The sequence below is a fragment of the Sorex araneus genome, chromosome 3 (genome assembly GCF_027595985.1).
Source record: "Sorex araneus isolate mSorAra2 chromosome 3, mSorAra2.pri, whole genome shotgun sequence".
Taxonomy (NCBI): Eukaryota; Metazoa; Chordata; class Mammalia; order Eulipotyphla; family Soricidae; genus Sorex; species Sorex araneus.
This window is the reverse complement of record NC_073304.1, coordinates 11086348-11228522: the sequence shown is the minus strand read 5'-3', so window position 1 is coordinate 11228522 and position 142175 is coordinate 11086348. Positions and strand designations below refer to the sequence as shown.

Below are 142175 nucleotides of genomic sequence, written 5' to 3'. Positions count from 1 at the left end.
CTGGAGTTCAGAGGAGGCAAGGGGGCACACATGTACACACAGGCTCATTCTCCTGGGTGAAAGACCACCTCCCGCCCTTCACCAGAGTCCTCTCCTCTTCCTGCCGGTGCCTGGGCTTATAGCTCTGTCCTGTGTCACCTCGGTGCCCACACTGCAGGATGCCAGCTTTCTTGCCACGTCTTCTGTTCAGTCATCCTGAACTATCTCACTAGAGAGCTTTCTTCTCACTGGCAGCCTGCTGGCCGAGAAGAGAGTGAGAGCAGAAGGCTTCGCATTCAGCCCAGGCTCCAGTGGCCCAGAGCTGCCCCCGAATGATAGAGGGTCCCCTAGACATGACCCGTTGTGGATGGGCTCACATCTCTTCAAGATTAGAAAGGTGGAGATGTCTTACTTAGGGCAGGGGCTTCCAAAATGAGACGAATTTCTCATCTCTCTATACTACCTGAATCATAACTGTTGAATGTTTCTTTTGAGGGGAGTATACGCAGGGATGCTCATGGGTTACTCCTGGCTCGGTACTCAGGAATCACTGTTGGTGATGCTTAGGGGACCATATGGATACCCTAGGTTGACCACGCGCAAGTCAAGTAAGTGTCTTAGCCACTGTGCTATCACTCCAGCCCGTTTTTGAATGCTTCTATTGACACAAGGTATTTATGTTGAATTTTTTGGCCCAGGAAAGGGGTGTTTGGGTGATACCCAGTGGTGCTCAGAACTTACACTTGCCTCTGTGCTCAGGAAACCATATGTGGTGCTGGGGATCACATCAGGGTCCGCTGCATGCAAAGCACATGCCTTAACCCTATATTATCTCTCCGGTCCTGGGTCATGTTTTAATACTAACCCAAAGGATCTGCAGCCAGGTGTGTGTGAGCACTGCAGTCCCCCAGGTAACAATATGTGAGAGCACAGCAAGCCCCAGGGAGCACTACACCCAGAGTGCAAGAGCACAACTCGAGAACATGGATCCGAGAGCATGTGCCCAAGCACCACCCACTGGAGAGCACTGCAGCGTGTGTGTGAGCCCAGGGAGTCCCAGCCTCAAAGGCAAGCCCCACTGCCAGGTGTGTGAGCCCCGGCCCAGAGGACTCCCCAGCACCGCCAGGAGTGATCCCCAAGCACCGCCAGGAGTGATCCCCGAGCACCACCAGGAGTGATCCCTGAGCACCGCCAGGAGTGATCCCCAAGCACCGCCAGGTGTGGCCCTTGAAACAAAAATACATATTTACCTATACGTGCATGCCTACCTACTTGCCTACATACTTACATTAAATAGAGTGCTAAGTGTGTCATTCTAGTTCCTAGCGTCACCGGGGCTGTATCTTCTCTTGGGGAACCAAACTGGAGTTCTTTCTGTACTCCACCACCCACCCACCCCCAACTTGCAACTTGCAGCTTTCTCCAGCCCCACAGAGAAATTAATTTGAGAAATCATTTCTGCCCCTCCCCCCCCGCTCCAGAGGGCTGGGGTGCAAGCTGTGCTTGATTCCCAGAACACATGGTGCCCCCAACGGGTGGCACATACATGCAGTGCGGGCTCGGGGGTTAACTCCTGGAGCAGGAAAGTTCATCCTCGGAGAAACCGTGGTTAAATCCTGTATATTGGATTTAGGATACCGACTTCAAAGTTTGCGTTGCGAGGATTGTTCTGCAGTTATGTAAAACGTGAACTTAGGGGAAAGGTGGGCACTGGCGCATGGGAACTCTCTGTCCTATTTTTACAGTTCTACTCTATGTCAAAAATTGCCTCCAAGTAAAAAATTCAAAAGGAAACATCTAGACGTTCTCGCGGTTGCCCAGCTTGTCGCACCGGGGCGGGCTGCTACTTGGGCACATTTTTCTGGTTCAAGTCTTTTCTCACTTCTTGGGGAGGGGTTGGCCTGGGGTGCAAAGTAGTGGTTGTGGGAGTCAGATTCCCAGGCCACCAGGACCAGAGGAACCTGCCCTGCGTACTCGAAGGTGATGCAAAGTCTCAGACACAAGCCTGACTTTAGTCAGAAGTTCTGAGGGCGGGGCCCCACCGCCGGGCCTGCACAGATACCCCAGAGCCTTTTCCCATAAAGAATGCTGAGCATGAGCCGCGTGGGACAGGAGAGACCCCTGAGGCCCTACCTGCCTCTCCACCTACCTGCCTCTGCCACTAGTCTAGCTCAGTGACCCCAGAAAGGAAGCGCTTGTCTCTGTCTAATGATCCCCGGTTGCCTAGACGCCCACATAACTGCTCTGAAAAGTGCTTCCAGCCAGATCCTAGAGGAAGGGGGTGAGTTTACCTCCTGGACTTACACAGAAGGGGGTGGGTCATTATTATTATTTTTTAATTGAATCACTGTCTCTTGCCCACATGCCTGGCTGTGTTCCCCAGGGCCCCTCGGAGGGGATGGGCTCCAGCTTCCCTCCCCACCCCGAGCAGGGCTCCTGGCGGCCGAAGACCACCAGGACCTAGCCACAGCCATGCTCAAGGCCCCTCTCCACACGTTCAGACAGGCCTCATACATGAAGGTACCGGCAGAGGAACCCAGGTGTGTGATATCTTGTAGCCTACTTCTCCCTCTGGGAGAAACTGGCAATCTTCTGAGAGTTTCCTGCCCACATGGGACAGCCTTGCAAGCTTTCCATGGTGTATTCATATGCAAAATCCAGTAACTAGCTGGATCTCATTCCCCTGACCCTGAAAGAGCCCCCAGTGCGACATCATTGGGAGGGCCAGTCTATCAACCATGGAGCAATATTCCTGGCCCTGCCTCTACTGTCCTTTGGTGTCAGTCTCATACTATGTTGTTTTATATTCCGCAAAAGAGGGCAGTCATTCTAGTCATTCTATGTCTGTCCCTCTCTTTCTGACTCTTTTCACTTAGCATGATACTCTCCGTGACCATCCACTTGTAAGAAATTTTCATGACTTCATCTTTCCTAACAGCATAATATTCCATTGTGTAGATGTTTCTTCAACCAGTCATCTGTTCTCGGGCATTTGGGTTATTTCCAGATTCGGGCTGTTATGAACAGTGCTGCAATGAACATACAGGTGAAGGTGTCATTTCTACTGTGTGTTTTTTTTGCACCTTCAGGATATATTCCCAGGAGTGGTATTGTGGGGTCATATCAAAGCTCAACTTCTAGTTTTTTTTTTTTTTTTGCTTTTTGGGTCACACCCAGCAATGCACAGGGGTTACTCCTGGCTCTGCACTCAGGAATCACTCCTGGTGGTGCTCAGGGGACCATATGGGATGCTGGGAATCGAACCCGGGTCAGCCGTGTGCAAGGCAAACGCCCTACCCGCTGTGCTATCATTCCAGCCCCTCAACTTCTAGTTTTTTAAGGAATGTCCATATTGTTTTCCAAAAAGGCTGGACCAGTTGGCATTCCCAGCAACAGTTCATTATTTTTTTTGTTCCTTTTTTTTTTTTTTTTTTTTGCTTTTTGGGTCACACCTGGCGATGCACAGGGGTTACTCCTGGCTCTGCACTCAGGAATTACTCCTGGCGGTGCTCAGGGGACCATATGGGATGCTGGGAATCGAACCTGGGTCAGCCGCGTGCAAGGCAAACACCCTCTCCGCTGTGCTCCAGCCCCAGTTCATTATTTTTTAAGGTAGTTGTGAAAAAAGCTAAAAGCCATAACCTTGTGATTGTCCCTGGGTAGGATTTCTGCAGATTCCCAGGGCATCCACTGTTTGCACTGAGTCCAGTCTCTGCAGCAACTGGCCCTGGAATCAGAGTTATTACCAGATCACCTGCCAGAGAGACACAGGCACATCTGCCATCTTCCTGAGAATCATCAGCATTTGTACGGCAGAGACAGCTCCGTTGGCCAATCATATGCCCCACACACAGGAGGCCCAGATTTGAGTCTCAGCACCACCACTTGGGCCTCTCCAGGGGTCCTCCAAGCAGGGAGCCAGGAGTAGTCCCCACGCACCACCATCTGGTGAGGCCCCAAACAAAAGCACACAGCACTGATTCACGGCACCTGCCTCCGTGGGTCCTGATTCAAGAGTCTGGGGAGACAGTTCTAAGCAGCAGTAGGGCTGGGATTCCTATCTCTGTGCTCAGCAGCGACCCCTGGAGATGTTCAAGAGACCATCTGTGGAGCAGGGACCATATGTCCTGGCTGCCACAGCCACGTGCTAGGCAATTGCCCCCATCTAAAGCCCATGATGAATCATTTTGTTTGTTTGTTTGTTTGTTTTAAATCTCAGGGCTTACTTATGGCTCTGTGCTTTGAAACCACTCCTGGCAGGGCTTGAAGGACCATATGAATCACCAGAAATCAAACCCAGATCAGCTGCATGCAAGGCAAGGGCCCTGCCCATTGTACTATCTCTCTGGCCCCTGTGAGTAGTTTTTTTTAATAGTTTCCATAATTATAATGAGATTTTCATAAGGTACTAAATGTATGCTGTGCCACTTTATATTGTTTGTATTTGTGTGTTATTTTGTTTTTCCCAAGCTAAGCTCTATAGATTTGTTTTGGAAGTTCTAGCCTAGCTTAGGAAAGAGTTATTTTGCGTCTACTCAGACAGGAGACTCGGTTGAACAGCTTCCCTGGCCTTACACATCGAGTCACACAAGGCCTTCTTGTTGGGTCCATATGCAATAATACAATACCCCACTTCTTAACAAGCACATGGTAAGCACAATTGAGAGAATACTTGAGTTTAATGAAAGAACAAAAAGTAAAGGATTGCAAATCTCATTCAAAGAATGATAGAATACATCACACATACCACCACCACCACCACCATGAAAGAAGGGGTGCTGGAGAAAGATTGCTATATAATTGGTAAAGACTAACAGGTGTATCCTGTATCACTGTCATCTCATTGTTCATCGATTTGCTCAAGCGGGCGCCAGTAACGTCTCCGTTCATTCTAGCCCTGAGATTTTAGCAGCCTCTCTTTACTCGTCCTTTCCAAGGGTGCTACATTGGAGGCTCTTTCAGGGTCAGGGGAATGAGACCTATCATTGCTACTGACTTTGGCATATCAAATACACCACGGGGAGCTTGCCAGGCTCTGCCATGTGGACAGCATACTCTCAGTAGCTTGCCAGGTTCTCCTAGAGGGAGAACTAGACAATAAGAAACTAACAGATGTAAATGCAATATTCAAACTAATTAGCAGAATACACAATTTTTTCAAATGCACATGGACTTTCTCCCTGATCCATTACATGTTAGGCCATGAAACAAGTTTTCAGTGCTGGGGATGTGGTTCTAGGTCGTGGAGCATGTGCACAGAGATCCCCAGGTTTGTTTCTCCTCCCTGACACCTTTTGGTCTCCCAGGCACCAGGGCGGACCCTGTGACAATGGTGGCAGAAGGAGGCGGAACCAAATAAAAGCAGTCTTAAAAGGAAGGTTGAAGTCATGCAGAATGTCTTTCCTAATAACAATAAAATAAATCTAGAGATGAATACCAGAAGGAAAATTAGAAAATTTAATTTTTACCAATCTGTGGACTGGAGCACAGTGGGTAGGGCGTTTGCTTGCATGCGGCCGACCCTGGTTCGATTCCTCCATCCCTCTCGGAGAGCCCGGCAAGCTACCGAGAGTATCCTGTCCGCACGGCAGAGCCTGGCAAGCTACCTGTGGCGTATTCGATATGTAACAACGATATGCCAAAAACAGTAACAACAAGTCTCACCATGGAGACGTTACTGGTGCCCGCTCAAGCAAATCGATGAACAATGGGGCATCAGTGCTACAATGCTACCAATCTGTGAAAATTAATTAACACAATCTTAGATAACCATTAATTCAGAGAAGACGTAGACATGAAGTTAGGACTTAGTTGGGAACCAGTGAGATCATAGCACACCCAAACCTTTGGAGTTCAGTGCCAAGGTGTATCTATTTGTATCTGCATATATATCAGCTTTAGACATATTTGAGAAGAAAATCTCAACTTCATAAACTTTTTTTTGGCTTTGGGGGCCACACCCAACATGTTCAGGAGTTACTCCTGGCTCTGCACTTAGGAATTACTCTGAGGGTGCTTGGGAGACAATATGGGGTGCCAGAGATCAAACCCTGGGTTGGCCAAGTACAAGGCAAACGCTCTACCTACTGTACTATGTCTTTGGCCCCTCACAACCTAACTTTAAACTTTCAGGAACTTCAGAAAAAAGAACAAACTAAACAAAAATTTCTCAGAAGGAAATAAATAATAAACAAAGCACTGTAGCACTATCATCCTGTTGTTCATCGACTTGCTCAAGAGGGCACCAGTAGCGTCTCCATTGTGAGACTTGCTGTTACTGCTTTTGGCATATTGAATACACCGAGGGTAGCTTGCCAGGCTCTGCCATGTGCGTAGGATACTCTCGGTAACTTGCCGGGCTCTCTGAGGGGGACGGAGGAATCGAACTCATGTTGGCCGTGTGCAAGGCAAACGCCCTACCTACTGTGCTATCACTCCAGTCCAATAAACAAAGCAGAGGGGAAAAAATATAATACAGGATAGAGAAGAAAAAATAAGCCAAGCGTTGGTTCTTTGTACAGAGCAACAAATCGACAAATATTTGCTTAGATTAACTGGGGAAAAAATTAGAGAAGACATTAGCACTGTCATGCCATTGTTCATCAGTTTTCTTGAGTGGGCACCAGTAATGTCTCTATTATGAGACTTGTTACTGTTTTTGGCATATCAAATACGCCACGGGTAAGAGAAGACATAAATAACTGAAATTGAATATGAAATCAGTGCTGTTACTATTGATTTTATAGAAATAAAAAAGATGAGAGGCAAGTATAAGTAATGCTTGTTTGCCAACAAATCGGATTTAGAAATTCCCAAACTTATTTTACCTACCATCCCCTTTTGATATGTAACAAATTACTTCATGCAACCTTTGCCCCCAAAACTACCATCTTTAAATGAACAGAGCAAGTGACCCCCAATTTCCCCAGAGGCTACTGACACTCCCTGTGCATCATTCTAGAACCTCTGGAATTGCCCACGGTGGGAAACAGTGGGCTGAATGAAATGTCTATATTTCTAGAACTGTACACGAAGAAACAGAAATCTGAATAGTCCTTTAAGGGACTGAATTTGCCATCAAAACTCTCCCGTAGACAAACCCGTCACCAGACGACCACACTGAGCTTGAAGATGAGCACCAATCCATCTCAGACTCTTCCCAAAGAACAAAGGAGAAGAGATAGCTTTCTACTGAGTCATTCTATGGAACCACACGCTGATCCCACAGCTGAGTAATAACACTGCAAGAAAACAATGAAGATTGATGGGGAAAATCCTCAGCAAAATACTGCCCAACTGAATTCAGTGGCATACTGGATGCATGATGTACCATAACGAGTGGGGTTTATTCCTGGAAGACACAAAGATGGATCCAGTTCATACACAGTACCAGAGTGAAGGGGCAGAAATGTGGTCATCTCAATTGACGTAGAAAAGGCACTTAACAAAATTCAACACCCTTTCATCATAAAAAAAGCCAACTGAGAATAGAAGGAAATTACCTCCACATAATAAATGCCATATAAGAACAACCCCCGGCTAATATCAAACTTGATGGTGAAATACAGAAAGCACTGCCTCTGAAATTAGGTATAAGACATTTAATACCTCAGTTAGCCATATCTTTTTTGGGGGGAGTGGGAAAGGGCAGCGCTCAGGGGTGATTCCTGGCTTTGCACTCAGGAACCACTCCTGATGGGCTCAGGGGACCACATAGAATGTCCAGAATCGAATCTGGGTTGACTGCATGCAAGGCAGGCACCCTATCTGGGATGCCGGGCATCAAACCTGAATCAGTCGTGTGCCATGTACACATCCTACTGGCTGGACTATCTCTGCAGCAAATGTTCATATATTTGATGTTTGTTTGTTTTTCTTTTTGGGTCACACGCAGCAATGCACAGGGATTACTCCTGGCTTTGCACTCAGGAATCACCCCTGGCAGTGTTCAGGGGACCATATGGGATGCTGGGAATCGAACCCAGGTTGGCCGCGTGCAAGGCAAACGCCCTACCCACTGTGCTATTGGTCCAGCCCCGTTCATATCTTTGAGACAGGATGAATAGTCCTGCATCATTTAATGACATTTCAGTTCATATCAGATGTCTTACACGATGGTGGTCCCAACAGACTAAGAAGCAATAGGATTTGAAATGGAATCCTTTTGTCTATTTCTTTTGGATTACTTCTCCGATTAATTTCAAGTCAAATTAAACCAAATTGCCATTTTTTCACCACATAATTATCGCACCCTTTATTCTCTGTCCCCAAATTGGTTTCTGAGTTCCCATCACAGGCTCTCCCTATGGTCTGATCCTGTTTCAGCGCCCTGCTGGTCTGGTCTTGTTTGCGCCTGGTGCCAAACTCAGGTCTCAAGATTGAAGGCAGACCTTTGCTGCCAAGTCACTGCCCGGTTCAGACATTTGGGGATGGGTGAGGACCAGGGGGTCACTGCTGGGAATTAAAATGGGGTCCACCACCTGCCAGGTGAGGAAGGTCTTATTCCCTGGACTGTCTCCCAGGCCCTGTCCTGATGCTTGGACAGTAAGCAAATCTGCAGCATCTTTCCCAGTGGGGATGCACTCACATTTTCCTTCTACTGCACCCCAAACCATCGTCCATTTGTGTGAATAAACCTTTGAAAGACCATGTGTGTGTGTGCCTATTCAACAAGGACTGGGGGATGACTGGGGATGTCATGCATCTATCCTTGGGACTCTGATGCACGCGTGTAATTAAGTGGGAACATTTACCCCACAGAGCAATTGTCAGAGCTTTTTAAAGCTGGGACTTTCAAACCACTCCGTGGATGTGACACTGTGACAGAGATACAAAATAAATTTTACATGGTGACAGCACTGACTCTTCAGTCACTGATTCAGTTTTAGAAGTCTGGATTTTGCAGCATTAAGGTAAATTTTTTCTTAAGTGTAATAGTTTAACGACAATGCTCAAATTATCAGTATTTAATGTATTGGGGGAGGAGTTTAGAATGGAAGAAAATGTTTGCTGAACCGTCAAAGATGGGACGTGTGTTGAACTCACATATTCAGTTTTAACATATAATCCATACTTTGTAATCTTTCATCAAAGACAGTTTAGTAATAAATGATTTTAAGTAACATTGGCACAATTATCGAAAGAATCACTTAACGGCAGCACCCCTTTTTTTTTGGCAAAAAGCCATCATAAACTCTATGACAATTATGTGGTAAAGTTGGTGAATCTTAACTGTCCTCGAGAGATGGATCCCTTTTTTGCAGTGACTTTCCTTTCTACAGCTCACTGTCCACGTAATGATGCCTAACAGACGTCTGAAATGATGTTCACTGAATATTAATGATGTTGTTATTTCTATGTTATCAAAGGCAGGATGATTTTTAACTTTTCTGCTGAGTTCTTTTTTTGCAGTGTTCAGATTCTTCATAGAAAGCATCAATCACTTTTTATGAATTCAGTTAGAGGGATTTATCTTGAGGCAAAAAAAGAAAAAAGTAAAAAGAAACCCTGGAAAGAAATATGCTGAGATATTAAAGTGTAGTAAACAAAAAAGTGATTCTGAGCTATAATGTGATTCATTCTTAACTGTTTATTTATAGTCTTGAGGTGCAAGCAAAGAAATCAGCCCATACCCCTCTAGGTAGAAGCATCAGACAGGTTGATAAAAGATAAGCTAATAAAAAATAATATCTCTACCTCCTCTACACCCAAAAGAGAACCAGCAATAACTAAGTTGCCAACATTGCTTCAGATGTAGCTCAAATGAAAGTTGTGGGGAGGAAGAAGAAAGACAGGCAGCTTTCAGGGATGACTGAACAAACATCAGGAAGATGAGATCAGTGGCACAAAACGCCCCCCAAGAGAAGATGACACAGAACATAATAATTTTCAAAGGTGGCTTCACTCTCCCCCACGAAAAGATCTTTGCCCAAAACATATTTTGGAAGTGGTAGGTTTTTCTGTATATTATCTACTACACTAAAGTAAAATTATAGAAAATAAAGTAATTGATCACTGTATCACTGTCATCCCGTTGTTCATCAATTTGCTTAATCGGCACCAGTAACGTCTCCATTCGTCCCAGCCCTGAGATTTTAGCAGCCTCTCCTTACTCGTCTTTCCCAACGATTGGAGGCTCTTTCAGGGTCAGGGGAATGAGACCTGTTATTGTTACTGTATTTGACATATCGAATATGCCACAGAGAGCTTGTCAGTCTCTTCCGTGAAAGTAATTGATATGAAAAGAATATATAGGTGCTTAATTGGATTCTTAATTGGTTTCTCCTAAAACATACCATGTGTTTTCCATTGCTTGAAGAATTTTTTCCATGAGGGCCACACCCAGAGATGCGCAGGGGTTACTTCTGGTTCTGCACTCAAGAATTACTCCTGGCAGTGATCAGGGAACCGTATGAGATTGGCCTCAGTTGGCCTCATTCAAGGCAAGCACCTACCCACTGTACTATCACTCTGGCCCCAGCTTGAAGAGATATGCATGTCATTTCTGATACTGTGAGCTGGCGCACCTGGAATCACTGTCAGAACCTATGATGCACTAATAATAATGAATAATCAAGAACTTTACGTGCTCCCATTATTTTTCTGGGTCTCCTTTCCACCCAGCCCTATATGACACCCGAGGGAAAAGGATTCTATAAAATCGCCTCCCCGAAACTTTCGACAGTCTGAATCCACGGATGCGGAGCCCATCTTGGGTTTGCCCTGTGTCTGGGATTTCATCTCTTTTGCCACGAGAGGATAATTGGACATGGTTCGGGTAATAGATTTTAGCTCCTCTACAATTGCTCTCTATCTGTGGGTGCTTGTTGCTTTAGGTATTCAGCATTTATAGTAAAGGTATTGTGGGTTCTGTATTATGGAGTGGAAAAAAACCAGAGATTGGATTTGAATATTAACCCGTTTGTTCATTTCTTGAACTTTCCCTTTTGAGTTGCACATCCCAAAGATAAATGGTCCGTGAGTTGGCTAAAATCTCAGGTTGGAGGTCAGGAAAGGAGCGAACTGTTGTGCGTCGTCTCCTCGCTGCTTGGCAGGACGCTTCGGGGTCGGGTTCGAGGGTCAGGCCGCACAACTCTGCGGGTGTGCAGTTGGCACCCCTCCCGCACCAACCACACCCTCTACTCCTTCGTCCACCTCCATTTCCCTCTCCTTGGTTCACCCCCAACGCTTTTACCAAGTCTAGATCATTTAGTGTCTCCTTTGCAGTGAATAGCAGTTCCTTTAGTAACCACTTCCCAGAGGGGAGTGAAGCTATGTGAGCAGAGCCTTTCGCTTCTGGAGTTCAGCGCCTCAGCCCTCTGATCCCTCCCTCCCTCCCTTCCTCCCTCTTTCCCTCCTTCTCTTCCTTCCTTCCTTCCTTCCTTCCTTCCTTCCTTCCTTCCTTCCTTCCTTCCTTCCTTCCTTCCTTCCTTCCTTCCTTCCTTCCTTCCTTCCTTCCTTCCTTTCTCCCTCTCTCTTTCCCTCCCTCCCTCCCTCTTTCCCTCCTTCTCTTCCTTCCTTCCTTCCTTCCTTCCTTCCTTCCTTCCTTCCTTCCTTCCTTCCTTCCTTCCTTCCTTCCTTCCTTCCTTCATTTCTCCCTCTCTCCTTCCCTCCCTCCCTTCCCTCCCCCCTCTTCCTCCCTCCCTCCCTCCCTCCCTCCCTCCCTCCCTTCCTTCCTTCTATCATCCCTCCCTTCCCTCTGTTCTTTTCCTCCCCCTTCTTTCCTTCCTCTTTCCCTCCCTCCCTCCCTTCCCTCCCCCCTGTTCCTCCCCTCCCCCTCCCTTCCTTTCACCCTCTCTCCCTTCCTCCCTCCCTCCCTCCCTCCCTCTCTCCCTCCCTCCCTCCCTTCCTTCCTTCCTTCTATCATCCCTCCCTTCCCTCTGTTCTTTTCCTCCCCCTTCTTTCCTTCCTCTTTCCCTCCCTCCCTCCCTCTCTCCCTCCCTCCCTTCCTTCCTTCCTTCCTTCCTTCCTTCCTTCCTTCCTTCCTTCCTTCCTTCCTTCCATCATCCCTCCCTTCCCTCTGTTCTTTTCCTCCCCCTTCTTTCCTTCCTCTTTCCCTCCCTCCCTCCATTCCTTCCATTCCTTCCATTCCTTCCATTCTTTCCCTCCCTCCCTTCCTTCCTCCCTCCCTCCCTCTCTCCCCCCCCTTCCTTCCTCCCTCCCTCCCTCCCTCTCTCCATTCCTTCCTCCCTCCCTCTCTCCATTCCTTCCTCCCTCCTTCCCTCCCTCCCTTCTTCCCTCTCTTCCTCCCTATCTCTCTTTATCCCTTCCTTCCTTCCTCCCTCCCTTCCTTCCTCTGACTTAGCATCATCACCTCAAGACCCGGCCTGCTGAAAGAGACAGGGTTTGCTCCATTCTCAGACCCTGGCTCCTGTCCCCGCCTACCTCAGAAGAGGTGTCCTGAAGTTGGTCTCTTTCAGCTCTTGCCTTTGGGATCAGTCATTCTTCACTTGTCTCTGCCAGTCAGTGCTCCTGAAATAGACACGTCAGTGAGTTCTGTGTGATTTATTAATAGAAGTTCATGAAGCCTAAAGAAGATCTAAGCAAGACGGACTGGCTTTCCTGTGGCAGGACGTCCTGCCATTCCTTCACGTCACATCACACACGGCTGTGCTCAGTCAGCCATTGATTTACTTAGCGAGAGCTGAGCCTCGGGGGCCTGCCAGGGGCTGCACGGGGCATCAAGATAGGAAGGCGGGTGAGTCATGATAGAGGGACGACAGTCGCAGACTTGAGACTTAATTCCAGGGTTGGAAACTTGTCCCAAGGTGGAGACTTATCGGACACTCTGCCATGTGTGAATGTGGCCTTGCCTGCACTCAGGGTGAAGTCAGATACGCTCTACCCCCGTCTGCTGGGGACCCTGCAGCTCTCACGGCCACCTCCGGCTCTCAGATTCTTGGTTTGCAAGTTACTTTTCCAAACACGGAGCAGCTGCTGGTGAGTTTCCAAGGAAGTGCATGGCCATGCACAGGGACAAGTGTTCGATGGCTGAGAACTCTTCCTCTGGCCGGCCCGCAGCAACAGACAGACGAAGAACTGGGGGAACGGAGAAGCAGGGCCCCGGGCTGGTTGGTAGGCAGTTTATTTCTCTCTCCTCCCCAGTGAGGCCCAATCTCTCCCTTACAGCACAACCGGAGTCATAGTTTTGGTCTCAGTCCCAGTCATTAGAGTTCCATCATCCTGGTGTCCTCAAGACCCCAAAGTCCTCATCTTCCCTCTTTCCCCTTACAGCACAGTGACACAGACATCACACACAGGTGGAGTTGGACATTGTCATAACAACAAACAGATGTAAAGTCACTCCTCAGGGGAAGTTCTAGAAGATTAACTCAAGGACAAAATGTCATCGGAAGGTTCAGCCCTCCAGATTACTAGGAGATCTGTTCAAGGGTTCCATCCAGGGTCTATTGCTTTCTCCTTTCCTCAGCTAGTCATCCATTTAAACCATCATAGTAAATTTACTTCCTGTAATATTTCTAGTCATTTTGTGTGAACACAGTAAGCGATATGTTAAGCTTAAAAGTTGGCTCTTCCTGGGGACATCTCGCTATATATCCCAGACTACAGTGCTCAGGCCAAGTTAGTCTTTCCTAACCCCAGCAGGGTCCTTATTCAGCTACTTCTTTTTGGGTCATGACAGTGTTTGCTCCATGACCATGCTCTTAACTTATTATACTTATGATGCTTAGCTTGTTCCCTTTCAGCTTGCCCTGGGCCCATTCAGTCCCTTTGTCAGGACCCTCCTTTTGGGGGTGTTAGGAAGTAAGGGCAAGTGAGGCTTAGGTCATGTAAATGTGATGGATGCCCAGGAGTAAATATTATTTGGAGTCAATTAGCTCCCATGTTACAAAAGCATAGCACCAACTGTCTTCCTGTGTCTATACAAATAGGGCATTGTTAAATAAACCATGCAAGTGACATAAAGGAAAGAGAAAAAGCAATATAAGATTATTAGTGCCTTGGGACTGGAGCGATAGCACAGCAGGTAGGGCGTTTGCCTTGCACACGGCTGACCCAGGTTTGATTCCCAGCATCCCATATGGGTCCCCCGAACACTGCCAGGGGTGATTCCTGAGTGCAGAGCCAGGAGTAACCCCTGTGCATCGCCGGGTGTGACCCAAAAAGAAAAAAAAAAGATTATTAGTGCCTGATGGAATTGGGTCTGTCCCGGGGGCACTGTTGTGGGAGTAACTCAATAAACCTAAACTCCCCTTGGGAGGCACAAGGACAACCCAATGCTCCCCAACAGCTGCTGTCTCTGCCCCCCACAAACAGGTGTGTGCCATCCTGCGGCCACGCCCTCCCCCTTCTCTTCTGTGAAGGCTCGTTTCATGTGGCACCTAGACTGGGCCCTGGGATGCCCAGGCATCTGTCACATATGGTTTCCGGGTGTGTCTGTGAGGACGTTTCTGGAAGAAACTCCCACTGGGATCTGTAGACTGGATCAAACAGCTCCCTGGGGACTGGCGGCAGGGGCTCATCTGATCCTCTGAGGCCTGAGCAGAGCAGAAGGGCAGAGGGGGACCGAGGTCACTGTAGCCCTGACCACCTGAGGGGGCCACCGGGAGCCTTCCCTGGAGCTCCTTCTTTCTCAGACCTTCAAGCCACACCTCTGGGGCCAGAGAGCTAGCACCATGGCTGGGGCACTTGCCTTGCATGCAGGTTTGATCCCGCTGGGGCCACTCATGGCCCCCTGAACCCCATCAAGAGTGACCCCTGAGGGCTGGAGTGATAGTGGGTAGGGCGTTTGCCTTGCATGCGGCCAACCTGGGTTCGATTCTCAGCATCCCATATAGTCCCCTGAGCACCGCCAGGAGTGATTCCTGAGTGCAGAGCCAGGAATAACCCCTGAGCATCGCCAGATGTGACCCAAAAAGAAAAAAAAAGAGTGATCCCTGAGCTCAGAGCCAGGATTAGGCTCTGAGCACCTCTGGGGTGGCCCACAACAAGCAACAATACGGACAAAGAAATGAACTCAGTGTCCAGGTCTCCGGCGGGCAGAGAGCAGCAGAGACGTCTAGCCGACCTTCTCCCTCCAGCCAATTCCTTGTGAGAAATCTCGCCACGTGTCTCTCCCATACATCTCTGTTGGTCTCTCCTCTTTTTTTTTTTTTGCTTTTTGGGTCACACCCAGCGATGCTCAGGGGTTACTCCTGGCTTTGCACTCAGGAATTACTCCTGGCAGTGCTTGGGGGACCATATGGGATGCCGGGGATCGAACCCAGGTCGGCCTCGTGCAAGGCAAATGCCCTACCCGCTGTGCTATCGCTCCGGCCCCTTGTCTCTCCTCTGTCTCTCTTCTAGGTTGGAGTTCTTTGCCGCGTCCAGACAGACTCACCTTCCCACCTCACTCTCCTCTACTGGATCATGCGGGGGGAACTCTAAGCTCTCCTCGCCTTTTTTTATGAGGAATCAGAATAGCTCCTTTCACCAATGTCCTTCCCTCTGGTGACAAAGAGCCTACTGCTAAATGGAACAAATAGCTCTAATTAGATCACAAAGAGAAGCAGACTTTTAGACCAAGGCTGGTAAAGATGCTGTTATACACTGTACTCTTGGGGAGAGGTTTGTTATGACTGGCTGGTTCTTGCCCAAACATTATTTCCCCTCTCATTTATTTCACTTTTTCTCATATAGAGAGAGAGGGATGGGGAGAGGGGAGTGGAGGGCAGGGCTGGGGGAGGGGTCAAGCCATCACATGCTTGGAAGCCCTGAGTAGGAAGCAGACAGCTTCTGGTTGACCGTTTGGAGGAAGAGTTCTCTCTGCCAAGAGAACACGATAGTTGTTCATCTACAGAAATCATCTCTTACGCAAAGGCATGCAAAGAAAAACTTTAAAAAAATCACGATGAATCTGTTTTAAAATGATGATGATGATGATGATGATGATGATTATGATGATGATTATTTAATTTTTGGGTCATACCTGAAGTTACTCCTAGCTCTGCACTCAGGAATTACCCATGGCGGTGCTCAGGGGACCATATGGGATGCTGGGATTCGAACCCAGGTTGGCCGCGTGCAAGGCAAACGCCCTACCCGCTGTGCTATCGCTCCAGCCCCTGTCTTTAAATTATTGCTGCTGAGGACAACACAGTCCTACTCTCAAAGCCTTCCCTAAGAGGTTCCTTCATTGGAACCTCATTAGAAGACCTCTGGCCAGGAGGTGGGGGTCCCTCCTGAGGAAGGGGGGGTAAGGGGTCAGTGGCCATGCCAGATCTCTTGCAGCCTGGTCAACCGGTAGCATCTCAGTCAATGAGCCTGTGAGCAACCTTTGAGTATCCCCGAGAAGGCCCAGGGGAGATGTCTGACTTGCAGAGACTACAGACTTTTCCTCCCGAGCCTTTCGTGTGCTTCATCAGCTCAGCTTGAGTCCCTCCTTCCCCGCCCTTCTCATCATTGCTCGGTCCCCGTCTCTAGAGTCCTGCTTCTCTCTCACACGCACAGGTGTGCCTTACCTCGGCCGACCCCACTGGCCCCTGACATTCAGACCCTGCACGTGCCAAAGGAATGTCAGGTTCCCGCCTGAGCCCCTGGAGGACCATTTGGCCCAGCTTGGAATGTTGCTGAGAATGTCGATGATAGAAAAGTACGGGTGGGGCTGGAGCGATAGCACAGCAGGGAGGGCGTTTGCCTTGCACGCAGCCGACCCGGGTTCGATTCCCAGCATCCCATATGGTCTCCCGAGCACTGCCAGGAGTAATTCCTGAGTGCAGAGTCAGGAGTAACCCCTGTGCATCGCCGGGTGTGACCCAAAAAGAAAAAAAATGTATGGGGCCTGAGTCTAGGCCACTCTCTCATGGTCACGGCCCCTTTTTCAGTCGGCGTTACATCTGAGCCGACCTTCAGAGGCTCTGGGATTGCAAAGGGCCCTTCAGCAATGCAGTCAGGAAGTGGGGAAATGCAGCCTTGTTGCTTACAAGTCTTGGCCTCGCCTGGAAAAATCCCCACCCCCAGGCGGCAGTGAGTTATGGTAGAGACAGAGATCAAGGTTCTGAGATCCTGCAATAGGGGCTTAAGATTGGAGGGAGGGTCTAGGGTTTCAATGGCTTTCTTTCTTTCTTTCTTTCTTTCTTTCTTTCTTTCTTTCTTTCTTTCTTTCTTTCTTTCTTTCTTTCTTTCTTTCTTTCTTTCTTTCTTTCTTTCTTTCTTTCTTTCTTTCTTTCTTTCTTTCTTTCTTTCTTTCTTTCTTTCTTTCTCTCTCTCTCTCTCTCTCTCTCTTTCTTTCTTTCTTTCTTTCTTTCTTTCTTTCTTTCTTTCTTTCTTTCTCTCTCTTTCTTTCCTTCCTTCCTCCTTCCTTCCTTCCTTCCTTCCTTCCTTCCTTCCTTCCTTCCTTCCTTCCTTCCTTCCTTCCTTCCTCCTTCCTTCCTTCCTTCCTTTCTTTCTTTCTTTCTTTCTCTCTCTTCTTTCTTTCTTTCTTTCTTTCTTTCTTTCTTTCTTTCTTTCTTTCTTTCTTTCTTTCTTTCTTTCTTTCTTTCTTTCTTTCTTTCTTTCTTTTTAATGTAGGAGTACTGCTATTTATTCAGCCATTGATTAAGCTGGTTGAATTGGGCATGAACTCCACATTACTTTTTTTAAAATTCAGAATGTTAATTTAATTATATTTATTTATTATTATTTTTTAATCACCATGAGATAGAGTTACAAAGCTTTCCTGTGAGTTTCAGTCATGCAATGATCGATCACCCAACCCTCCACCAGTGTACATCTTCCACCACCAAGAACCGGTTTCCCCCCACATCCCACCCCACCCCCTGCCTCTAGGGCAGACAATCTCCCCCATACTCTCTTTTGCATTGCTGTCCTGAACAGCACAAGATGTAGGCTGTGTGCTCCTGGAACTTGAAAATTCTAGATAATTAGGTCTGGAGAAATCTCCGCAGTGAGCTGCTCCGCTCAGAGATTCTATTGTGTCTCTCAGGGTCATGGCCGTTAAGGAGTTTAAGTAACAGCCAGAGGCAGTTTGTTGGTGTGACCTCCAGGGTCCCATGGGGACAAGGGGGAAGGGATGAGAAGGACTGGCCCATTCTCTATCCCTTGACGCCTGGGGTTTGCGGTCACTGAAGCCGTGTACCTCACTTCTCATTGGGTCCTGGAAATTGGTGGCAGTCAATGGCTCTTTATTGATAGCATGTCGCACTGTCGTCCCGTTGCTCATTGATTTGCTCAAGCGGGCACCAGTAATGTCTCCATTGTGAGACTTGTTGTTACTGTTTTTGGCATATCCAATACGCCATGGGGAGCTTGCCAGGCTCTGCTGTGCGGACAGGATACTCTTGGTAGCTTGCCGGGCTCTCCGAGAGGGGCGGAGCAATCTAACCCGGGTCGGCTGCATGCAAGGCAAATGCTCTACTTGCTGTGCTATCGCTCCAGTCCTCTTTATTGATAAAACCCACATTTTGGAAGTGTGGGAACTTAACTTTAGGGCCAGAAGAGACCGAAGAATGTAAGGGAAAGCCACAAACGGACCCCGACAGATCAGTTGGTGAGCCAGCATCTGTAGGGCAAAGGAGTCTGGGAGGAGGGTGGCAGCGTGGCTAAGGATGCTGGAGGCAAGTGCTTGAGTCACCCTATTTGCAGTGATGCCCCTTTCCCAGGTGGTCCCTCAGGGGACGGCGCCCGTGGCTAGTGAACCACTTGGCTCTCATGCTAACATCGGGATCCTGAGACACTTTGCGGGGAGGAAAGATCCTGCAACCATATTGGGCCCCTGGGAGGCCTGGTATGGGCCTGACCCTGCGGGTGGGGCTGCTTATAGCTGACCTCTGGGGAGCGAGTGTGGATACACGGGCAGGGGAGTTGGGGTTGACGGAGCGAGGGGAGCCTTGGAGGGACCGACCTGCCCACAGGTAGAATCTGGACTCACAGTTCTTCAGTTCTGTGCTCAGGGCTTACTCCTGGCTCTGCACTCAGGGATCACTCTTGGTGAGCTCAGGGCCCCCTCCGTGGTGGCTGGGGGGTCCACCCCAGTCAGCCTGGTGCAAGGCGAGTCCATTAGCCACTGTGCTAGCTCTGGTCCTTTCCTTAGGGTCTTGAGTGGAAGGATGCTGGGAACCCCAGACCTGGAGAACCGGGAGTTGGGGGACCTGCAGACAGACCCCGTAGGAATATCCTCTCTCCATACCCGTGACCAGTTCTGTGGGCACTTCTGTACCTTCCAATAAGCTGCCTCCAAAAAGACTCAAAGCACCATCTGATTCTGCCCAGAATGACACAGCACCCAGGAAGTTGTGGGGGGTACCCTTCTGTGGGAAGACTACCTGGGCACCAGGTGGCTGCCAGAAGGAACACTTGCCTCTCTGAGTGGGGAGGTCCTTTAAGTGCAGGGGACATTGGCCAGACCAGGGCACTGGCCGTCCTCACAGCAAACACGTTCCTTGGGCGGGTCCCCAGCTTTGCCTTTACGGGGTGTCCCCGGCGCCAGAGCTCACCAGTCCCATCTCCATTGGAGGAGTGGACCCTGGGGACATCTGCACTCAGAGGATCTCTGACCCGTAGGGGTCTTCCCCCGCACCGCAGGCTCAGAAGACCACTGTTTGCAGGAATAAAATTGCTAGACCCCGGCTCCACCTGCTCACATTCCCGGGAGCACTTCAGGAGTGAGAAGCTCTGGGCAGGATTTTTCTCTCACCTGGTCTGGTTGGAGAGAGGGAAGGAAGGAAGGAAGGAAGGAAGGAAGGAAGGAAGGAAGGAAGGAAGGAAGGAAGGAAGGAAGGAAGGAAGGAAGGAAGGAAGGAAGGAAGGAAGGAAGGAAGGGAGGAAGGAAGGAAGGAAGGAAGGAAGGAAGGAAGGGAGGGAGGGAGGGAGGGAGGGAGGGAAGGAAGGAAGGGAGGAAGGAAGGAAGGAAGGGAGGGAAGGAAGGAAGGAAGGAAGGAAGGAAGGAAGGAAATAGAGAGGAAAGGAAAAGAAGAAAAGAAAAGGCACAACGTGACCCTTTGTGGGGGATATTCTTATATAGACCAACTCGGCCTACAGGAGCGTGTCCACTCTCTGGGGGAGGAGGGCAGCCGTGGGCAGCCACAACGACCCTCTCCTCGTGCAAATGACTGAAATTCCACTCGGAGCTATTTCTGGATCGAAGTAACTGGAGCTTGCAGCTCCCGTGGGGTGAATGTTTATTAGCCGCGTTCCCTCTGAGCGGAGGGGGGGGTGGAGGGGGGAGATAACAGCCCTCGGGGATGGGCCCGTGCCACCGGGAGGCCAGGGCTGGTTGAAAGTAGAGTGGGCAGCATGGCTAAGGGCTGGACTGGAGGATGCTTTTTTCATTAGCACCCCAGGGACCGATGTCGTGTTCCCTGCTAATTGGATTAGCTGTAAATGGCAGAAATAAGTGGACAAATAGGGGAGCAGCCAAATAGGCTAAATGGATAAATCGGTAACATCGGAAATGAAATGACAGGTACAGAGAGCCCTGGTCTCCGGAGGAAGCGGCGAAATGATTGTTCATAGAGGCCAGCCACGCACTCCCCATCTCCATGGCTCCCCGCCTAGGGAGAGGGACAGAAAGTACACACCTACCCTCAACCCGATCCACCCAAAAGGGATAGTGGGCGGGCAGAAAGGACCAACTATGCCTCGGAGCCCCAGGAACAGCTCTGTGAGGAGATGACACTTAGAAAGGGCCTCGATGGCTGTGGAGGAGTTCTCCAGGCTCATTGTGAGATAGCAACCGAGCTCAGGACCAGAGACAGATTATTTAGCCTCTCTGAGACTCAGTTCCCCTATTTATAGAGTTTCTACCATATCTTGAAGGATTAAAGGCCATAATGTACATAGAGTATCAGAGTCAGAGTTTGTGAACAGTCGCGACTAAGAGGAGAAAGTGAGATAGACGTTAAGGAGAAAGCAGAGACTGGGTCACACAAAGGTTGGAGACGTGTATGTTAGGAGTCTTTGGAAACCAGAGTATCTGGGTTTCAATTTTTCCAGTTCTTGTTCTTTTGGGGGGAACTCGGTGGGGGGGGGGGAAGGTGTGAACAGTGGGTTTGAGCCACTCCCAATTCTGTTTCGGGCTTAGTCTTGGGTCTCTGAGCAGGGATCAGTTTTGGCAGTGCTCAGGAGGCTATATGTGGTATTGGGGATTGAAATGAGGGTGGCCACATGCAAGGCAAGCACCTACCCATTGTACTACCTCTCTGGCCCCTGATTTTCCTTCAATTCTTGATTTCCCCATTGCGTGACCCTGGGCTGGTTTCCCTGTAACTGTCAAGTGGGGGTCAGAATACCAGCACTTCCTAGGATGATGGAGGGAATCAATTCCCTACAATTGGAATCAACTGTAGGGAATCAAGGCAGCAAAATGTACAGCATATAATGAGCATCAGTAAATGGCAATTAGCATTTTGGTCCTAGTGCTCATCTTCATTGTCCTTACTCACCACTGGGAAGAGAGCATGGGGGAGTGGAACTGGGGACCCACAAAGCTTCTCTGGCCCTCTACCTACTGGGGAGAAAGATCTGGAGATGGAAGACTGGTCCACAATGACTCTAGGACTCTGCGGAAAGATTGTTATCAGAGGGTGGGAGGCATGAAAGGAAAGATGGTGGGAAAGACAGGGGAGAGAATTCTCTGGAAGGTAATAGTTATTAATACACAGAGCAGTGAGAAGAATCAGTCCCAGGAGTCATGGGGTCATGGGCCAGGTCTTCAGGAAAGATCTCGGGGGCACCACCCTGCTGGCCACGGCTGGTATATGGTATCCGAGGCCCAGTCTTACTCCACATGTGAGCATATATGGAGGCTTTTCAGCTCATCCATCCTATGTCTAGAAATAAATCCCATGGAAATTAGGATCCATATTTCTCTGCACTCACTGCAGTCATCTGAGCAGACCTGGTGTGAAGGAGTCAGGGAGACGTCCCACTAATGGTCTCACCTCCTCCCATGAGTAGCTTGTCCAAGGCACAGAATGCCGGGCAAGCACGAGTCTCTGAAAACAAGCGACTATCCCAGTACAGGCGAGTAAAAGGTGTGGTAGATTCAGTACATATCACAGCACAGTCAGCAAGAAACAGGATATGATTCCACATAGACTGTGGCAGAGTCAATACAGCTTATGATGCCTTTAACATACATTATGTATATCCAACATAATGACAGAATGGTTGACATAGAGAATGATATGTCAACACAAAGTGTGACATAATCTATATAAAGGATGGTATATTCAAAATAAGTTATAGGCTAGTCAATATGAGTTATGGCACATTCAAAAAAAGTTATGGATATTCAACATAAATTATGGGATACTCAATAGAGAGTATGGTATGGTCAACATAAATGATGACATTGTCAAAATAAGTGATAGTATACTCAACATAAATTATTGTATGTTCAACATAAAGTATGGTATAGTCAAAATAAGTGATGGTATATTCAACATAAATTATGATGCGTTCAACATAAAACATGGCCTAATCAACATAAGTTATAGCACATTCAACCTTAAGCATGGTATAGTCTACAAAAATAGCATAGTCTACAGAAATGATGGTATATTCAACACAGATGACAGGACGTCAACACAAATGACGGGATATTCGACATCATTGTGGCATAGTCAACACCCAGAGCCTCACCGTGTCAGTTCCCCCTCCTCACACATCAGCTCCATGAGTCCAACAGACTCACGCTCCGGTGACGGAAACCCTGAGTTGGCAGACGGTAGGTAGCAGTTGGTTGCTCAATAAATATTCATTGCAGAGAGGAATAAGCCTATAAAACGGAATGTGATTAAATAAAGACAATTTTTTTTCAGGCTAGGAAACTATCTCAATGGGCTGGAGCACATGCTCTGTAGGCAGGAGGCCCAGAGTCAATCCCTGGCACTGGATGGTTCTCTGAGCACCAATGGGAGCGAACCCTGAGCACTGAGCCTGGAGTAAACCCTAGCACTATTGGGCGTAGCCCCAAAATTAAAAAAAATCATAAGAGCGTCTTTTCCAGGTAGAGTTATGGTGAAGGGGGAGGAGGACGAACAGGGCATCAGGGAACCTAGCAGAGACAACCGGTCCCCGTAAGTCTCCCCAAGGGATGGGTGGCCTGGCAGATAAGGGGCATGCAGAGGGGCGGGAGGGAGATGCCAGCGCTGAAAAGGCAGCTTGGGCAGCTCCTCTCTCCCCTCCCTGCACCCCGCGACGGCAGGGAAAGAGGCGGCTCTCACTGCTTGTGGCCAGAGGACGAGGAGAGCAAAGGGACAAAGAGCAGCAGCCCCAGAGGCAGGAGGTGGACCCCAGGGCCCCAGCAAGAGCATCATGGACCACTAGGGACAGCCTGCAGAGCACACAGGCACCGTGGGCTTTGGGGGACAGACGAACAAGAGACCAGCACGAAGCAGGACCACACAGAGGGGCAAAAGTAGTGAGGACTCAGCAAGAGGCATGTACACAGGACATCAGGGACCAAGCAAGACCTTCTTCTATTATTATTATTATTATTTTAGTGAATCACCATAAGATACAGTCACAGACTTACAAATTTTCGTGATTATGTTTCAATCAAACAATATTCGAGTACCCATACCTCCACCAGTGCCCATTCTCCACCACCCATGTTCCCAGTGTCCCTCCCGCCATCCCCACCCCTTCCCACCCCCTGCCTCTGTGGCAGACACATTCTCTCTTGCTCTCTCTCTCTCCTTCTGGGTGTTATGGTTTGCAATATAGGCACTAAGCAGCCATCATGTTTGGTCCATGGTCTACTTTGAGCACACATCTACCATCCTGAGCGATCCCTCCAACCATCATTTACTTAGTGGTCTCTCCTCCATCCCACCTGCCTTTTCCCCCAGCACATGGGATCAGCTTCCAAGCTGAGGGGCCACCCTCCTGGCCTATAAGACCTCCTTAAAGCTGTTAAGTGAGAACCTGGAGCATCATAGCAGGTGGGTTTGGGGGGCTAGTTTTATGTAAAATACCTCCAGGACCCTCTTAGGAACTAAACCAGCTTCATAGTAACACTGGTAAATGATATGGGAGTTTTTTGTGACAAATGTGACAAAATTTTAAGTAAAAATATGACGTTAAGTAGGTAGCATGGTCTAACTGTGTTTTCACATTGGGAAAATGTGAGCGTTTAGGACTTTAAAGGCAAAGTCCTAATGGATGGATAGGTAGAGGATGGAGCCAGGGAGAAAAGGTATATTTCTTTAAATCCCGAACACTAGAGCCAGCTGAAGAAAGAGATTTCTGACATTGATGATGCAGTAAGAAAAACGTAAACCCAGAGCCACCTAATGCCTTTACTGTTGTAGTTTTTTAAATCTTGTTTTTAACATTGGCTTTTGTTTTCTAAATGTTTTTTTCCAAGCCATTGTATATTTGGATCACAGAATAATTTGTAAAATGAAGACGATTTTTTATGTGCATTATTAAAAATGTTCTGAGCTACTTGTCACCTTTATGAAAGAGGATTGCTTCGTGTCTACCACGCAGTGCAACATATACATTACAAGTGAAGTATGCATAACATAAAATATGTATAACACAATCTGAACTGTCGTGGCCTTCTTTATTTATTTCGCTTGTTTATTTTTAAATTTTACTTTCATAAGGTTGTTCACATTAATTGATCGCATTCAATATTTCAACACCAATCCCACCACCAGGAAACCTTCTCACCACCATTATTTCAAATTTTCCCACCACTGCTCACTCAAGCCTGCCTGCCAGGGGCAGATGCTAGATAATTTATTTTCTATTGCTTATTATGAATATCATGAGAGGTTTTGCAGCCGCACCCTCCTGGAATTCTAAAATTGTAAATGAGTGGGGTCTGGAGATGTCTCTGTAGGGAGCTAATCCATTTTGAGAATCCTTTGTGAGTCTCTGGATCAAGGCCGGTGACTCGCTTAAATATTACTTGTTTAAATATGGCCTGGAGACAGTTCGTGGGCATGACAGCCAGGACCTAGGAGGAACAGGGAGACAGGCGGGGCCAAACCGTCCCCACCACTGCCAGTGGCCTGGAGTCTTCAGTCCCTGCTTCCGTGTACCTGAGTTTTTCTTCTAGATATTTGTGGCCACCAGGGGTTCACCTGGAGTGGGCGGAGAGGGGACACCCACTCCATCTGAGATGTCCCAGTGAAGTCAGCCTGGCACAGGGTCCAGAGAAATCTTCGGCGAGCTGCTGTCTTCCCGGATTCACTGTTGAATCTCTTGTGGCCTTTTTTAATGAGAAGATTTGGTAATGCTTACGGCCCCCAGATCACATATAGATCTTTTCATTTCAAATTTTATGTTTAAAAGGATCGCATTGTGTTGAATTTAGACACACTTAGGAAATTCACAGTTAATCAGTATTTTTCCAGCCAAATGTCTAGACTTATTTTTTTTCTCGCCCCAGTAATATTTCTCTTTTCCCTGTTTTTCTTGATTTCATTTTTCCATAAGAACATCTCTTATGTTTTATTTTTCAGTTCATATTTTGCTGGTTTCTTGAATTTTGTTAATCTGGAGAGTCTTTATAAAACTGTCAAAATGGTATCTTTGTATCCAATGGTATCTTTGTATGAAAACTACAATCACTGATTATTATTTATTTTACTTTTTAAAAGACATCTTACTGACGTCACACCCAGCGATGCTCAGCGGTTCCTCCTGGCTCCGTACTGAGGGAATCACTCCTGGCAGTGTTGAGGGGACCATATGGGATGGCCGGGCTGACCCGGGTTGACCGTGTGCAAGGCAAACGCCCTCTTCACTCCAGCCCCTGCTCGACTGTTTCAGTATCAGGAGAAGCAGAGCAAAAAGGTGGCTTGTGTCGCGATTGAACCAGCTAGGGTCTGCCTCGTGTTCTGTGTAGCTAAAGCTCAGTGTGCAGACGGTAATCACTTGGGTAGTCTGATTTGCGTTCTCTTATCAAGTGTGTTCACTAAGAAGTCAGATGCTGCAAGAGGGATTCAGATTTAATAACGATTGTGAAAACTTCAGAACGGGAGCTTGTTAAACAGCGGTTTGTGGCGCTGTTTGCTGAGCACTGCTGCGTATGAGCAGGCTTCTCTCATCTCCTGGACCATAACACTTCCCCGGGGAGATTTACTGGGGTGCTTACCCCTGGGACTAAATCCCTTCAGAAGAGGGAATGCATGGCCACATTGTTTCCCAGAAGTTGCTGCTTTTAGCTAGATAAGAGTAGCTCCAAGAAAGCCTCTGTCTGCATCTGCTGAATCTCAACTGTCTTCAGCCTGAATAATCTTCATAGCGACTCTGGGCTCTGAGCGGGTCCCACGGTGCTTAGGAGGCAAGCTCGGAGGGCAGCGAGGCGGAGAGGTCCGTGGGCAGAGGCGGTGCGCCCCCAGCGGTCTGCGGAGACACTGCAACTGGACGCTCAGCTGGGGATCTTGAAAAGGTTCACGCTGGTCCCGGATTTTCCCCGAGACAATGAAAGTAGAGGCTGGGATCTCCTACATGAGACCCTACAGCTCTCAACGGTGTGGTCTCCAGCGACTCGTGGAATGCAGTCTCCGTTGCAGTAAACTCAAAGCATTGCTGGAAAGGCAGCTGAGCCCGTGCCTTGGGAAGGCAGCCAGGGGAAGAGGCTGCGAGGGTCACACCTGGACAGGAAAATCAGCGCTCTAGACTGGGGAGATAGTACAGCGGGGAGGGCGCTCGCCTTGCATGCTGCCAACCCAGCTGGAGCCTTGGCATCCCATATGGTCCTTTATGCACCGTCAGGAGTAATTTCTGAGTTCAGAGCCAGGAATAATCCCTGAACATCACCGAGTGTGCCCCGCTACCAGAAATAGAAAGAAAGAAAGAAAGAAAGAAAGAAAGAAAGAAAGAAAGAAAGAAAGAAAGAAAGAAAGAAAGAAAGAAAGAAAGAAAGAAAGAAAGAAAGAAAGAAAGAAAGAAAGAAAGAAAGAAAGAAAGAAAGGAAGAAAGGAAGAAAGGAAGAAAGGAAGAAAGAAAGAAAGAAAGAAAGAAAGAAAGAAAGAAAGAAAGAAAGAAAGAAAGAAAGAAAGAAAGAAAGGAAGAAAGAGAGAAAGAGAGAAAGAAAGAAAGAAAGGAAGAAAGAGAGAAAGAGAGAAAGAAAGAAAGGAAGAAAGAAAGAAAGAAAGAAAGAAAGAAAGAAAGAAAGAAAGAAAGAAAGAAAGAAAGGAAGGAAGGAAGGAAGGAAGAGAGAAGGAAAGAAAGAAAGGAAGAAAGAGAAAGAAAGAGAGAAAGAAAGGAAGGAAGGAAGAGAGAAAGAAAGAAAGAAAGAAAGGAAGGAAGGAAGGAAGGAAGGAAGAAAGAAAGAAAGAAAGAAAGAAAAGGAGCCACCCTTCGTTCCCTTTATTTCCGAGTGATCACAGAGAATCCCAGTCTGGACTCTGCATCAGTTACTGACAGGCACAGGAAGAGCCTCAAATCGTTCATTCAGGGATTTGACGAAGAAATCTGACCATCTAGTTCATGAGTGGCCACGAGGTCTTCTGACATCCCGTGGAATCCAGTCGGTAACAGCTCTAGTCCAGCGGTCGTCTCTGAATCGCATTACATGACTGGCCCATCTGATTTTTGATGCCTTGGCAAACGAGACAGCGTCCCTGATTCTTGACCGTCGACGGAGGTCAGAACTCCGGATTCCTTCTCTCACTTGAGTGAGACATGATACTCCTAGCATAGCTCTTTCAATTCCTCTTTGGGATACCCTAATAGCATTCTCATCCTGTTTGCGTAGGGCCCAGGTCTCTGAGGTGTATGTTAGTGCAGGAAGAACGGTGGAATCAAAAAGATGTGTCCGGAGTCGGAGGTTCTTCATTCTCTTAACCACTTCTTCGACACTCCTGAAGCACATGCTTTTCATGTATATATTTTTTTCTTTTGGGGTCACACCCAGCAATGCACAAGGGTTACTCCTGGCTTTGCACTCAGGAATTACTCTTGGTGGTGCTCGAGGGACCATATGGGATGCTGGGAATCAAACCCAGGTCGGCCGCGTGCAAGGCAAACTCCCTCCCCACTGTACTATCACTCCAGCCCCTTTTCGTGGATTTTTATCCTGAGTTTTAATTCTAATCCCTGCTCACAAGCCACTGAAACCCTGAGCTCCCCCCACCCCAGTAAATATTTCTTTATCTTGGCCTATTATAAAATGAACATTAAAATTTTTATATAATTGTTTCAATTCCATAGTACCAGCTTTTTGCTCATTTGTCTTGAAAAGTGTTCCAGAACTTATTTCTCAGCAGTTTTTGAAAAAAAAATAATATTCCTTGAATTACATTTTATGGGGATTATGTAATTGAAAACTGAAGTCACATTATTTTGACAAGTACTAATCTGCAGTGGCTGAGCGGCTGAAAGTTGAGCTCTATTTGCCAGTTGGATATTTTCCAAAAGAAGCGAATATTCTAAAATGCTGCTGCTGCAGAGTTTTGACAAAATATATTTCAAAGAGCTTATAGAGCTTTTTCAAATCTTATGAAAAAATTTTACAATCTCCAAAGGCATAATGAAATAAATGACATGACTTTTCCCCCCCAAGCTTTTGGAGACTAGTAGAACAAGGGACTGAGTGAGTGGGGTCGCCAGGGTCATGAACAATCTTTCACTAAGTGGCAGTGAAAAGTTTGATTCTCATTTATCAGAAACTGAGGAGATGACCCCCCAACAACTGAATAATTAATTCTTGTGCACTTCCAATGTTTTCTCATTCTGGCAATCAGGTGGCAGAAAGACAGATCAAATTATTATTAAACTCTTTGGGGGACTTGAGAGACATCTTCACAGGACGGGATCTGGGATCCACATTATTTTGGAACGAGGGATGCTTTTGTTTTGAGACCACCCTTGGCGGTGCTCAGGACCTACTCCTCAGCGTTCTGTGTTCGTTCCTTGAATTGCTGTCGGGGGTGGGGTGGGGGGGTTGAACACACGTCTTCTGCATCTATTGCTTTGCAGCCTTTGAGCTTTCTTCCCCTCAGCTACTAATACCCTCCCCCTTTGAGGATAAGGAAACTGAGGCACCAAGAGGGAGGAGAGGGAGTTAGTGTATATGGCAGATAATGGTGCTCCCTCTGTCCGGAGAGGTGCTCATTCTCATCAGGGACCTGTAGCTGTGTTCAGTTAGGTGGTCAGAGGGAACTGAGGCTGACGAGGCATCAGGAATACTGTCCCTACCAGAGGGACACTGTCCCCCAACTCTGGGGGTGGGGGGGCTGGAGCAATGACCAGTCCTTAAAAGAATACGGAGACGGACAAGGAGTCAAGAAGAGAACAGATGCCCGAAGCCTTGTCTGCCAGCCAAAGTGGGCAGCAGCCTCAGGAACCAAACTCTCCCCAGAGGGCACCTGGTCACCCAGTCAGACCGCGGGGGCTTCTAACCCAGAGCGCACCAGGAGAGTAGAGGCAAGCAGGTTTATGACGACGTGCTTTTGTTTGTTTTGTTCTTGCTTTTTTTTGTATGGATGTTGGGAGCACTATAGGCTTGATTTCTGACTCTGGACTCCTGGTGGGGATCAGGGGGTGTACGGGGTGATGGGGATTGAACACCAGTTCTGCCACATGCAAGGCAAGTGCCCTACCCACTGTACTATCTCTCTCTGAGGGTCCCCAGGTATGCAGTTTTAAGTTACAAAGTGACAATAATTTCTTAGTGCAGCAACCACACACACACACACACACACACACACACACACACACACACCAATATGGTTAGGAGGCAATGAAACTCAGACAGGGACTCACACACACACACACCCCAATATGGTTAGGAGGCAATGGAACTCAGACAGGGACACACACACACACACACACACACACACACACACACACACCAATATGGTTAGGAGGCAATGAAACTCAGACAGGGACTCACACACACACACACACACACACACACACACCCCAATATGGTTAGGAGGCAATGGAACTCAGACAGGGACACACACACACACACACACACACACACCAATATGGTTAGGAGGCAATGAAACTCAGACAGGGACTCACACACACACACACACACACACACACACACACACCCCAATATGGTTAGGAAGCAATGGAACTCAGACAGGGACACACACACACACACACACACACACACACACACACACACACACACACACACACACACACACACACACCCCAATGTGGTTAGGAGGCAATGGAACTCAGACAGGGACTCAGGTGAAGCTCTGATGCCAAAAGCTTCTTCACTACCGAGTACAATTGTTTCCCCTGCAGCCCCAACCCCCACTGGGGGTGTTGTTTGGTAAGGGGGGGTGAGAGGGGTCACAGCTGGCGATGCTCAGGGGTTACTCCTGGCCCTGCACTCCTGGGATGCCGGGGTGGAACCTGGGTGGGCCGTGCGCAGGGAGCAGGAGGTGTGAAGGAGGCAGACAGAGACGGGAGGAGAGGAGGGAGGTGAATTGCAAGAGGAAGAGGGGGTGGCAGGACTGGGGGAGCAGGGGACCCGAGTGGGAGAGGACAAGGGAAGCTCCTGGGGTCTCTCCGGGGGGGTCATCAGCCTGTAGGAGTCAGCACGCGGCCGGCCTGGCTCGGGGACATGTCCACCCCCACTCCGGGCCGGACGGGGCACCAGGGCACCACCCCGGGGCGGTGCACGCCCAGCTCCCCCCCTTTCCCCCCCTCCGAGATGGTACCGGAAGTCAGTGCCCTGCGGGTTTGCCTCTCTAAGAATCCGCGGCGGGACTGCTGAGCTGTGAGTGCAGCGCCCCCTCCCGGGCTCACTGAGATGACACCTCGCAGCTCCTGCAGCAGGGCGATGTGGGGGCGCCCTTTAGTAAGTCCCCCCATGCTTAGGGGTCGAACCCAGGGCTTTCCTTACATATGTAAGCATGAGCTCCACCAAAGAGCCACACTCCTGGTCCCTCAGACTGATTCTATTTTTTTTTTTTTGGCGGGGTGCACCATGTGGCACTGACCGTTGTTTGAGTCAAGAGTAGCTTCCCAGACATCCTCTATAGCCCGGCCTGACCTTCAGCGCGGCGTTGTAACAAAGCTATGATATCAGTGCATGGACGAGGAGACAGCTGACTTGTTAGTGGACGTTGACATTGTCAGTGTACGCTATTGCAGTGGTGATGGAAAGGAAGGAGCATTGCCTATAATTGCACCTGTTTCATGAGAGCAAAAATATTTTTACCAGTTGGCAACGAAGTGTCCAAAATACCGTGGAACTGCAAAACATAAAAGATTCAGGAGCCAGGGTGCGGCTCAAGTAGCAGAATGTAATGCCTTGCACGCATAGGGTGGGGGGTGGGTTTGAGCGGCAGGACCTGGTAGTTCCTTTTTATAGCCAGGTCTGAGCCCAAGGCCAGAGCATGTGGCAGCAGCAACTCCAACACACCCAGCTCTCTAGTTTAGCAAGATGCAACGTTTTGAACACCCGCTATAGAAGTTTCCAGAAATCCAAGAGATGCTTGCCGTTTTCTGATACTGTGGTTGGTGAAATAAAGCTTTACTCATCAGGAACAAGATGAGGAGTCTATTGTTTTTATTTTAAAATTTTGGGTTGAGGGCCACCTCCAACGGTGTTCAGGGCTTACTCCTGGTTCTGTGTTCAAGGATCATTCCTGGAAATGCTCGGAAAACCATATACAATGTTCGAGAGTAAACTGAGGCAGGGTAAACACCTTCCTTGGACTATATCTCTGGCCCCAAGGCAAGTGCCTTCACCTCTGTACTATCTCTCTGGCCCAAGATGAAGAATTTTAGGGAACATTTGGCATCATCATGAATCACAGTTATAAAACAAATATTTCAGATTGGGAAAGCAGTGTAGGATTACAGTGCATAATCCTGGCATTACAACGTGCTACAAGCCCCCAGGACACCACGAGATGTACCTCTGGAGACCCCAAGTACTGCTGGGTCTGGGCCCCAAGAACCCCTACTGGTGAGTGGGCCTGGTTCTTCGTAGCACCCACAGGGCTGGAGCACTGAATGTAACAAGGTGTCTCCCGTGCCACTTGGGAGGACCCCCTTCAAAAAATTTCTCATTAGACAAATACTCTCAGAAGACCAGTTTAATTCAAGAGATCAGTTAGTTCCTTAAATATTGATGCCCAAAAGTAACATTCAAGTTTTGGAGTCCCCGTCTACCCAGGTATGATTTTTGCTTGTTTGTTTGACTTAATTGACATGTTGTTTATTTACAAGGAGAGGAGACGGAATTAGGTAGGTTTGCTTAATCTCACTGTAAATTAGGACCTCAGGTCCAAATCCAAATGTGAGCTGTATTTTTTTTTTTTTGCTTTTTGGGTCACACCCAGCGATGCTCAGGGGTTACTCCTGGCTTTGCACTCAGGAACTACTCCTGGCGGTGCTTGGGGGACCATATGGGATGCCGGGGATCGAACCCGGGTCGGCCGCGTGCAAGCAAGGCAAACGCCCTACCCGCTGTGCTATCGCTCCGGCCCCGTGAGCTGTATTTAATCTGTGCGCCCTATTGCATCCGTTTACGGTTTTTGCATCTCCTGAATATTTTGTATTTCCTTTTGGTGTGTTCAGAGGCTACACGTGTCTCTGTGCTCAGCGGGTCACTCCCCGTGGTGCCAGGGACTGAACTGTCTTCTGCTTGCGAGGTCAGCGTCAAAGGTGCTCGACTATTTTACTGGTCTCTCTCTCCTGTCCCGCACTTCATATTTTCACAATGGTCTTAGTTTATTGACAGTCGCGGTAATTGCCTTGCTGGAAATGCCTAATAACTGCGAGGAAATCCCCCCCCCTTTTTTTTTTCCCTCTTAAGTTAAATAGAGAGCTTTTACATCGTGCTAGTTGCGTTAGATCGTCCCAAGGTATTTGCAGAAGCGCGATTCGGTGCGCACGGGATTTGGTCCCTCCCGGCTTCCGTAGCGCGCCCCGCGACTTCCGCTCTGACGGGCCGCCGGGGCGGCCGCACTTCCGGCAGCGGCCGCGGGAGCAGCCGAGGCAAGATGGTGAGTGACTCAGGGCTTCGTCCGGGGGTCGGGCCGGGCGGGCGTCCGGGGGCGCCGCGGGCCGGGCGGGGGCCGGGGGGCTCCGAGCGGGGTCCGGGCTCGTCCTCCGGGCGCGGCGCGATCCCCCGGGGGGCGGCCAAGGGCCCCGAGCCGGGTGCGGGGTCCCCGGGGCGCGGCCGGGCCTCCCCCCGCAGGGCGAGGACGTGTGTGTGTGTGTGTGTGTGTGTGTGTGTGTGTGTGTTCACTGTGTGTGTGAGTATACAGTGTGTGCAGTGTGTGTGTACGGTGTGTGTACGGTGTGTGTTCACTGTGAGTGTACGGTGTGTGTGTACGGTGTGTGCGCTCACAGTGTGTGTACGGTGTGTGTTCACAGTGTGTGTGAGTATACAGTGTGTATTGGGTATATGTACAGTATGAGTGTATGGTGTGTATGTGTATGGTATGCGTGTGCTCACTGTGTGTGTAGGTGTGTGTGCAGTGTGTGTACAGTGTGTGTGTGATGCGTGAGTGTACAGTGTATACTGTGTATGTGTACAGTGTAAGCGTACGGTATGTATGTGTATAGTGTGTGTTTGCTCAGTGTGTGTACAGCGTGTGTGTTTGTACATTCTTGTGTGTAGTGTGTGTACAGCGTGTGTGTTTGTACATTCTTGTGTGTAGTGTGTGTACAGTGTGTGTAGTGGGTGTGTTAGCAGCGTATACAGTGTGTGTACAGTGTGTATACCGTGTGTGCAATGTGTTTGTACAGTGTACGTGCAGTGTGTGTGTGTGTATGGTGTGTGCACAGTGTGTGCAAGTGCCCCTACTTCTGTCCCTGAGGCCCCTTCCCGCACTGTTGCCATGGAGTCGGGGACCCTGGACTGACCACATGGACTGGCCACCTGGACTGGCCACCTGGACTGCCCAGGGAAGTGCCCACCAGGCCAACAGGGCCACCCCCCCACGCCCCCAGGCCACTGTGCCGTGTGGGGCTCGGGCTGACCCCCAGGCACAGGAGCTGGCGTTGCTCTTGGCTATGTTTCTTTGTTGCTCCTGACGTTCCCTGCAGGGGACCCGTGACCCCCCTGAGGATCACACCCACCCTTTGGCAGAGGGGAGGAAGGGAGTCACATGAGGCACCTTAGGTGGCCGTGCCTGAGACCCTGAGACCCGACTCTGTGCTAGCCCCACCTCGGGGAGCACTTTGTACTTCCCCGGTCGGCGGGAGGATGTGGACCCCTGCCGACACCGCGCATCCAAAAGTATTCCATGTGGCCCTGCTCCGAGACGGTCACACAGGCAAGCACCCTCCACTGAGGCCTGGTCTGCCCGTCTCGGAAAAGGAAGATGGTAGCCTGGAAAGGTTGGAGCCGCTTTCGGAAGGGCCAGGGGCGCGGCACTGCCCAGGATTTGCTGTGGAGCCGCGACCAGTTCTCGAAGAAGGAAGTTGGGAAGGTCACCCGCTGTCATTTGCTGGGGGAGCAGAGAAAGGAGCTGGGGGCCTGGGGTGAGAGGCTGGGGTCTGAGGAAGACCCGGATAAGGATTCAGAGCAGTGGAGCTCTGCTCTGAGGGTCCAAAAGGGCCGCAGGCCTTGATTGTGATAAGCGCGGGCAAGAGTGGCTGGACTCCATCGGAGCCCAGAACGGGTAACCGGGCCGCCCGTTAACATCTTGATGCTGATGCTGGTTATCCGTGAGTAGTGCTGTGTGACCAGTAGTTCCCGAGAGCGGAGATGCTAAGTGTCTTACATGGGCGCCTGTGTCTTCGGGACCAAGTAGGAACTCGTGAGAGCCCCGCTGTGTAGAGTGGGACCCCAAGGCTCCAGACGGTGACAGTGACGGGTCTCCCCAGGCAGCTGAGCCCCTGGGCCAACCAGTTCTGCGGTGCTTCCCGTTTGTGCCAGTTCCTTGCCTGGAAAATAGGAGCACTGAGAGAATTGTGTGGAGTTAATGAGACCGCCGAGGAAACTGTTCAGTACGGCTCATCACTTTACTTGTATCACTTGTAGTTGATCTTTGATTTGCTCGAGCGGGCGCCAGTAACGTCTCCATTTGTCCCTGTCAGCTAGTGCAGCCCAATGATATCTGCTTGCTCCAGGAACAGGAAGAGTCTCAAATCGTTCATTCAGGGATTGAATATAGCTCATAGCACCCCCAAATATTAGCTGCCCCAGACATCCAGTTTCCTGCCTTCAGAGGTGAAAGTAACCATCCACAGCCTTGGAGAGTCCATTTCAGTGTGACATTCTGTTCCTCGGTTTCTCAGAGCTCTTCCTTCACTCAAGGAAAAGTACAAAGAATCCTGCTAGTGGGGAAATGTATTCGACCTCTGCTCTTCAGATACATGAGCTTTCACTGGGGATCAAAGCCTGGCAGTGCTCGGGGTTTACTCCTGCCTCTGTGTTCAGGGGTCACCTTTGGCGGTTCCCAGGTGACCCAGTATGTGGTGATGGAGATTGAAACCCAGTTGGCGGGGCCTGAGCGATAGTACAGTGGGTGGTGCATTTGCCTTTCACGAGGCCGACCGGGTTTGATCCCTAGCATCCCATATAGTTCCTGAGCACCGCCAGGAGTGAGTCCTGAGTGCAGAGCTAGGAGTAGTGACCCCTCAGCATCGCCCGGTGTGACCCAAAAAGCCAAAAAAAAAAAAAAAACTGGTCAGCAGTCAGCAAGTAGCTTACCCGCTGTCCTGACCCTCTGTATTGGCAACATGATGTATTATATGAGATACCTGTGGAAATTATTGGAGGGCATTAAGACCCTCTGATCGGGTATCACCGTCTCTGGTGTTTAAAGTGCCCTCGTTTCTAGAGCTGGAGAAAAAGAAAGAGGATGGGGTGCTTGCCTTGTATGCAGCTGCCCTGGGTTTGTTCCCTGGCATCCCGTATGATTCCCCATGCATCACCCGGAATAATCCCTGAGCACAGAGCCAGGAGTAATCCCTGAGCACTGTCAGGAATGGCCCCAGACAAACAAAACCCCCTCATTCCTGAGTTATTACTGTGCTGAGCAATACCCTCTAGCTAAAGGGTCTATTTCAAACGCAGAGATCCCAGTGAGTTCTTAATATTGCTTTTAAAAATTAAGTTATAATTGACATTATTATTATTTTAAAAAAAATTTTATTTGTGAATCACCGTGAGGTACAGTTACAGACTTACAAACTTTCGTGCTTGCATTTCAGTCGTGCAATGGTCAAGTACCCATCCCCCCACCAATGGCATTGTTATTTTAAAATCCACAGTGATTTGATAAATGTATGTATTGCAGATTGTGCTAAGTTTGTTTGCATCATTATCACACATACTGTAATTTCCCCCCCCCCTTTTTTGCTGCACCCAGCAGTGCTCAGGGCTTACTCCTGACTCTGCTCAAGAATCACTCCTGGCAGGCCTGGGGGACCATTTGGGGTACTGAGGATTGAGCCTGGGTCACCCCTGTGTAAGGCCAGTGCCTTCCTGCTGTACTCTCGTCTGGCCCAAAGTCTTGTCGCGTGCCGAGGAGTTGAGGCTCTTTCCGTTCCTCCCACACCGCAGTATAGTGCTGCTCTCTGCGGTCCCCACGCTGTCCTTGGCGTGCTTATCGCTGGGAGTCTGTCCCTTTCGACCCTTCCCACCAGTTCCCGCCTCTGCTCTGGCAACCTCCAGTCTGTTCCCTGGACCTGTGGGCTGTTTGGAGCCTTGTCTTGAAGAGACCACACGAAAGGAATCACGGCGATTTGTCTTTGCTGATTTCCTTTACCAAGTGCCAGGCCCCGCAGGCCCCGCCATACTGTTGCAAGCGTCGGGATTCTCTGCCCTTCTCTGAAGTGACCTTTCAGCGTGTTCGAATGTGCTGTGTGTGGTCTTGGCAGCGTGGCCTCTTACCCAGCCCCGAGCCAGAGGACAGCATCCCGGGGTGTGCGTAGCTGGTGCTTGGTCTTTTGTTTCCTTCAAATCAGTCTCGAAGTGGAATTGGAACTTCCTGCGGGCCCTCCGACTGCTTTCCCTGCCGTTCGCAGCCTTTCGCGTTGCCATCTGCTCTGCGTGGCAGTTCCGTCTTCTCCGCGTCCCGCAGCCACTGGTGTCCTCTCTTTTCTGACTGGGTCTCAGCGCGAGGCGATTCCTCGTGTGGTATACTTTGCAAACGTGCTCAAATTCCTTAATGCGATTCAGCTCCCAAAATCAGTGCCAGGAGTGTACTATCCAAGGCGGAGTACAGGGGTAAGGCACTTGCCTTGCACACGGCTGACCCCAGGCGTGATCCCCCCGCCCCACATCCGGTCCCCTGAACAGCACCAGGACTAGTCTCTGAGCACAGGACCGGGATTGAGCCCTGAGCACCACCAGGTGTGGCCCTGACCCCCTCCCCTTTCGAATAAACAAGAGCTGCTTAGACTCTGGGGCTTCGGTGATGTGAGGTGTGTGTTGCTGTTGAAACAAGTTTCTGGATCGTAATAAGGAATCAGTTGTAAATGATAATTGACTATGAGAAATGATTTAACGTTTGTGGCCTAATTTCATCAAATACATTCTTGGTGGTTTTAGTGAAATAGTTGATATTATTTCAAACCCCGTACCTTTCTCAAAGGGATGGGTGGAGGTCGGGGTGTGGCTTGTGGGCCTGCTGGCCGTGCCGTGGGTCAGGGCCAGGCCCACTCACCTGGGCACGTGCTCTCCTGCTGAAGCGGCCCCCCGGCCCCCGAAAGGTGCCTTGAGTCCCAAAATGTTCAAGTGACGAGGAATGTTGGTGTCGCAGAATCACCGGGCAGTAAGGCTGCTGCTTTGGAGTGATAACTAAATTGATATCTCTGATTTCTCTTTCAGGGTCAAAGCCAAAGCGGGGGACATGGTCCTGGAGGTGGCAAGAAGGATGACAAGGTAAATAAGCCAGACTGCACAGGAAGGACCTAGGAAGAGAGCTGCAGGGCCAAGCACAGGCCGTGCATGAGGGGGGGCCCGGGTTCCGTCCCCAGCACTGCACCGTCCCTTGAACTCTGTCAGGTGGCGCCTGTTACAGAATTAATTTTCTTAAAAGGCCAAACATGTGTGATATGAGTAAATTCGAAAAGGTGTGACCATGCAGTTCATCAGAAGCTCTGAGGATTCATCAGTTTTAAACTGCAAAATAAGTTCCCCTGAAATTAGACCAGCCTAGCCCACAGCTGCAGTAGCCTTTTCATGTTCTGGAGTGAGTTACTGGTGTAGCTATCACATAGGTATTTATGAGTTAAGAAATTTAAGCTTGTTGTAAATAGTAACATTATAGAAGTGTTAATTGCCTGTAACGTAGTATTGAATATCTTGAGCTCTGAAGAGTTCTCAGGTGACCCAGCACCAGACTTTGAATATAAACTTTGAATTCTGACCTCACTCCCTCTCATGGAATAATCATTGTATATAGTTTAAAATTTTAAAAAGTTATACTCACAAAGTAATGTGATAGGAATGTAAGACCTGATTTTTTTTTATAAAAGAAATTCCAGTTTTTTTTGTAGCATCTTAAAAGGGAAATCATTGGAAATCGTTGGTTGTCCTACAGAAATAAGTTAGTGCATTAATAGGATTTCCATTTGATTGGTTTTTCTCCCCCACCCCCGTCCCCCGGCTGTTCTAAAACCCCTAGGACAAGAAAAAGAAATACGAACCTCCTGTACCAACTCGAGTGGGGAAGAAGAAGAAGAAAACAAAGGGACCAGATGCTGCCAGCAAGCTGCCACTGGGTAGGGCGCGTCTCCTGGCACTGCCGCGCGGGGACGGTCTGTGTGTAGTTTCGAGGTCTGGGTGCGGGCCAGGAGATAAGGGATGTGTGTAACTCTTGCTCTGTCACTCTCCTCACTGACTTGTGAACCACGTCCTCCACGCTGAATTTGTAACTGTGGACAGTATTTAATTATGTCTCAGCTTAAGAAAGTCCATTAAGGGGCTGGAGTGATAGTCCAATGGGTAGGGCATTTGCCTTGCATGCAGCCGTCTGGGTTCGATCCCCTGTATCCCATACGGTCCCCCCGAGCACCGCCAGGAGTAATTCCTGAGTGCAGAGCCAGGAGCAATCCCTGAGCATGGCTGGGTATGACCCAAAAAGAAAAAAAAAAAGTCCACTAATTGCTTGTAAATACAGTGTATTAAAAATACAGTGTTAGGGGCTGGAGAGGTGGGGCTTTTGCATGCAGCTGACCTGGGTTCGATCCTCTGCACTCCTACAGAATCCATTGCCAGGAGTGATCCCTGAGCAAAGAGCCAGAAGTACAGTCACATGTGTGGCCCCCAAACCAAAATAAACAAAGGACAGTGTGAGATTTGAAAACTTCAGCTTGAATAACCTAGGAGCACATTGATTTCATGAGGAAATGGGATGCTCTTGTATCAGAAATTATGTCAAGCCAAGTCTGAATGTCAAGTCCTGGACTCCCTTTGAACACAGACCGAATGGAAGCAGGTCACCTGGCCCAGACCCCCTCTCTGGCCTCTGCCCCACTCCCTTCCCTGCCACCCCCTGCCCTGCCTCAGTCTCTGGGTTCTTCTGAAAAGGGCACGCTTGCCCATTACTTCCCTCTACCAACAAGACTTCGTTCTCTGCTGCCTGCTTCTCCCTCAGACTTCCTCCCCTCCAGACAGGCCCTGCTTGCTGAAATGAAAATACCGCTTGGTTCGGAGTGGCCTGTTAAGAAGGCCCATTCACTGATGAGAGAATCCGTGTGCTCCCAATACAGATTAGACCATCAGATTGTGAGAAGAAAGTAGAAAGTCCAGAAACAGTCAAATCCCATGGACAGTTATTAGGAGGTGACAGAGGAGGCGTTTCCGTTACTGTGGATGAGAGGGGTTGCTTACTCCAGATGATTGGCATATTTCATTTGCTATTGAGAGAAATTTTGAATTAATCCACCCTTTGTGCCAGATGGTTATAGAAATACAAATAAAAATAAATGAGAAATCAGGGATATATTTATTTAACCATAGGGGAGACGAGACCTGTGAGTAAGTCAGGAGACGCGGAAACCACACATGAGTGGCAGACTTGTCAAATAAATGTCAAGTTCTCAAGGAGCAGTGTGAAACCTCTAATCAGAGGAAAGGAATGTGGGGAAAACACGCTTGCTCCAGTGTTACTAGTCGTAATGTCACAGTGTTACGACTTGGTGAATAGTTAGTGGGTGCCATCTGTATACTAAGTTGTGAGTGTATATTTTATGAGCACCTGTGGAAGAGCACGGGCTGCCTCGTGTGTCTCTCGCGGATCCTTCTGGCCGTGGGCAGTTGGTTGGCGTGGACCCTTTAGCTCATGCGCGTCATCTTTATTTCTGACGTGTCCCCTTGGTTGTTCAGTGTTCCCTCGCGTAGGGTCACCAGACTCTGAAGTGTTCAGTCTGTTCAGCTAAAGTCTCCCGATGTTTGAGTCTTGACTTTTTTTTTTTTTTATTCCTAAGAATGAATTCATCAGGACTTCAGAAATGCACTCTGTGTTTTAATTGCAGTGACCCCTCACACCCAGTGCCGGTTGAAATTACTGAAGTTGGAGAGAATCAAAGACTACCTTCTCATGGAGGAGGAGTTCATTCGGAATCAGGAACAGATGAAGCCTCTGGAGGAGAAACAGGAGGTAAGCCAGGACTAATCCTGCCTGACACGAATCAAACTCTCAGTGAGGAGGTGCGGCCTGGCAGTCGAACCCTTTCCACTTCGCCCAATCACAAGCTTCCTTTGAAAAGCATCAGTTGTTCTGGCTTCCCGGGGTAGCACCTGACCTGCCCTGGGCGTGACCCCGCACAGCATGGTTCCTGGAGCACGACCAGGCCCCGAACACTGACTGCCGGGAAACTGTGGCCAGGGGTGGCACCCCTGGGGGTGGCCCCTACTTTAAAATAATAAAAAAAAAATTGGTACAAGCACCTCTTCCAGGCCCAGCCCGGGGCCCGCTCCCTCGAGGTCTCACCTGCTTTCCTCTCGCCACGGCCTTCCGTAGGAGGAGAGGTCAAAGGTGGATGACCTGAGGGGGACCCCAATGTCCGTGGGGACCTTGGAGGAGATCATAGATGACAACCACGCCATCGTGTCCACGTCTGTGGGCTCAGAGCACTACGTCAGCATTCTCTCCTTCGTGGACAAGGACCTGCTGGAGCCCGGCTGCTCCGTCCTGCTCAACCACAAGGTCAGTGGCGTCTCCGCTTCCTCTGCCCCGCGTCCTCTCGCCCCCGTCGGGCCCTCACGCGCTCCCTGTGTCCCGCCAGGTGCACGCCGTGATCGGGGTGCTGATGGATGACACGGACCCCCTGGTCACCGTGATGAAGGTGGAGAAGGCGCCCCAGGAGACCTACGCCGATATTGGGGGCTTGGACAACCAGATCCAGGAAATAAAGGTGGGTCCCAGCCAGCAGGGGCTCCTGCAGCCCCCTGGCGGGCGCGGCCCTGCGCCAGATACGGTGGTGGTGCTGCAGTGACCAGACATTCCTGCCGCGCTGCTTGCCTGTCACGGCCCTTGTGTCTGTTAATCCCGCCGTGGAGAAGCAGCCCCCGGGCAGCCAGGGGCAGTGCTCAGTGACTGCTGCATGAACAGGGTTGTTTTGGGGCTTTTGGTGTCGCCGTGAGATAACACAGTTACAAAGTTGTTCCTGAGTAAGTTTCAGTTATATTAAGGTCCAACCCCCGTCCCTTCACCAGCGTGCATTTCCCACCACCAGTGTCCCCAGTTTCCCTCCCCCGCCTCTATGGCAGACACTTTCCTTCTCTTTCCTCCCCCCCACCCCCCCTTTTCCTTTTCAGCACCGTGGTTTGTAGTAGTTGCTGAAAGGGTATCGTGCATCTCACCTGCCCTCCTTTCAGTACTCAGTTTTTCCAGAGTGGTCATTGCCAACTGTCATCATCATCGTGGGCCCTTCTCTGTCCTGACTGCCCTCCCCTCTGTGAAAACCCTCTTTCCTGGCCCTCATTTCTACTGCATTTGGGGGATCAGTTTTATACTTTTTTTCCCCCATATCCTGCAAATGAGTGCGATCATTCTGTGTCTGCCTCTCTGTGACTCATTTCACTCCCGTGATCCTCTCGGTGTCCGTGAAGGATACTGTTGACCAGTTGTGGTCACCTGGATAGCCCTAGGGCCGTGTGGGCTGGGGCGAGGGCGCGGGTGGCCCAGAGGTGCTCAGGACAGCTGCAGGCCCGCACTCCGGGGATTTCGGTGCCGGTCGGACTCTGTTTGGCTCGGCTCTGTCACAGGTCCCTGCTGGGGAGCCATCATGTCCCTAAGTGGTCACCACTGTCAGGAACTTACCTGGTTGTGTCTGTAGTCGGACTGAAGTGCGTTAGTTTTCCCACGCTCCTTTTCCTCGCTCATTAAGGGCTTAAATGTGCCTCGGGGCAGATGTCTAGGGGAGCGAAAGGGGGTGGGTGCTGGGACCTCGCCTGGGATGGACATCCCAGGAGGTCCTGCTGTCATGGAAATGGCCGTTGCTTCTAGCGCCAGAGAGTGGGGTGGGTCACCTTCCTATTCTGATGCAGTCTGTTGTCTGTAGGAATCTGTGGAGCTCCCACTCACGCACCCCGAGTACTATGAGGAGATGGGCATCAAGCCCCCGAAGGGGGTCATTCTCTACGGCCCACCCGGCACAGGTACGCATGGTTTGCCCTTCGCCGTGGCTGCTCGTGATTCCTGTCGCGTGAGGGGGATGCTTCTCGTGTGGGCGTGTCCGACGCTCTCAAGTGGGACAGGGTCCCGGCTGGTCCCAGCTGTGGCCCCTCAGCAGGGGCCTCAGGAGGCGGGCGCGTCCCTTCCCACGGATGGTCTCACTGGAGCAGTTGGCTGCTCTAGCCTGGTCTAGGTGGCTGACTTGAATACGCGGAGTTGTATGAATAACCCAGTTTTTTTCAGATGTTATGGTGAATTTAGGAGAAAAGTTAAAATTTAGCAAAATGTTTTAGTAATTTGAAAAAAAAAAAAGTTTTCTTACTATGAAAAGCCAAGCGTCCCGATACTGTGGCGCTCCTGCGCCTGCCGGGAGCGGGGACCCTGCTCGTGACGGCCTTCTGCCCACACGGGCCGCCGCTCTTACAGCCGCGTCCGGTGTCCTGGCGGAGGTTTGGAGCTCAGACCCTTTTTTGTCTTTTTCTCTTCTTTAACAGGTAAAACCTTACTGGCCAAAGCAGTAGCAAACCAGACGTCGGCCACTTTCCTGCGGGTGGTGGGCTCGGAGCTGATCCAGAAGTACCTGGGGGACGGGCCCAAGCTCGTGCGGGAGCTGTTCCGTGTCGCCGAGGAGCACGCGCCGTCCATCGTGTTTATTGACGAAATCGACGCCATCGGGACAAAACGGTAACCGCGCTCCTACCCGCCATGCTCCTCCCCCTGCTTGCTGGCCGCCGGCAGGTGCGCGACCCTGCTTTCGTCACCCAAGCGAGGCCCCGGGACTCTGCCAAGGCTCGGGCAGGTGCCGCGGGTGTCTGGGGACCCAGGAAGTGAACCTTGCAGACGTGGCAGTGGTAGTTGGTCTCTGCACTGAGGCGGGTGCTGTGAGGCGTTTGGCCTCTGCAGCGAGAGTAGCTTGGCCCGGAGGGTCTGGGGAAGGTGTGTACACTAGAATCACGGCGGGAAGGCCATTGGGTGGGCACTGGGTGGAGGTCGCCCTGAGGCCCACGTTGAGGTGGGTCTCGAGCTCTCAAGGGGCAGAGCACGTGTCTGGCATGCGCGAGGCCCCGAGCCCGATCCCCTCACGGCCGGGTGGAGCCCGGGGTGGGCTCCCTGAGAGGCGCCCGGTGCCGGCGTCGGAGTGGCCCGTGAGCAGCTCGGTTGTGTCTTCATTCCTGTGCCTCTTCCCTTCCGAAGATACGACTCCAACTCTGGAGGGGAGCGAGAAATCCAGAGAACCATGTTGGAGCTGCTGAACCAGCTCGACGGGTTTGACTCGCGGGGAGACGTGAAAGTCATCATGGCCACCAACCGGATCGAGACCCTGGACCCGGCGCTCATCAGGCCAGGTCAGCCGCCCCCGGCAGGGAGGTGCAGCACTGCCGCTTACCAGAGAGAACTGGCTTAGACCAGCAGCTTACGGAAGGTCCCTGAGACTCCGGGAAAGAGCAGGAGGTGCTAGTTAGACCATGCTGCGGGGACCCCTCTGCTTTCCCATGTCCCTTTAAGCCCAGGAGCATTTTCTCTAAAGATGCTTGTACGGATAGGCCCGGGGCATGACAGAGCAGGTGCATGCGTGTTCCAGCACTGAACAGCCCCCACAGAGATTTGGAACCGTTGAGAACTAGCGGGATGACCTCGTAGGCTAGCACAAGAGGCCCACTTACATCCAGGAGGCGTGCATTTGATCCATGGCACCACATGGTTGCTGAGCACTGAGCCAGGAGCAGCCCCTCAGTATCACTGGAGGTGACCCCAAAATTTAAAGACATTTAGTACGATTTTAAAAAATTAGTACAGGGGGCTGGAGCAATAGCACAGCAGGTAGGGTGTTTGCCTTGCACACGACCAACTCAGGTTCGATTTCCAGCATCCCATATGGTTCCCCAAACACCACCAGGGTTACCCCTGAGCATCACCAGGTGTGGCCTGAAACCCTCCCCCCCTTAAAAAAAAAAAAGGGCTGGAGTGATAGCACAGCGGGTAGGGCGTTTGCCTTGCACGCAGCCAACCTGGGTTCGATTCCCAGCATCCCATATGGTCCCCTGAGCACCGCCAGGGGTAATTCCTGAGTGCATAGCCAGGAGTGACCCCTGTGCATTGCCAGGTGTGACCCAAAAAAGCAAAAAAAAAAAGAGGATCGTTTCAGCTTATCTTTTACGCTGGTAGCACCTAAGGAAATAGTCAACCAGTGTGTTTACTCCAAAATGTTTTTAATAGACTAAAGTATTTTATTTGCAGTCAGGAAATTTTCATTTCCAGAGCAGAGACTTCCCCTTAAATGGGATGAATTCAGATGTAATTTTCAGTTTGGAAATTAGCAGCAGCAGCATTTCAGGCACGAGTGGTCGCGGAGTCTCCTGGAGTTTGCAGGAGGCCCAGGCTCAGCGCCCGGCTCCACACAGTTTCCCGAGCATCACGCCGAGAATAGCCCCTGAGTTGCCACGGGGTGTCCCCCCCACACACCCCGCAGTGGTCACGCGCTTCCTGTTGAAGGCTAGCTCAGGCTCCCGTGGGGCCCCGCGGGGACTGAGCCGTGTGTGTCCACAGGCCGCATTGACAGGAAGATCGAGTTCCCCCTGCCCGACGAGAAGACCAAGAAGCGCATCTTCCAGATCCACACGAGCAGGATGACGCTGGCCGACGACGTCACCCTGGACGACTTGATCATGGCCAAAGACGACCTCTCGGGGGCCGACATCAAGGTGAGGCCCGTGTGCTCGACTCACGTGCGATAAACACCACAGACCACCCAAGGCCGCTGTCCGTTGCAGCTGCTCCATCCCAGATGGGGGACAGAGGGTCAGCTAGGGTACCCCACCTTAGAGCTATGGGCTGGGCACCGAGCGTGGCCCCTGCAGTGCTTGCCCGGGCCCGAGCCATGTGTCTATCACGTTTCATGGGTTCTTTTATTTGGCAAAGAACCAATACTGACACACCCGTCCTCTTTGATCCGGCCAAGTGCTGTGAACGTGCGCTCTGGGTGGCCCTGGGAACTGACCGACCTAAGGCCGCGCCCCTTCTCAGCCTTTCTTTGCACTGCTCAGGACCTCCAGAGAGTGGACAGCGGGTTGGTGTTTCTCTTGACACAGCCAACCTGGGCTGATTCTGGCACCACACAGTGTCCTGAGCCCCGAGCCAGGTGTGGCCCCAAACCAACAAGCCAGAAACAGTGTGAAGACTAACTGTCCCAGAGTTTAGTCTGGTTGTCTTGGGTCCTCCCTGAATCGCTGGACTGAAGCGCCAGCGTCTCACTCTGAACATGCTGTCCTTACAGGCAATCTGCACAGAAGCCGGTCTGATGGCCTTGAGGGAACGGAGGATGAAAGTGACAAATGAAGATTTCAAAAAGTCGAAAGAAAATGTTCTTTATAAAAAGCAGGAAGGCACCCCCGAGGGGCTGTATCTCTAGTGAAGTGGAGCGGCCGCGAGCAGTCGGGCTGATTATCCCAGCCCTGGGGACGGGTGGTGGGCGGGGGACTGGGGAGGTTGTCCCGGGGACTCCGCGGGTCCTCTTGGTCTCTGTTAGCGCAACTGTCCGTGTACCTTCCCAGCATGGTTGCGGCTGCCCACCGGGCATGCGCAGTGCTCTTACAATAAAGTGTCTTTCTCAGACTGTCGCCCGATTTTCACCCACGCGCCCGAGTGTAGGCCCCCCGCCCTCTGGGGCAGGGACGTCTGGCTGTGGCCAAGAAACAGCTCGTGAGAACCATCTCGAGGTCAGGTGCAGAATCCTGGCGGCCGCCACACGGGACGGACACACGCCCGGGGCCTCAGCAGTCCCAGAGGTGGCGGCACTGTGGCGGTCACACTCAGCAGCGCACAGGCTCCGTGGTGCCGGGGTCAGCGTGGCCCTCACATGAGCCGGGTCTGAAGGAAGACCGTGATGTTTCTTCCTCTCACCTAAGTCCTTTGCGGTCCTAACCCGTGACGGGACAGACATGCACGCTTCCAGCCGGCTGCCTGAGAACCCACGGCATAAACGGGGCTGTGAACACGCGTGTCCCCCACGGCTGGCGAGAGAGACCGGAGCGCCCCTGGCGGGCCAGGTTTTCCCGTGTCTCCCGTGAGCGCCAGCCCCGATTCTCGTCTGTACACAGATACGCTTGCACATACACGATATGTATACAAGCCGGTGTGTCGGTCACACGAGACGGGCGGGCAGGGGGGCGGCGCGGCCCGCCTAGTCCTCGAGCAGCAGCTCCAGCTCCTCCGGCGGCAGGCGCACCCGCAGCTCCTTCTCCGTCATCAGGTCCAGGGTCTCCTGCATCTCGTCGGGGAAGTACTCCACCGCGTCCAGGTACAGCACCTGCGCGGAGAGCCGGGCCTCAGAGCCAGCACCGAGGCCTCACGCCCGGGCCGGGGCTGCGTGGGGCAGGGCCCGTGGGAGCCTGGGGTGCCGCTTACCTTGGCCCACGGGCAGTTCTGAAGGGCTCTGTAGAACACCCCTTTGCTCCGCTCCTTATTCCCCAAGGAAACCTGAGCAGGGGAGAAGCGCGGGAGGGTGAGGGGCGGGGAGGTGCCCGGAAGCCAGCCCTGCACTGGAATGGGTCTTAACAGCACCCAGCGGTGCCCAGTGGCCCCAGGCCGGCCAAGCCCAGGGAGCTGCGGGGGTCTGGGCTCCTGCTGGCTTCCACCCTCCCCACCCCCGGCCTCGCCCTGGTCTCCACCCCCACCCCACCTCACTTCTTTCAAGCATGACCGTCCCCTGCAGGCATGGGACTGCACCGTTCGGCCTGGGCTCACCCCTCCCCTCCTGGTGGCCGGGGGCTCCTGTCCACCCCCTCAGGGAGCCTCAGAAACACTCTGTCCTCCCAGAACACGGGCCCAGCTAACACCTTCCTGCCTTGAAAGGGAAGAAAGAAAACTGGACACGGGGCCAGAGCAAAAGTATAGTGGGGAGGGCATTTGCCTTGCACGAGGTCGACCCAGGTTCCATCCCCGGCATCCCATATGGTCCCCTGGGCACCACCAGGGGTAATTCCTGAGCATCACCAGGTGCGACCCAAAAAGAAAAAAAGAAGAAAAAAAAAACCTGAACACAGTACTGAGAGGACTGCAAGGGCGGCCGGGGCCTGGGGGAAGCGGCGCTGTTTCTGCCCAGCATCGGGAGGCCCACGGGCATTTAGACGCCTCCAGGCCTCCAGCGTGGCCGCGCCTACCCCTCCTGAGGCCAGAGCCTCAAACAGGCACGAGTGTCTGTCCCTCACCCCTCTGACCCGACTCCAGGAAAATCCCACAGCCCGCCGGGCACCTGGGGGCATCCTTCAGGAGCCTGCAGGACTGGACACCGCGGGGGCGGGCAGGACTGGACACTGCTGTGGGGGTGAGGAGGACTGGACACTACGGGGGAAGGACAGGACTGGACACCATGGCTGGCGGGGCAGGAAGGGACACCTCGGGGGTGGTGAGGTCTGGACACCGCGGAGGAAGTCAGGACACGCCCCAAGGCTGCCCCCACTCCGGGCACCGGGAACTGGGGTCACATGAACACACAAAGGATGGACGTGGCGTCTGAGGCCCCCATGGACAGAGGACAGGGGTCAGCCCCGAGTGGCCCCCCCGACTCCTCCCAGCATGTCCCTGGCCCCCCAGGGCTGTCCTGAGGGCTGGTCGGGGGCGAGGCCTTACCAAGAACCTCAGGTACATCCGCCAGAGCAGGGGGCACTGGCCGCCGCTCTCGGTCCGCACGGCGCTCTCGAACAGGCCCCGGATGCGGTGCGCCAGGCCGCTCTCGGGGAGGGTGGCGTGGACCTCCCTGCCGTCCACCCTGCAAGACACAGACCAGGGCGGGGCGGGGTGTGTGTTTGTGTGTATGTGTATATGTGTCTGTGTATGTTTGTGTGTCTCTGTGTGTTTGTGTGTATGTGTTTGTATGTTCATGTGTGTGTGCGTGTCTGTGTGTGTGTGTGTGCGCGCGCGCGTGCGTGCAGCGTCCGGGCTGAGGTCTCACCCCTGCTGGGACAGAAATCCTATCCCCTCCTTCCCTGCAAGAAGGGAGAGTTGCACCCGCAGGGGCAGAAAAATGAAGGACTTGGGGGCACCATTTGGCGCCACAGGGAAGATTCCAGAAGGAAGGGGATGGGCCCAGCACGTGCGCCCAACTCCAGGGCCCCCTGTTGAGCGAGCGGAGCCCTGGAGAAAGCAGAGGCTCGTCGAAATATCGAATGGAATCAAAGTAGAGAATCATGTGGAAATCATCTGCCACACAGGTGGGGGAGGGGATGCCACAGGTAGTGACCCCTTCTGTCCATTCGGTGAGTTCCTCCCCCCCGCCCCCCCCATCTCGACACCCCTGCACGGCTGGGCAGAGATGGGCTGGGGGACTCCAGGGTTAAAGCGCCCCGGCCAGCAAGGACAGAGCTGGACACGAGGTGGCCCTGCGGGTCTGGTCCACGCCCTGCCAGGTGCTCCAGGTGGTCCAGCTCCCAGGAGTGGCGGCCGGTGATGCAGCGCGGGAGTCCAGGCGGTCCCGCAGGCAGGGATGCGGCGGGGCGGGGCGGGGCGGGGAGGGCGGCCCCGCCTACCTCTGCACGCTCTCCACCAGCCTCTTCCTCATCTGCTCGGCCTCGATGGCGAACAGCCAGGGCTCCAGGGCTTTGGAGGACCTGGTGACGGCGTCGAAGAACCTCCGCGTCCTGCTGGCGCTGTGGGTCTTGTTCTGCACCTGCACGAAGGCGCGCCAGAGGCCCTGGTTGTCCGGGTACAGCCTCAGGGCCCCGGCCAGGGCTTCGCGCAGGGGCGCCAGCGGGTAGACGCCCACCCGCATGTGGAAGCGGAGCAGGTTCGTGTGCATCAGGGCCAGAGCCTCGAGGGCAGGGCCCGGGCGCCCGGGGCTGGCCGCGTCCTCCAGGCCGGCGCCCGCGGGGGGCCCCGGGGTCCCCAGCTGCGCCTTCACCTGGTCGTGGACCCGCACGGCCGCCTCAATGCCCACAGTCAGGTACTGGAAGAGCATGAAGCAGCCGGCGACGCTGGCCAGGCGGCCCGGGGCGGCGCCCTCCTCCTGCAGGCAGGCCTCCAGCGCGCGCTCGTACGCCTTCCGCGCCTTCAGCACGGGGACGGCGGACGCGGGGCCGGGGCCGGGCGCGCCGGGCTCGCTCTCGGTCAGCCTGGTGAGGATGTGCGCGGCGCGCGCCGCGGCCGGCCCGCGGGACTCGGGCGCCAGCCCCAGCTCCAGCTCCAGCTGCGCGTAGAGCAGGCCCAGCCCGCACACGCCGCCGTCCTGCAGGGCCCGGCCGCCCGCCGCGCCCAGCGCCGCCTCGAACACCTTGCGCGCGTCGTCCGTGTTCCCCAGCAGCCACTCCAGGTGCGCGTACAGCTGCCACAGGCAGAAGTTGTTGCGGTTCTCCGGCTCCTTGAGGAGGCTCTTGGCTAGTTTCTTGCAGTTCTTCCCCCGAGACTTCAGCCTCTTCTTGTTCTTCGTGTGCAGGCACCAGAGGACCTGGCGGGAGGCGGGAGAGTGGGCCGGGCGCTCGGCTTCAGCACTTCAGGTCAGACGCCGGCAGGTGTGCAACAAGACACGCGCTAACAGACGCCAGTGCATGGGAGGTCAGACACGTGCTAACAGACGCCAACACGTGTGAGATCAGACACGTGCTAATAGATGCTGGCACATGTGAGATCAGACACATGTGAGATCAGACATGTGCTAACAGACACCAGCACATGTGAGATCAGACACCAGTACATGAGATCAGACACGTGCTAACAGACTCCAGCACATGTGAGATCAGACACGTGCTAATAGACAGCAACATGTGTGAGATCAGACATGTGCTAACAGACACCGGCACATGGGAGATCAGACACGTGCTAACAGGTGCCAGCATCTGAGATAAGACATGTGCTAACAGACACCAACACGTGTGAGATCAGACACGTGCTAACAGATGCCAGCATATGTGAGATCAGACACCAGCACATGTGACATCAGACACCTGCTAATAGCCATCACCACATGTCACATTAGACACCTAACAGACACCAGGACGTGTGACATCAGACACCAACACAGACACCAGCACATGTCACACCAGACACCTTCTAACAGACACCAGCACACGTGAGATCATACACGTGCTAACACACACACCAGCACACGAGATCAGACACCCCCACATTTCACAGAGACCTGCTAACAAACACCAGCATGTGTGACATCAGACACCAACACAGATGCCAGCACATGTCACACCAGACACCTGCTCCCGGGCACCACACGTGCAGAGGTGCCCGCAGCTGGACCCAGGCCCGCATCCCCGCCGGCTACCCCCCGGGCCGCCCTCACCTTGGCCACCTCGTAGCGCAGCCAGGCGAGGCAGAGCTGAGCCCGCTCGGGGCCGGCGAAGAGCGGCAGCAGGAGGTGCAGCAGGTTGCGGATGAAGTCCTCGCCCTCGCGCCCGTGGCCCCGGGCCCCCCGCCGGCTGCCCAGCGGGTCGGTGCGGCCCACGCAGCCCACGCCCGAGAAGGGCGGCTGGGGCGCCGTCAGCGGCTGCTCGTCGGAGAGGCCGCCGTCGAAGAGGTCGGCCTCGTCCAGCGCCAGGGCGAGGCAGGCGGCGGGCGGGCGGGCGCCGCAGGGCACGCCCAGGAACTGCAGGAAGGCGGTGACCAGCCGGAAGCGCAGCTCGGGCCTGGTCAGGCGGATCAGAGACTGCCCGATGTCGTCGAACAGCACCTGCCGAGAGAGACCAGTGGGCCGGGCTGCCCTCAGGGCCACCGGCACCTCCCCTGCCTGAGGGTCCCAGGGTGGGGCCGGGGGCCAGTGGCTGAGGTCAGGCAGAGGCTCCCCCTTGCCCGCTGGACCAGGAACCCGGGCCCAGAGCACGCATGCGAGGCCCCTGATCCGTCCCCCTGTGGCCGGTGCTGACGGGGAGGTGGACGGAGGCCACCGTGTGCTTTCGCCCAGAAGATGAAACACCCGCCCCGGGGACGCGGCTGGGTAGAAGGGACGCGCGAGCGGCGGGCCCTGGTTTCTCGCGGCCCTCCTGGAGGCCCTGGCGGGCGGAGGCCCAGCGGCTGGCTGGGCTGGGAGCAGAGGCCGGGACTCCGCTGCCTCCACCCACCAGACCCACCCACGGGGCTGCCCGCGCCCCAAACTGCTCCCCAGGCAGCCTCAGGGGTCCCGAGAGGGAGGGGCCGGGGCCCCCACACACCTGCCTCTCGGGGTCCTCGCAGTCCTCCTCGCTTTGCTTCTTGTTCTTCTCGGGCCGCCACGGGCGCCAGTGCCTCTGCTCCCGGGAGCGCTCGGCCGCCAGCCAGAGCTGCCAGCGGGGCAGGGTCTTGTCTCGGACCTCCGGGCCCTCGTCGTCCGCCTCGTCCTCCTCCTCATCTGCACGGGAGGGACCCGGTCAGCTCAGCTGAGTGGCCGCACAGCCCGCGCCGAGGCCAGCCGGGTCAGATCTGGGGGTCCTCTGGACCTGGGATGCGTGAACCCAGGGGCCCCCACCCGGCCCCCAGGGGCCTGCAGACTCTGCAAGCCTCTGACCGCCGGTGCCATTGGGCCCACCAACGCAGGAAAGGAATATTCTAGAAGGTTCTAAGAAACCATTCTGCAGTGATGGGAATGTGCCTGATCTGGAAGTCTAGTACAGGGCCAGAAAGATAGTACAGCCCTTGCTTGCCTGGCACACGGCTGGCACGGGTTTGATCCCTAACACCCCGTATGGTGCCCCCGGCCCCACCAGGAGTGATCCCTGGACACCACTGGGTGCAGCCCCCAAATTAAAAAATCATAATAAAAAACTTTAGAGTACTCCTGGAAGCATAAATGCCTCTCAAAGGCTCCGAGGGTCTGCAGTGCTGAGCAAACTCCCGCCGACCCCCACATGCAGAGACAGCGCTGGGACCAGGAACGCACGAGGACACCTTCTCGGACGCCCCAGGAAGGAAAAGGGGCCGGCAGGTGTCTTGTAAGACCATGGCTCAGGGCTGGAGCCACAGCACAGCGGGGAGGGCGTTTGCCTTGCACGCGGCTGACCCGGGTTCAATTCCCAGCATCCCATATGGTCCCCGCCAGGAGTCATTCCTGAGTGCAGAGCCAGGAGTAACCCTTGAGCATCGCTGGGTGTGACCCAAAAAGAAAAAACATAAAATAAATAAAGACCACCGCCCTCGGAGAGCATTTTTGATGTCCCGATGCTTCTGGAACGTTCCAGTACAGTGCAGCCCTCGCCCGCCTTACCCGGAGTGACGATCACCCAGCCGCCGCGTTCCTGCTGGTGCATCCACGCCCGCCAGCCGCGCGCTCCCTTCTCCCCGGCCCGGGGCTCGCCGCTGTCCCAGAAGGGCTCGAAGAACTCCACCTGCAGGCCGAGGGCGGGAGGTTGGCAGCGGGCACGGCCCGGGCACCAGGCGGGGGCAGTGAGCAGGTTCCTTGACCAGAGGCTGGGGCGGAGGGTCTGCCGGGCGCATCCAGCCAGACCAGGGGCACAGCCCGGCCCCAGTGCCCCGACCCCTGACACCCAAGTCCCGCTTCTCCCGGGACTGCGGGGTGGGGTGGGGGCACGGGGACCCCAGCCAGGGGCGCACTGTGGCTGTGGGCGGGGGGGCGGGCGCGGGCATCTCTGCTGGCCCGTGGGGCCCTGGTGCGCGGGCGAGGACCCGGCTCCTGGGGGAGAGCAGGGGACCAGGAAAGTGCCGTGTGACGGGGACACGAGGGACTCCAGGGAGAGCCCAGCAGAGCCTCCAGCCAGCCACACCCCAGCACCCGGCGCCCAGGAGGAGCGTCCCCCGCTTCACTGTCGGGTCCTCGCTCAGGGGGGAGGGAGGAGAGCGCTCGGCAGGGGGACGGGAAAGCTGGGGGGTCCCGGCCCCAGCACCACTGGGGGTGACCCACAACCGCAACTACAAAACCAACACACCGGAAATGGCTCCCTCCCTCAGGAACACAGAGTCGGAGCTGTTAGACAGCTGGACCTACGGGCCCCTCCTTGCCTGCCTCCCTCCCTCCCTCCCTCCCTCCCTCCCTCTCTCCTCTCCCACCTCTCTCCCTCCCTCCCCTCTCTTCCCCTCCCTCCTCTTCTCTCCCTCTCTCCCTCCTCACCCTCCCTCTCCTTCTCTCTCCTTCCCTCTCTCCCTCTTCTCTCCCCCTCCCTCCCTCCTCTCCCTCCCCTCTCCCTCTCCCCCCCCCCCCCCCCCCCGTCCCTCTCTCCGCCCCCCTTCCTTGGACCATCCTTTCTGGAAGCAGCCGGATGTTCACGGTGCTGGTGAGGTCTCTGAGAGGGCAAGTGCTGTTGCTATTCAAAATTCCAGGCGAGTAGGCCAGAGAGGTGGCAGGGGGCCAGGGTGCTGCCCCTAATCTGAATAATCCCGGCACTGACATATGGTCCCCCCCACCCAAGCACCGCCGGGAGTAAGCCCTGAGCACTGCCCGGTGCGACCCAAGCGCCCCTCCCCAGGTCTCGCTGGCCACGGGGGGCTGTTTTTGTTTTTTTGTTTTTTTGCTTTTTGGGTCACACCCGGCGATGCACAGGGGTCACTCCTGGCTCTGCACTCAGGAATTACCCCTGGCGGTGCTCCGGGGACCATATGGGATGCTGGGATTCGAACCCGGGTCGGCCGAGTGCAAGGCAAACGCCCTACCCGCTGTGCTATCACTCTAGCCCCCCGGGGGGCTGTTAGATCCGGGCCTGGCGCTGCAGGCCCGCCCCCTCGACAACGCTGCAGGTGCCCAGGAGCCCTGAGCCAGGGGCTAACAGCCTCTGGGCAGCCCAGCTGTGGCTCCCCCCCAACTTCATTAAGGTAGGAGTGAACCCCAGGCCCGGGGAGATAGCAGGTGAGGTGCTCGCCTTGCATCTGGCCAACCTGGGATCGATCCCCGGCGCCCCGTACTGTCCCCCAAGCACCCCCAGGCGTGAGCCCTGAGTGCAGAGCCAGGAGTGACCCCTGAGCAGCACCAGGTGTGGCCCCCACACAAAACAAATAATAAAAAATAAATCTCAGGACTGGAGAGATTGTGCAGCGGGCAGGCCGTGCTTACATGCGGCCGACCTGGGCTCAACTCCTGGCACCTCATATGGTCCCCTGAGTACAGGCTGAGGCAATTCCCGAGTGCAGAGCCCGGATCACCCCTGAGCACCCCTGGGTGCGGCCCCAAAGCCAACAAATAAATAACGAAAGTAAAAAGCATCTCGAGAGGGTGGCGCGGGCAGGCCCTCGCGCCTCGAGCACGGCAGTCGGAAAGTTCCGGACGCGCCTCGGTCCTGCAGGGCCCCCTCTGCCCGCACGCGCGGCCGGGAGAGACCAGCGGCTGGGACCCCCCTGCACTCTCTGCTCAGAGACGGGGCCAAGAAGCACGTTTGCAGCACAGCAAATGCCCAGGACAGAGCACAGCATGCCTCCAGGCCGCTCTGGCCATCTGGCACGTCAGACCAGATGGTTGGCCGGTGACTTAACTCACGTCAGGATGAGTTAAGTCACCGGCCAACCATCCTCCACCCAGTCTGTCTGAGACGAGGGAGGGAGACGCCTGGCTTGTCGTGAACTTAACTCATCTCCAGCGTCTGCCCGCGATCCCCGAACTTCCCACTAGGTGGCGACGGCGGCCCCTGAGCCCAGGGAACGTGTTTCCCAGACAACGGCTCTGGGGGAGGGGCCTGTGCGTCGCTCACATCATCGCCAGCCTTGGCCGTCTCCTGTCACCTCAAAGGGCGGCTGGGCCTGGGGACAGCGGGCACCCACCCTCAGCCACTCCAGCAGATATGGGAGAGGGGGAAGATTAAGGGGGGATGGGTAGGGGAGGGGGAAGGGACAGGGGGAGGGGAAGGGAGGGAAGGGGATGGGCAGGGCAGGGCGTGTGTCTCCGCAGACCCCCTGATCCCAGGCACCCGAGTTCTGCAGCACTGCTGGGTGTGACCCTGGAGGCTCTGCCACCACCAAGGCAGCCAAGCGACCCGACCCAGCATCCCCGTATCTTGGGGGGCGATCTGCGGCATCCTGTATGGTCCCTGAGCCCCGCCAGGAGTGACCCCTGACCTCGCCAGGTGTGGCCCAAAGAGTGAAACAAACAAAAACAACAACCCCCCCACCCCCCGCACTCGAAACAGCATCACCGCATCCTTGAGACTCCATCAAGCCTCTGCCTGGCTGGCCAAGAACTGCCGGGAGTGGCCCCCGGACCTCCTGAGCGGCAGGGAGACCCCCGCCCCGAGGGCAGGCTCCCTGGCCACCCTGGGGGGCGCCCACTTACACCGGGGACGCACGGAAAAGTGGCGGCCGTGAGTCTGTCTTTCTATCCCAAGGGAAAATTCTTGCCACACTGGCCCGAGCTCCGGAACCCTGCCAGCCCCCCGCCTGTGCCCCCCAGGAAGGGCGAGGGGGAGGCTCGCACCTGGCCCCGGGTGGGCAGCTCCTTCACGCTGTCGGGTTTGAAGAAGGTGAAGTCCACCATGGCCTGGAACAGGGACACGGCCTTCTCGGTGTGGCCGGCCTGGCGCAGGAAGTGGCACAGCTGCAGGAAGAGCGCTGGGGGCAGGGGGACACGGGGCGAGGTCAGCCGGAGCCGGCGAGTCGCCCACGTGTGTGCGTGCACACACGTGCACACGACCGCATGCACGCACGCACAGGCTCACAAGCCACTCATGCACATACACACGCGTGCACTCATACATACACATTCGCACACATGTTCACACACAGGCACACAGGCATAGGCACACACACAGGTGCAGACTCACACAGCCACACATACGTGTGCACACAGATTCGGTCACTCACGTGCACGCATTCACACAGCCGCTCACACATGCACATATTCTCGTGCACACAAAACACACAGTCTCTCACACACATATGCACACACATACGCACACACACACACACACACACTTCAAAGGCTCACAGTGCTGTGCTCAGACCAGGGGTCCCCTTCCTGCCCCGAGAATGAAATTTTTTTTTCTTTTTTGGTCACACCCGGCGATACACAGGGGTTACTCCTGGCTCTGCACTCAGGAATTACTCCTGGCAGTGCTCGGGGGACCACATGAGATACTGGGACTCGAACCCGGGTCGGCCGTGTGCAAGGCAAACGCCCTCCCCGCTCTGCTACTGCTCCAGCCCCCCAAGAATGAAATATTAGCAATAAAAACTAGACACAAGACACCAGGTGAGGTGAGAGGCTGCTCTGACGCTGGCCCCCAGTACGGGAAACCAGCTGTCGGTCAGAACCTCTCAGGAGAGGAGGCTGCAGCGGGTTTGTCTGGACAGCAAAGCGCCGCTGGCAGTGGCCACTAGGTGGCACTGCTCACCCGCAGTTTTCAGCCTTGGCGCAGCATCTTCTAGAAACACCGAGGTTGCCCGTCTGGAAGGTTCAATTCACGGTACAATTCCATTTGCTAATATGAAACTACGGGGCATGTCACAGATATCAAAAATGAGACCATGCCAGCGTGAAAAACACTTATGATTTCTAGAGCAGTTAATCTAAGCCCTTAGTGGGTAAGAAAGGGTATCACAGCAGGATTGGGGGTTAAAAAATAAAACAATAAAATGAAAGCCCGTCATGTGCCAGGCGGGATCAGCCTGAGCCGCCCGGGGACACGCGGGGCTCGGGCGGGCAGCAAGAGAGAACAGTGAAGGCCAGCCCGGAGTCAGGGCCAGGCTGAGGGCCAGAGAGGGGCCGGGGGGAGCAGGCCCAGGCAGGCGGGGGGGAGGGGGGCTGAGCCCCTGAGGGGCAGGACTGGGGGGTTCCGGGCGAGCAGACCCTGGCAGGACACGGTTGTCCGAGCACCTGAGGATGGTGGAGCTCAAACGTACCCAGCAACATTTTGTTCTTTTGCACAAAATGACAAAATCAACCAAATCATATGCTACCTCCCGAATCTCATGACTGGGAACAGTCTACACTGCGGGGGTGCAGCAGAAGGCCACACCCGAGCCCTGTGTGGGGGCCTCCCATGTGCAGTACATGAGCACACCATACACACACACATGGACACACACATGCACAGTGCACACACAGACATGCACACGCACACGTGCACAGCAGTGCACACGCAGGCACATGTACACACACATGCACAGATGTACATACGTGCATAGCAGCACACACAGACCCGCACAACAGCACACACATGCACTCAGACACAGGCTCACACATGCACACACGCGTGCACCTTTTGCTGCAGTGGGGGGAGGGCGGCGGGGCAGCAGCAGGAGGGGAGGCCTGTGGTGAGGGGCCGGGCGGCCCAGCGAGTGGACAGGAAGGCAGGGGCCCTGGTGTCTCCCTGCTGCTCCCTCAGAACCGAGGGACCTCACCGGGACAGGAGCAGGGAGGGCGCCTGCCTTGCACGCACGGACCCAGGTTCAATCCCCGCATCCCATATGTTCCCCCCAGCACTGGGTGTGGCCCAAAAACCAACCAAACAGCCAGAAAAATAATAATAATAAAAATAATAATAATAACCCACCCAGAAAGACGTGAGGCCTAAGGGCCAGGACGCAGGCTGCTCAGTGGGACCCACGGAGGCCTTTCCACGGCCAGTCTGACCTAGTCTTCACTGCCGCCTCCAGGAGCGGGCCACCCCCTCCCCCGCTCCCCTGCTGGCGGGGCGGGGCGGGGCACCCCCTTACCGAACAGGGCGTCCTCGGTGCCGGGCCGCGCGGGGTGGGACAGGATGCTGCCGTCCTGCACGGCCGACAGCGTGCTCAGGCACTTGCCGTAGGCCGCCAGCAGCCGGGACACGGTGAAGGTGCTGAACTGGCTCTGGCAGAAGAGCAGGTACTTCTGCCAGAGGGCCGCGTCGTTGGGGTGCAGGAAGAGGAGCTTCTGCCACTCCTTGGCCAGGGCGCCCGGCTCCCAGAGCTCGGCGCACACGCGCAGGCGCGCCAGCTGCAGCTCCACGCTGCCCTGGTTGCTGTCCAGCGCGCGCTCCAGGACGGCCAGCTTCTTCTCCAGCACCAGCCGCAGCGACGCGCGCTGCCGGGGCTCCCCGTCCGCCTCCAGCGCGTACAGCCCGGGCCGCCGCATCGCCTCGTCCTGCGCGCGGAGACCCCCGGCTCAGCAGGGCGCGGGGGGACCCCAGCCCGGGCGGGGCTGATGCGCTCCGCGTCCGCGCGGGGCCGGCTCGACCTCGGAGAGGGGCCACGCGCGGGGCACGCCACGGCCTGGGGCCGCGGGGAGGTGCTGGGAGGGAAGTGGGGCGCGTCCTCCGGCCCCGGGGGTCGTTCCTCCCCGCTCCTCTGTCCCGAGCCCACCTGCGCCTGAAGGCCACGCCCTCGCTCCTACCCCGGGGCGGCCGCTCACCTGGAAGTCCACGAAGGCCATCCAGAGCTGGACGTCGCGCGGGGTCTCCCGCAGCCGCCGGTTGAAGTCCTCCACCCGGGCCCTGAGCGCCGCGGCCTCCGCGTCGGCCGGGGGGTCCGGCGGCGCCGGGCCCTGCTCCGGGGCGGGGCCCTGTCCCTGCAACCACTGCGCGGTGGCCGGATCGTAGATGCCCAGCGGGTTCAGCCAGGAGGTCACGGGCGGGGCCGCCTCTTCGGGGTCGGCCACGGGGATGAAGGCGGCCGGGCCCGCGGCGGGGGGCTCCGGGCCGTGGGGCCGCACGGCCAGGCCGGCCTCGCTCATCAGGCCCACGTTCCTCCTGGCGAAGTAGCGCTCGCCCTGCGCGTGGGGGGGCTTCTTCTGGCGGGGCGCCCCCTCCCAGGAGACGCGCTGCTTCTTGGGGTTCAGGCCCAGGCACGAGTCGCCTTTCCTCTTGTACCTGCCGGGACACAGGACGGCGGCTGAGAGAGGGCGGGCCCCACTGCACCCACCCAAGGTTGGGAGAGAGAAAGGGACGATGGGACAGGGACAGCGAGGGAGCTCGGGACCTCTGTCCCCCTCGGCCCCACCATCACGGCAAGTCACTCGCGGCGTCCTTGCTGGGCTGGGGACCCGCCATCTCTCCCCAACCCTAGAGGGCGGCGCTGAGGCCCTGGGGGGACCCAGGGGGTGTCGACACCTCTGGCTCCACACCCGTCCCAGTTCCACAGTCGTACCCCCGGCTCCCGCTGGAAAAGGTCCCAAGAGGTCAAAGATGTTTTTTCTTTAAAAAAAAAAAAAAATCCTAGGGGCCGGAGCGATAGCACAGCGGGGAGGGCGTTTGCCTTGCACGCGGCTGACCGGGGTTCGATCCCCGGCATCCCATATGGTTCCCCCAAGCACTGCCAGGGGTAATTCCTGAGTGCAGAGCCAGGAGTAACCCCTGAGCATCGCTGGGTGTGACCCAAAAAGCAAAAAAAAAAAAAAAATCCTAAAACAAAGCAGAGCCCGCAGCGTCAACCTGGGCTGTTCCCACTCCAGAGGAAATGGGGTCCTGAGAGGAGGGGTCCCGCCGAGGGGACGGGGACGGAGCCCTCTGCCCGTGGGCGCCACACAATCCTCCCATCCAGAAAGGGGCAGGTGGAGATGCTGGACCGGAGATGCTGGGGACGGTCGGGGGGCACAGGAAAATGCGATCAACACCATGAATCACCATAAAAACGTCACCAGTATCAGTCGTCACTGGAAGTCCCACACAACATCATCCATCACCGGGAAAGCAGGACTGTCACCTCAGACCCGCCAGAGCCGCTGGAAGGAGACGGGACGGGCACCGCCGACGGCCAGTGAGCACGTGAGGGGCGCGTGGACAGTCACGTGCTCCAGGGGGCGGGGACCAGTCCAGCGGACACTGGGGAAGGCGCTGCCAGGGTCTCAAGACAGGACACACCGACTGAACACAGCCCGGCCTCCGGCCCGCGGGCCGTTCCTAGGCATTTACCCAGGAAAGGAAACCTCCCGTCTGCCGGGCCCGGCTCTGAATGTCCTCGGGCTGCCCGCGGAGCAGCCAGAGACTGCGAGGGGCAGGTGCCACCAACGGGGACTAGAGGGCAGACGGCGCGAGGGTCGCACAGAGAGTGACCAGAAGTGATACCAGAGCACAAAGCCAGGAGCAAGCCCAGAGCACAGAGTAAGCCGGGAGTGACCTGAGCACAGAGCCGGGAGTAACCCTGAGCACAGAGCCGGGAGTGACCTGAGCACAGAGCTGGGAGTGACCCCTGAGCACAGAGCTAGGGGTGACCTGAGCACAGAGTCGGGAGTGACCTGAGCACAGAGCCGGGAGTGAGGCCTGAGCACAGAGTCGGGAGTGACCCTGAGCACAGAGCCGGGGGAACTACAAGCTGCACAGGGTCCCGTGAAGCCGCCTGCACGGTGGGCTTCAGGCTGGGCTCGGTGGCCTTTCTCCTCCCCGCGTCTGCCCCACACGCAGGCCCTCCCAGGCCAGGGCGCCCAGACCCCAGCCCACCAGTGGTTCTTCGAACAAACTCTTTAAAACAAACAAAGCAAAAACACAAAACCACCAAAACTCAAATAATAATAATAATAATAATAATAATAATAATAATTCCCTGCCTCGACCTCGGCTTCCTCATCTGTGAGATGGGGCCGCAGCAGCATCAGAATTCCCAGGGGAGGAGGAAGGCTCCTGGAGCACCTGCGCTGAATAAGGAGGTTCATCTCTGAGGAACCCCTACCGTGCGGCCGGGGCGAGGCAGGTTTGAAATCACATCATTGTTTCATCCAACTCGGCTCCCGGACACCCGCCGGCTACTGGGGCGCCGCCAAGGACGCACTGCACGCCAAATGCGGAGACGCCCGCGGAGCTGGACCGCACTGGCCGCGGGAGGAATTTTCCATAGGTAACTGCACGCTGGCGCCCAGGCTCCAGGACCCGCCCTCTGGCGGAGGGGCCGCGGCACCAGGCACAGGGAAGCTCTCTGCCACACGCGCGAGGACAGCCCGCCTCCCCGCCTCCCCGCCAGGGCAGAGCCTGCGCCGTGTCCCCCCCCCCCCAGGGGTCTCATGCCCACGGCCTCCTCAAGGGGCACAGTCGCCACCTGCCACAACAGTCCCAGTCACGCACCGCCGGCCACCGAGAGGCCTCTCTCCCCCGACCCTGCAGCCCCCGAGGGGCCGCTGGGCCCCTTCTCCCACCCCAGACCTGAGTGCCAGTGACGCTGTGCCACTTGCGAGAGACGTCGTGGGGGAGGCGGTGGCAGACAACGCCCAGGTCACAGAGCGGGAACCGGGAGCTCCCTGGGTCCCGAGGCTGGCCTGTGGCCAAGCCAGAGAGAACGCTGGGCCGCACGCCCCCTCCCCCATGACCCACTGTCCACCTATGTGGGCAGAGAGGGGTCCCGCAAACAGGACCCAAGCACGGAGGGTCGCTCCGGGCACGGAAGAGACAAGGCCACAGGGCTGGGCTCCCGGGGGCCATGCCTGGGTCTGACCCCAGCACCACCAGGGGAGAAGGCGGGGCGTAGGGCCCGGTCAGCACCGATGCTCGCAACCCTCCCAGTGGCACTGTGCTCGGGAGCAGGGAAGGCCACGGGGCTCTCTAAGGAGCACGAAGTAATTCAGAGATGGGGCCGGAGCAACAGCACAGCAGGGAGGGCGTTTCCCTTTCAGGCAGCCAACCCGGGTTCAATCCCCGGCACCCCATATGGTCCCCCGAGCACCGCCAGGAGTAATTCCTGAGCGCAGAGCCAGGAGTGACCCCTGAGCATCACCAGGTGTGACCCAACAAGCAAATAAATAAATAAAAATTTAGAAATCGGGCTGGAGCAATAGGATGGCGGGTGGGGTGTTGCCTTGCATGCGGCCAAACCGGGTTCAATTCCTGGTGCCGTGACTGGTCCCCTGAGCCCAGAGCCGTGTGGGACCCCCAAAATAAAGTATATCCAAGTGGGGGAGCACCTGCCTTGCAGGCACCACCCGCAGGCCGGGTGTCACCCAGGAGACCTTCGGTTTAGGCGTCCAGGGCCCACAACTGAAGCACGGGACCCCGATGAGCGCGAGAACCAAGTGTGTGACCCTGTCACCGCAACGTCCAACAAATAAAATCAAAGGCCAGAGCTTAGCCGGACGGGGTTATGACAAACTGAAGAGCACTGCATCGGAGTCACGCGGGGACTTAGCCGGAACTGCATGTGCGGTGAGAGAGGCCGTGGCTCCCGTTTGGGGGAGTGAGCGCGGCTCTGGAAAGCGGAGAGCGTCCTCGGGAGCAACTCTCCTGTCAGGCTGCTCGGGAGACGCCGGAGAGGGCGCGGGCGGTCAGGCACTGGCCGCTGCACCCCCCAGTCAGGTCTCCGGCACTGCGGGGTGGGGGGTCCCCTGAGCAGCAGGTGTGGCCCCAACCCCTGCGAATGACAATCAGGTCCCACTCTCGCCAACCCCCAGAGGCCGGGCCCAAGAGCTGTGTGGGAGGAAGAGCGTGTCCTGTGACTCTCGAACCCCCACCAGCCCCCCCCCCACCCCCAGCGCAGAGTGCTTATGGGCTTACGGGCTTAAAGAGACCCACACAGGGGCCAGAGCCACGGGACGGCGAGGAGGGCGCTGGCCTTCACACGGCCGACCGGGGTTCAAGCCCCTGCACCCCACATGGCCCCCCCGAGCCCGGGTCCGGGGGTTCCCTGGCCTAGAGCCAAGAGGAAGCCCTCAGCGCGGCCGGCTGTGGCCCCAAAACCAAAGACAAAGGGATCCAAATGGTCCTGACTGACAGATTAGAGGACAAAGTCTGGAACTCAACGGCTGAAGTAAACACCAGCCCGGCTTTTATGATTAACCGGTGATGTGTGCTGGCGACGCTCCGAAAGAGTCATTTATCATTTAAAGGCCTTTCCACGTGGCACTGTGGGGCGGGTGGGGTGCGGGTAAACAAAGGTTTCGTGACTGTCTTAAATGGCAGATAGATCAATCCAAATGCTTTCCAGATCATGTGTCACAATTAATTACTTGGAGATATTTTTAGGTTCACTCATTCAACAAGCATTCACTGGGCACTCGGGGTAGGCGCTGTGCCCGGCACCATGAGTAAGTAAGGTGAGTCCCACCCGGCCCCCGGGTCAAGGTGCACGCCGTCACTCTCACTGTGCGCTGTCACTCTCACTGCGCCACCAGACAATTCTCCTCGATGACACGGAGAGACGCCGGTAGCACGTAGGGCCCAGAGGCGGGGCAGCATGTAGGGGGGAGCCAGGGGCGGGGAGGGGGGTAGCATGTAAGGAGACCAGGGACGGAGTAGGGGTGAACTAGCATGTAGGGGGGAGCCAAGGGGGGGCGGGGTTGCACGTAGGGAGACCAGGGGTGGGAGTGGGGGTGAAGTAGCATGTAGGGGGGAGCCAGGGGCGAGGAGGAGGGTAGCATGTAGGGGGGATGGGGGGGCGGGGTAGCATGTAGGGAGACCAGGGGCGGAAGTGGGGATGGGTGGCATGTAGGGAGCTGGGAGGGGGTAGCATGTAGGGGCCAGGGCGGAGGGGAGGTGGGGTGGCATGCGGGAGGGCCAGGGGCGGGGTGGGGGCAGGGCAGCCCGTAGGGGTGCAGGGGCGGGGTTCGGGAGGAGCGCGCCCCTCCCCCGGAACCCACGACTTACCTGGCTATGTCGCCGCGGTAGAGGGACTTGTACTCCCAGTTGGCGGGGTCCGGCCTCTTGTCTGTGCGGAAGGTGTCCCCGGTCAGGGCCTGGGCGTCCTCCAGCCACACGAGGCGCCGCCCGGCGTCGGCCGCGGCCCCCTGGCTGCAGGACAAGGGGCGGCACTCAGGAAGGCCCGCGCGTGCACCCTTCAGTCCCACCTTCTAGAATGAAACCTGGTCCCGGTGATGTCTTAGGCAACTGTTCCCTTCCTTTTTGTGACCAAATGGAAAGTCTCCTCTGTCCCCCTCGCCAACTCCCCCTGCTCTGCGCATTCATCAGCAACACTGGGGTGAACGCCTCGATCATTCAAATGCCTCACTGAGAGACTCAAGATTCCAAACCAGGGCACGGGGGTGGGGGCCGGGGCCGGGGGCGGGTGTCTCGGAGGAGACGACGACGGGAGAGGGCTGGGGACCTGCCTGGGCTTCCCGGAGTCGCTGGGGGGCTCCGAGTCGCTGCTGCTGCTGCTGGCCGAGCGCTTGCTGCGGGCTCTCTTGTGGTGCTGACGCTGCTTCTTCCGCTTCTTCTCTTTCTTCTTCTTCCTGCTGGTCTGTCTGCGCTTCCGATCAGCGTCACTGTCATCTGAGGACTCGGACTTCACGGGACTTCTGTTTGGGGAAAAAGAATCAACCTTAAACGTTACCTTCAATTAGAGAAACTGTGGTATACCTACACAATGGAATACTATGCAGCTGTTAGCAGAGATGAAGTCATGAAATTTGTTTATTAGTGGATGATTGTAGGATAACATTGGGTTTGTCCTTTCAGCCTTGCCGCAGGGAACTTAGTTTACCCTAAAGCATGTCCTTTCTGTATGGACACAGGAAGACAGTTAATATTATGCTTTGTAACTTGGGAGCTGATTGACTCCAGTAATATTTACTCCTGGGCATCTGCTTTCTCCACTCAGCTGCCCTTAGTTCCTAGCACCCCAAAAGCAGGGTCCCGATGAGGGACAGAATGGACCCAGGGCAAGCTGTGAGCTACCCTGGCATCGAAATGGGCCAGGCCAAAGTGCCACAATACTCAACTATAAGTTGAAGACATGATCATGGAAAATGCTGTCATGTTCCAAAAAGTAACAACGAGACTAGGACCCTGCTGGGGTTAGGAAGACTAACCTGGCCTAAGGACTGTGGTCTAGAAAATACAGTGAAATGTCCTTAGGAAGAACCAAATTTTGAGTTTGACATATCTCTTACTGTGCTCATACAGAATGACATTGCTAGAAATATTAGGAGTGAATTTACTACAACTATTTAAGTGGATTACTAGCTGAGGAAAGAAGAAAGTGACACACCCTGGATGGGATCCCGCCCTTAAGTGGATCTCCTAGTAATCCGGAGTAATCTCCTTAGATGAGATGTTGTTAATCTCCTGGAGAAGTGGTCTTACCCCTCTTTGTTGATTTGTTAATGTTCAATCCACCTTTGTGTCACCACCCTATGTGACTGCTACATACACTAAGACTGTAGGAGAAGTCGGGGAGAAGACACAGAAGCAGAGCACAAGGCGAAAGAGAATCAGGGAGTCATCAGAGCCAGAGCAGAGGAAAGAAAAAGCACAAAGCGAGTCAGAAGGGCCAGAGTCAGAAATGAGAGCGAGAAGGGCTCCAGAGAGAGAAGCAGAAGGGCTCCGGAGACAGAGATCGGAAGAAGAGAGACGACAGAGAGAGAGAGAGATCAGAAGAGACCAGAGAAGAGACTCCAGAGGCAGTCAGAGACAGAGAGACAGACAGAGGAGAGCACAGCTGCACACACAGAAGCAGGGCAGGAGGAGGAGCCATCCCGATCCGGTCCATACACAGCGGCTCGAGAGCACTGAACGCGAGTGGCAAGAGAGAGAGAGAGAGAGAAAGAGAGAGAGTGCTGCTTCGAGAGCTCTCGAACAAACACACACACACACACACATCATCACACCCTGTCTGCGTGCGTGCATGTTTATATTTTTTACAGATGGTCATGGAGAGTATCATGGTAAGTGAAATGAGTCAGAAAGAAAGGGGCAGACATAGAAAGACTACAGTCATTTATGGAATATAAAATATCATAATAGGAGACTAACACCCACAGACAGCAGAGACAAGGGCGAGGAAGATTGCTCCATGGTTGGCAGCCCGCCTCATGAGCTGGGGGAGAAGGCAGCTGGGATAGAGAAGGGATCACTGAGTCAGTGATGGTTGGAGGGATCGCTTGGGACGGGAGGTGTGTGCTGAAAGTAGATAAGGGACCAAATGTGATGGCCTCTCAGTATCTGTATTACAAACCCTAATGCCCCAAAGTCGAGAGAGAGTCTGGGGGAAACTGTCTGCCATAGAGGCAGGGGGAGGGTTGGAAAGAAGGGGGGGGGTACTGGGGACATTGGTGGTGGAGAATGCACTGGTAGAAGGATGGGTGTTCGATTATTGTACTGAAACTCAAACATGAAAGTTTTTTAACTATCTCACAGTGATTCAAGCAAAAAATAAATAAATAATAAAAAACCTTGAGCTTGAGATTAGAAAACAGAAGAATTACCTTCAAGTAGGGAAAAGAGCATGTGAAGAAGCGGCGGGCAGACAGAAGGGCACCGTCAGGGCCACACATGCCACCCGGCCGTGGATTTTATGTACGAAGCCTCCCCGGTTTCAAGCTCTCTTCACTAAAAACCTCACAGTCTGGGCTTGGTGGGGCCGGAGCGACCACACAGGGTGCGAGCCGGGCACCGCAGCCGCCCGTGGTGAATCTCTGGCGCCCATATGGTTTCCGAGTCCTGCCAAGAATGATGTCTGAGCACAGAGCCAGGAGTAACACCCAGAGCATCGCTAGGTGTGGCCCGAAAACAAAAAAGCAAAAAAAAAAAAAAAAAAGAAGAAGACAGGCACGTCTAGGAGATAAGCTGCACAACCTCCCTGACTCCGGGTGAACCCGGCAGCTCATATGGTCCCCAACACCACTGGCTGTGGCCCCCAAACAAAAAAAAAAATAAGTTCTGATTTTGATAGCTATTCTTTCTTACCAAACACTGTGGCGGGGGGGGGGGGGATACTTTCAGAAATGCTCAGGGTCCATCTGTGGATCTGGGCTTAGCCGTGATCCCTGGCAGTGCTCAACAGGAAAAATTGCCAATTCTTTTACTAGATATATATTTATTTTTGTTGTTGTTGTTTTGTTTTGTTTTTAGGTCATACCTGGTGATGCACAGGAGTTACTCCTGGCTCATGCACTCAGGAACCACTCCTGGCGGTGCTTGGGGGAACATATGGGATGCTGGGAATCGAACCCAGGTTGGCTGCGTGCAAGGCAAATGCCCTACCTGCTGTGCTATCGCTCCAGCCCTACCAGATATATATTTAAAGCAACAGTATAGCACTGTAGCACTGTAGCACTATTGTTCATCGATTTGCTCGAGCAGGCACCAGTAACGTCTCCCTTGTGAGACTTGTTGTTACTGTTTCTGGCATATCGAATACGCCGAGGGTAGCTTGCCAGGCTCTGTCGTGCGGGCGGGAGACTCTCGGTAGCTTGCCGGGCTCTCCGAGAGGGAGGGAGGAATCGAACCTGGCTCGGCCGCGTGCAAGGCAAAAGCCCTACCCGCTGCACTATCGCTCCGCCCAAAGCAACAGTATAAAAGGATTATTTTCAGCATATTATACCAATATGTCCTTATTGCAAAAAAAAAAAAGAAAAGAAAAAAACAAAAAGTTTGAGGTTTTTGGGCTTTTTTTTGCGGGGGGAGGGGAAGGCAGGGCAGTTTGGGGGCACACCTGGTACAACTCAGGGACTCCCCCTGATGCAGCGCTGGGGTCTCTCCGGGCGGAGCGCAGGGGCCGTGTGGGGCGGGGGTGGGGCCCAGGGCCCCGCCCGCACACAGAGCAGGCGCTCCTGCTGGGCAGCCTCTGCCCTCCCCCAGCCCTGCCGGGTATAGCGAGCAAATCCTCGTCGTCATCAAGTACCTACCAACAACTCCCCTCAGCACCGGCCATTCTCCACTCCCAGGGGCGCCCTAAGACTCCCGAGGGACGGCCTCCCAACCCCATCCCACCAGAGACCCTCTGACCGGGGAGGACTCATCTCTCGAGTCAGTGCGTGTGGCCAAGCTCCTGCGGGACGGGGCAGAGGCGTGCCTTCTGCTCTCCCCGGGGTGTGCCTGAAATCCCACTCTGTGTCAGTCATAGTCTAAGGGTTCCTTCGCATTGGACAGAAGCGCGGGGGCAGCTACAGAGACCCCTGCAGTGCCCGGTTCCTCACTGCATGGCTAATGAGGCTGGAGTCACGGAAGCAGCAGAGTGACGCCGCTTCCCTCGTGGCCCAATTACTGGCGGTGCACGCTGTCGCACACGTGCCACGGCGGTGCAAAGGGGCAGAAGGGAGGAAGCAGCCCTGGGGTGCGGTACGGGAAAGTGGCGAGAGATCACCACATTAAATCCAGGGGCGTTGCATGTGGCTCTGTAAGCGCGGGGTGTTCTTAGGCGCATAATTTGCTATAGACAGGACACCGGACAGAGATCACAAATCCAACTCGAAACACTACCTTGTGGGCAGCAACTGGTTGGACGCGGTGGCCGTGGCCTCCTCAGCCGGCGGGCCCGGGGACGCGGCTCTTCCCACGCAGAAGCTGGGGTTGCTCAGCCAGTCGAGCTCTGCACACGGGGGGGAGAGAGACCAGTGAGGCAGTGCAGCTCGCTTTCGCAGGCAGAAAATCCTCCTCGTGGGCTGACGGAGGCACCCGCCGGCCAGGGCCGGCCAGGGGCTCCCAGAACCAAGAGGAATCCGTGAAAATTTTCTTTCACGGGCCTGGCCTTTAACACACTCCCCGACACTTAAGGCCGAAATCCTTTTCCTTGCTAACAGGATGCGGCTCGAGCAGCTGGTAACGAGCGTGGCCTGAAAGACCACGGATGACAGGTAACAGCGTGGCCGTGACCGGAAGGACCACCTGGCCTCCAAGTTCCACCCGCGCCCCACCCCCGCACCCCCCAAAGAGCATGAACGAGATGTTTCCAAAGCATCAGGTGTCTGTGACCTCGAATTTAAACAATTCCAAAAAGTTAAAATGCTGAGCCATACATAAAAGCTCACCATGTTTATTTATTTATTTATTTATTGGCTTTTTGTGTCACACCGGCGATACACAGGGGTTACTCCTGGCTCTGCACTCAGGAATTAGTCCTGGTGGTGCTTGGGGGACCATACGGGATGCTGGGAATCAAACCCGGTGGGCCGTGTGCAAGGCAAACGCCCTACCCACTGTACTAGATCTCCAGCCCTATCATGTTTAATATTATTGAAGATGAAGACACTTTTCTTTAAAAAGCAATCTAATCAATTGTACGTCATAACAGTAACAAAAAACCTTTCCTTGAAAGAGTACCCCGTCTTTGGAAGGAACTCAAGAGGTCAACTTGTCTCCTTAATGCTGGTTGTATAAGCTGTTCACAATTACTATCTCTGGGTTAGTGAGAGTGAATGCCCCAAGTTTTTCTTTCTTTCCTCCTTATCCAATAAGTTCCACCATAAGCATTTCTAAAGGGCTAATAGTCTAACTCTTAGGAAGGAGTCTTAGCTGGGAAGGAAAGAAATGAAACGTGGACAGAGCAGGAAGGCAGATGGGAAGTATTCTATCTCGCTTTGTTTTAGGACGGGAGACCAGAGCAATTACGCTGAGGAGAAACACTGATTAAATGGCTGAGGTGATTAAGAGTAAATGCACTTTGGAGCTGGAGCGATAGCACAGCGGGTAGGGTGTGTGCCTTACATGTGGCCGACCCAGGTTCGCTTCCCAGCATCCCATATGGTCCCCCGAGCATCGCCAAGAGTGGTTCCTGAGTGCAGAGCCAGGAGTAACCCCTGTGCATCGCCAAGTGTGACCCAAAAAGCAAAAGAAAAGAGTAAATGCACTTTTTCCTCTGTTTGCTTTTGGACCACATGCAGCTTTGCTCAGGGCTTATCTCCTGTCTGTTCACTCAAGAATTACTTCTAGTGGTGCTGTGGGGATTGAAGCCAGTTTTCGCTGTACTATCGCTCTGGCCCATACATACACCTTTTTTCTTTTTCTTTTATAATTTTTGGTGTTGGGGCCACACCCGGCAGTGTTCGGGGCTTACTCCTGGCTCTCCACTCAGCGATTAGTCCTGGAAGGTGTGGGAGAACATAGGTGAAGCCGGGGATCGAACCTGGGTCAGCCACATGCAAGGCAAGTGCCCTCCCATTGCACTGTCACTCTGGCACCGAGCACTTTTTAACAAAGAGGATGTCATGTATATGCTTAGGCTTAAACCACAACACAATTCAATGATTTCTAATACGTTTAGCATCGTGCAAGTGGTACCATCACTTCTGCCCCCAGGACTCAGCGATCACACACCCTCCCCTGGCCCCACCCTCCGCCCTGCGAGCCCCTGACAGCCCCCAGTCTAGTTGATCTCCCTAGATTTGCCTATTTGAGGCGCAGAAACAAAGTCATACAATACGGGCTTCTGTGCCCGCTTCCTTTCCCTTGGCATGGTTTCAAGTTTCCAAGGTTTCGTTCCAGTTATGACACGTGATCAGTCTTCCGTTTCTTGGCTCATGCTGAGTAATTTCCGTTTTGTGGACATACCACGTGCTCTCCATTCCTCAGCTATTGGACACTCGGGTTTTTTTTTCCCACTCTTGAACTGTTCTGAATAATGCTTCGAGGAACATCCATGTGACAAATGTTCTCCTTTCTTTGGGGGAGGAGGCCCAGGAGCAGAAATGCTGGGCCCTATGGGGATGTGTGCCTCACAGTTTGAGAAACGTTTCGTCAGACCGTTTTCCACATCTGCGGTGCCGTATTACATTCCATTACGTCACCCGAACGAGTGTGACATGTCTTCTCATCGTCCTCGTGATTTCCTTTCCCTGGTGCCTGGTGAATGAGGTCGGGCGTCTGTTTCCGTGGGTTCACTGGCCGTGCACGTATGAACAGAAATCGCTGTTTGAATACCTGGACGGTCTTTAAAATCATGCCGTCTTTTGTGATCGAGTCGTGAGCTCTTTCGGGTTCTCTATTTCCCGGCCCCGACGGGAACGGAGTCTGAGGGCGACATTGGAATGCAAGGCCCAGAGCAGCGAGTGCAGCAGTGACTCACTTGCGACTCCCCGGCAGGAGATCGGCCTGGTGGACGGCAGCCAGAGCCCGACGAAGGCTTGTGGGCAAGAGGGCGGGAAGGGTACACGCCGGGGGGTGCAGGCACACACAAGCCCCGGGGGACAGGGGAAAGGGAGAGCTGGGCATCCGAGCCACCCTGGCCATCTCAGAGTCCTTGCCACACAGTTCAGGGCAGAGTCAGGCTCCAGGGTGGGGTGGGGAAACTGAGGCGCAGAGGGACGGAAGGCAGCAGAAGGTCCCGGATGCTGCGGATGCAAACCCAGCGCTCACTCAGCGCCAGGAGCCCAGGGCTGTCAGCAAAGCATCCCTGGGCTTTCCCCGTCTCAGTTCCCATTTCCATCCCCCCTACCCACCCACCCCTTCCGCACGCCGCTCCCCGCAGCCTCCCTTCCACTGTGTCTCACCCCCCCCTCAGGGCACCAGCAGGGGGGCAGAAGGGTCCTGTCCCAGGCCCCCTACCAGGGAGGTCCTGCTGCGGCCCCCGTGGGAACCCCGGCACAGCCCCCTGCAGAGATCCCGGCTGGCCCAAACTGGGCTTCCTGGGTGCCGTCTGGCCAGCATCTCCGGGCAGCGAAGGGACAGTTACAGACCCATTGCCGGTGGCCCAGCCCTTATACACTCAGCGAGAGAAGCAAGGGCCCAGGTCACCGGCATCCTGTATGGATGATGCGTTCCGGTTCCCTTCTCGGCGAGACAAAGGAACCAGAGGGCCCCCGAACACAGCAAGGGTTTTTATCTTGGGGAGGGCGGTCATCGTCTCACTGCTATGCACTTTCCTTCTCCTGTGTTCTTTTTCCTTCTGAAGAGGTTAGTTCCCTTCCCTTGGGCCTAATTCTTGGCGAGAGGTTTGTGAAAATAGCTCCTGTTGCTCCCTGAGGCCACGGTTATTTCCACAATAAATAATACGAATCTGTGTGTGTGTGTGTGTGTGTGTGTAGGTGTAGGGTGGGGGATGGACATGTGCAAGGCAGGAAGATCTCAATTGGTCCCGCTGCAATTTTACGTAACTGTCCTGGACAGCGCTGACAGCCTGGAGAGAGCATAAGGGAACACAGGCCTGAAACAACAGATGGCACGTGACCCTGCCTCAGAAGGGACCGGAAGGCCAGCGCAGCGGCTCCGCAGCCGGGCACAGGTCCTGCGTGCGCCAGGCACCGGGTTCCACGTGCCCCCAAGCGCCACCTGGTGCAGATGTCGCCAGCAGAAGAGATCTTTCCTAAGGATGCCGGTTGTGACTGTGCCACAAGGCCACGATGACAGCGAGGAATTCATAAACGACCAACTCAAACCCACCCACTCTCTGTGACCTACGTCTAAATCAAATACCCATTTCCAAATCTGACAAGTTGCTCCTTTTTTTTTTTCTTTTTTTTTGCCTTTTGGATAATACCCAGTGATGCTCAGGGGTTACTCCTGGCTCTGCACTCAGGAATTACTCCTGGCGGTGCTCAGGGGACCCTATGGGATGCTGGGAATCGAACCCAGGTCGGCCGCGTGCAAGGCAAACGCCCTCCCCGCTGTGCAATCGTTCCAGCCCCCCTGCTGCTTTTGTCCTTGTGTAGCACGTTGGCATCGAACACGCACAGACTATTAAAATAATCATGGATGTGAGGCCCACTGGGAGTTTCACGAGAAAGGCGTGGGCACGCGTGGGACTCAAGCGCTCGGTGGCCAAGAACCGTTCCCCTGGCCGGCCCCTAGACGGAGGACGGGGGAACGGGGAAACAGAGCCCCAGGCTGGCCGGCAGTCAGTTTATTTCTCTCTCCTCCCAGCCTCGTCTGGTCTCTCCCTTCCAGCACAATCGTAGTCATGGCTTTGGTCGTCGCCCCAGTCATCAGTGTCCCACCGTCTTAGTCTTCACAGTCCTCTCTCCCCAGCCTCCCGGTCTCCTCCGAGTCCTCATCTAGGCCTCTCCCCTCCCGCCTCACAGCACAGTTACACAGAAACCAGGAAGGGTGGGGCACAACACAGGTGGGCTTGGACACTGTCACAACAGCAAGCAGAGGTAAAGCCACTCCTTCAGGGACAGTCCTGGGAGATTAATTCAAGGACAAAATTTCATCTGAGGGTTCAGCACTCCAGATTACCGGGAGATCTGCTGGGAGTCCACCCGGGGTGTACTGCTTTCTCCTTTCCTCGGCTAGCAATCCAGTTAAACCACCATAGTGAGTTTACTTCTTACAATATTCCTAGTCGTTTTCTATGAACACAGGAAGAGCTATATTAAGCTTAAAGGCTGGCTCTCCCTGGATACATCTCGCCAGATATCCTAGACCACAGTCCTCTGGCCAGGTTAGCTTTCCCTACCCCCAGCAGGGTCCTGATTCAGTTACTTCTTTTTGGGTCATGAAAAGAGTTTGTTCGATGACTCTTGGTGCTTAGCTTGCCCCCTTTCAATGCCAGGGTAGCATACAGCTTGCCCTGGGTCCATCCAGTCCCTTCATCGGGACCTTTCGGTGGTGTTAGGAAGTAAGGGCAACTGAGGCTTAAGTCAAGTAAATATGATGGATGCCCAGGAGTAAAAATTATTTGAAGTCAATTAACTGCCATGTTACAAAAACATAGCATCAACTGCCTTATGTGTCTGTACAAAAAGGGGCACTGCTAAACCATGCAAGTGGCATAAAGGAAAGAGTAACCAATGCAGGATTGTGAGTGCTTGACGGAACTGGGTGTGCCTCCGGGGCACTGTTGTGTGAGTGACTTGATGAACCTAAGCCCCCCGCAGGAGGAGCAAGGACAACCTAATGCTACCCAGCAGCCTACGAGAATTTTAGAGACCATCTAGTGTAGCTGACCCAGTTTGATCCCCGGCATCCCCTAGGGCTCCCCCTCGCTCGGCAAGGAGAGATGCTGAAGGCAGAGCCAGGAGTAAGCCCTAAGCACGGCCAGGTATGACCAACCCCAAAGCATAACAAGAAGGAAACCTGAGCCGTGTCCTTGCATCTTTGAACCCAGGACCCGACTGACTGAAGAACACGTGATGAAAAGCACACCATTCGCTAGGCCGAAGGAACAACGACTGTAACTCCCCAGTCTTGGCTGCAAACGCAGATTTTCACCATTACAGACCAAAATGGGGGTTGGAAACGCAGTAATGCGGGGAGGGAGCTAGTCTTGCATGCAGTCAACCCAGGTTCAGTTCCCAGCACCTCACATGACACCCTAAGCCCCACATCCCCAGGAGTAAGCCCTGAGCACCCCCAGGTGTGGTCCCAAAACAAAAAACAACAAAAGCCACGCTGAAGTGTATAACTCCGCTCTGTGCCTGGCACAGCCCCGGGCTCCACAGTGTTCAAAAAGTCAGGCCCGTCTCTGCCCACACGGTGCCGCTTACACTTAATCACAGCCTTAACTAGTCCCAGAGGCAAACGTGGCCCGTGAAATAAAAGGAGTCACCCAGAATCCTAGAGAAAGCTATCTGGCACTGAAGGCGGCTTTCTTAACCGGACTGTGAAGTCCTTACAGGCTCATGTCCTTTACAGGTGCCCGACAGAAGTCAAATATGTATGTGGGTAACTGTGTCAATATGAAGCGGGAGGGAGCTATTGCAGAGAAGGCGAGCAGGATTCCGTACGCCCAGGGTTGGGCTGGCAAACAAATCTTTTGTTCCTGCAGGTCAGTAAACAAAGCACAGGTTTCAACTTGCTTGGAGCTGTTACACACACACATACACACACACACACACACACACACACACACACACACACACACACACACACACACCCTCTAAGAAAGGAAAAAGTAGGGAAGAATCAGACAGAAAAGGCAACTTTAGAATTCTGCTTTTTTCCCCCAAGAAAACCCAGGTAAGTATGTAGCACTGTAGCACTGTCATCCCGTGTCATCATTGATTTGCTTGAGCGGGCACCAGTAACGTCTCCATTGTGAGACTTGTTACTGTTTTTGGCATATCGAATACGCCACAGGGAGCTTGCCAGGCTCTGCCGTGCGGGCGGGATACTCTCGGTAGCTTGCCGGGCTCTCCGAGAGGGGTGGAGGAATCGACCCTGGGTCGGCCGTGTGCAAGGCAAATGCCCTACCGCTGTGCTATCGCTCCAGTCCTCAAGTAAGTATATGAAAAAAAAAAATCCCATGTCTAATTTTACACAAAACAATGTAACTATAATAAATATAACATAAATCACTTCTAAATTCTTAAAGCTAAAATCCTTCCTGGGATAAACTTACTTCGCACTGACTCTCTCCTCTAGTGACAGTGCTTAAATTCCATGCCTCTGTGGATAGAGGAAGGACCAGGATATAAATTTTTCAAATAAGTTTTGGGTTACAAGTGGGTAAAACATTCACGTTCTACACCCCTGCCAATTCGACCATAAAACAACACTGAGAATAGTCTCAGAGCACAGTGATGAGCAGAGCCATTCAAAGGGCACGTCTAGGGCTGGATGTACAAATAAATCAGAATTCTTTATGAGGGACGGGGGCTATTCCTTTACATAGGAGCCACGCCATTCCTTCCCCGGGATCCCTTTCCAGACCCCTGCACCCTTTCACCGCCAGACCCCTGCACCCAAGTTTCTCACACACATTTCTTTGTTCCCCCGTGCACACAAAGGCCACGTGTTGGTTTTAGAACGCGTCTCCAGAAAACGATGCACGTATCTCATTTTTAAAACACTGCTTGAAAATACTATCCTCAGAGCCTCAGCAAGTCATCATCTCTGGGTGGAGAAAATGCAGAATCCGCAAAATGCAACACGGCGAAGCGCACTGAAACGAGCTTTGCCCGTCTTTCCTGAAGAGGGCTCCCTGAAGACACAGACTCGAGCCAAACGCCCCGGAGGACCAGACCCAGAAGTGCATGGGAGCAGCTGGAGAGAGAGAAGAGCGGGGAGGGTGTGCGTCTTGCACAAGGCCAACCTGGGTTCACCTCCAGCACCCCAGATGGTCCCCGAGCAGAAACGCTCTGAGTCATGGCTGAGGGCAGAGCCAGGAGTAATCCCTGAGCCCCGGCAGGCGTCATCCACACCCCCCGTCACCCCCTCCCCAAAAAAAGCACAAGGAAGATGGTGACCACAGAGACCCTTCAGCATCAACCGACCACAGGAAAAGACCCCGGGACCCCGAGGAGGATGCACAAGTGACCGAGAAGCCAACACTCCAGCACCCCATGCGTGGGGCCACTACGCCGGGTTTGGACTCGGCCCAAGCTCCAACATGGCAACATCACGTCTCAGCGGCACTTTTCTGCCCGTGGGAGGGGCAGGGGCAGGGAGGGGGTAGCGTGGCTTGGCCAGCTGTGCTCTGTGCCAAGGGGTCACTCCAGGCCCCCTGAGGTGCCCAGACGCCAAACTCGGGCTCCCAGATGCCAAGAGGGGTGCACAGCCCCCAGAGCGACTCCTGGGGACAGAGTCTTACTGTCACCGAGTCTCTTTCGTTCCGCTTAGGGTGTTTTTTTTTTCTGGTTTGTTTTGTTTGGGGGTGGGGGTGGGGGGGCTCCACCCGGCTCTGTGCTCTGGGGACCATAGTCAGCACCGTGGCGAAGCAGCTGCCCGCCCCTCTGCCCCCCATCCTGGCCCCGGTGATGGTGACTGTTTTCAACCGAGGGCCTGACACTGTCCTGGGGCTGAGGATACACCCTCAAGACCACCCCCCACACCTCCAGGGAGCGGCCACACGACGGTCACTCCCATGCCCAGTGACCAGGGTGAGAGACAGCACAGGACGGGGGCAGAGAGAGAGCTCGGGAGGCGAGAGCTTTCCCTCCCGCAGGCCGGACCCAGGTTCAATCCCCGGCACCACCCCTGCTCCCTGTGCCCTGAGCGGGCAGTGAGCCCTGAGCACAGAGCCCGGAGTAAGATGGCACGGTACCCCAGGCCGGCGTGATGCACCCGTGATCCCCGGCATCACCGCCTGCTCGAGGGGGCGCGCCAAGACCCCACACGTGCGGCCTGGGACATGGAGACCAACACCCCCCCGCCCCCGGAAGGCGCAGGAGAGCTGGGAGCAAGAGGACCACGTCAGACCTCCACAGAGACCAGCACCCAGGGCCTCAGCACACAAGCTGAGACGCCCCAATGAACGCATTTGAGGTACGGGGAGAGGCGGGAGAGACGGGATGAAGAACGTGAGACGCTGGGTCTGTGTCGAAGCTCGGCCTGGGTGAACAGAGCTGCTGCTGAGAGGCTGCAGGGCCAGAGATGGCTCAGTTTCTCAGTTTCTCTGAAGGGTAGCAATGCCCCAGGTACTGTTACGAGGACTGAGTGAGCCCAGACGGCATCTGCCACCCCGGGAAGCAGGTTTCACGGGCTTCGAGCCTGGGAAACAACCCGATGGTCGGGAAGGATGGCGAACCGGCGAGCTCGGGGCTCCGAGAGACAGTACAGGGGGGCTCGGCCTGCAGGCGGTCCTCTCCGGCACGGCCAGCAGTGAGGACCCGAGCACAGAGCCAGGAGTAAGCCCGGAGCACTGCCAGGTGTGGCCCCTGGAAAGAGCTGGAGGCCTCTGACCCTGGGGACCCGGCAGCTCTCACACGGGGGAGGTGATCTCAGCCAAAGGGCCGAGAAGCGACACTCGTCTGCTGAAACTATGGCAACTGCTGCACTCAGCACCCCACAAAGCGTCCCCCACCACCACCCAATCTGGTGCCTGCTTCGATCCCAGACGGCCCCCAGACAGTGCTTGGAAGAGAAGCAGAGGTGCTCGCTTTGCTACAGCTCATCTTTTCTGCCCAAGACTTAATTCCCCCCCCCTTTTTTTTTTTTTGCTTTTTGGGTCACACCCGGCGATGCTCAGGGGTTACTCCTGGCTCTGCACTCAGGAATTACTCCTGGCGGTGCTCAGGGGACCATATAGGATGCTGGGAATCGAACCTGGCTCAGCCACGTGCAAGGCAAACGCCCTGCCCGCTGTGTTATCGCTCCAGCCTGACTTAATTCCCTTTTTAACTGAAAGTCTACACTTGACACTCCTCACTCTATTTTACATTTTTTTTTGACATGTCATAGCATAAGGGGGGAGGTGAAATATGTGGATACTTCTATTTCTGAAAACAACAGAAATGATCCGAACGTCCCCGAGAAGGGACTGGGTGAATATCAATCTGTGAGACACATGCCGGGTGCAGTTCCGAGCTCTGCAAACAGCAGACGCTCTGCTGCAGAGCCCTGCCTGGCACCGCAGAGAAGGGAGAGGGGGTGGCTCAGCCTCCGGGAAAAGGAAAAGCATCATGAGCTGATGAAAAGCTTAATCCAGGGGCTGGAGCCATAGCACAGTGGGGAGAGCATTTGCCTTGCACGTGGGCGACCCGGGTTCGAATCCCAGCATCCCATAGAGTGCCCTGGGCACCGCCAGGAGTAATTCCTGAATGCAGAGCCAGGAGTAGCCCCTGAGCAGGTGTGACCCCCCCAAAAAAAGGGGGAAAAAAGCTTAATCCACAAGGATTCTGGGAGCCCCCCAACCTTTTTTCTGACTATAACTGCATTAATATTCTCAACTCCAGAAGCAGCGTAGATGTCTCACATTATGAAACACAGTCAAAGGAAAAAGAAGAAAAGGTGGGCTGAGGAGGTGGTACAGTGGGCAAGGTATCTGCCTTGCACTCTTGACCAGAGTTTGGTCCCCTGATGTAATTCCTGAGTGCTGAGCCGGGAGTGACCCTTGAGCATCGCCAAGTGTGGCGCCCAAAACAAACAACAAAAAAGACGCCGAAAAGTCATTCCCCAAAATTAAAAGCAATTATTGCTAACTGTATTATCAAATTGGTAAGCAACCCACACACAGAACGAGCCCAAGTGATTTAAAAACACGGTAACTTGGCAACATGTGTGCTCCATGCGCTAGCTTGTCTTGTTTAGTATTTTGTTCTGGCCACATCTGGCAGTGCTCAGGGGTTACTGCTGGCAGTTCTTGGGGGACCATATGGGATACTAGGAATCGAACCAGGGTTGGCCAAATGCAAGGCAAACTCCCACCTGCTGTACTATTGCTCTGGACTCTACTCCGAGCTATCTTAATAAAAGATATAAAGCCAAGTGAATGATTTAGTTAGTATTAGTTCTATTACTACATAGGGGTACAGATATAACACAATAATAATGGCTCTAGGAACTAAGGTTTTCAGCATAAGATGAAAACATATAAATATTAATCAAGGGGCTGGAGCGATAGCACAGCGGGTAGGGCGTTTGCCTTGTACGTGGCCGACCCGGGTTCGAATCAGCATCCCATATGGTCCCCTGAGCACCGCCAGGAGTAATTCCTGAGTGTAGAACCAGGAGTAACCCCTGTGCATCGCCGGGTGTAACCCAAAAAGAAAAAAAATAATATTAATCAAGAGATTAAGTATAAAACTCATCATCATCAGGGCTGGAGCGATAGTACAGTGGGCAGGGCGTTTGCCTTGCATGCGGCCGACCCAGGTTCAATCCCCAGCATCCCAGATGGTCCCCTGAGCACCACCAGGAATAACCCCTGAGCACCGCCAGATGTGATCCAAAAAGAAAAGAACAACAAAAACCAAAAAAAACACACAAAAAAACAAAAAAACCCACCCTCATCATCTTCACTCAGGACTGCAAACATCCAGTGAGGCTCTATTTTCCCCTTCCTGGTCCTGCCCAGCGAGAACTTCAGAAGCGAGACGGCAGCAAGCACATCTCACAACTCATTTGTGGTTTTCCCGAGGAGATACCATTTCCCACTAGGAGAAACCAGAGTTCCTCTGAGAAATGGCAATTCCAGGCTGTCGCAGAAAATGTGAACAATGAATTCTTGGAATCTTTTAGGTCAGAGAGCAAGCAGGTTGACCAAAGACAAGAGGACCCGGTCAAAGTCACACGGACCGTGTCATTAGGGATCCACCTGCCTAAGTCAGAAAACCTGCAGTGGGGACTGGAGAGACGGCTCCGGGCGCGGGAGCACACGCGGGGCAGGCAGAGCCCCAGCTTCACTTCCTGGCGTAGCAGCCCCTGGGGGAGCCCCCAGCCACTGCCAGGTCTGACTCCCAAAGCCCCCCAAAACTATAATCTGCAACGAACTGAAACATAAAGACACGAAAAACCCTGATTTCACACTGACAAATGGGAGGGAGGGGAGCACCTCACTGGGACCTTTAAACATTTCTAGGACCTTGCTTAGGGGTCTGTGGCCCTGGGTGGGGGAGGCAGGGACTCCCCACAGCAACAAGCAATCCTCAGACACCATAGGGGTGTGGGGAACGCCAACCCAACTCTGATGCCATCCCGCACCCACAGTGCCACGCTCCACATCTGGGTCAGGGCTCAGATGCCAACTGGAAGTTCGTGGTGGACCTGGGTCTCTAGCCACGAGGCTACAAATGGGGGGCTCCCATGACGCCTCTTGGGAGACTCTCCCCTCGCTAGGTCGGGAATTTGTTCCAGAGGTTCTGTGTCCCGCGGTGCATGGTCCCCCCAAGTCCAACCAGGCGTGGTCCCCAAGTAAAGTAACAGAGAAACAGTCTCTGGTGTTTACCAAAAGCACTTTTACTAACATCATCCTACCTGGGTTCCCGGAGGACCTTCGGAAAGCTTAGAGTAAACAGAGTGACTAAGGCCCCCCCCCCAAACCTTCCATTTCACTGGACCCCCGTGTTTATTTAGGTCTCCCACCTCTCCCACCTCTCCCAGGCCCCTCTTCATTTTCTGCATTTCCAGAGCAGCCCGACAGCTGCGCAGGGCCCGGGCTTGCCTTCACGCCACTGAAGGCCCCCAAAGCTCTTCCCCGTCTTGGTCAAAATGTGTTTTTCTGGCCCACACCCGGCGCTGCTCAGGGCTTACTCTGCACACAGGGATAACTCCTGGCAGAGCTAGGGGGGCCATCTAGGGTACTAGGGACTGAATCCAGGTTTGCTGCCCGCCAGGTAAGTGTCCAACCCCCTGAACCACCCTTCTGGTCCCCAAATCCGGCCTTCTTTGACCCACCATCCAACCAGCTCTGGCGTGAAGCCGCCTAGGAAGCAGAGGTCGTTCTTCCTGCTTTCCACCCAAACCATCTTTCACATGCTACCCCGCGCTGGGATTCACTGACTTCGGCCAAGCGCATACGCCCCGTGGTCGAGGCAGGGCTGCAGCAAGCATTGGGTGAGCCCAGCTTATTCTTGGACATCTCTTCCCCCTGACCCCCCCAGGATCTCCTGAATAAACACGATCGATCTACAGAGAGGATGACACGAGACGAGGAATCACAGAGGAGAGAGGGAGGCGGGAAGGAGGGAGAGAGGGAAGCTGCAGGTGCAGTGAGTGGGGACAATCTGAGCCGGCCCCGGACGCCTCCGCACTGTGGAGGGCGAAGTCCTTTAGAGGGCAACAATGTTTCTCAAGTCGACACAAAAGTAGCATGGCTTGGACACAGAGTAACAAGGCCAGGCACCTGGTGGGACCCTTCCCCAACACACCTCCCTTTTAAAAAGGGGGCGGGGGAGTGAGCTCTCCTCCGCAGCGGCGTGCGTGTCCGTGCAGGATCCGACTAGGTTTGGGGCCTTCCGCACCTAGTGCCTGGAAAACGGTGGCCCAAGAGGCACGACAGGAAAATGCAAAATAATAATAATAATAATAAAGGGCAGCGCCGCGCCACGGCATCAGGGAGTCGCTCCTCGCCGGGGCCCGCTCTGCCCTCGCTGGCAGCGGGGACCGCGCCCTCCACCCTCGCCCCTGCGGCGCCGCCGTCAGGGCGGCCAGGCCCCTTCCCAGAAGGCTCCGCGGCGCCGCGGGGCACTCTGGGATGCCAACGGCCACGCCGGCCCGAGGCGCGGGCCGCGCGCGGGGCCCAGGAAGCCGCGCCCCGGGCCGGCCCGGCGCCTCCTCCAGCCCCGCCGTGCGCTCACCTCGCCTGGAGTTCCCGCCGTCGGGAGCCTCGCCGACGGCCGCGAAGGCCGGGAACAGCGCCATGGCGACAGGCCGCGCCGCGGCGACCCACGGCGGAAATGGCGGCGGCGAGCGGCCGCCGGGCGACCCGGCCGCGGCGTCGCGGGGCACTCTGGGAAATGTAGTTTCCCGCCGGGCCCCGGCGCCCCCGACGGCCGGGCGCTGTCCCGCCGGAGAGTAACAGAAGCCAGAACGGAGACCCAGAGGTTGAGAGATGCTAAGGTGTTGAGAGGTGCTGATCCAGCCCCCTGAGCTCTCTCAGCCACTTTCCTGCATCCCCTGAACCGAATTCCCGAAACTCCCCAGTGTGCCCGTCTGCAAAATGTTGCGAGGTTAAAGTGAACCGAGTGTTGAACTGCCGAACACTGTGCCTGGCTCCTGCACAGCCTTTAAGTGTGCAATGATCGAGCCAGGGCTGAGCGGGGCTGGAGCACACGCGGGGACCCACGGAGGCTCCAGGAGACCCCAGCGCCCTCGGGGTAGGGAAAAGGCCCTCCGGCCCCACGGTGTGGCGCCCCGCCCCAAGAAGAGATTAGGTGAGGGCAACCCTTAGTCACGTGCGATCTCTGAACTAAAACTTTTCCCACCTAATGTGTTTTGGGAAGACCAAATTGCAAGATCCTATCAAGTTCAAAGGATGTTGCTGATGTAGAAAAGATGCCTGCCTACAACATATTTGTGACTTAAAAAAAAAATTCTGAATCTAGTTAAGTCAGGAATGCAGGTGATAAAGGAATAACGTAGAGTTTATACCACGTAGAAGTGAAGAAGCTCGCAGTCAAATCCCAAATGTGAGAAATGACAGAAAACAGCTATTCCTTCGGCCAATCAAATGGCTTAGAAAAATGTCACCGGGGGCTGGGGCAATAGTACAGCGGGGAGGGCGTTTGCCTTGCACGGGGTCAGCCTGGGTTCGATTCCCAGCATCCCATATGGTCCCCTGAGCACCGCCAGGGGTAATTCCTGAGTGCAGAGCCAGGAGTAACCCCTGAGCATCGTTAGGTGTGACCCAAAGAGCATAATAATAATAATAATAATAATAATAATAGTAAAAAGAAACGTTACCCGAAGGTTCTCTATAATCTCTAGATGATCAACTGGACAAGTCATGAAACGATCTTAAAACAGTTGATGATCAGTGGTAGATGACATCAAGGGCTTCTTGTGATTCTGTTAGCCGGGCTTTTGGCACTGAGGTTACTTTGCAAGAAACATACTCTAGACACGTAGTCTAGTGTTTGCAGGCGAAAACGAGAAAGAAAAATGAAATCTTGGAGCCGGAGAGACAGTACAGCAGGAAGTGCATTTGCCTTACAGCAAATCCGGGTTCGATTCCCAGCATCCCAAATGGTCCCCTGAACACCTGCAGAAGTAATTCCTGAATGCAGAGCCTGGGAGGAGTAGCTTTTGAGCCGGTGTGACCCAAAAAGAAAAAAAAAAAAAGGGGGGGGGAGGAAAGAAAGTTCTTTGCAAAACAGGGCATTCAAAGATTAATATATAGGTTGGGGGTACACAGAAAGAAGTTAAGGAGCTTTGCCTTGTCTGTTGTCCACCCTGGTTTGATCTGGGGCACCACCAGAAGTGACCCCTGAGCACAGAGCCAGGAGTAAAGGCTAGGAGCGCAATTGGGTATCTCCCAACCCCTCCTCCCAAAATTTTTGGGATCTTGTTCAAAAGACTTGAGTGTGGCCGGGCAAGGGGCAGCAGGCGCCATGTCCGGCCTCAAAGGTGGCAAGAAGAAGCCCCTGAAGCAGCCCAAGAAACAGGCCAAGGAAATGGACGAGGAAGATAAGGCATTCAAGCAGAAACAGAAGGAGTAGAAAAAACTGGAGGAACTAAAAGCCAAGGCCGAGGGGAAGGGCCCCCTGGCCACTGGTGGAATTAAGAAGTCTGGCAAAAAGTAAGCTGTTTCTTGTGCTGGAGATAATGGTGATCTTTAATTCTATTACTGGTTAAACATCTGGATTCCCTGTGTAATCTCGGTTGCCAGCAGTACCTAGAATGAAGTGTTTTGGAACCTGTTGTACACTTAAGAATAAACTTCTGTAAAAAAAAATTTAAAAAAAGAAGAGAAAGAATTCATAAGGTTTCTCATTCTCTGGTTCTCAGCTATTTTTACTGTAGCAGTGAAGTCAGTAAACCTAGCCCAGACCCTGCCAAAGTGTACTTTCCTCAAGTGTTTGGTCCATCCCTGATTCTGTACCATCTGAAATTAAACCAGCTCATTTGAAACAAACAAACAAACAAAAAAGACTTGAGTGTGTACTTTGTATTCAGCATCATGCATTTGATCCAAGGGACTACCTCGTCTCTGAGCACCCAGGCCAGCGACCCCATCACTGCAGGTGTGGCCCCAAACAAAACCGGAAAGGAAGTCTAGAGAGATAGCTCAAGGGGTGTGGTGCATAGTTTGCAGTTTGGAGGTCCTGGCTGCAGCCAAGCACCACTACCAGGACAGACCCCTGAGCACTACCCACTACCCACCAGGTGCGACCCCCCAACAAAAACAAATGTGTGTCAGGAATGCGAGTGTGCCGATCTAATCGAGGAAGGACGGAATGCTGCGGAAGGCTGCACTCTGCATTCTTCCAGGAGTCCAAAGCGAGGCCCCTTCAAGCTTAGCAGTCCTCTCTCCAGTACGTACAGACAGTGACTTAGTTTAACAACAGGATCCGAAATATGCTGCACTTTTACCCCTCTGGGACTCAGGTCCAACCCGAAGTTACGTTTATTAGCATCTGCGACCTTAGCAGGTCCTCCGAGTAAAGGGTGGGAGCTAACGGTCTTCTCTAATGTTTCAGCATTGCCGCTCGAGCAGGATAATGCCAGAGACAGGAGAATCAGATCCATGATAGCCATGTTTCTGCAATAGAAAGAAACCTGGACATATTGGATGTTTTCTGTACTACAAGCATACAGGAAAATCTGGGTCTGTACCCCTTAGGAGAACCATTTAAAGTGTGAAATTAAGGCCAGAGAAATAGCTAAGGGGCTGAGCACATGCCTGGCATGTCAGATGCCTCTGTTCAGTCCTGGGTGGAGCACAGAGCCAGGATTAGCTCCTGAGAAATTCTGGGTTTCCCCCTACACACACACCCCCAAAATGAGCTAAGGCAATTTCAACTTAAAATTAGAGTTAGCTGATCTAGACCTCTAATTTTAGGTCGAAATCTTGTGAAGTTTAGCAATTTCAGAACATTGAGGAGAATTAAAAATTTACTATATCTTTTTCTTTTTCTTTTTGGGTCACACCTGGCGATGCACAGGGGTTACTCCTAGCTCTGCACTCAGGAATTACTCCTGGTGGTGCACAGGGGACCATATAAAATGCTGGGAATTGAAACCGTGTCGGCCGCGTGCGAGGCAAACACCCTACCCATTGTGCTATCGCTCCAGCCCCAAAAATTTACTGTATCTTTAAGAATAGTTTATTAATTTGATTTAAAATATGTCTTAAAGGAAATTTGGTATTGTCAGTAGCTCAAGTACCTGAAAAGAAAATATATTAAATTCATAGGAAATGTGTAAATGCTGAACAGAAGTCAGCAAAATTTCTTTAAGGGTCAGAGAGTAAATATTGTAGACTTTTGGGACAGAGGTTCGTTCTTTGCCCCAGCTACGCAATGGTGCCATTGCACTGGAAAAGCAGAGCTAAGGGGCCACAGATGTGGCTCAGTGGTTGGGCACTTGCTTTGCCTGTGTGTATCCCTGGGTCAGATTCCTGGCACCACAAAACGGGGGTGGTGGGGAGGGGGAAGAAAAGCAACTACAGATGAAACCTATGTAACATAACTAATGATTGTGACTTTGTTTTAATAAAACTTAATTCACAAAGACAGGTGCTGAATTTAGAGACCATAGAGTGCCAGGATCACAAATTACATAGGACAGTTTTTAGTTAATTACTCTTTTAATTACATTTTTGGTCAGACTTCTTCATCAAAACCCTGAATGAACGGTTTGAGGCTCTTCCTTTTCTGAAGAGAGCAGATATAATTGGGCTACACTAGCACTCGACAGGGACTAATGGGGACGTTACTGGCGCCCGCTCAAGCAAATTGAAGATCAACGGGATGACAAGTGACTCTTTTAAGTTGAATCAGACATTATTTTTTTTTTCTTTTTGGGTCACACCTGGCAATGCACAGGAGTTACTCCTGGCTCTGCACTCAGGAATTACCCCTGGCCATGCTCAGGGGACCATATGGGATGCTGGGATTTGAACCCGGGTCAGCCGCGTGCAAGGCAAACGCCCTACCCACTGTGCTATCTCTCCAGCCCCTGAATCAGACATTATTTTTAAATTCTTTTTTTTTTTTTTGCTTTTTTGGGTCACACCTGGCGATGCACAGGGGTCACTCCTGGCTCTGCACTCAGGAGTTACTCCTGGCGCTGCTCAGGGGACCATATGGGGTGCTGGGAATTGAACCCGAGTCGGCCATGTGCAAGGCAAATGCCCTACCCACTGTGCTATTGCTCCAGCCCCTATTATTTAACAATTCTTAAAAATTGTTAGCAGGGCCAGGGATGTGGCTCAACTAAGGGGCACTTGCCTTGCTTGTGTGAGGCTTGGCTTTTTCCCAGCACAGCCCAAAAACCATTACTAAAACTTGGTAGGCATAAAATACATAAACATAACTAGAACATTCAAGAATATTGTTCTTCAATTAAAGTAATTATTACTTTATAGCCAGCAGCCAGTTTTCAGGAAATGAAGAGGACAGAGGAACATATTCATCTCCACCGAGGGATATAATCAAGAAAGCGTGATTGTAGCAACGCTATAGAGCAAGGGACCTGATTTATTCAACAAGTAAAGTGCAAAGTGGAAAAAAAATTAAGTTAGAAGGCTAGAAGGAATGAAAAGTAAAGACACAGTAGCGAGTACTATCAAGAAACCAAATGACCAATAGCAAAGCATGGACTTCAAACAAACTGGGAAAATAAATTGATGACATTCATGAAGCAATTGAAAGTTGGAATTTGATTGGACAGTTTATAAAAGAGGACTTGTTGCAATTTTGTAAGCAACATATGTGGTTGTATGTTAGGTATAGGTCAGAGTTTACCCCTTTGAAAAATGCACACAGAAATGTAGGTGAAATGCTCTAAGCTGTCGAATGTGCTTCAGACTAGCACAGGAGAGTGTTTACAAGGTGGGGCATATAGGAAAAACTGACCCTCAGTTGATTTTTGTCAAAGCTGGTGATGTGTATGGAGGATTGATATGATTTTGTGTGTAGTATGTGAAATGCTCCGTAATACACTTTTCTTTTTAGGTTTTTGTGTCACACCTGGTGATGCTCAGGGGTACTCCTGACTCTGTGCTCAGTAGTTATTCCTGGAGATCTTGGGGAACCATATGGGGTGCCAGGGATTGAACCCAGGTCAGCCGCCTGCGAGGCAAGCACCCTGTCCACTGTATTGTCTCTCCAGCCCAACATTATGAAAGTAGAATTTTTTTTTTTTTTTTGCTTTTTGGGTCACAACCCAGCGATGCTCAGGGGTTACTCCTGGCTTTACACTCAGGAATTACTCCTGGCGGTGCTTGGGGGACCATATGGGATGCTGGGGATCGAACCCGGGTCGGCCGCGTGCAAGGCAAACACCCTACCCGCTGTGCTATCTCTCCAGCCCCTGAAAGTAGAATTTTTTAAAGTTGTCTTGAAGGCATAATAGCAAAAGGAGTAAACTGCTGATACGGCGTGGTGTGCTGGGTCGAGATGGCAGTACTCCCCGTCTGAGCCTGTTTGTACAACATTTGAGAAACTACACCGGGACGTGTAGTGACAGAAAACAGGTCACAGCAGGTCACGGCTGCTCCTCGGGCTCTGAGACAGTCTCTAGCAGTTTCCCAGAATGGGTGATCCTGTCCCTTGAGGCCACTAGAAGGATGGGAGAGGCGTCAGTAGCCGTGGGTACAACTCGGGACACTTTCTGTTTCTTTGCTTAAAGGATTTCTGGGGCCAGAGACACAGTCCGGTGGGTACGGCACTTGCCTTGCATGCGGTCAAACTGGCACCCTACAAGGTCCTGCAGGTCCTGCCAGGAGTGATCCCTGAGCACTGCCAGCTATAACATAAAAGCAAACAGAAAGAAAGGTCGATTCCCAAGGGGTTGCAGAGTGATTTTGTTTCCCCCAAGAAAGAGGCAGAGGCTGTTCAGCATCTCCCACGTTCTCCTGGAGCTTCCGATCCCCCGTGGACCAGCACAAACTTTCCTCTGGAGCCGGAGGAGAAGATGCACGAAGCAAACGGAAAGACGTAGAGGAGACAGCGTGGAAAGGGACCTTATTTTAGTGGCAGGGATGTTCCAGGAGAGACCCAGAGAGTCGTGACCTTAGCAAAGAAAGCAGACAGACTTCAGGAAGAGTGAAAACGGAGTGGGCATGAGTTGGGACCGAAGCTAAGGGAAGGAGCCCAGAAACAATGCCATCACGGGCTCCTCGGAATGATAGGGTGACCGAAGCCTCTGGGCACAGACCAGGTGCTGACTACGTCGTTCAGACTTCAGAAAACAGGTAGCAGGCACGTCTGGTCTGCTTGCGGTCAGCACTGACCTTTCTGAAGCCACTTGCCACCCACGTGAGGACCACGTGGCCGTGCTGACTGGTATGTCTGATCAGAGCAAACGTTGTGGCCCAGTTCAGCTGAACCTTTCCCTGGTAGGTTCTGGGCCCAGCGTAGACTAGGACATCAGCACGTAAGTGGCAAAAAGCAAAGTTCTTCCCTAGGAATTTTGGAACTGGAATGAGAGAGATGCTTATCTCTGGGTTTGGGTTTGGGTTTTTTGGTGTTTTTTTTTTTTTCCCATTAAATCACCATGAGATAAACAGTTTCAAAGTTGACCATGATTGGGTGTCAGTCGTACAATGTTCCAACACTGGTCCCTTCACCAGTGTACATTTCCCACCACCAATGTCCCCAATTGTCTTCCTTCCAGGCCCCTGTCCCCAGCTGGTCTCTGTGGCAGACACATTCTCTCTCTCTCTCTCTCTCCTTTCTCTCTCTGTCTCTCTGTCTCTGTCTCTCTCCCTCCCTCCCTCCCTCCCTCCCTCCCTCCCTCCCTTCCTCCCTTCCTCCCTCCCTCCCTTCCTTCCTCCCTCTCTTCTTTTGGTTATTATGGTTTGCAGTACAGTTACTGTAAGGTTATCCATGTATATCCCTTTACCCTTACCTACTTTTCGAACTCAATTCCTGTCCAGAACTTAACTCTCTTTGGATGACCAAAATACAAGCTATAGCTCAGAAACTCACCGCACGCTCCCTCCACTCCCACCCCCCCCAAAAAAGAAAAAAACCTGAAAAAAACAAACAAACAAACAAACAGAAGAAAACTTTGTAAGGAGGGAGAGGGTGAGAGTTGGTGGGGTTTTAAGAAAGGGACCACAGTTGTTGGGCCTTTACTATTAGTTGTCCCTATAAACGCTTTCCTTTACGCAGGTTCTGGGAATCTCCTAACACATTCCTGTTCCAGTTAAGCAGATTCCAGTTAGCTTTCAGTTACCTGCAACCTAAGTGAGGAATCATCAGGACTGGCTGAGTCAGCAGGTGACTCTTACTTCTGTCCTCACAGTCATAATCCCTCAGCCGTGTAACAATAGTTTCAGCAATGAAGACATCTCAACCGGTTCATCCAGAACTTGTGAAAGCAAACTCTTCAATCTCAGGGAGGGAAGAATCTCTATTCACTCACTCATGCAAACTGGAGGAACAAGCCTGTCCACTCATTCACTCTTCAGGAATTTTCTGGTAGCTCCTACGAGTAAAAGGAACCGTGCCTTTGGTCATCAGGGCTATCAATAAGAAGCGTAAAGAAACTGGGCCTGAGTGATAACATAGCAGATAATATAGCAGAGAGATTAGAAACCGGCTAGGGCTCCATTCTCACATCCCGTATGGTCCCCTGAGCACCACCAGGAATGATTCCTGAGCACAGAGCCAGGAAAAAGCTCTGAGGATTGCCAGCCCGCACCCCGACACAAGAAAAGAAACCACTTCTGGCTATTTTAAGAATATAAAAACATCCACATGACAGTTTATGTCCATTTCAATGTGTATTGTGGCATTACTTACAATAACTAAATTATGGAAGCAGTCGGAGTGCCTGTTGAAAGAGGATTAGAAGAATATCTTGCAGATACACACAATGGACTGTGAGCCCGGTTATTTTAAAAAGTGTATATTAACTTTTGCCCTTTGTAGCAAAATGCAAGAAACTTGGGGAATTATGCAAAGCATATGAAGTTAGATGGGAAAAATCACTGTATCACTGTATTACTATCATCTTGTTATTCATAGATTTGCTTGAGCGGGTGCCAGTAATGTCTTCATTTGTCCCTGTCCTGTGCTAGTGTAGCCCGATGGCGTCTGCTCGCACCAGGAACATGAAGAGCACCTTGTTGTTACTGTTTTTGGCATATCAAATACGTCATGGGTAGCTTGTCAGACTCTGTTGTGCAGGGGGAAAAAATAAAATAAAAAAATAAAGATAAAGAGGGTGCTGCCTCGGCCTTGTGCTCCAGGAAAAAATGCATCGCTCTCTTCCAGGAGCTTTGTTTTATAGTCTCTGGATCTTGGCCATTGATGAGATTACAGGCTTGGGGGTGGGGGGGTGTTTGTGGGTGTGGCTGCCAAGCTACTGGAAAACTGGGGATCTGGGTGGAGGAGGCCCAGTCCCGATTCAAGCAGGCTTGGAGCCTCAGCCATGGGTCCCGCATACCTGGGTTCCTCTGTTGGTTCCTTCATGGGTGAGCCTTGTCCGAGTGTGTGGAGAGTGAAGCATGGCTGTGGCTGGGTTCTGGAGGTCTTTGGCTGCTGGGTCTCTGCTTGGGGTAGGGAGGAAAACAACCAGCTCCCCTCTGAGGGGGCCCCCATGAAGACAGCCTGGCGCGGGGGCAGGAGATTCTGCATTGCTCTCTTCTGGGAGCTTTGTTTTATAGTCTCTGGATCATGGCCATTGATGGAAAAAATACAAGAACCAAAATATTTCAACCATGTGTGCAATTTAAGGGTAAATGTGCTAATAAACAGACAAAAGGAGGAGAGAACAGTGGACAGTGACAATCTAAATAAGGTGACCTGAAGAGAAGAAGGCGGGACAGGAGAAAGGAGAAAGGGCTGTAAGAATGGGTGATGGGCTTTATTGGTGATGCAAAAGGAATGAGCCCAGACAAGGCACCGCAAGCAAACAACGAGAATTGTTTGTCAGCAGAGGTGGGAGAGGTGAGTGGTCCAGCCCACAGGCTGAGTGGGAGGACTGGGTCGGGAACCGAGCTCCACTGTGGACTGGCTAGTTTCCACTGTGGAAAAATGAGGCTCCACAGGATGCCGGCCTCACAGGGTTATTGCTCAAATAAAACGATAATATTCAGTCCTCAGAAACGCAGGCAGCGTTCAGTGAATGTAAGTTAGTAGAAATGCTAGTGAGGGGGCTGGAGCGATAACACAGCGGGGAGGGCGTTTGCCTTGCACGTGCTGACCCAGGTTCTATCCCCAGCATCCCATATGGTCCCCCAAGAGCCACCAGGAGTGATTCCTGAGCGTAGATCTAGGAATAACCCCTGAGCATCGCTGGGTGTGACTCAAAAAGAAAAAAAAAATGCTTGTGAGATTCTCTTTGTTCTCCAAGAAGAGCAGGAGACTTTTTGTTTGTTTGTTTTGCTTTTTTGGTCACACCCGGCAATGCACAGGGGTTACTCCTGGCTCTGCACTCAGGAATTACTCCTGGCAGTGCTCAGGGGACCATATGGGACACTGGGAATCAAACCCGGGTGGGCCGTGTACAAGGCAAATGCCCTCCCCGCTGTGCTATTGCTCCAGCCCCTTTGAATCTTTTCCTCTCCTCTCCTCTCCTCCCCTGTTTTCCCTCCCCTTTCCCTCCCTCTTCCCTTTCCTTTCCCTTCCTTTTCTTTCCTTTCTCTTCCTTTCTTCCCTGTGTGCTCGCCACGCACACACTCTCTCTCCCTCCCTCCCCCTCTCTCTCCTTCTCTCTCTCTCCTTCTCTCTCTCTCCTCTCTCCTTCTCTCCCTCTCTCTCTCCCTCTCTCTCTCCTTCTCTCCCTCTCTTGCTCTCCTTCTCTCCTTCTCTCCCTCTCTCCCTCCCTCCATCCCTCTCTCTCTCTCTCTCCCTCCCTCTCTCTCTCTCTCTCTCTCTCTCTCTCTCTCTCTCTCTCTCTCTCTCCTTATCACACTTGACAGTGCTCAGGGCTTACCCCTGGCTCACTTCTAGCGCTCACTCCTGGCAGGGTTCAAGGGACCATACGCAGTGCCGGGGACCAAACCCGAGTCAGCTGCGTGCAAGGCCAGGCCAGCACCTTCCCTGCTGTCCGAGCTCTGCGGCCCCGTTCGTCTTGTTTCTGTTATCCCAGTCACCTTTGCCAAGTCAGCATGACCTTTCATGTCACGGACACGAAGCAGACTCAGAAGGTGGGTCGGCTTCTGGCCAGTGTGGGGTCGGGGTTCACACCATGGAAGCTGAATCCATGCCGTGTGCACACCGCACTCCCCCAGCCCAGGGCTGGCCCAAACAATGCCGCCGGGGGGTGCAGGGTCGGACCCTGCGTTCAGATAAGCAAGCGGGAGGGCTGACCGCAAGGGCCCAGATGCTGCCCGGCTGGTGCTGCTGGAGACCACCAGGGCCACACCCAGAGGAGCTGGGGGCAGGGGGACAAGGCACAAACTCGCCCCCCACTCCAGCCCTCTGAGCCAACTCCTCGGCCCTCTGTGCGTGTTCACCTGAGGGAAAAGGAGAACGCGAGCCTGCGTCATTTCCGTTTAGCAGCTGACTCTTCACTCGGAGGGAGTGGGAAAGCCCCAGGAAGGAAATGCCTCACGGTGCGGACACGGTCGGGAGCACAGGTCTTGACTCAGAGCCCAGCCCGGCGGCTAGGGCCCAGTCATCACTCCCACACTGCTGAGTGCGGCTGCGTCTGTGGTCTGCGAGGCTTTGAGAAGCCCCAGAGAAGCAGGGAGAGGTCAAAGTCCCCGTGCTCCAGTAGCGATGCTCTGATTCAGAATGGACATGGGGGTGGGGGGTGGGGGAACTGGAGCCATAGCACAGAGGGGAGGGCTTGTGCCTGGTGTGCAGCTGACCCGGTTTTGGATCCCCCAGCATCCCATATGGTCCCCCAAGCACCACCAGGAGTAACCCCTGAGCATCTCTGGGTGTGACCCAACACACACACACACGCACACACACACACACACACACAGAGAGAGAGAGAGAGAGAGAGAGAGAGAGAGAGAGAGAGAGAGAGAGAGAGAGAGAGAGAGAGAAAATGAGCCTATGTCACTTAGCTTACTTTAGCTTACTCCTTTCAAGAGCAGGGCGTGGCCAGGGGGAGAGTATTTCCTCCGGGATACGTGACTTCAAGTAGAGTTTTAGAAGGTGAAATGAGGGCCAGATAGAGGGAGCAGGAGCTCAGGCCCTGGCCTTGCGTGTGACTGACCCCGGTTCAAATACCTGACGCCATGCATGGTTTCCCGAGCACTACCAGGGGTTACGTCTGAGCACGGTTAGGAATAGCTCATGAGCACTGACAGGTGAAACCAAACAAGCAAATAAAAACAAGGACTTTTCACAGGGAGTCAGCTACAGTCATCACGTCCTCCCGAAATGCCCTGCAAGAATTTTTAGTTTTTGTCGTCAAATGAGGAAGTGAGAGGTGATCGAAAAATTATATTGACAGGCTGGAGAGATAGGACAGGAGTTGGGCCTTGAACATGACCTACCTGGCTTCAATCCCCCTGAGCACCCTGTCAGGAGTGATCCCTGAGTGCCGCTGGCTGTGGCCCTAACCCTCTGTCAAAAAAATTATATTGACAATTAAAGACTTCAATGAATAGACACGAGTGTTTTATGCTTAAACAAATTTATTTTTAGGGGACTGGAGCAATAGCACAGTGGGTAGGGCGTTTGCCTTGCACGTGGCCAACCCGGGTTCAATTCCCAGCATCCCATATGGTCCCCTGAGCACCGCCAGGGGTAATTCCTGAGTGCAGAGCCAGGAGTAACCTCTGTGCATTACCGGGTGTGACCTGAAAAGCAAAAAAAAAATTTTTAATTTGTTTTTAATTTTGGGGTCCACACTTGACAATGCTCAGGGGTTACTCCTGACTCTACACTCAATAATGACTGCTGGCAGTGTTTGGGGAACCATACAGGATGCTGGGGATGGAATAGGTCAGCTGAGTGCAAGATAAGCATCCTACCCTCCCTACCATCTCTCCAGCTCCATACTTTCATAATTGTTCAATGGGCAAGTAGTCCATTAAATATCCTCTTTCTGTCTTTGATTCAAAAAAATGACGTTTTAAGAACAGTTCAGAGTAGGAGCTACTGACATTTTTTTTCTCCTCCAACCCTTTTTTGTGTGTGTCGGGCGGGGGGGGTGTTGGGGTCACACCTGGTGGTGCCCAGAGCATACTCTTTGTTCTGCAGTCAGGAATGACTCCTGGTGGGCTCTGGGGACCACGTGGGAGACCAGGTTTGGATCTGAGTTGGCCGCGTGCACAGCAAACGCCTTAGCCATTCTTCTGTCCCTCCAGTCCCTTCTTCTCCCTCCTTTCTCTTCCCATCGGCGCTCTTGCCCTCCCTCAGTGCCTCAACGAGCAAAATTTTTCACTTATAAATTTTAATTTGCCAATAAATATATCTAAATGAAATTCATTTCACCTCCTGCTTATCTATTTGGGGGAATGCAGGGAAGAAAAATCTATCCTCTTCATATGTTGTTCTTATTCGGGTCACACCTGGCAGTGCTGGGGAGGGAGGGGTTGCTTCTGGCGGTCTTGTTGGGGGGAAGGACACACGTGGCACAGGGATCAAACCTTGCCCCCCCCCACTTGCAAAGCATGTGCTCAGGGGTCCATTGCATCTCAACACGAGTACGGACCATCTCAGCCAGTAATTCTGGCTCCAAGAGCTAAACGCAGGGCCGGGGATGTGACTCCGCCATCGAGCACATGCCTTAAACTTGCAGTGCCCTGGGTTCCATCCTCTGCGTCACTTCGAAGTCTGTGGGCTCCCACGGGTGCCTTATGTGAGGCAGAGAGGAGAGAGACGGTCACTTTCTCCCGATCCGCCTCTGCCACCCCAGGACTGGCTGGGAAGGTTAGGACTGGACAAGCCTGAGGATGGGCCAGAGCCAGAGCCCCGCCAGCGTTACCAGGAGACGCCAACCCACACCTGCCGTCTACTTGGTCTTCTCAGCCATATTCCTCGGGGAGCCGCGGATTCAGGCTGCAGCGAGGAACTGCTCTCTGCAAGAAAGGAGAGCCAGCCCTAGGCCTCACCAGGGGTTCCAGGTACGTTGTCCTACCGTGCAGAAAAGATTTTCAGGAGTAGAAAGCAGTGAAGTAAAAACAGATTTCAGGGCTGGAGCGATAGCACAGCGGGTAGGGCGTTTGCCTTGCACGCGGCCGACCGGGTTCGATTCCCAGCATCCCATAGGGTCCCCTGAGCACTTCCAGGGGTAATTCCTGAGTGCAGAGCCAGAAGTAAGCCCTGAGCATCACTGGGTGTGACCCAAAAAGAAAAAAAAAACATTTCATTTGGAGGTCTTGAGGAGGAGGAGGGAGAGAGAAGTGGGAGTAACACACTCCAGGGAGAACGCCGGCTTCTCCAGACATGGAGGGAACCCCAGGACATATCTCAAGAGGGGAGACGCAGGCGACACACATGCTCCGGTGTTACATGTGCTCGGCCATGTTGGCACAAGCAGCACGTGGGCTTAGGCAGCCTATGCACACGCTTCTTTAGTTCAAGGTGGCTTTTATAGGGTTTCTCCAACCTGTCACTACATGGGGCGTTTGGCTAGGTAAGAGTCTGTTGCTGGGGTGGTTGCCCAAGAGGTAAACTTGGGAGTGGTTGATGGCCTTTAAAATTCCTTTCTTAGTCTTTGTTCCTGCTGGAGCTTCTCTGGGAGGGGGTGGGGGGCGGTCCAGCCTTCTCTTGACTGTTGGCACCTGGTGAAGCCTTATCAAGGCCGTAGTCCCTGTGCTCACAAGGTGGGTCCCGACAGCCGGAGGGCTAAGTGGTTTTACTACTTCCTAGGAATTCCATTCCCTTGGGGGCCCTTCCATGCCTACCTGCCTAAATAAACTTGCTTCTGCCAGCACCGCTGAGAGGATACTCCAACAACGAGAGGGGGGTGGGGGGGAGAGAGAGGGGAGAGAGAGAGGGAGAGAGAGAGAGGGAGAGAGAGAGAGAGGGGAGAGAGAGAGAGGGAGAGAGAGAGAGAGGGGAGAGAGAGAGGGAGAGAGAGAGAGTGAGAGAGAGAGAGAGAGAGAGAGAGAGAGAGAGAGAGAGAGAGAGAGAGAGAGAGAGAGAGAAGCAGCCCTATGAAAAAATCGTGTGTAAATGAACCTGGATTGCACAGAGGAGAGCGAGATGAACTCTGCCCAGGGTGGTCCCAAGAAACAGTGTTGGGAGCGGGCGGTGACTCGGTGTATGAAGCCTCGAGCTCCGTCCCCGGTGTCACCACAGGTGCTCAGGGCCTTCCTGGCAGCTCAGCTTCCTGTGGTCTCCCGGGCTGCAGGCAATGCCCAGCCACGTTGTAGCCAGGCGTTGGCCAGCACCAGGAAGGAAGTGTGGTCTCGCATGTGTCAGCACCGCAGCTGGAGTGAGCGTCACTGAGCCCCGTGGCTACGGGCGCGAGCACCCAAACCTAAGCTGTGACCTGCAAGGAGCACTGCAGCAAAATGTGGGAGTCCCACGGCCCGGTGTGCGTGCGTGGTCATCACAACAAAGGGAAGTAGAGGGATGTTCGTGACTTCTGTCTTGACAAGGCACTCATGGGACAAAGGAGAAAGCAATGTGGCACGGAGGGCAGAGCAGGCATGAGAGGCCACGATCTAGGGCTAGGCCATCTCTCGGTGCGGGGTGGATCAGCCTCAAGTGTGTGTGATAAGATCAGGGTCAGGTCCTGAAGAACTGGCTGTCTGCTTCTCGAGCTTGGTTCTCCCTTGCAAACTGGAAAACTCTGGGATTCCCTTGGGATTCTCTGAGTGTATAGCACGGTAGCACTGTCATCCGGTTGTTCATCGATTTGCTCGAGTGGGCACCAGTAACGTCTCCATGGTGAGGCTTGTTGTTACTGTTTTTGGCATATCGAATACGCCACCGGGAGCTTGCCAGGCTCTGCCGTGCGGGCGGGATACTCTCGGTAGCTTGCCGGGCTCTCCGAGGGGGACGGAGGAATCGAACCCGGTAGGCCAGGGGCAAGGCAAAAGCAAATGTGCTAGCGCTCCCTGAGTATGAGCCTTTGTTATTCCCAGTGGGCCCCTGACCACACCTGAGACTGTGCAAACAAGATGAGTCAGGAGAGAGCCTGTCGGGCTGGAAAGATCTAGCAGGTGATAGAGGGCCAAGAGAGCTGTTCTCAAGGGCAAGGAACAGAGCCGTATCCCCACCCCACCCCCGCCGGCCCCAGGATGGAGGGGGGCGCTCAGCATGAGACTTGGGGGGTAGAACCGAGCCTGTAGAACAGGAAGGAAATGAGGTCCACGGGAAGGAAGCAAGATTGCAAGGGGCCACGGCAGAGGTGACTTCAGAAAGGCTGTTGCAGACACAGAGGGTGGGGACAGGGCCTCCCAGGGCCTGCCATTCCGTCACTGGGGCTTATCTCTGCAGCCCAACAAGTCTTCTGACTGATTCTCGTCTCTCTCACAGTCTCTTCCTGGACGTGCTGGTTTGCGTCCTTACCAAGGCGTGTGCCTTCCTCCCCGGAGCACTTTTTGGTGAGTTCTGTGAGTTGTTCCAGCAGTTGAGCAGAGCCGGGTGTGGCAGAGATCCCTGCGCTGGGGGTCACTGGGTCAGACGTGGGGGCGACAACTGGGGCTCCCGGCCAGGGGCCGGCTGCTAAGGGGGTCGTCTGGGTTGGGAGAGTGCTCGTCAGCCCCGAGTCTGTGCCAGCCAGGTGCCGGCCCGAGGAATCACGCGGCCCCGTGACATCCTGATGAAGGAATCTGGGCCTTATTGTGAAAGATTTGACGGAATCAAGAATCTGTGTCTTAGAAAAACCGAGGCTTGGGGCTGGAGCGATAGCACAGCGGGTAGGGCGTTTGCCTTGCACGCGGCCGACCCGGGTTCGATTCCCAGCATCCCATGTGGTCCCCTGAGCACCGCCAGGAGTAATTCCTGAGTGCAAAGCTAGGAGTAACCCCTGTGCATCGTCGCCAGGTGTGACCCAAAAAAAGCAAAAAAAAAAAGAAAAACCGAGGCTTGGCATAAAGGCTGAGTTAGATGGAGGAGGCCCTGCTGGAGGTCTCGCTCTGGGAAGGACGATGGCCCCGCCCTTGTGTGTAAGGGCACACTGAAGACCAGCCTCCCAGCCCGGCTACCGCCCCGATGGGGCCAAGGTGGCAAGGGTGGAAGTCGATAGTGTTCTGCAAACACCACTTTCAATTAGTGGCAAGCTCAAAGATCGGGGTCTTTCCTGATTTTTAAATTTTTCCACTACAGTCTTCTTGGAGAATATCGAGATCCAGTCTGGGGCTGGAGAGAGAGAGCACAGCAGGTGAGGCACTTGCCCGGCGCGTGGTCACCTCTGCCCACACTGGCTCCGTCGCTGATACCATACGTGCCTGCCAAGTGCCCACAGAAGCGACCCTTGAGCACAGAGCCAGGAGTACGCTCTTAGCACCACTGGCTGTGACCCAAAGCCCCCTGCCCAGTTAATAAGTAAAGACAGTATGACACAGCAGGTGATGGTTTGCTCCACACCCCACCCCCCCACCCCTGATAAAACACATGCTACTCCTCTCTGGATCCCCTTTAGCTTTTCTTTCTGTCTTTTGTCTTTGGTGTTTCTTCATATGGGTGACGAGGAGCAGAGTTTCTGCTAGTGGGCTCCTGTTGGCGTCCGGGGAGGGTTTGGGGCGTCTTGGTCTGCTTGGAGACTGCTCCTGGCTCTAGGGCAGCCCCCCCTGTAAAGAACAGGCCAGCCCCAAATAACAGGGCAGAGACAGAGAACAGCATATTTAATGAGGTAAATAAGGTACTAAAGATACAGCAGAAGTTCCTGTTCCCCTCCCACACACACACACACACACACACACACACACACACACACACACACACACACACACACACACACACGCAAGCCCAGTCACAATCCCCCTCTCCCCGAAATCCCCCTCACCATGAATTAAATCAGTTTCTTGGGGGTTTGGAGTAAATTTTGTTTTGCTTTGGCACCTTCTCTCTTCCTGAGTGCCTCGGGTTCAACCCTTTCAGTGCTTGCGTTAATTGCCAGCTCCTTTTCCTCTAGGAATGAACAGACACAACACAGACAACATTGTCAGAATCAGAAAAAAGGACAATTTATTCACCGTGGAAAACCGCTGGCAGAAATAAGATCCGACACAGGATTAGGTACGTTCCAGCGAGATCCGATCTAAGATCTGATCCAACGTGTAAGAAACATTTGCGCCTTAGCTCCTTCCCTGAACACTGGCCCTTAGCAATAATCCTACAAGATCAAGTGACTGAGCCATCTACAGATGGCAGTATGAGTTTAGTGACATCTGTTAGAACCAGGTCACCAAAAGGAGGCTTATGAAGCAAAGGTGCACTGAAACTCAAACCACTGGGTGCTGGGAGGGGCCCTAGAGACACTGGTGGAGGGAACGTGGGCATTCAGGTAGTAGGTGCGGTGCCGGAATCTTGAGTGCACGAAAGCTATTGTGAACATGAGCAGTATCATGAAATAAGGACCTCCATAAAAATGGGAGGGAAGGGAATAAAATAAGATTCAAGCTATTGCTAACACTTTCTTCACACTCCAAAATTACAGCAGTTCTGGTTTCGAGGATATAATTACCATTAATTAATACGGGGGGTGGGGGACTGAGCACATTCCCAGATCCCACATATAACCTACCAAATCCTAACAAATAGAAATGCTCTACTCAGAGGGAGACCCCCGCTCCGCAAACAATTTACAAAGAGGTGTGTGCATTCCGCCCAACTTTGAAGAATTTGGGGTTCACTAACTAAAGAATTTGGGGGCTCATACTGAGATCATGCTTAAATGCAAAATAAATGCTTTTAATCAACTAAAATAAGTGGGGGGGGGGAAATCACAAAACAGATGGTAAGCAAAAATTAGCTCCCTTTTTTTAAATAAAAAAAGGATGAAAACCAGTGCTGTGTACTAGTGATAAAATAACATCTCCAGGGAGGGAAATGGAACTGAGGGTACCTTCGAGGGGCGCCTCAGGACCTGAAAAGGAAGCAAACACGTTCGCAGGTGACATTCACAAGATAATGTGTGGGACCTTGAGAATCGCTGTAGCAGAGATGACATTAAAGGCCTAATTGCTAGCAACACCCTCATGCAGCACACCCAAAGGACAACACGCAAACTACAGTTTATGGCCTGGACCGACGAGCTAAGAACACCATTTACATGACCCTAGTCACATATACTTGCCCTACCAGTTTCAGATAGAGCGCTCTAATATCCTCAGCCAATTGAATGGCCTGGCTCTGCTTTCCAATGAGGTAGACCTAATGAAACAGGAAACGGGACCGAGGTGGACTTTGTCTATTGTGCATATGGCATGTTCAAATCAGTGGCTAGAGGATGAAAACAAATAATGAGATATATTTTAATGTTGAGGGGGAAATAGATCCCTTCTTCTAAATACCAAGAAAGCATGTGTTGGATCAGAGATCTTGTTTTAATTTTTTAAATTTTTTAAATTTTCTCTTGACTCATTTAATTCCTTATTCATCCTGAAAATACTCTGGGGACTCCACCGTATGTCAGGATTGTTGTAAGCCCTGGAAATGTAGCTGTGAGCAAGGCTTCCCTTTGGGCTGGAAAGATAGCCCAGGAGGGAAAGCATTCACCTAGCATGTGCGTGTGATGGCCAGGACCCTGGTTCGAATCCCAGGCACCACACATGGTCCCCAGAGCCAGGAATAGCCTCCCCAAGATGCTGGGGATGGCCCCAGCACCCTTTCCACTCCCACCCCTACCCCCGTCCAAAAACTGTGGACAAAGGTTCTTTTTAAAATACTGTTCCCTTCCACATGGTGAATCAATAAAAGAATTTAAAAAAATAATAATAAAATAAAATACTGTTCCCTCCAGACAGATAAATAAGGTATCCTGAGATCCTGGGCACTCTGCAGAGAAGAAAAGCAAAGCAGGGGAGAGATAATTTTTTTAAAAGACATGTAAAAAACTTGAAGAAAATTTATTTTAAAGTTGACTTAAATCTAAAATAAGATCTTTCGGGGCTGGAGCAATAGCAGAGTGGGTTGCACGTTTGCCTTGCATGCGGCCGACATGGGTTCGATTCCCAGCATCCCATATGGTCCTCTGAGCACCTCCAGGAGTAATTCCTGAGTGCATGAACCAGCAGTAACCCCTGAGCAACGCCAGGTGTGACCCAAAAAGCAAAATAATAAAATAAAATTAAATTAAATTAAATTAAAATAAGATCTTTCTAAAACTGAGATGATGATAAAAATTCTAAACAGAAAATGTTGATGGATTTCCCTAGATTAAAATACAAAACCTCAAAACCTGTCCGCAGTGGGCTGGAGAGACAATACAGTGGGAAGGCACTTGCCTTGCATGCAGTCAACCTGAGTTTGATCCTGCACCTGAGATGGTCCCCCAAGCACTGCCAGCAGATTTAGGATTTCAGAGTGTAGAGCCAAGATTAACCTCTGAGCATTGCTGGGAGTGGCCCTAAGACAAGCAAATGAAACCTTTCAAAGGAAAATATAAAAAACTGTGCAATAATAACAACAAAAATTTTAAAACCCTACACCAACTGGACTTAAAAAAAATATTTCATGACAGTGCTGGGGATTGAATCCAGGACCTTATGCACACCAGGTAAATGCTCCAACCCTTTGACCTATCTCCCTGGCCTCATATTTTTCATTTTAATAATCAAACTGATGTCACTGTCACTGTCATCCCGTTGCTCATTGATTTGCTCAAGCAGGCACCAGTAACAAGTCTCATTGTGAGACTTGTTACTGTCTTTGGCATATCCAATACGCCACGGGTAGCTTGCCAGGCTCTGCCGGGCAGGCACGATACTCTCGGTAGCTTGCCGGGCTCTCCGAGAGGGGCGAAGGAATCGAACACGGGTCAGCTGTGTGAAAGGCGAACGCCCTACCCACTGTGCTATCGCTCCAGCCCAATCAAAGTGATGTACTCATAGCAAAGATTTAAAAACAAAAATGTGCAGAAAACAGTTTTTTGCATATGGTGGTTAGAAGATACCCAGGTAGAAATCGTCTAGATGGAAATTTGATAATATAAGAGGAAAAGTCACAGGACGGTGAGGGGGATGTCAGGGTGAGGGCAAAAGGAAAAAAGCAAGTACTAGCAAGTCCTTTTCGACAATGTTCTAGAATGTATCACCTGAGTCTATAGTAGTCTTAAAGGACAGAAATTAATGTTGTCATAGTTGTGGAGGCAGAAGTCCAAGATCAAGGGGTCGGCAGGAATGGCTTCTCCCGGCGACTCTCTCCTAGGATGTGTACAGAGTCACCTGTGCCTGTGTCCTTATGTGCCTTTCCTGAGGGGACTAAAGGGGACCACTCATCTTGGATTGAGGCCCCACCCTAATGACCTTGCTTAACCTTAATGGCCTCCTTCGAAGACCCTGTGTCAGGGTTGAAGGGGACGGTTTCCCCACAGGGATTCGGGGAATAGAATTCCCCACTAGGAATGGCGAAGTATTGAGAACTGCTGGACACAGTAAAACAAAATGTATACAGGGGGCCGGAGCGATAGCACAGCGGGTAAGGCATTTGCCTTGCACGCAGCCGACCTGGGTTCAATCCCCGGCATCCTATATGGTTCCCCCAAACACCGCCAGGAGTAATTCCTGAGTGCAGAGCCAGGAGTAACCCTGAGCATTGCTGGGTGTGACCCAAAAGACAAAAAAAAAAAAAGTTTACAACCTTACTAGTCAGAAAGCCCATTTCTATTTTTGTACAGCAAGGCCGCCAAGATACATATTTATGAAAAAGCTAGTTTTATTTTTATTTCTTTTAAGGACCATGTAACGCTGGGGGTTGACTCTGGAGAGCACATTAATCAAGCTGGGTTAGATCCCTGGTTTCGGTCAAGCAAAGCATGCGTTTCGGTCTTTTGCGCCCACTCCCTGGCTCTGAGAAGGGTTTTATTTGCTTGTTTGTTTTATTTTTGTTTTCCGGGCCACACCTGGCAGGACTCGGAGTTTATTCCTGGCTCTGCATTCCAGGATCATTTTTGGGGTGCCAGGGGTCAAACGGTGTGCAAGGCAAGAGCCTCACCCACTGTCCTATCGCTCCAGTGCTCTAAAAAGATTTTTTTTTTCCTAAAAAAGTTTTTAAAGTATAGGTTTAGTGTCACTACAATTTGGGGTAAAATATATATGTACAGTTGTTACGTGAACTTCAAGCTCTCCAAAGGCATACAGCAATATCTGGCTCACGGAGCTGTAGAAAATATACATATTCAGTTATGTATTTTAGAAGTAATATATACCATACTGAATATTTTTACTTTTATAATAAATATTTCTTTCTTTATTTATTTTAGTGAGTCACAGTGAGGGTACAGTTACAGATTCACACCTATTCCGTGCTTGTTTTTCCCTCATGCAATGTTCGAGAGCCCATCCCTCCACCAGTGTCCATTCTCCACCACCAATGAACCCGATATCCCTCCCACCCCCTTATCCCATCCCCCCCGCCCCACTCCGCCTCTGTGGCAGAGCATTCCAATTTGATATCTCTCTCTCTCCTTTTGGGTGTTGTGGTTTGCAGTAGGGGCACTGAGTGGCCATCATGTTCAGTCTCTAGTCTACTTTCAGCGCGCATCTCCCTCCCCGCGCAGGATCTCCAATCACATATTACTTGGTGTTCCCCTCTCTATCTGGGATGACTTTCCCCCAGTGTGTGAGGCCAGCTTCCAAGCTATGGAGCCAACCTCCTGGTATTATATACTACTATATAATAAATATTTTTAAATGTTCCCAAAAGCTGGAGAGATAGTATAGTGGTTAGAGCATTTGCCTTGCACAACGCCAACCCTGGTTCAGTCCCCGGCACCACATGTGTTCCCCCGAGCCCTACCAGGACTGATCCCTGGGCACAGAAGCAGGAGTGAGCCCTGAGCACTGCTGGGCGCCCCAAAACCAAAATAATAACAATAATCATCATAATAAAAGATCAGGTCAGATCTGAATCGACTTGCACTGCTGGGCGCCCCAAAACCAAAATAATAACAATAATCATAATAATAAAAGGTCAGGTCAGATCTGAATCGACTTCTTCCAGGATTGTTTCGTTTTTCAACTTCTGATTGCTGATTCTCGGCCTAAATACTTGCAAGCTCTGAGCCAAAGTGGCTCTACAGGATGCACCAGCGAAGAGACGATTGTAATCTTGACCAGAAGTGATTCATTTGTCGGAAAACGATGAACCTAAACAAATATTAATTAGCCAATAGAATTTATGAGCATGCTTATGTGGACGTTTGGTAAGCATTTTGTTGGTTCCATCATCATAACCAGTCACACTAGATAATTATAACCAAAAGGTCATGTTAGAGCAGACAAATACACTGACACATCTCCAAGATAATAAAAAAGACTTTCGTAAAGCTGCTTGGAATCCTGTGAACAATTTCAACTCCAATCAAATGAACTTCATGAATAAATCTGCTTTTACACTGGGGGAAAAGCCAACACAACTGTAGCACCCGACTGATTAATCAACAACTGCTCCCTTTATCCCAATTCCTTGCATCCCAATTTGCGGCTTACTTTGAAGTTAGTTCTTAGATTATTTGGTGGAGGAAGGGGTGCTGGGGGCAGTGTGGGGACACGGGACTCACCTGGCACAGGGCTTATTCCTAGCTCTGTGCTCAGGGATGACTCCTGGAGGTACTTGGGGACCATAAGCAGTGCCTGGGATCAAACCTGGGTCAGCCTCATGCAAGGTGAGCACCTTCACCCCTGCACTATCTCTCTGAGCTCTGCAGTCAGTTATTGTATTTTTAAAAATCAATATCCAAGGACAAGGGAGGAGCTCAGAGGGTAGGAGTGCACACTTTTCACTTACAGTATGCGGTACCAGGGATCTAACCCAGCTTGATTAACACGCTCCCGTGAGCACTACCAGGTATGGTGAACCCTAACATAAAAAATTAAAAATCAAGGTGTCCCGGTAGCTACAAACTTCCAGAACCTAAACACCACCACACTCATGGCCATTCGTCCTGAGCCCCCCACGCATTAGAATGAATCCACTGAAAACCCCAGGTATGCCGGACTAGTGCCTAAAAACTCCAGGCTTCATGGGGTCTGGAATGGGGGACCTCCCCTCAACTCCCCACCCTTTGGTTTCCTGGCAGTCACACCCACAAACTGCCTTTGGGCACCACTTAATTGCATTAATGGCCAGGTTCCAGAGATTCACAAGTGAATCTTAGAAGAGAGCAGCACGCTGCAGAGATGTCTCCGGACCTCAGTTATCTAAAATTTTAGAATTCCAGGAGTATGTGGCTGCAACCGCCCAACTTCTCATACTTTTCATAACAAGCAATACAAAATAAATAATCTAGCATCTGTCTGTGAGACAACCTTGAGTGGTGGTGGGAAAATTCAAATTAATGGTGGTGGGAAAGTGCAATGATGGTGGAATTGGTAGTAAAATATTGAATGTGGGGGCTGTAGTGATAGCACAGCGGGTAGGGCATTTGCCTTGCACGCATCCAACCCTGGGTTCAATCCCTGGCATCCCATATGGTCCCCTGAGCACTGTCAGTAGTAATTCCTGAGTGTATGAGCCAGGAGTAACCCCTGAGCATCGCCGGGTGTGACCCCCAATAAAGCAAAATAAACAAACAAACAAATAAAAATCACCTGCATCGATTTGCTCAAGTGGGTGCCAGTAATATCTCCATTTGTCCCTGTCATGTGTAGCCCAATGGTGTCTGCTCACTCCAGGAACACGAAGGACATCAAACCATTCATTCAGGGTCTTGACGAATAAGTCTGACCATCTCATAGGTGGCGGCCACGAGTTCTTTTGATGTCCCGTGGAATCCAGTCGGTAACAGCTCTAGTCCAGCTGCTAAAATCTCAGGGCCAAAATAGGCTGCCAAAACAAATAAGGACTAAAATGACTGTCTGCACTTTCAATGCACGTACACTGGCATCGGAAGCATCCATCAAGGACCTGATGGTGCAAGCACAGAAGATCAAGTACGACATCATTGGTCTGACCGAGACGAGAAGGCATCAGTCACATCACGCCATTTTAGACACTGGAGAAGAACTGTTCCTCGGAACATGCAACAGTAGAGGAGTCGGTGGTCTTGGTGTTCTCGTCAACACAAACTTGGCCATGAGCATCAATTCATTCAAATGCCTAACAACCCGAATTAGATGCTTATGTTTGAATAGATGTGGCTCACTGCCAGCAGTTTCTATCTTCGTCTACGCACCAACATCCACCTATGATGAAGAAGAAATTGAGAAATTGTACATGGAGCTGGAGAAGTTCTATAAAGAAGACCACACCTTCTACAAGGTCATTGTTGGTGATTTTAATGCCAAGATAGGACCAAGAAGGTCTCCCGAAGAACTCCACATTGGGTCCCTGGCCTAGAATGGAACAAACAGGGTGAGAGACTGTCTAAGTTCATCATGTTGACCAAGACCATCCATGGTAACTCACAGTTCCAGAAGGCTGAATCTAAACATTGGACATGGGAGTCTTCCAGTGGACAGTTCCAAATTGAAACTGACCACATCATATTCAATCAACGGTTTTGCCTGGCTGATGTTGCTGTTGTTCCAAAATTCCAAATGGGGTCAGACCACCATCTATCTCCTTTGTGCAAAATTCTACTTCGTGGAGCAGGGAGAAAGGGCTGCAAAGTTTAAGAAGAGAACTCCCAGGGGGCTGGAGCGATAGCACAGCGGGTAGGGCGTTTGCCTTGCACGCGGTCAACCCAGGTTCAATTCCCAGCATCCCATATGGTCCCCTGAGCACCGCCAGGAGTGATTCCTGAGTGCATGAGCCAGGAGTAACCCCTGTGCATCACCAGGTGTGACCCAAAAAAGAAAAAAAAAAAGAAGAGAACTCCCAGAACAACCACCAACTGGGAGCTCTTTGGCACTACTGCAGCAATATGGGAAGATGCCGTCGTTTACAACATCGACAAGGAATACGATCAATTGGTTCAGCACCTCCATGATTGTGTGAGGAATGCAGAGAGAGAGAGAGAGAAAGCCACAAAAAGTCACCTCTCTTCGGAAACTCTTGAGCTCATTCGCCAACGTGGTCTGGTTTGAGCCTCAGGCAATCACAAGCTAACATCTGAGCTCTCAAAGCTGTGCAGAGAAGCGATAAAGGAAGACTTCAAAGAGAGAAGAGCAGCAGTGTCAGCCGATGCGGCAGGAGCCAGAATAAGTATTTGCAACGCCCGCCTGTCCTTCGCCAACTACAAGACCAAGATGACTGCCCTCCGACATCCCGATGGATCTATCACATCTTCCAGACGGGCAATGGAGAGGATTATTCACAACTTCTACTCAGATCTCTTCGATAGCCAAAAAACAAATAAATAAATAAATAAATAATAAATAACAAATAAAATAAATTAAAAAATAAAATATTGAATGTAATCAATTATTGTGAACAACTTTATGAAAATAAAATTTAAATTTTAAATTTTAAAATTTTTTAATTTTTTTAAAAGAAGAGAAACAACTCAAAAAATTTAAATAAAAAAATTTAAAAACCAAGTTTCAAGTTCGGCCCCTGAAATCCTAAGACCTGAGCCGAAAAATAGGCCCTTGTGTTGACCCTGGTTCAGACTAAGCAGCTGAAGGAGAGGCACCCCCACCCAGGGCCTGGGGCAGGCCTAATCTAGGGGTGGTGTGTGAATTATTTTGAGCTGAAATCAATCAAGGGCTGCTGACACCTGAAGTTCTCACCCCCTTCCCTCCCTAGAAGAAAGGATATTGGGACTGGGGGATATTGGGACTGGGGGTCAGAGGGGGGTGCAGGGGGTCGGGGGAGAGTCTTTCCCCAAAGCTGAATTTTCAGGGTTTTTAAATTTTATTTTTGCTTTTGTTTCTGGGCCACACTCAGAGATGCTCAGGGTTTGCTCCTGACTCAGCACTAGGAATGACTCCTGTTGGTCCTTGAGGGACCACATGGGTTATGGGATGCCGGGATTTGAACCTGGGTCCGCTTCGTGCAAGATGAGAGCCCGACCCTCTGAACTATTACTCCAGCCCCCTCGATGATGAGGTTTTACATTTCTATTATTTATTTTTTTAATGGAATCTCAGTGAAGTATACAGTTACAAAGTTTTCATGATTGGGTTTCAGTCACGCAATATTCCAACACCTGTCCCTTCACCGGTGTCTCTCTCCCTGACCCAGCCTTTTTCCCTTAGCTCAGGGGAGAGACGCCCTCTTCTTCCATTACCTTCCATGTGGAGGCAGATTCTCCCTGGGCAAGTGATTGAATTTGTTCTTTTATTTTTTTAAGTCTTTTATTTTATTTATTTATTGCATTCTGGGTCACATCTGGCGATGCAGAGGTTACTCCTGGTCACGCACTCTGGAATTACTCCTGGCGGTGCTCAGGGGACCATATGGGATGCTGGGAATCGAACCTGGGTTGGCCGAGTGCAAGGCAAATGCCCTACCCGCTGTGCTATTGCTCCAGACCTGAATTTGTTCTTTCCCCCAGTCATTTACTGCTCACCAGCCCTTAAACAAACAAACAAACAAAAATCTGGGGGGCTGGAGTGATAGCACAGTGGGTAGGGCATTTGCCTTGCACGCAGACAACCTGGGTTTGATTCCCAGCATCCCATGTGGTCCCCTGAGCACCGCCAGGAGTAATTCCTGAGTGCAGAGCCAGGAGTAACACCTAAGCATCACCAGGTATGACCCAAAAAGAAAAAATCAAAACAAAACTGGGGGGTTGGGGGCGGGGGAAGAAATTTCGTGTCTGCCCGTTCCAACAGTCCAGTGTCTCTCTGCATCCCGGATGATGCCTGTGGTGTAGACAGATCTCCACTTCGGGGCTGGATTGCGCTGAGAGAGAGACCCAGGGCTTTATCTTCGAGAATGAAAGGGGACATCAAGGACGGAAATCACCTTCCGATTTGCCGTCCCTCCTCGAATGTGAACGGACACAACAGAACAAGTGACATGCTGTCTCTCGCACCCGGTCCTGATCATGCAGCGGGTCAGCACCTCGCTTCCTTTTCAGCGTGGGGGCCTTGTAATCCCGGGGGGCTTCTGCAGACTCCCCCCGTAATAACCTCCTCTTTGACCTTCAAGCTCATTAGCACCATTGACTCAAATAACTGAAAAACTCCATTGCTTGATTTGCTCACGAGTCAATGGTTGAATTAACGCCTGCACAGGGACTAAGTCATGTTCGTGTTTAATATCATTTTGGAGCAGTCAAAGGTGTATTAAAAATTCAAGTAAAATTAATTCCCACTCTCCCCTGCTTGCACTATAGGTAGAGTTATTTTATACTGTGGCATATCGTGTGCTACAAATTGACACTCGGTGCTTTGAATTAATGAACTCTGTGATTTATTTACTGCCTGGGGTGCTATTCGTTACCTTTTCAATTACTGTAAGACTTTCTACATCACGGCATGAGACCCTGAGCAATCAAGAATGGGATCGGGGAGTTTTTCTTTTCAAGGGAATCAAGAGAGAGGACGGAAATAGCATTTCTCATATGCCAGCCAGCAGCACTGGACTTGGGAATCACCTTCCCATGTGAACCTTTCAGAATGTTCCAGAAAACCCAAGTAACTGGGGCAAACCTTCCCCATCTACAGTACTAAAAAGCGAAAACCTGTAGGATGCAGTGTGGTAGGAGATGGGCACATGTTGGGTGCTTGGGTTTGAGTCCATGGGGCTTTTCCATGCTGAGCCCTGACCCAAGAGAGCGTGTGCCCGTGCGCATGTGCATGCGCGTGCGTGTGCGTGTGTCTGTGTGTGTGCGAGCGTGCGTGTGTGCGCGCGAGTGCATGTGTGCATGCGTGTGTGTGTGAGCGTGCGTGTGTGTACGCATGCATGTGCCCGTGCATGTGTGCATGCGTGTGTGTGCGTGTGCGTGTGTGTGCATACGCGTGCATGTGCCCGTGCATGTGTGCAAGCGTGTGTGTGCGCGTGCATGTGCCCGTGCTCCTGTGCGTGCGTGCGTGTCTGTGTGTGTGTGTATGTGTGTCCTGGGAACCCCGGGCTTCTCCCACTAGGGCGGCCTGAGCACCACATACACCTTCCCCGCTGGGAAGCAGGCCGGGAGCTAGGACAGGATGGTGGAGGCCTGGCAGAGGCGCTCAAGGGCAATCGAGAGGGCCTGGAGCGAGCAGTCCTCATGGTCAGCGAGCCACAAATGCAGCCGCCCCCCAGCCAGGCCTCAGCCAGCCCCCTAGGCCCCGGCTTCCTGCCACCAGCTCAGCCCGTTCTGTCCTGTGACCCCAAGCCTCAAGGTCTTTCAGCTGTGCCAGCAAAAGGAGCATTTCCACGTGGGAAGAGGGATCGGTCGTCGAAAGGGCAGGCGGAAAGCAGGCAGGGAACTGTGGTCTCACCGAAGGAGGGAGGGGAAACGGGCCGGGGTCAGAGAGGTAAGAGAGCAGGCAGGAAGCTTGCCTGGCGTGCAGCTGACCGTGGTTCCATCCCCAGCACCTCCTAGGCTCCCCAAGCCCTGCCGGGGGTGATCCCTAAGTGCGGAGCCAGGAGCAGGCCCGAATACTGCTGGGCCACCCTTTCCCCTCCAAAAGGAAAAAATGTCTTTTAAACTCCTCGTGGAGCGGCCTGATCCTTCCTCTGTGAGGAGGGCTGACAGGCTGTCAGACCTCAGGGCTAGCGTCAGTGGAGGCGAGCGTGGGGGTCATCTGCAAATAGGACGGGGTTCTCGGCTCCTTGCCACTCGGCCAACCTTGGACGCTTCCCGGTGAGGCACAAACACGATTTACGTAACTAAGCCACAGGACTCAGGTTGCTGTAAATTTCAGGCAGTAGCAATCTCCTAGGCCTTTCGTGCCATAGCCCTTCCAAGGGGCCTACAGCCCACGCAAGCCCCCCGGGAAGCCCAAACTGCCATGAAAAATCATCTTAATGAGTCCGTCACACTGGGGAGTCTAGGAAACTTGTCAGAGAGCAGGAGCACAACACAAGGCCCCAGCTCCCATCCCTGGTATCCCGTGGCCCTCTGAGAATTGCCCAGTAGAAAACTCAGGTCTTTCTTTCTTTCTTTCTTTCTTTCTTTCTTTCTTTCTTTCTTTCTTTCTTTCTTTCTTTCTTTCTTTCTTTCTTTCTTTCTTTCTTTCTTTCTTTCTTTCTTTCTTTCTTTCTTTCTTTCTTTCTTTCTTTCTTTCTTTCTTCTTTCTTTCTTTCTTTCTTTCTTTCTTTCTTTCTTTCTTTCTTTCTTTCTTTCTTTCTTTCTTTCTTTCTTTCTTTCTTTCTTTCTTTCTTTCTTTCTTTCTTATTGAATCACTGCGAGATACAGTTACAAAGCTTTTATGTTTAAGTATCAGTCATGCAATGATGGAACACCCATCCCTCCACCAGTGACATCTTCTACCACAAAGGTCCCCCGTATCCCTCACCCTCCCAGTTCACCCCTCCCCCTACCTCTATAGCAGACAATTTCTCTCTTACTCTTTCTCTACTTTTGGGCTTTATGGTTTGCAATACAGAAACTAAGAGACCACCATGTTTGGTCCTTGATCTGCTTTCGGCACACGTCTCCCATCCCAAACGATCCCTCCAACCGTCATTGTTTTAGTGATCCCATCTCTATCCCAGCTGCCTTCTCCCCCAGCCCATGAGGTGGGCTTCCAACCACGGGGCAGTATTCCTGGAACCGTGGCATCTCCTAGCACCACCAGGCGGAAACAGTGCCACGTCCCCGAGCATGGCCACCACCAAAGCCATCAGGCCTGCAGCACGAGTATCACCAGAGCCCCAGCACCACTGGGAAGGTCCCCATCTCTCCCTAGGTGGTGCAGGGGTGGACGTGGTCACTCCCAGCCTGCACATCTGCAGGGGGCAGGTGGAAGGGTGAGAGGCTTAAAATTAATTAATGATTAATGTTTAAGTAACGGAGGCCTGCAGAGCATTTTCAAGGAGGACTTAACAAGAAGAGGTGAACTCGTGGGCTGGGGTGACAGGTGACAAGTGCCTGCACACACCCCCGGATGCCATCTCTAGCGCCACACACCCACCCACCCCCAGGCCACTGGGCATTGCCCTGGAGACCCCGCACTGCGGCAACCAGGGCAGAGCATTGGCTGAGCTCAGGCCCAGCCGACGGAGACCCACAGGAAGTGTTTCCCCCCTGCCCCCAGCCCTGGCGCCTGAGCATATCGTGGGAGACAAACGGAAAGGCAGGTGAGCTGAGCCAGAGAAATGACTCAAGTGGTAGAGTAAAGGCCTAGACTCTGCATGGCCCTGGGCTTGGCCTCCACCACCGTGGAGTCCCCCAGGACTGCTGGCTCCAAGCACCAAGATGTCTGGTCTGCATGCAGCGTTCAGGGCTGACTTCTCTCTCCGCACTCAGGGGTCTCTCCTGGCAGTGCCTGTCGGTTGCCAGGTGGTGCCAGAGATGAAACTGGGGTCGGCTCAGTGCAAAGCAAGCACCCTACGCCCTACGCTATCTCTGCCTTTCTCTTGCATTAAGTATTGTTGTTAAAAAAAAGAATTACCCAGGCAGAATAATAGAGTAGAGCAAGGTAAAGGCACTCACATGCATGGGACCAACCCAGCTTGGAGCCCATAGGATGTCCCACCAGGGGTGATCCCTGAATGCACAGGGATCACCTCACAACTACCGGGTGTGCCCCTGAAACAAAAACAAAAATTAAACAAAACAGCGTTAGAGAGTTGCTGAGCAGTTTGAAGTCCGAGTCAGGTGAGAATGTTGAGTAAGCAGATAAGATCACGAAGCAAATCTGAAGAGACAGAAATAAAATATACCTTGAATTAATCATTAGTAATTACCTTGGGCATTTGCTTAATCACTCTTACCTCTGCGATGAAGCCCAGGCATAATTACGTAGGAAAGAACTCGGGGTTCCTTAGTAACAGATATCTCTAAGCGGATACTACTGGCTTCTGCAGAGCAGAGTTTGCCCTGAGATGTTTAAGATCATGAGTCTATTGCTTTTCATTTTTTTTGTTTGTTTGTTTTTAGTTTTGTGTTTTGGGTCACCCTGAATGGTGTGGAGGACTCTCCGAGCTTGGTACTCTAGAGGTTGTCCCTGGTGATGCTCAGGGCTGTGGGGTGCCAGGGGTTGGACCACAGTGCCCCCAAGCCAAGCTCACACTCAGCCCTCCGATCTATCTCCAGAGCCCGGCAGAGTCAGTGTTACACTGGGGGCAAGAGAGATCATTGCCAAGCGCCGGTGCCCAGCTGTGCGAGCTTGCCCTGTCTGCTCCTCTGCAGGCAGCTGGGAGTTGCCCAACCGGCTGTTACTGAACTGAAGGACCAAGCCGCAAGTCTGAGGCCTGGCAGGTTGGGTTTGCTCTTTATCAGGTGCTCCTCGGTCTTCTGTCCTCTTTGTCACTTGCAGAGCAAGGCTGGCTCACATCAAAGGCAGACAAAGGCGCAGGGTCTGGCCGCTAGTCCACAGCTCACATGGATGGAGGTGACCTCTGTCTAACTGCCCACTCTCAGCCACAAAATGCGTGTGTTTCCCTGCTGACCTAGCCCCGCGCTGCAGCCTGCCGGGCTCGGGAGCTCCAGAGAGGTCCTGGCAAACCTGGCTACCCACTCGTCCCCCTGCGCACACCACACGGAGCCCCAAACCTAGAGGACGATCTCGCGGTGGGAGATTGTGGCCGCCCCTGGGCCAGGGCTGCTCTCCTGCTTGGACACACGGCGCTGAGAAAGAGGCGAGGAAATCCTGAGAGATGCTCCACGCCAGCCCAGCCTGGCGCTCTAGAGGTTGCTCCCGTGAGGCTCAGGACCGCGTGGTGCCAGGGATTGGACCATGGTCTCCCCCGTGCAGAGCTTGCCCTTGTGTCCCGCTCATGCAAGGCATGGCAGGACATGAGCATCGCTCTCCCCCAGCCGCTGCTGGTCCAGCTGCTCCCACTTCTTCCAGCTCTTGGTGACAATGGGCATGCAAGCCCAAGCAGGACTCTTGGGGAGGTGGAAGGGGGACCCAGGGGAGTCGCGCCCAACTGGGACTCTGAGTGCTAAGGGAAAGGCATTGCTCTAATTAGATGGAATCTTCCTGCAGCCCTTGGCAAACTTTTCCCATCTCCTGCCTTTGGAAACAGTCTGGATGCTGGTTCCCCGTTTGGGCACAGTAATTCCTGTCAACAAGACTCGTGTAAATGGAGCAAGCACTGGCAATGAATGGGAAGGAAGGGTCAGAGAGAGAGTGCATGGCCAAGAAGCTTACCTTGCGGGGCCGGAGGGACAGACAGAGGGGAGGGCATTTGCCTTACATGAGGCCAACCCGAGTTCAATCCCCAGCATCCCACATGGCCACTCAAGCACTGCCAGGATTAATCCTTTGAGCGCAGGAGTAGCCCCTGAGCATTGTTGGGTGTGGCCCCAATCATCCCTGCCTCCCCCAAAAGAAGGTTGCCTTGTATGTAGTCAACCCTGATTTAATCTCAGAAGCCACGTACACCCTCTTGCCCCACCAGGCACTGTTAGGAGTGGTCCCTGAGTACAGAGCCAGGACTAAGCCTTGGGCACTGCCGATTGTGGCCCCCAACAACAAAAAAAAAAAAAGAAAAGAAAAAGCAAAGAAGATAATAAGGAAGGGAAGATAAAATAAAGGAGAGGAGAGGAGAGGGGAGGGGAGGGGAGGGGAGGGGAGGGGAGGGGAGGGGAGGGGAGGGGAGGAGAGGAGAGAGGAGGAGAGGGGAGGGGAGGGGAGGGGAGGGGAGGAGAGGGGAGGAGAGGAGAGGGGAGGAGAGGGGAGGAGAGGGGAGGGGAAGAGAGGAGAAGGGAGGGGAGGGGAGGGGAGGGGAGGAGGGGAGAGGAGAGGGGAGGAGAGGAGAGGGGAGGACAGGAGAGGGGAGGAGAGGAGAGGGGAGAGGGGAGGAGAGGGGAGGGGAGGGGAGGAGAGGGGAGGGGAGGAGAGGGGAGAAGAAAAGATGTAGCATCAGAATTTTAGGATGCGGCCAATGGCTATATCCTTGAGCTTGAACGCTTCATGGATGCTCCTGAAGGCTCGGAGGCTCTATGGGCCCATTCAACCTTTCTCTTTTGTCGAAACCAGGGGCCCAATTTGTCAACAACCCAAGCAGAGACCCTGGGCTGAGCTGACTCATTAAGGAACAGAGATTCCTTGCAGAGATCTCCCATTCACTTAGGAACCAGAGTAATTATTTGCTGGCTGACAGTTGTAATTACCTTTTACTGCAGGCAGGTATAACTGTTCCAGAAGCCAGGCTAATAGAACGACAGGTTTCTGAAGGGCTTCGGGAGCAAATCTTTCCAAATAGGCAGCACAGCAGGTCCAATGAACCGCCCCCACAGGCCTTTCTTCCTTCCTCAGTGGTCCCCTGCGGCAGGCAGGCATGGACTCAGGTGGTGGAAGGAGCTGGAGGGGGCCTTTTCCTTCCCGGAGCCTTTGATTAAAAATGGGCCTGATCATATAAGCTTGGCAATATTTCTTGCTCTTGCACCTAATTGTGCTTCCCATTTTCAACTGCTCTGGAAGTTGGCATTGCATTGTATCAAGCAACTCATTTTAGCAACGGTGGGTAAACCACTTTCCTGGTTGCAGAATACCACAGGAAGAAATTCCTTCCTGCCACCATTTGTTTGTTTGTTTGTTTGTTTGTTTTGCTTTTTGGGTCATACCTGGCAATGCACAGGGGTTACTCCTAGCTCTGCACTCAGGAATTACTCCTGGCAGTGCTCAGGGGGCCATATGGGATGCTGGGAATCAAACCCGGGTCAGCCATGTGCACGGCAAACACCCTACCCGCTGTGCTATCGCTCCAGCCCCTCTGCCACCCATTTCTATTTGCTTTTGTTTGTGTTTTGGGGCTGTACACAGTGGTGCTCAAGGGCTACTCCTGACCTGATGCAAAGGGGTCACTGAGGTGACCATTGGTGCCAGGGAGGAATTCCAGACATTCTGCATAAAAAAAAGTCTGTGCCCCAGCCCTCAGTCTTTCCTTGGCCCTACACACACAGGAGCTCTTTGGTCAAGTTTCTAACAAGATGACCAACCTTTGCAGCCCGCTGATAACGATTTTGCAGCAAGGTTCTCTTTTCACTAGAGAACGACATTCCACAGCCTCCACCATGCAAACAGCCCAGCTTCAAACTGTGAAACTCACAGGTGCATCAGTCTCCAGGCTGAAAACTCTGGGGTCTTCCTGGGAGGGGATGTGGGCTGAGAGTCAGCCCAGTTCTACATATCGTGGACTGCCTATGGGTCACATTGGTGGTGGATTGGTGTTGGGACATCAAATGCCTGAAACAACTGTACTATGAACAACTTTTTAAACCCGTGTTTAAATTAAGTTTTAAAAAATGAAAAAAGAGGGGCCAGAAAGATAGTACAGTGGGCAGGGCATTTGCCTTACACAGGGTCAACCTAGGTTTGGGCCCCGGCATCCCTTATGGTACCTCAAACATTTCGAGGAATGATTTCTGAATGCAGAGCCAGGACTAACCCCTGAGCATCGTCGGTGTAACCCAAAAGCCAAAAAAAAAAATGGAAAAGAAAACTCCCACACTTTATATTTTTATTCTAAATTTCTGTAAAGCTGTTCATAATGATTTATTACATTCAATATTCCAATACCAATTCCACCACCATTCACCTCTCCGCCTCCATTATTTCTAATTTTCCCAACCAACCCCCAAGACTGCCCTAGTAGCAGGCCCTAAATAATTTATTTTATATTTCTTGTTATGAATAATTCACTAAGAATGATCAAAAAAGACTTCCTTAGAAGAATGTGTGTGAAGATTATTGTATCTCACCCTGGAGTCATTAAGCTCTTGTATAAGAGATTACTAATGTGTTATTACAGGTTAAATCTTGTGTGTTAATATTTTCTTAATCGAGATTAGTTGCCTTCTACTTTACATCTATCCAATGTGGTGGGCAACTCCTGGCATATCAGTAGTGTAGAGTTTGAGATGTAGCTCCAAGAATTCTAAATTCTAAAATTTTGAATGGGATGATACAGCTGGAGTTAAATTTTTACCTGGATGATGACTTTGGGGTCCGGAAGCACCTCTGCAGCTTTTGATATTTATTTATGAGTCTCTGGATCATGCTGGTTAATGACTACATATGGTGCTAGAGGCAGTTCATGGGCGTGACTGCCAGGGTCTCAGAAGAACAGAGGAACGTGGGGAGGTAGCCCATCCTGATTCTGTGAGATTTAGGCCACAAAAGCCACACACCTGAGTTTTTCAACAGATTCACTCCTGGATGAGACTTTTCCCAAGCCTGTGGAGTTGGGCCAGGAGCGTGGTGGAGATTTTGAGTGTGGAAGAGTTTTCAGCTGCTGAAGCTCCTATATTTTAATCTCTTTATTTGCTTAGTGTTCCAAGTACCATTTCCCCCTACTTAAGAGGTGCATATACATCAGTTCATTTGGATTACACATATAATAATCACTGTCACTGTCACTGTCATTGTTCATCGATTTGCTTGATCGGGCACCAGTAACGTCTCCATCGTGAGACTTGTTACAGTTTTTGACACATTGGATAAGCCACGGATAGCTTGCCAGGCTCTGCCAGATCAGTCAGACTCACAAACTTCAGCTTGACCACTTAATTCAAAGTGGGGTCCTGGTTCTGCTTCCTGCTGGCTGGACAGCATCCAAGGACTCATCCTCATAGTCTGGCTAGGCACCAACAGGCACGGGGCACTGGGATGTGGTTGGCAGAGAAGAGAGGGGGCAGCGGCTGAAGAGGGCTATGGGCAGGTCGGCTGCCCAGCCACTTTCCCCAGCTCCCCCACATTGCAAGAAAATTTTGTTACCCACTCTGACCTCTGCCCCCTCCCAGGAGCCTGCGACCCCTGACTGGGCCCCTCTCTCAGTTTCCCGGACTTCCTGTTGGGGAGCAGTGACTGATTCTGGGCATAGCAAGCTGTGCCCCCTCTCCTGTTGCCCCCCTCAGCCCCACATGGCCTTTCCTTTGCCCCAGAACAGACCCCAGCCCACATCCAAAAGAACAAAAGCAACCAGTGTTGGTGCAGATGTGGGGAGAAAGGGACTGCCCTTCACTGCTGGTAGGAATGCCAAGTGGGTCAGCCCTTTTGGAAAACAGTATGGACGCTTCTCAGAAAATTAGAAATTGAGCTCCCATTTGACCCAGCAATACCACTTCTGGGAATATATCTCAGAGATGCAAAAAAGTATAGTAAAAGTGACATCTGCACCTATATGTTCATTGCAGCAAAGTTTACAATAGCCAGAATCTGGAAAAAAACCCAAGTACCCGAGAACAGATGACTGGTTAAAGAAACGTTGGTACATCTACACAATGGAATATTATGCAGCTGTTAGAAAAAAATGAAGTCATGAAATTTGCATATAGGTGGATCAACATGGAAAGTATCATGTTAAGTGAAATGAGTCAGAAAGAGAGGAACAAGACATAGGAAGATTGCACTCATTTGTGGAGTATATAGTAACAGAATGGGAGACTAACACCCAAAAATAGTAGAGATAAGTATCAAGAGGAGTACTCCACAGCTTGGAAGCCAGCCTCACATGCTGGGGAAAAAAGCAGTACAGATAGAGAAGGGACCACCAAGCAAATGGTGCTAGGTGGGCCCACTAGAGATGGGAGATACGGGCTGAAAATAGACTATAGACTGAACATGTGACTACTTAATACCTCTATAGCAAACCACAACACCCAAAAGGAGAGAGAAAGCAAAAGGAAACACCCTGCCACAGAGGCGTGTGGGGGGAGGGATGGTGGAGGGGACAGGGTGGGGGTGGTGGGAGGGATGCTGGGACCATTGGTGGTGGAGACTGGGCACTGGGGGAGGGATGAGTACTTGATCATTGTATGACTGAAACGCAAGCATGAAAGTTTGTAAATCTGTAACTTTATCTCACGGCGATTCACTAATAAAAATTTTTTTTTTAAAAAACTAAACATTTAGCTAGCAAACAGAAAAGGAAAAAAAAAAGAACAGACCACAGGCTCCCACCCTGCCATCAGCCTCTTCATTGGGAAGAAAAAGAACTCTCTACAGCCTCTGTGCTTGGCTTCCATGCTCTTGATCGTTCCCGAACTCAGGGGATGTGAAATCCTTCCTGCCTCACCTTAAGGTCTTGTGGTTTTATTCCAGCCCCTCCCCACCTCCCATCTTCTGCCTCGGGCTTGAATTCTTGCTAATCAGGATGCCATACCCTCCTTCTGGACCTGGGGAAATTATATATATATATATATATATATATATATATATATATATATATATATCGCCTCTCCACACGTCTGGACGAGCCTCACGCATGCAGGGACCAGCAGAGGAACCTAGGAATGCGGGACCCAGGGCTGAGATCTCCAATCCTGCGGGAATGGGCCTTCTCCATCCAGACCCCCCATTTTCCAGTAGCTTGGCAGCCACACTCACAAACTGTCCCCAGAGCCGTGTAATCCCACCAACGGCCAACATCCAGAGACTATAAAACCAAGCTCCCGGAAGAGAGCGACACAGAGTCTCTTGCCCCCCACGCCTGGCTGTCTTCACCAGGGCCCCTCAGAAAGGACGGGTTGTCTTTCTCTCCCCGCCCCAAGCAGGGCCTTGACAGTTGAAGACCTCCGGAACCCAGCCACAACCATGCTCAAGGCCACTAACCACACGTCCGGATGAGCCTCACACATGATGGGACCAGCAGAGGAACCCAGGTGTGCGGAACCCAGGGCTGAGATCTCCAAGCCTGCTTGGATTGGGACTGAGCCTTCTCCACCTAGACCCCCCCCCCATTTTCCAGTAGCTTGGCAGCTACACTCACAAACTGCCCCTGGCACCATGTAATCCCAACAATGACCAACATCCAGAGACTATAAGACCAAGTTCCCAGAGCATGCAGCCACAAAGCGGCCACGTGACATCCAATAACTTTGTTCTCCTTCTTGGAGAACCTGACAAGCTACCAAAAATCTATTGCCCACATGGGAGAATCTTTCAAGCTCCCCATGGTGTATTCATATCCCAAATACAGTAAAAGAAATATACATACCTCTCGGAGAGCCCAACAAGCTACCGAGAGTACTCCGCCTGCACGGCAGAGCGTGCAAAGCTACCTGTGACATATTCAATATGCCAAAAACAGTAACGATAGGTCTCATTCCCTTGACCCTGAAAGAGCCTCCAATCCTGGGGAAAGACGAGTAAGGAGAGGCTGCTAAAATCTCAGGGCTGAGTGTAATAGAGTAAATAGTGCTTGAGTAAATCAACGAACAACGGATGTTCATTTTTTTTTTTTTTTTTTGCTTTTTGGGTCACACCCGGCAATGCACAGGGATCATTCCTGGCTCGTGCACTCAGGAATTACCCCTGGCGGTGCTCAGGGGACCATATGGGATGCTGGGATTCGAACCCGGGTCGGCCGCGTGCAAGGCAAACGCCCTACCCGCTGTGCTATCACTCCAGCCCCCGGATGTTCATTTTTATCACTGTCATCAATTTGCTCAGCTAGTGTAGCCCAATGGCATACTGGGGGCTCTTTCGAGATCAGGGGAATGAGGACTGTCATTGTTTCTTCGTGCCCTGCCAAAGCCATTTTGTCCGAATCTTGCAAAACATATATATATATGTGTATATATATATATACGTATACATATACACATAATATGTATATCTGTATATATGTATGTATATAAGTATGTATATGTATGGATTTACATATATTGTATATATAGGACATATATGTAGGCTATATATAGGATATATACTGTATAAAAATAAAAAGAAAAGAAAGGGCTCGCAGGCGGCGAGGCAGGCGAAGGAAGGAAGAAGGCCAAACTGGTTGCTCGATCGGTTTATTTCATGTCCATCTCCATTCTCCTCTGAATCTCCTCCTGCTTCTTTCTCCCCCATCCTACTTCATTCTCTCTCTCTCTGCCTCTCTCCCGGCTCTCGGTCTCTCTCGATCTGTGGATCTGGCCCCCGTGGATCTGGCCCCGTGGATCTGGCCCCGGTGGATCTGGCGCCGTGGATCTGGCTCCCAACCCACTCTTACAGCCTAGTTAAATCTCCACAGCATGTGGGGGTTGGGGCATACACATAGGTGTGGTCAGCAATAGGGTAAGGTTCTTTTCCCTCAGGGGATGCTTCTCCTAGGACTTAATTCTCTTTCAGCAGGAGGATCCACCCAAGGGCAGAGTCCCATGAATGTGTTTCTCTTCTCCTCAGCCAGCAAACATATAAGAATTCATAATATTAATTATTTTGTATGGACACAATAAGAGATGCATTAAAGCTTATAGAATTGCTCTCCTGGGGCCATCTCAATCTCAGACTACAGTGCTCAGGCCAGATCAGTTTTTCCTAGCCCTGGCAGGGTCCCAGTCTCATAATTACTATTGGATCATGACAGTATTTGCCTATGATCAAGCTCTTAACTTATAGTTAAGAATTAGGCACTTTGGCCAGGCCCATCTCGATGCCAGGGTAGCACATAACTCACCGCTTGCCCTGGATCCTTCCCGTCCCACGTTGGGGACCCTCCTTTGGGGTGCTAGGAACTGAGGGCAACTGAGGCTTAAGTGGAGAAAGCAGATGCCCAGGAGGGAATATCGAGGCCAATTAAGTCTTAAGTTATAAAAACATAATATTGTCTTCTTGTGTCTATACAAAAAAGACATAGCTTTAAAGTAAATTATTCAAAAGGCATAAAGAGGAGAGAAAGGCAATGTTATAATATTCAGTGTCCTAGGAAGTTCTGACCTTACCAATTAACAGAGTTTGATTAAGGGAAGAGCAGATAAACTGGTAGAATTGGTTACAGATAAACAAAGGAATGGGAGTGACTCGGGAACACTTTGATGGGTGTGACTGATAAACCTAAGCTCCTAGTGGCAAGGGGGAAAGGACAAACCAATGATATCCAACATATACATAGGATATATATCTCCAATATTTGGGCTACACCTCATGGTGCTCAGTGTTTACCCTTGGCTCTGTGTTCAGGCATTACTCTTTTTTCTAATTTTATTAAGTAGTTCACAATATGTGATTACATTTGATCTTCAAACACTAATCCCACCACCATGACACCTTCCCACCACCATATTTCTGTGTTTCCATCCCGAACTCTAATCCCTCCCCCAAAGCAGAACCGAAATAACATAATATTTCCCGCTAAGGTTGGTTGCCTCCTACGTTGAACCCCATCAAATGTGGTGCGTTGCTCTTGGAGTGTGGGCAGGGTGTGTCCTGTGAAGTGTTGCGCAGCCAGTCCAGGTCCAGGAAAGGGTCCAGGAAAGCCTTCACTCACTGGTGAGGCTCGGCCCGAGCATGTGGATCAGGCGTCCCTCTCAGCAGAGCTCCGCAGACCACAGACAGAGGCCGGGAGCCAACCGGGGCCAGTGCCGAGCCAGGGAAGCGTCTTATCTGCCGAACTATCTCTTTGGCCCAAATAAATGAAATTTAAAGTCCAAACAAAACAGGGCTGAGGGCATTACTCACTATTTGGAGTAATTTCCAATTTATTCGGAATTTCCACTCCCCAGAAAAGAATTACACAAATCAGGCCAAAGCTAAACATCAACAGAAAATCTACCTGCTCAGCACTTTTAAGTCCACTGCCTAGTGTTGTTAAGTACAGGCTGTGGGGACATCAGTTCCTGAAAACGAATCTTTTGTTTGTTTGGTTTTGGTTTGGGGGCCACACCCAGCAATGCTTAGAGCTCAGAGATCATTCCTCCTGGACTCCGGGCCCGTATGGAGTGCTGGGAATTGAACGCAGGCCTGCCACGTGCAAGGCAAAGACCCTCCCCACTATACGGTCACTCTGGCCCCCGGTCCCACTTCTAACAGAAAGCAGCCCTTGGGCCACTCCCCTCCCTGCCTCTCTGATGTGGCTTTTTCAGGCGCTGCCTGGAACCACTGTCTCTGGGAATTTGCCTTTTCAGACTCCTTGGGCTGGTACAGAGGCCTGTAAGGTTCTGTTACACTGTGTGCTTCCTGCTAAGGCTCTTTCTTGGCAGTATCTGGAGTTCCCGGAGAAGACATTATTACTCTACAGAAAATTTCTTTTGCTTATCTCAGAAAAAAAGTTTTTAAATCTTCATTTATTGTGGGAATAGATGCTCATAGGACTCTGCGGTGCTAGGAATTGAACCCAGGGCCTCACTCAGGTGGGACAAGTCCCACACCGAGCCTCACCGCCCCCACCCCCACCCCACCGGGCCTGCTACCACAGCCTTATTGAGTCATTTTTATGGGGCTCTATGGCCACCCCCATTGCACAACCTCAGGGCAGTGGAGTTTGCAAATAGAGTATGAGTCAAAGCAGGCAGAGGGTCCGGGTCATCCCTGCACGCAGCCCTGCCCATCGTGCCTGGGCAGTGAGGGGACAGAATGTGTGGAAGGGTCGGACACCTGAGTGGAGGACAGGACAAATGCGCCCACACAAGGCCCGAGCCCTGATTATCCCTTGGGACCCCATTCCCTCCAGTGATACATACCACTGGCTAGTGAAACTCTTATGGAAGATCTAACTTTCTGGGCACTGAGAGAGCATCTAAGGCACCAAGGAGGTCTGTCCTTCATGAAGAGTCGGTCTGTTCTGAACCACCAGGAGCTCAGGATTGAGAAGCTGGTTCCTGGGAGTGATGGTGAAAGGACAGAAAACAGGCGAAGGGTGGGGCGTGGATGCAGGTGAATAGATGTCTGAACATATGCTTTGCAGGCAAGCATTCTTGGCTCCATCTCCAATGCCCCATGATCCCCTGAGAACCGCCCCTGAGTGACCCCCATACACTGGGTGTGCCCCACCCCCCTCCCCCTGCCACAAGTAGGAATCCAAACAAGTAAATGAGGAGCTGGTTTCTGGGCCCTAGGAAGACAGGTGGCTGGGTGGGTCCCTGACCTTCAAAAGGTTCACGGTAGAACCTTGAAAGTTGTGCTCCCCACTTATGCCAAATCCTGGGGGGCTCCATATGTTCTGGGGAAATAGTCTTTTTAAAAAAATGTGTTGGATCACCATGAAATATGGTTACAAACTTTCATGATTATGTTTCAGTCATACAATGATCAGGCCCCCATCCCTCCACCAGTGCGCATTTTCCACCACCATTGCTCCCAGGGTCCCTCCCGCCACCCCCTCCCCTTCCCACTGCCTGCCTCTGTGGCAGGTACTTTCCTTCTTACTCTCTCTCTAATTTTGAGCATTATGATTTGCAATACAGATACTGAGAGGCCGTCATATTTGGTCCTTAGTCTACTTTCAGCACACAACTCCCATCCTGAGCGGGAGTTCAGCACCTCCAACCATCATTTACTTACTTAGCTACCCTTTCCCCCAGAAACAGTCTTTCTCACACAGGGGCTTGAGGTACAGGATTCTGTGGCTCCATCATGGAGGCCAGGCCTCCGGGGCAGAGGACAGCGGGGCCCTGGGGGCATCTGATCCACTCCACTGCCCAGAACTACTGACATGATCCCTGCCCACTGCCTGGAGGACAGAAAACAGGTGAAGGGTGGGGCACGGACGCAGGTGAGTAGAAAATGTCTCGGCTCAGCCACTGAATCCACATTTCAACCCCAGGGGCTGGAACAAGCTCAGCCACTGCAGGGCTGTGCTAGTCTCTGGCCAGGCCCTCTGCGAGGTAAATAATGCAATAATGAAAAGGAGAGACTCAGAGTGAAACATCTGGCATAGTCTGGGGAGAGAGCTCAAAGGGTCGAGCACAAGCTTTGCATGCAGGAGCCCAGGGCCACACGGGCCTTGAGCAATGTGCCGAGAGTAGCCCCCAGGCACTGCCATGTGTGACCCACATGCACACAAACATAACACACACAGCACACACATACCATACACATACAACATGCTTATATTCAATGCACACAAAACACACATACATACACACACACAACACTCAAGAGTTCTTTGGATGATGATTGGGGGAAAAATTGATCTTCCTTTACCCTTATTGGTTTGTAGACTAGAAATTTATTAAATTGACACAGAAAGGCTTAGCAAGAGGAAAGAGAGACTTGAGTTATGCACTCATGGAGATCCATAGAGAGAGAAATATGGCACCTGTCATTTGGTGTTTCCAGAAAATTATAAAGAAATTTTATTTTATTTTTTAACTTTTTTATTGAATCACTGTGAGATAGACCCTTACAAAGCTGTTCATGGTTGGATTTCAGTCATTCAGTATTCCAAAACCCATCCCTCCACCAGTGTACATTTCTCAGCACCAGTGGCCTCGGGTTCCCTCCCATCACCCCCACCCCCCACCCCCTGCGTGCCTCTATAGCAGGTGTTTTTCCTCTCTCTCTCTCTCTCTCTCTCTCTCTCTCTCTCTCTCTCTCTCTCTCTCTCTCTCTCTCTCTCTCTCTTCTCCCCCCTGTTTTTGGGCATTGTGGCTTGCAATATTGACACTGAAAGGGTATCAAGGAAACCCATTTACCTACTTTTAACCCTCAAATCTTGTCCAGCAGACCATCCCCTGTTGGAATATAGCTCTAAATATTTTAGGCCTAACATTGGTTTGTCCTTTCCCCTTGCCACAAGGAGCTTCGGTTTATTGAGTCACACCCATCACAGGGCCCCCGAGTCACTCCCATTCCTTTGTTTATCTGTAACCACTGTTCTGTGCTCTCTTCCCCAACCAGTTAATCAGCTTTTTCCTCTAATCAGACTCCTAATTTGTAAGGTTAGATCTTTCTAGGACACTAAATTTGTATTGTAAGTTAATATTGACTTTCTCCTCTCCTTATGTCTTTTTGATTAGTTTAGTTTAAAGCAATGTCCTTTTTGTGTAGACACAGGAAGACAGTTAATATTATGCTTTTGTAACTTGAGATTTAATTGGCTTTGAATATTATTCCCTCCCAGGCATCTGCTTTCTCAACTTAAGCCTCAGTTGCCCTTAGTTCCTAGCACCCCAAAAACAGAGTCCTACGAGGGACTGAATGGACCCAGGGCAAGCTGTGATCTACCCTGGCATTGAAATGGGCCAGGCCAAAGCACCACGATTCTTAACTATAAGTTAAGAGGTTGATCATGGACAAATGCTGTCATAATCCAAAAGTAATGACGAGACTAGGACCCTGCTAGGGATAAGAAAGACTGGCCTGAGCACTGTAGTCTGAGATCGAGATGACCCCAGGAGAGCAATTCTATAAGCTTAGTGTATCTCTTACTGTGCCCATAGAAAATGATTAATATTATGAATGTATATATGTTCGTTGGACAAGGAGAGGAGAAATATACCCATGGGATTCCGCTCTTGGGTGGGTGTCCTGCTGAAAGAGAATCTGTCCTTAGAAGCAGCTTCCTCTGAGGGAAAGAACTTTAACCCTATTGATTGTGACCACACCTACGTGTAAGCCCCAAACCCTCATGCTTTGGGGATTTAACTAGGGTGTAAGAGGGGACTGGGGGATTCAGATCCAGATCCAGAAGGAGAATGAAGGGGGATCAAGGAAGAGAATGAAGTAGCATGGGGGAGAAAGAAGCAGGAGGAGAATCAGAGGAGAATGGAGATGGGAATGGAATAAACTGCAACTGAGACCAACCAGCCTGGCCCTCATTCCTTCCTTCGCCTGCCCATTGCCATGGACCTCCCCGGGGTGGGGGAAGCGGCATGAGACTACCGAACTCGGGCTGTGGGAGAGACAGAGCGCCACTGCCCTGTTGTGTTTACACAATCCCCAGCTATTGTCGTCATACTGGTCTCTTCTCTACCTTACCTACCCCCAGCCCCACACACTCTTGTGGTTAGTTCCAATCATTGGCCAGTCCTCCTCACCCATGTTTTACCCTGGCCATGGATACTAGTCTTCTACTATGTATATTTTTATATATCACAAATAAATGCAGTCATTGTGTATCTGTCCCTCTCCTTCTGACTCATTTCACTCAGCATGATACTCTCCATGTCCATCCATTTACAGGAAATTTTCATGACTTCTTTTTTTCCTAAAAGCTGCATAGTATTCCATTGTATAGGTGTGCCATCATTTCTTTATCCATTTGTCTGTTCTCGGGCACTCTGTTTCTGGATTCTGGCTATTGTGAATAGTGCTGCAATGAACACAGAAGTGCAGATTGCTGTTTCTGCTGTGTGTATTTGAGCCCCTAGGATATGTTCTCAGAAGTGATATTGCTGGGTCAAATGGAAGCTCAATTTCTAATTTTTTGAGATGCATCCATATTGTTTTCCAAAAAGGCTGGACCAGTTGATATTCCCACCAACAGTGAAGGAGAGTCCCTTTCTCCCCACATCCACACCAACGCGGTTGCTTTTGTTCTTTTGAATGTGTGCCAGTCTCTGTGGTGTGAGATGATATCTCCTTGTTGTTTTGCTCTACATCTCCCTGATGATTAGCGATGAAGACCATTTTTTTAATGTGCCTTTTGGCCATTTAAATTTCTTCTTTGAGAAAGTTTACTATAACGAAATTTTAAAAAGTGTGGTTTCCGGAAAATTATAACAAAACTTTGGAGGAAAAAACAGAGCCCTGCTTTGGATTTAAAAGAAGGAATTTGGGGGCGGGAGAAATAGCTCAACGGATGAACACATGCCCATCAGCTGGGAGAGAAGTGACCCCCGCACTCAGCAGGAGTGACCAAAAAACAAATCACTAAGTAAATAAATATAAGATGCTGGTTATATTTGTATGACATTTAGCTGGTGTTCTCTCTATATATACTGCAAACCCTGGCAAGTTCCAGACGGTAGAGATGTGTGTCTCTCACCTAAAGTCACCACCGAGATTTGCTTCCTGTTTTCAGGGAGATAATTGGGCAAAACGTCATTCTTAGATTTTTCTGTTTTTCACTTGCCTTAGATTCAAAACAATCTGCATGTCACTTGGGTTCACGGGGTGCAGCCTGTCTCAGTGCCGAGGAGTCAGGGGCGTTCTCCTCTGCTCCGATCTCCTTTCCAGAGTTCCACCGAACCGAAGACAATCAAGTCATTACAACTCACCGCTCGTCCGGAGAGGTAGGGCAGTGTTCCTTCGGAAGGCTTGATGAGCAAGGCTGTCTTCACGGGAAACCATTTTCTACAGCTCAGATCAAAGCCGGGACTCGGGCGGAGAGGAATGCCACGTTCGGAGCATCTGAGTAATGCTTGTTCTGCAAGAAGAGCTTCGCTTTAATTTGCAGGCAAACAATTTTGTGTAAAATCTAGTGAATTAAAAATAAACCACCTGAATAAACTAATTCCCAGCTCAAGAAAAGTAATATCATTTTTTCCCAATTTATTATAGTTGGGTGGTTGAAACGGTCTTCATATTTGTTACATTCCTGAATACCTACTTAAGTTTAGCCACATGTAATAAAGTTTGAGTCAAAAACATATTTGGAATATAAACTAGTTACATATGTATGGGCTAGTTAATAGACAATGTATTTAAACTTTAAATCATTGGGGGCTGGAGTGATAGCACAGCGGGTAGGGCGTTTGCCTTGCACGAGGCCGACCCGGGTTCGATTTCCAGAATCCCATATGGTCCCCTGAGCAGCGCCAGGGGTAATTCCTGAGTGCAGAGCCAGGAGTGACCCCTGTACATCGCCGGGTGTGACCCAAAAAGAAAATAAAAACTTTAAATCATAAAGTTCTATCACATGAGCTATTTTATTTTTTCATTTGGGGGGTGTTTGGGCGATACCTAATAGTGCAAAGCAAGAGCCTTAACCCCTGGACTATCAAAAAAGTGAGTTATTTTAGCACATTAAGTCTGTTGTGTTTTGTCTTTGTTTGGGGCCCACGTCAGACAGGGTTGGGGTTACTCCGAGCTGAGCAAGCAGGGGGGGTTACTTCCAGCAGTGCTGTGGGACCATGCAATACCGGGGTTCAAACTTGGGCCCCCTGAATACAAAGCATGTGCCCAGCCCTTTGAGCCAGTGACCCAGCCAGCCCTATTCTGGGGAAATAGATATTTGTTTGGGGACTGCACCCCACAGTGCTCAGGAGTTATCCACTCTCTATGCTCAGGAGTCACTCTTGACAGTGCTTCAGGGATCATGTGGGGTGCAGGTCGACCGGCTGCATGCAAGGCAAGTGTTCTAACCATTGTACTATTTATCTGACCCTTCTTTCATGTTTTTAAGGCGAAAAATATAGGACTTACACAGCTGGAGAGTTAGTACAGGGGAGGGTGCTTGCCTGGCATGCTGCCAGCCAGGTTTCATCCCTGGCACCACAGATGGTCCCCTGAGCCCACCGGGAGTGATCCCTGAGTGCAGAGACAGGAGAAAACCCTGATAATGCTGGAGTGGCCCAAAATCAAAAAGAAAAGAAAAGGAAAATACAAGGCTTTGGGGTTAGAGCGATCGTACAGCGGGTAGGGTGTCTGCCTTGCACGCAGCCGACCCGGGTTCAATCATCGGCATTCCATATGGTCCCCTGAGCACCACCTTGAGTAATTCCTGAGTGCAGAGCCAGGAGTAACCCCTGAGCATCATCAGGTATGGCCTGAAAACAAAGCAAAACAGATAGGACTTAGAGTGTATACTCACTGAAGGCTTTCACAAAGTGACCCCCAAGTGGGAGAGCAATTACCCAAGAGGGGTAATCTGTTACTCGGGAGTCTTGGGGGGAGAGGAAACTCCCCCCCACCTGTCTGGATGCTGTGGCTGGTAAAACAATCCAGTCCACATCAGGTCAGTGAGAGGAAAGAACATGTAAGACGTGTCATCACATGCATCCGTGGACTCCATAGAGATGTGGATCCCTAAGCCAGGGAGCTGGAGTGTGGGTGGATTTGAGGTTGGGCTTCTGCAGAGATGGAGGGACTAGATGGCCAAGAGCAGTGCTCTGTGTCAAGTGCTCCTCCTACCCTGTAGAAAGGGTTCTAGTGTAGAAAGATCGCTCCCGGAACAGCAAAACGAAATTAATTCCAGCGCCAATGTTCATTCTGCTCATCTATCGGTTAAGGGGAAAGCTGTGGTTTTTTCACGTGCCTGCAGGGTGTCGCGCGAACTCAGCTCAAAATAAAACCTACGGGACAAGAGAGACGCAGCAGGCTAAATACAGGCTTGGCGCGCTGGAGGCTGAGTCCAACCCCTGGCACTGAACGACTCCCCCTGCAGACCCCTGGGAGTGACCCTCAAGCACAGAGCTGGAAGGAGCCCCTGGGCGCTGCCAGGTACGGCCCCCAAGCAAAAGCAAAAAAACATACGCCACAGTGATACATCTTACAGGGACCTGTCGAAATATGTTGGGGAGTTCTCTGAACTGAGGAACAAAATGAGATGAAGACAGTTCAGTGTGTTGGAAATAGCACCTGGGAAATATGAATGTCTTTTTTTTTTTTTTGGTTTTTGGGTCACACCCGGTGATGCACAGTGGTTACTCCTGGCTCTACACTCCTGGCCATGCTCAGGGGACCATATGGGATGCTGAGAATCGAACCCGGGTCAGCTTTGTGCAAGGCAAAAACCCTACCCGCTGTGCTATCACCCCAGCTCCCCCCCTCTTTTTTGGTGGTTTCACACTTTGTTTTATCTCGTAATTGCCAAAAACATTTAAGTTTTCAGTTCAAACATTTCCGGCAAGACACAAAATAATTACCAATTAAGAGCTGAAGTTATCATACAAAATACACATTAAAATTATTTCAGCACTAATTAATCTTCAGACTTAAGTAAAATCTGAGATTTTCCAGGGCCTGTTCAAATCTATAATAGAAAGAGGTAAGCAGATGACAAAGTAACTGTTATTTCGACAACTTTAGGTATAACAACTTCAGCTGTAAAAAGCATTCTCAAATATTTTTCATAACACATTATAATAATAAGTTTTCATTAGCTGAGAAATATTTTCCAAATTGTGACTTTCTAAAACACATTTCTGAGAATGAAATTAGTTTTCAGCAATAGAATTCGTGGTAAATTGCAGACACAGAAGAAATCTGTAAAAAAAAAAAAGAATCAAAATTCTGGTGGCATCCTGCTTTCAGACGAAATGTCTTTAACAACGCTATTTTGTAACACAATATATTTATTAACAACACAGCATGAACAAAATGATCCAATGAAAACCATAATGTCCCCAAACTAGATAGCTCCATTACATTTTTGTTCTTGTTTTCAGTTGTTTTCTGGCTTTTGGGTCACCCACCTGGATATACTTAGAGGTTACTCTCTGGCTCTGCTCAGGAATTACTCCTGGCAGTGCTCAGAGGAGCATATGGGGTGCTGGGGATGAAACCGGGGTCAGCCATATGCAAGGCAAACACCCTACCTGCTGCACCATCAGGCCGGCCCCTACTGTTAGACTTTTTAGAGGACACATTTTAGGGAACAAAAAATCAGCCATTGCAGTGAACCTCTATGTTTCAGGATCTGGTTATTTCACCAAGGAACACTATTGCCTGCTGTCAATTTTCACATTAATAACATACTACAACAAATCCGTTAAAATATGTGTACCTCGAGTCATCAATCATTTTTTTTCTTTTTGGATCACACCCAGAGATGCACAGGGGTTACTCCTGGCTCTGCATTCAGGAATTACGCCTGGCGGTGCTTGGGGGACCGTATGGGATGCCAAGGATTGAGCTTGGGTCGGCCGTGTGCAAGGCAGACATCTTCACTTGTATGTTCATTGCAGCACTGTTTACAATTGCCAAAATCTGGAAAAAACCCGAGTGCCCAAGAACAGATGACTGGTTAAATAAACTGGTACCTTTCCAGGAGGTTGACTCCATGGCTTGGAGGCTGGTCTCTCATTCTGGGCAACTCAGAGAAGGGAACACCAAGTAAAATGTGGTCAGAGATCATGCGGGGGAAGGGTGATGCGTGCCAAATGTAGACTAGAGATTGAACACAATGGCCACTCAACACCTTTATTGCAAACCACAACACTTAATTAGAAAGAGAGAACAAAAGGGAATAATACCCTGCCACAGTGGCAGTGTGGGGTGGGGGGAGACGGGACTGGGGAGGATGGGAGGGATGCTGGGTTTATTGGTGGTAGAGAATGGGCACTGGTGAAGGGATGGGTTCTCAAACTTTGTATAGGGGAAACATGAGCACAAAAATGTATAAATCTGCAACTGTACCCTCACGGTGATTCACTAATTAAAAATAAATTAATTAAAAAAAAAGAAACTGGTACCTTTACACAATAGAAGGAATACTATGCAGCTGTTAGAAAAGATGAAGTCATGAAATTTGCATATAAATGGATCAACATGGAAAGTATCATGTTAAGTGAAATGAGTGAGAAAGAGAGAGACAGACATAGAAAGATTGCACTCATCTGTGGAATATAAAGTAACAGAATGGGAGACTAACACCCAAGAATAGTAGGGATAAGGACCAGGAGGTCTACTTGGAAGCTGGCCTCAAATGCTGGGGAAAAGGCAGCTCAGATAGAAAAGGGAACACCAAGTAAAGGGTATTTGGAGGACCAACTCGCATTGAGAGATACGAGCTGAACATAGACATAGATGGAACACAATGGCCACTCAATGCCTCTAGGGCAAACTACAACACCCAAAAGGAAAGAGAGAACAGGGAATGCCCTGCCACAGAGGCGGGGGGGGGGGGGGGGGGCGAGGGGGGGTTGGTGGGAGGGATACTGGGATCATTGATGGTGGAGAATGGGCACTGGTAGAGGGATGGGTACTCGATCATTGTATGACAGAAACACAAGCATAAACGTTTTGTAAATCTGTAACTGTACCCCACGGGGATTCACAAATAAAAAACTTTTAAAAATAAATAAATAAATCACTGGATCACTGTCATCTCGTTGCTCATTGATTTGCTCGAGCGGGCACCAGTAACGTCTCTATTGTGAGACTTGTTGGTACATATGGAATACGCCAAGGGTAGCTTGCCAGGCTCTGCCGTGTGGGTGAGGTACTCTCCGTAGCTTGCCGGGCTCTCTGAGAGGAGTGGAGAAGTCAAACCCAAGTTGGCCACGTGCAAGGCAAATGCCCTACCCGCTGTGCTATCCCTCCAGCCCGAATAAATAAATAAATAAATAAATAAATAAATAAATAAATAAATCTCTTTAGACTGCCACATATCCCCCCAAAACAAGTTTGCTCAATTGAATCCTTCAGGGTTCCTACCCCACAAAATACTGGAATCATATTGAATGTGGGACTCAGGGATGAAGAATAATTTTTAAAAATGGGCCAGGAAGAGAGCTTGAAGGGTCGAGGCACGTGCCTGGCATGCACAGGGCTCCTGGTTCAATCCCAGAACAGTGCAGTCTGCCAGGCGCCTCGGGCGTAGCTCTGGTGGGCTGGCACCATGGAGGAGACAAGAAATCAGAGTCTAGTTATAAGGACTGTACTTGGGGCTGGAGTGATAGCACAGCGGGGAGGGCATTTGCCTTGCATGTGGCCAACTCTGGTTCGATCCCCAGCATCCCATATGGTCCCCCGAGCACCGCCAGGAGTAATTCCTGAGTGCAGAGCAAGGAGTAATCCCTGTGCATCACCGGGTGTGACTGAAAAAGAAAAAAATAGGAAAAAAAAAAAGAACTGTACTAAAGTGCTCAAAGGGCTGAGTGTGTGCTTTGCACACTGAAAATCTGGGTTTGCTTCCTGGCACAGTAGGGACCCCCTGAGCACTGCCTGCGAGTGATCCCTGAATGCAAACACAGAAGGTCTCCCCCCTCCCCCATAACTACTATCAGCAGATCAAGCCTCTGTGCAGAGCCTTCACTAGTTCCTTAGGGTAAATGCTAAGTAGAATTTCTGGGACTGGGAGCTGGCTCCAAAGTTTAGTGGGCATGCTTGGTATGAATGAGAGAGCCCTGGGACCAGTCCTCAGAACCTCATGTCCCCAGAGTGCAGGGTTGGGAGTAGCTTCAAGCACTACTAAGTGTGGCCTACAAACAAAAGCAAATTTCTGGGTCATTGGGTATTAACAATTTTTCAATATTGGAGGACAGAGGCAGCCACGCTGGTGCAGGGTGTGGGATTAGAACGCTGTGTGCATGAAACCTGCTGTAAACTGCATCATACATCACGGTGCATCAAGGAAAATACATCCCAAGTTTAATGTTTGCTATATATGACTTAATACATATGGTTTATTGTTTCCAGAGATATTGACCAATTTATATTCAAGTATTTCTTAGTCTTTGGTGTTTTATCATAAGAAAATGGCTGGTATTCCTATGAAGAGTTTGTCTTTTTATTTATTTATTTATTTTTACTTTTTGGGTTACACCCAGCGATTCTCAGGGGTTACTCCTGGCTCTGCACTCAGGAATTACTCCTGGCGGTGCTTGGGGATCATATGGGATGCTGGGAATCGAACCTGGTTTGGCCACGTGCAAGGCAAACACCCTACCCGCCATGCTATGGCTCCGCCCCGAGTTTGTGTTTTTTAAAGTTACTGATAAAAATTCTTGGGGCTGGAGTGATAGCACAGCGGGGAGGGCGTTTGCCTTGCATGCGGCCGACCCGGGTTCGATTCCCAGCATCCCATATGGTCCCCTGAGCACGGCCAGGGGTAATTCCTGAGTGCAGAGCCAGGAGTGACCCCTGAGCATCACTGGGTGTGACCCAAAAAGAAAAAAAATTATTCAGACATATACATAGAATGTTACATAGACCTATTATATTTTCTGCAAAATATATTTTCTCTTGGTGCAGTGCATTCTGGAATCACCCACATTCCATCTAGGGGTGTGTAATTCCTCTCTTTGGGCGGGAGTGGAGAGGTTGTTGGGGCCATATCAGGAGCTGCTCAGGGATTATTCCTAGCTTGGTGCTGAGGAGTAATCCCTGGCCTTGCTTGGGTGTCGTGTGCAACGCCCTATATTTGAGCCAGGCCATCAGGACGCAAGACCAGTGCTTGAACCCCAGCACTTAGCCTTTGTAATGCCTTTACTTTATGGGGTCCCCTTTTTTCTCTGTCCTTTTATTTTTCTTTTGGGGTCATACCCAGTGATGCTCAGAGGTTACTCCTGGCTCTGCACACAGGAATCACTCCTGGGGATGCTGGGAATTGAACCCAGATCAGCCACGTGCAAGGCAAATGCCCCACCCATTTTACTATCACTCTGGCCCTGCTTTCTTATTTTCTAAATAAAAATTCTTTGTTTCAATTTTTTTTTCCTTTCTCACTTTCAACTTTTGCTTATGTTGGATTTTCTTGTGCTGGAAACCTTTTGTTTTGCTTTGTTTGGGGTCCACACTTGGCAATGCTCAAGGGTCACTCCCAGTGGTGCTCAGGGTATTACATGGTGCCCGGGACTGAATCTGGGCATCCTACATGCCAACAGCACCATCTGACCCATTGAGCCATCTCCCCACCTCCCAGGGGAAACATTTTCACCAATTCCTTTTAGTCAATTTGATTCATTTGGGTTTGTTTCTTGTAAAGATTTATACCTTTTGTGTTAGGTTTAGAAAAAATCAGGGCCACTACCAAGGAACATCACCAACCTTTTCTTCTAGTTCATTTTTATTTTAGTTTTGATCTTTTTGTTGATTTGGTTAGGTTGGAGGGCTGACAGAGCACGGGGCTTACTCCCGGCCCTGCGCTCAGGGATCACTCCTGGCAATGCACTGGGGATTCTAGGGCCGCTGGATTCCAAACCGTCATGTGTCAGGCAAGCACCTTACCCACTGTGCTATCTCTCTGGCCCTCTGTTTATGATCTATTAGTATCTTATTTATTATTATTATTGTCGTTGTTGTTATTATTATTATTATTTGGGCTGGATCGATAGCACAGCGGTTGGGCTTTCGCCTTTCACGCGGCCAACCCATGTTCGATTCCTCCACCCCTCTCGGAGAGCCTGGCAAGCTACGGAGAGTATGGAGCCCGCACGGCAGAGCCTGGCAAGCTACCCGTGGTGTATTGGACATGCCAAAAACAGTAAAAATAAGTCTCTCAATGAGAGACGTTACTGGTGCCCACTTGAACAAATCGATGAACAACGGGATGACAGTGACAGTGATGATGATGATGATGATGATGATGATGATGATGATGATGATGATGATGATGATTTTAAAGCCCTGGAGACCCATCAAACTGGAACAATGCACGTCAGAGCAGTGCAGACTGGGGCGAGGTAGAAACGGGAAAGGCGATCCAGCTGTGTGACTGTCTATGACCTAGGAGGCGTGTCCCTGAATCAAAGAGATGCTCCCCAGGGGCTGGGCAGGTGCTGCCATGCGGAAGCCCCAGGTTGGCTTCCTGGCTCTGGGTGGTCTCCTGAGCACCACCGTGGGCAACCCCTGTGTCCCCCAGCACCACTGAGCCCAAGGCACTGTCTAGACCTTCTGAGCACTGTTTGGGAGACCAAAAACCCAAAACAGAAAAAGCAAAAAGCAGGACAGAGATGCAAGAGTTAACACTATAGCAGCCCTAACAACAGGGAAAAAATCCATAGGAATCGGACGACAGGCCAATACATGGAGATTACAGGGTCTCGGGAGACCATGTGTTTTGCATGTGTTGGCCCAGGTTTTGATCCCAAGGGAGCAGGGTCCCCTGAGCACTGCCAGGAGTGTCCCCTCAACCAAAGCCAAAACAAAGTATGTTGTGGAAAATGTTACATGTATTTAAAAAAGTAGGAAGGAAGAAGGGGGGAGAGAGAGAGCCTTAACATTATTAAATTAAGGGCTGGGGAGATCGTCGAGTGGAAGGGCGCTCTTTTTGCATGCAGCCTACCCAAGTTTGATCCCCATTACTCTCCATAAGGTCCCCCGAGCCCTGCCAGGAGTGGGGTATAGAGCCAGAAGTAAGCCCGAATCATTGCAAGTGTGGCTCCCGACCCAATATATATGAGTACACACCCACACACACATACACAACACACACACATAAAGTAAGTTGGGACTGGAGTGATAGTGCAGGGATGCCTGTGGTTGACCCAGGCTTGATCCCCAACACCGTGTATTTCCCTTGTGTGTAACCGTGGGACAGTCCTGAGAACAGTCAGGAATAGTCTCTGAGCAGCACCATGTGGTCCTAAAATCGACCAAATGAAAAGTGAACAAGACATAGAATAATAACAAGGCTCTTGTCTTGCTAAGAATAAACATGCACGTGCTCTCTCTCTCTCTCTCTCTCTCTCTCTCTCTCTCTCTCTCTCTCTCGCACACACACACACACACACACACTGGAATATATATATATGTGTATATATACATATATACACATACACATATCTAATACATAAGTATATGAAACATACCTATGTACACATACCAATAAGGACAAAATATTCGATCCCCAGGTGCTGAGAATGGAACCTGGACATCTGCATGCAAGAGAAGCACCGTTCCACTCTACTATCTCTCCAGCCCTTAATTAAATAACATTAAGGCTCTCTCCTCCTAGTCCTCCCTTCTTATTTTTTTAATACATGAAACATTCCACAATATATTTTGTTTTGGCTTTGGTTTAGGAGACACTCTTGGCAATACTCAGGGGACCCTGTTCCCTTGAGATTGAAACCTGGGCTCACACAGGCAAAATAAGTACAAAAATATGTCACATATTTTTGAGTATTTAGGTCTATATTTCTAGAAAAGGTGCTGGAGATATCCAAATGCCACTCTTTTTTTTTTTTTTGGTGTTTTGGATCACACCCGGCGATGCACAGGGGTTACTCCTGGCTCTGCACTCAGGAATTACTCCTGGTGGTGCTCGGGGGACCATTTGGGATGCTGGGATTCGAACCCAGGTCGGCCACGTGCAAGGCAAACGCCCTACCTGCTGTGCTATTGCTCCAGCCCCTCCAAATGCCACTTTGAAACAAGGGAGTGGAGCTGATGGGGGAGTGATGGGAAGAGAGAGAGCAGAAGAAAACTTTTTCTGTTTCATGCTAAAGATTTACGCACTTAAAAATCTTTCACATGAGGAATATTTTCAGAAAGCACTTATGCAATCTTTTAAAAAGACAACCGGGAGGGGCTGGAGTGATAGCACAGCAGGGAGGGCGTTTGCCTTGCACACAGCCAACCCGGGTTCGATTTCCAGCATCCCATATGGTTCCCCGAGCACTACCAGGAGTAATTCCTGAGCACAGAGCCAGGAGTAACCCCTGTGCATTGCTGGGTGTGACCCAAAAAGGAAAAAAAAAGACAACCAGGAAAGTCTAAAATAAAGAAAGATTTTCACAAAAATCCTGAACCAAAAACCCCGTATCCACTTAACCAGGGATATGGGCATCTCTGGAGTGGTCACCTAGCCGGTGCTGGGGTGCAGCTCCCCCTTATTCAGAGCACTTGTCTCTGCAGGCACAGCTGAGAGCAGCCCCTAGATGTATGTCCAGCCACACAGAGCAGAGCAGTGGAATAGTCTGAAACAAGAAAACAGGAGTCCCAAGGGTGCTTCTCCTTAAGAACTAGTTGAAGCCCCAATTTTAAAACATAAAAGAAGTCGGCGATGGTGAGTCTGACTTGCAACCGGGTGATGATTCATCACCGATAGAACAGCCTCATGGCTTATTGTTCTGGGTTTGACTTGGTTATACCAGGACATGGAAAGAAAAAAAAAATCACATACCTTTTTTTTTTTCTTTTTACTCCCTCAAGGAGGCGGGGTGGGGAATAAGTGCCCCAAAGTGCCAGAAACTGCATTTTATTTTTAAGGGATTATCTGTTTGCTTTTTTGGCATATCTTATGATTTACTGATTAGGTTCCCCAAATTGACTGAAAGACTTCATCTTTGGCTCCTGCTGTAATTTCTAGCGGCAGCCAGATCAGACTAGGAAAGGGGCCTGAAACACACATGAAATACACCTGCCTGGGCCTGCCGGGACTGTGGGTGAGAGCCACTCGCGTGCTGGGTACCGGGAAGACCATCCAGGGGAGGAGGCAGGCTCGGTCCTCCCTGGTTTGGAGACTCCGGCATCAGGATTCTGCGCAGGAGAAGGGAGGGGGAGGAGGAGGGGGAGGAAGACAGTAGGGATGAGTTGGGCATTTCCATTTTTTTTCTCGGAAGCGTTCTCTTTCCTACCTCCCCACCCCATGCCTGCCCAGGAATGCTCAGAGGTACCCAAAATGATTTGCTCTGATACTTTTGGGTGGGGCAACACCAAAATACCCAGGGTGGGACAATCCCCAGGGCTGCTCAGGGGCTAGTCCTGGCTCTGGGATCAGGGCACCACACACGGTGTTGGGATGGAACCCGGGTCACTCAAATGCAAGACCAGCCCCTGAACACCTGTGCTATCTCTCCAGCCCCTGGCCACGGGATTTACAGAGTATCTACATCAGGTTGAGGCCAGAGGCGAGGCCCTAAACCAATATAGTTGATGCTCTTTAAAGAGAGCCAACTGGGCACCGAGGCAGCGACAGACAGAGGGAAGATGACATGAAGACACAGGGAGAAGGCGCCAGCAGTGAAGCCACCACAAGGCCACCAGTGCCAGATGGTCAGCAAACACCAGGGGCTAGAAAGAAAAAATCCTTCCTGGGCCATCAGCGAGAGTGAGGGTCCACAGGCGCCCGGACTTCTGGGGTTCCACGACTATGATCATCAGCGTGTTTTCTTTTTCTTTTTTTGCTTTTTGGGTCACACCCAGCAATGTTCAGGGGTTACTCCTGGCTTTGCACTCAGGAATTACTCCTGGCAGTGCTTGGGGGACCATATGGGATGCCGGGGATCGAACCCGGGTTGGCTGCGTGCAAGGCAAATGCCCTACCCACTGTGCTATCGCTCTGGCCCTATAAATAAGTGTGTTTTCTTAACCCAAATGTTGGTATTCTACCATAGTGGTCCAAGAAAGCCAACACTTCCCATTATTTCTCTCTTTTCATTTATTTATTTTTAGGTTTTGGACCACACCTGGTGGTACTCAAGGCTTATCCCTGGCTCTGGGTTCAAGGATGACTCCTGGAAGTGCCCACAAGATCATGTACAACACTGGACATGGAACCAGGATCAGCCGTGTATAAGGCAAGCGCATACCCATGATATTAGCTCTCCAGCCCCTCTGCTGTCTCTTTAGCTTTATCTTGGTTCAGAATTTTTGTCTGTTTGTCTGTGTGGGTCTCATTCCTCTGACCCTGAAAGAGCCTCCAATGTGACACCATTGGAAAGGACGAGTAAAGAGAGGCTTCTAAAATCTCAGGGCTAGGACAAATGGAGACGTTACTGAGACCACTCGAGAAATTTGACAATCAACAGGATTATGATGATGATGATGATGATGTCTGTTCGCCTTGGTGAGGGGGCACACCTGGCAGTGCTCAGGGATTGATTATTCCTGGCTCTGTGCTCAGAGGTAACCCCTAGAGAGGCCTGGGAGAACCATTTGGGGTTCCAGGGATCAAACCCCGGTTGGCCGTGTGAAATGCAAATGCCCTACTCACCATATTATCTCTCCAGCCCTAAATAACTTTTTTTTTGTTATTGCTTTTGTCCCTCTTCTCTCCCCCACCAAAAAAGACAGTTTGGCTCATTGATAGTTCTCCGGTCATTATGGCTGCCCTTGGACTCAGTTGTAAGGATTCATCCTGATGAAAATTAGTTACAGCAAATGCTTGAGCTGGCAGCAGCTCCCAATGCTGACTTCTACTGCTGGCTGCATTAATCACTCAAAAGGAATTAAAGCCTCCGTAAATATTGAAGCATATTGAAAATAAATTGAAAACCAGTGGGAAAGAGAATATGGTTTTAGAAATTTCATGAAACCAACAAACTAAAACCAAAGAATATCCATTTTTTCTCTACAAATCAAATTTCAGAATGCCCCTCAAAAACAATCCTTAGACTAGTTCAAGGTCTCGAATTATATTCCTAGGAAGGCAAACAAATAATTGTGTTTAGACCTGCTTTGGACCAAATGTGTAATGAAAATTCATCATTCCCAGGGTATCAACGTATTGTTTCCTTGATTCTTGATTGGCTATATATATATATATATATGTAAGTATGTACACATATATATATATATATTGCTTTTTGGGTCACACCCCACATTGCACAGGGGTTACTCCTGGCTCATGCACTCAGGAATTACTCCTGGTGGTGCTTGGGGGGCCATATAGGATGCTGGGCATTGAACCCGGGTCGCCTGTGTGCAAGGCAAACGCCCTACCCTCTGTGCTGTCATTCCAGCTTGATTTGCAATATTTTGAAGTTGCAATTTTGAGAGAGTTTTAAGCACGTTTCCTACTCCTTATTTACTCTCCTTCACTGTGAACTTAAGTTTTGCCTTTCGGGTCATTTAGATGGTGGGCACTAAATATTTTAAAATGTGTCTTCTAGGAGTGCATCAAAAACATTCATTCTAGACGCATCAAGAAATCCTTTATTCATACCATTTATCTAAAATGAAGGAGAAAAAAAAAGGAAGAATGTTTCTAACTCTCAGTCATGGATGAGAAGCTCATGGCTGCTTCCACAAAACATTTAAGACAGCATGAGTGCAAAATCATCTTTCCTTGACTCCATATGCCCTCAGAAGCAAAGGATCTACCTGCAGTCACTTAGAAAATAAAAAGTTACCTAGAAAATATTTTGGGGGATCAATAAATAAGTAAAATCATAGTGGGGGGGCATAGAAGACTTCCTTAGAGATTTTTGTCTTTTCTGGAAAGCTAAAATGACGAGCTATCAAAGGAAAAATAAATTCAAAATACCAAGTAAACGCCCTTGGAAATTAGTTACATAAACATGAGTAAGTCTCCTCTTGCTCTTTGTCAAAATGATCCTCTGATACCAACAGCCCCTGTTACATGAGTAGTACCATTTAGACACCATCAGATGGCAGACCTAGATTTCTTGATGATAGCCTTAAATGTGGAAATCTACCGGTTGCTTTGCAATATTGCGGCTGCGTCTGGCTGGGAACGATATTAAAGGCATCTAGGAGATTAAATCCGTGAGTTATAAAACATGCAATTAGCAAGATAACGCATCCTGTTACTGTCGTGGGAACCCCCAAATATGCTAGCCCGCAGAAAAGTCACTATCACCGTTTCCAGACCTCTCCCGACAGATGGAAGTCAGGTTGGGATGCTCAGCCCTTCATCACACCGCAAAGGCAGGAGCCAAGAGAGAACCGGAGTCCTTGGCGCCTCGATCCCCACCTACGCATCCTCCCATCACTCGCTGCGTTTCCCCAACCCCTCCTGGTGGTGTCAACGCCCCCGGCCCGCTCGGCCACACCATTTGCTCTTTTGCACTTTGCACATCTCCACAGACTGCCTTTTCTCCCCGGGAGGTA

At 51.7% G+C, this 142175-nt stretch overlaps 2 protein-coding genes and 1 pseudogene across 3 annotated transcripts; 2 read left to right on the top strand and 1 right to left on the bottom strand.

Moving 5' to 3' along the window:
- Positions 1-32810: 32810 nt before the first annotated feature.
- PSMC1 (proteasome 26S subunit, ATPase 1) lies at positions 32811-46063 on the top strand. Its single transcript, XM_055131641.1, has 11 exons — positions 32811-32867; positions 37652-37705; positions 38451-38547; positions 40303-40427; positions 40791-40976; positions 41056-41184; positions 42334-42430; positions 42941-43130; positions 43641-43792; positions 44994-45148; positions 45721-46063. Exons 1-11 carry the CDS (start codon positions 32865-32867, stop codon positions 45853-45855), a joined length of 1323 nt encoding a protein of 440 aa, XP_054987616.1. The 5' UTR covers positions 32811-32864; the 3' UTR covers positions 45856-46063.
- On the bottom strand, positions 45796-81912 carry NRDE2 (NRDE-2, necessary for RNA interference, domain containing). 2 transcript variants are annotated; one of them, XM_055131639.1, is made up of 14 exons: positions 81796-81912; positions 68387-68495; positions 64290-64482; positions 63833-63972; positions 58684-59140; positions 58011-58416; positions 55771-55904; positions 52624-52744; positions 51596-51771; positions 50731-51117; positions 48971-49884; positions 48075-48213; positions 46851-46922; positions 45796-46752 (listed from the first exon to the last, which is right to left on the bottom strand). In XM_055131639.1, exons 1-14 carry the CDS (start codon positions 81857-81859, stop codon positions 46627-46629), a joined length of 3438 nt encoding a protein of 1145 aa, XP_054987614.1. In that variant the 5' UTR covers positions 81860-81912; the 3' UTR covers positions 45796-46626. The 2 variants fall into 2 exon arrangements, with proteins under 2 accessions (XP_054987614.1, XP_054987615.1); XM_055131640.1 differs by lacking the exon at positions 46851-46922.
- Positions 81913-83547: 1635 nt separating this feature from the next.
- Positions 83548-84045, top strand: LOC129403664 (translation machinery-associated protein 7-like; annotated as a pseudogene).
- The last annotated feature ends 58130 nt before the right edge of the window (positions 84046-142175 follow it).

Excerpts from the sequence above, each read along its gene's own strand:
- PSMC1 (XM_055131641.1), top strand. Across the intron at positions 43,793-44,993 it reads CCCGGCGCTCATCAGGCCAG|GCCGCATTGACAGGAAGATC; the intron begins GTCAGCCGCCCC and ends GTGTGTCCACAG. Across the intron at positions 45,149-45,720 it reads TCTCGGGGGCCGACATCAAG|GCAATCTGCACAGAAGCCGG; the intron begins GTGAGGCCCGTG and ends CTGTCCTTACAG.
- NRDE2 (XM_055131639.1), bottom strand. The coding sequence starts at position 81,859 with ATGGCGCTGTTCCCGGCCTTCGCGGCCGTCGGCGAGGCTCCCGACGGC. Across the intron at positions 58,417-58,683 it reads TGGCCTTCGTGGACTTCCAG|GACGAGGCGATGCGGCGGCC; the intron begins GTGAGCGGCCGC and ends CTCCGCGCGCAG. Across the intron at positions 46,753-46,850 it reads AGAACTGCCCGTGGGCCAAG|GTGCTGTACCTGGACGCGGT; the intron begins GTAAGCGGCACC and ends CTCTCCGCGCAG.